Source organism: Strix uralensis, chromosome 8, assembly GCF_047716275.1.
Source record: "Strix uralensis isolate ZFMK-TIS-50842 chromosome 8, bStrUra1, whole genome shotgun sequence".
Lineage (NCBI taxonomy): Eukaryota > Metazoa > Chordata > Aves > Strigiformes > Strigidae > Strix > Strix uralensis.
This window is the reverse complement of record NC_133979.1, coordinates 18,565,736-18,673,235: the sequence shown is the minus strand read 5'-3', so window position 1 is coordinate 18,673,235 and position 107,500 is coordinate 18,565,736. Positions and strand designations below refer to the sequence as shown.

The 107,500-nt window shown below is 39.6% G+C and overlaps 1 protein-coding gene across 14 annotated transcripts; it reads left to right on the top strand.

Annotated features, from left to right (window-relative positions):
- The first annotated feature begins 12,367 nt into the window (after positions 1 to 12,367).
- On the top strand, positions 12,368 to 90,515 carry ZNF644 (zinc finger protein 644). 14 transcript variants are annotated; one of them, XM_074876475.1, is made up of 9 exons: positions 38,257 to 38,422; positions 59,961 to 60,012; positions 72,848 to 72,920; positions 74,288 to 76,337; positions 76,776 to 77,331; positions 77,527 to 78,132; positions 80,695 to 80,817; positions 88,082 to 88,184; positions 88,677 to 90,515. In XM_074876475.1, the coding sequence occupies exons 4-9, from the start codon at positions 74,319 to 74,321 to the stop codon at positions 88,867 to 88,869; spliced, it is 3,600 nt and encodes a 1,199-aa protein (XP_074732576.1). In that variant the 5' UTR covers positions 38,257 to 38,422; positions 59,961 to 60,012; positions 72,848 to 72,920; positions 74,288 to 74,318; the 3' UTR covers positions 88,870 to 90,515. The 14 variants fall into 14 exon arrangements, with proteins under 14 accessions (XP_074732572.1, XP_074732567.1, XP_074732565.1 ...); XM_074876476.1 differs by lacking the exons at positions 88,082 to 88,184; positions 88,677 to 90,515 and adding an exon at positions 81,929 to 81,946 and having other exon boundaries at positions 38,256 to 38,422; XM_074876469.1 differs by lacking the exons at positions 38,257 to 38,422; positions 80,695 to 80,817 and adding exons at positions 38,617 to 38,702; positions 54,596 to 54,700 and having other exon boundaries at positions 74,288 to 77,331.
- The last annotated feature ends 16,985 nt before the right edge of the window (positions 90,516 to 107,500 follow it).

Here is a 107,500-nt window from a genome sequence, read left to right as displayed (position 1 = left end):
TGCCTTTCTTGTGCGCGTGAGACACCTGAGTTCTTTTATCCACATAAGGATCCAACTTTTCTAAGTTTTGAATTGTCTTATTTCTGTACAGCAAAAGATGGCTGCGCTCCACTAATGTTGCTGCATGCAGCTTCCTTTCAGGTGCTGCCCAGATAATAAAACAGACTAAATTCAACAGAGTAACATCAGACCATTTCACTAAGCTACTACCAATAGATAAAATACAGACTAAAATACATAAAAGCATTGTTAAAGTCTGAAAGGATCCTTGTTTTTAATGCTGCATAGAGTTGTAACATTAAATGAGTGGCTTGAGTTTGAATCAGTGGGATTATGTAAGTAATTCTTTGGGGATACAGAAGAATGCCACAGACTTTAGTCTGGGGATGATTCTATAAAATAAAAATACTGTTTCCCGTAATGGAGTAGTGAAAGAAAATTCAATGTGACAAGAAGTCAGATTTTACTATCTTACTTGTCTGATTCTCCCTAATAAAATACATGCTCATACCTGCTTTTAATTTAACTTCGACTTCCTTATATGCTTCCTTGTCCTATCACATATATTGGTTTCAAAATATAAACTGAGGTCAACCATATCTGTGCCTGAAGAAAATGCAATATGCACTCAAAAACCATGATCTTCAAAAATTGTTAGCAGAAAAAAAAGTATAGTGTTTAAACATGTTGCCAGACACATTTGTGTATAAGGTACATTTATAGCATATAGGATACTGTAAATGTATTGTGACATCATTTTAATTGTATGCAGTGTGGCTTGTGATCATTTTAATTATGTAAACTTTACTAAAGTATTCGAGGACTAACAGATTAAACATTACAGTATTGTTAAAATAGTAACAGCAGTTGCGACAAATCAGACTCTTGTTATTTGGGTGTATTTTTACCTAGATATATCTTCACAGAATAGTTCTATGAGGGATAAAAGTTGGTGCTCTTAAAGGCAGTCAGCATAATGATAAAGAGTGAACAGAAGTTACATATGGAACCAATATGTACCTGAAAAATAGTTAAAATCAGTCATTTTGTAGAGCACAAACAATACCTCTCTAAGGCATTGTTACGACAGATTCAGTGGCATCTCTTCTAAAGGAAAGGGTGTCTTGCATTACCTCTTTGTCACCACTTCTGCTTTTTATATAGAAGCAAGAGAGCAGTACCATATCAATTGTTTTACTGACAGAATCTTTAAATTATATCCATGAAATGAGATCCATGAATGCCTGTGTTTTTTCTAGCTCCTTTGCTTAACAGTGAAATAGAAAAGGAGGTACTAGTCAGGGTAAAACTGACTTCCTGCAGAGGACTAACAGCACAGTGAATTTATCAAAGGTTTACATGAGAATAAACTGAAGCACATACTGTGTGCTGATAGTTCACAGTAATGAAGTTCAGCTTGACTGAAAAAAATCCGATAGAAAAAGAGCAGTGGTTCATTGGCTGCCACTGTTCAGCTGAGATAAGGGCCATCCCGGTTGAACCATGTTTCTGTATTCGTTCTTTAAACCTGTATGAGATAACTGTATCTGTCCAAGCCCTCGCTTTTCTCCCAGTGTTGTAATCCTTGGTCTCCATGTGCCATACTCTTGATAGGTGTTTTGGATGGAGTGAGCTGGCATAAGGACTGCATCTTTCTAAGTAATAGGGGCCTTTGGGGCCCTTTTGTCTCTGTCCTGGTTTTGGCGGGGATAACGTTAATTTTCTTCCTAGTAGCTGGTATAGTACTGTGTTTTGCATGTAGTGTGAGAATAACTGTTGATAACACACTGATGTTTTAGTTGTTGCTGAGCAGTGCTTACACTAAGTCATGGACTTTTCAGCTTCCCATACTGGCCTATCAGCAAGGAGGGTGGGGGTGCACAAGAAGCTGGGAGGGGACACAGCCAGGACAGTTGACCCCGAAGGGATATTCCATACCATATGACATCGCGCCGAACAAAAAACTGGGGGGAGTTGGCCAGGGAGTGATGGCCCGCTGCTCAGGGACTGGCTGGGCATCAGTCAGCAGCTGGTGAGCAATTACTTTGTGCATTACTTGTTTTATATATTCTCTTATCATTGTTATTATTTTCCCTTCTTTTTCTGCCCTATGAAATGGTGTTTATCTCAACCCATGAATTTTACCTTTTTTCTGATTCTTTCCCCCATACCACTGGGGGGGAGTGAGCAAATGGCTGTGTGGTATTTAGCTGCCTGCTGGGTTAAACCACAACAGTCTCCCATCTTTCTCTAGGTGGTGCTGATCACTGTTGCTCTTCCATGTGGTTGTGAAGCAACTGGAAAAGCTGTGCTGCTGTTAACTTGCAGTCCTGCACTGCGTGTCCTGTTCTTAATAACAGGTGTCAATCCAGACAGTTTATAGCAGTTAGTGAGAGTTGTTTCCCTGTTCACTTTAGTATGCTACCTACCACACTAGAACACTACACTTTCATTCTGGTCTTGTGGGATGATGTGCTTCGAGTGCTCCTGGGTCTGTCCTCCTGTGGTTTTTAAATGGATTTTGTCCATGTGCAAGGACTTGAGGGGCACACCCGATGGGTTTGCAGAAATGCAGGAGATGACACTGGGTGGACGTCCTTTGTATAAAGAAGGTATATGTTCTTTCAAACACAGTAAAAGTGCCTGCATACAATAGCAAGGAATTTCTTCTTGTATTTAACATATACTATGTGGGGCTAGCATGCAATGATGACACAGACTGTCCTTTTGATTAATGCTACATGGCAATGTCTACATTTTTAGATAGCTGAGCATAGGGAAAAATGCAAAACATTTTGTTTTGAAGGCTTGTAAGGGTATTTTGTTTATATAAATGAAACAATGTTTCTTTTGTAACTGTGAAACTTCCTATTAAAGGATGCATATAACTTTCAAAACAAAAAGATGCTTGTAACTGTAAATGGCTATGATGTATTTGCTGCTCCCCCACCCATTTAGAGGCAAAACCTATTTATGAGGCTTTATTAAGTGCAAATAATTCCCATGGCTTCAGCACAGAAGAAACAGCTGCAGAATATAGTCTGATTTGCATATAAATGACATGATTTCTGCTCAGAAAAGGATATTGAAAAATATGTATTTCTACAGTGAAAACCTGATAGTCACACATATTAAGGTCAGCTTCTGTAACTTTTTTTTAAGCTGCTGCATGTTGATACCTGATCCCACTTCCAGCTAGATTCAGGCTCTATCAGTTGTGCCCACTATGAAATTGGGAATTTTTTCTTTTGAGCTAATTAAGCGATAATTTGTAGAAATAGATTCCAAAACATTTATCCTAACAGAATACAAGTGGACAACTCCAAACTTGGCACTTTTCTTTATCTTCAGTATTGTGAATTTGTGATGACAGGGAATTCCTGTTGTTTGGGTAAGACAGAAAAAGTCCTGCTAACTTGCTCTAGTCATGTTAATAAATGGTAGGATGTAATTAAAGCAGATACGGGGATATTACTTTTACTGTCCCAAATAGTTTCCTCAGGTTATCTTTTTGTATTAAAGATAAGTTCATGCTTCTAAAATTTCTGCCTGACATAGGCAACCATTGATAACTGAGATGCTTGGCCAAAACAGAAAACAGGTGCTTCAAAGCTAAAGCTGTATATGCCGTTTTATTCCAGTAGTTCCAGCTCACTGCACAAATACTTTAAAATACGGTATTTATTACAGTAGAAGTATTAACTCTAGATAATTTTAATAATGAGCTGTCTTCAACAGTAATCTAATTGCTGAACTCAGATGTTACACTGTTCAGCATATATACTCATACAGAGCACCAATATTCATACAGAGAGCTTAGGCACCAGCAAAACCAAGCTCTGTAGAACAGACCCCTACCACTCCCAGCTAAGCTGGCAGAGTTCCCCCAGATTCCTGAGGAATACCCTTGGGAAGTCAGCTAGTGCGTGAGAAAACTAACCCAGGGTTCCAGTCAACAAGCCACTTCCCTCCCTGAAAGGCTGTAACTGTGACTTTCAGTGGAGGGTTCATTTACTGACAGGCTCCTGCTGCTTCTTAAATATATCCGAACATAAAAGAAAGATGCTGGAGAACAAGGCAGTAAAGGGTTTAGAAGAGATCTGCCTAACCTTGGTTCCCAAATCCCTGCTTGGCAAAGGCCTTACTGAGCTGAATGCTATTGCCAGAAGCAATAGATTGTCTACTCAGAGATTGATTGGCCACAGTGAATTGTCATTAGTCTGAATGCCTCTTGGAGAAGCTTGATACTGTTTAGTAAAGAAAAAGTGGAAGTAGTGCTGTCTAGAAACTGTGCAGGTCAAAACTTCCTTTTCAGCAATTTCTTTCAGTTTATAAAGGCTATTAATTTATCTGAATGAAAATGGGGCAGTAGAGTTTATTACTAGAATTGTGATTGTTTGTTTGTTTGTTTTTCTGGTTGTGGTGTAATATTTTAGCTGTTGTAGTCCAGACTTGTTACCTTACTGGGTGCAGGAAATAAACTACTTTTATCCCAGGGCTCCATTCTTGTGTCTTACATGTTATGCCTAGAGGAGGTTTTTCTGCCTAGCTGGAAATTTCTACTTAAAGAATAGTCACCGAGCACCTTGGATCATTAACATTTTCAGTATCTCAGTATTATAAAGATTTTAGGTTCTGAGGTCAGTTGGGTGGTTTCTAAAAATTGTACTAATAGATGTAAAATGAGCATTCACCAAAGCATCACTACATTATCAAATAATTTTATTTCAAAAGTATGGCAGTAGAAGTGATTAAGAAAGTGTGGGCCATGAAATAGGTCTACTTACCTTGTGGTATATCACAGAGATGCATTTCAGAGACTCGAGGCTTGCTTAGTGAGGAAAATAACCTGTATTAGGAAGATAAGAGGTACAAGTGGGTCTCCTTCCCTCCCTCTCTCTTGGGTGTGATTGTCTCAGACAACCATATTAGCAGAAGCTTAGATGCATTCTTAGCTTCTGGAACCGATTTACCGAAGTGACAGTGCATACTGAGGATGACAGTAATAAAATGGGCAGTGTATTCTGGAAGAAAATAAAGTTGGCAGCTTGGAATGCTGGAAAACAGCTTCAGATAAGCATGTGGTTCAATAGAAATTAGTCTCTGTCCATAGACTTTATAGCAGCCCATCAGAACTGCTCTTTCAGTTCAAGCAGTTAATAATATCTCAGCACTGTAGCTTAAGGGATACAATTTTCAAAATTATTGTAGTGTGGGACCGATAAATTTCAGCACAAAGAAGGCAGTATTCCATATAATTTATTTTAGATTTCCATCTAGGGTATGTTCTGACACTCCACATGAAAGTCAAATTGTCCATGTAAAATGGTTTTCAGGTGATAAGTTGACCCCTGGGGTTTTAGTAAAATAATAGATTCAGAATTCTATCTGACTCTCCAATCTATAAAAGCTAGTTATCAGCTGTTTGAAGGATTTGATAAGAAGGAGAAAAAAAAAAGAGCTTTTGTATAGTGACATTTTTCTCATTAATGGGGACAATGTTAGAATCACAAACTCCTTCTGGATTTGGTAGTAAATACTCTGCTGATGTGTTTTGGGAGGTGGTTGTTCTGTGTGAGGAGTCTATGTGTCTAATCCTCTGTGATATGCATATGGAACAAGGAATATTTCTAATAGACAGTACAGCCCTTCAAAAGAAGGGTGTTTACTGTGCCACCATCTGGCCATCATTTTTAAACGCATTCTATCACCAGAGCCTACCTCTGAAGAAGCTTTGCTGGAGAATGACTGTCTTATGGTGCCTAGAGAAACACTAGAAGAGTAACAACATAAACATTTTTCCTGCCAGCATTCTTCAGTATTTAAATGTAGTGCAAAACAAACAGTAACCTGAAAAGAAACAAGGTATTACTTCCAGTTCTTGTCTGAACACTCTTACAGGACCTGCTGTAGTTTTTTTTTCTAGTTTTGTTGTTTTATTTAATTGTATTTTCTTGAGAATACTTACAGGTAGTTCCTAGTGTATTGTGTGGCTTCACTGTCGGTTTAAGGAGATCCAGTTGGGTAGAGGCTTTCTTGCATTTTGTTTTAGTAGATGGGTGTATCTGCATGTACATGTGTATGAAATGTAGCACTAGTAAGTAATGAGGGAAAGTTGACAGTAAGATAGGACTAGCCATAGTGACAGTAAAAGCTTGCCTAATAAATGCTAGAAGCATGTTTATGTTTAGTGCAGTTGAGTGTCCCTTTGAATTTTCAGCAAAGAAAATACCTCCTGCTTTTTAAAAACAACGATGCTCAAGAAAACTTGACTTTTTACGGTCTGTGTAAACAAAAAGGATTATCTCAAAACCCCAAGTCTCTCTTCAGTTGTTGCTCGTGTTAACCACTGCCCTAGATATTTTCCTGCTCTGTGATGAACATTTAGTTCACTGCAGAAGTACTGCCTATTGTACTCTGTTGCTGGGACTTCTGCAGGGCATAAAGAAGGCTGCAAGGAGGGCGCTTGTTTGCCTCCTGCATTCTGGGTTACTGGGGGAAGAGGCAGATGTCTCCTCCTCTGAGAGGAACTGAGCAGTGCTCAGGGGTGGGGACAGCTGGTATTCCCAAGTGGGGTGGAGAAAGGAAATGTTAGCCAAGATCTTGTAGGCAGTGTCGTGGAGGCGCTGGGATTTTGCTTGCGAGACAGAGCCAAGAAGTGACAGGAGAAAGGGGAGTTCCCTAGAGCTGGCTGAGGGATCTCTGTGATGCTCTGTGAACCATTTGGAAATTTTCAGATTGAAAGTAGGCCTGGAAAGAAAGATTTACCCTGCAGTGACACAATGGGGAGACTAATTTTCAAGCTCCTCTATTTAATCTACCTCTCCAACAAATCAGACTTCTCATGATTTAAAGAATAATTCTGTCCTGCCATTCTAATAACATCTGCTCTTAGAAATCTGGATTCTGTGAGTGTGCTTATCAAAAGGAAAAGCTTCTACCTAAAGACAATTGTTAATTCATGGTCCCTGGGGATAGGATCCAAAAAGAACAAACCTCTCTTAAACCTTGCCTTTTTCTGGTTTTGGTTGGTTGGGTTTAGCGTTACAGAGATAATTGGGTGCTGGTCCTGCAAGTAGGTAAATTACAGGCCTGTTCACTGATTTGAGTGAACAGCTGCTCACTCAAATGTATATGAGCTCTACTGAGGTTGTCTGGAGTGTGCTCCAAAGCAAAGTGTCTGTCACGTTCTTTAAAGTGCTTTTCTTCTGGAAGAGCAGATCTGGAAGAGTTTATAAGTAAATCTGACTTCTGCGATTGACTAGATTTAATCTGCATTAACACTTTCCAAAGTAGCAGTATATTCTCCTTTGGGTTGTTTGTCACTCTGAGGCTGATTTTGAAAATGTATTATCCAATTTCAAGGTTTCAGGTGTTAGCACTGAAACATTTACCTATCCACTGAGGTAATTATCAAAACGTTTGTATTTGTGGCCCCAGTTAATTGTAGGCCACACCTTTTGCTTACTTGAAGCCCTGTGAGAAACTCTTTCCTTTCCTGGCTTGAGATGATTCACAGGAGGAAGTACAGTACTTTATCTGTATTCCTCCATACCCTTTATATGTTCTGGAAGTGCCAGGCTGGTACACTCTCAGGTGCTGTAGCTGTGTTAAGTGTTCACTGAAAAACCTGTGACTGCAGCCATAGGTAGAGCTAGTGTGGGACATGGAAACATGATACAGGCCTGCAAGGAGAGTCCCAGGGCTCTGCATAAGGGAAAGCCCAGAGAGCAGCCATGTGTCCAACATCAGCCTCCTCAGAGCAGCTTGCCTCGGGACAAATACAACAATCCATTCCCCCAACAGGGTAAGATTACTAAGGAAGCCTTTCATAGATGTGTTTTTATGAAAAAGTCCCTCCCATAACTTTTAATGCGGGAGTGGGGCATCTGGCTTAAGACTTCTAATTCAGTTCATCTCGTAACTAAAAAAAAACGAGGCAAAAAACCTGGACAAAGTATTGCCTCCTTCAGAGGCACAGCTTTAAGAACCATCTGTTGCTTATATGAAGCGCTGAGGCTTCTGGAGCAATGTAGGCATGTTAAGTTAGGGACATACCTCACCTTCATTGCCTGTATTTTGCCTTGTCCATAGGACAAACTTTATGCCATGTTTTCTACTGGTAGAGAAGGTTGTGCTGACTGGCCAGACATTTCTGGAGGTTAGTATGACTGGAAGGTGGTTGTGAAGACATGGGAACTTAACCAGTAAGGGAAGTACTCACTGCAAACATAAAGCTTGTCGCTGCTGCTGACTGCTGAGCTCCACTGCTGCCCTGTGCCACCCAGCTGTTGTGCCAGTCCAGTTGTTCCATAGGGTTGTTGTGTGAAATTAGTTAAAACAAATGTGTGAGTAATCTCCAGCCCGCCGCCTCCGTTTTGAGAAGCCTGGCTCTTGGCAGTGCTGTTATTGCTAGGAAAAAAGTGCATGCATGCAAACAGCAAAGCACGCTGAAATGTTACCTTCTACAGTTATATTTCACTCATCTTTACATTGGAAAATAGCATTTGTTTCATGTATATGACAAATGAACTACATAACATTAATAAAATAGAGATCCTAAATCCTGCATGGAATTGCCATTGGCAGCTATTAATGTATCTTCAATTGTATTTTTTATTTGTAGCTTAATAATAACTCATCAACATGTAGTTGGTTCTGCTTGTTAGCTTTAGATGAGGTTGAAAGTGCTTGGGATGCTCCAAGGTTTCATCCCAGCTACACAGCCTTCCACATTGCCTTGCTGGGTTTTGTATCTGGTGAAAGAGCTGAAAAAAGAGCAGCATTAAATTTACATTTCCAGTTGCTATCCGGATGGAATGGGAAATGGGCTCTTTGCGACCAAGTGGAATCAGTAATGTAATTTCAAGTACTGGCTAACATCTGTAAACATCTGTGTCTTCCCACAGCTTCTGACAAGAGATTTGAGAACGTATTTCTTTAAAAAGGGCATTGAGGAATACAACCCCCAGGATGCACTGCACGTTAAGGGGTTTAATATGTCTTTTGCATAGGCCTCATATTGGACATTTCCCCTTCTTAACGACGCTCACAATCGCCGGCCCGAGGCACGCTGAGGAATCGCCCATCTGCCTTGCAAAAGCTGTGCGCCAAACGAGCCATCTTTCCTCACGGCGGCGCCGCGCCGGCCCCTTCCCGCACACTGGCGGATGCTCCCGGGCGCTGCCGGGCTGAACGCTGCCAGCCAGCCCTCTCCCTGCGCTCGGGTACCGCGCCCCGGCGCCGGCCTCGCTGCGGGGCGCCGGGGCCACACTTCGGGGCTCGTTACCCGCCGCCTTGGGCGGGCCGCCCCCCCTCCCCCTTCGCCACCGCCGCGGTCCGCAGCGGAGGGGCGGGCTGGGCCTGGCGCGGGCCCCTGGGCTGCGGGGGGGCGTTGGCGCCGCGCCCCGTTTCCTTGCGCCCCCCTTTTTCGCGGCTGTCGCCATGGAGACGGGCGGGCCCAGCGCGGCGCTCGGCGGGCGGGGCCCGGCGTGGCAGCCATCTTCCCCGCCGCCTGCCAGCGGGCCGTCGGCCCGCCCCGGCCCGGCTGTTGGGCTAATTAGCCGGTGGCCCTCGCGTGTTACCGTGCCCTCCACCTTGGTGTTAGTAGCACCGGGTGCAAGGTGAGTTTGAGGCATTGCAAAGGTCATGTTGTAACCGAACCATGGTGTATTTCGCAGTGTTTATCCAAAAACCTCTCAAGTCGCCGCAGTATGAGGCGGCAGAGCTGTCGGGGGGAAGGGGTGCCGCAGCGACCCCGGGCAGCCACGGCTGCCTCCCCAGGCCGCTGAGGGACCTGCTGGCTGGGCACGCAGCTGGCTTAAGCAGGTTTTTCTGGACCTAAAAGAGGTTGCCCTAAATACTGAATGCTTAAAAAAAAAGCAATTTAAAAGCGAAGGTGCCGACTATACTATAGCACTGGCAAGAACTGTAATTTTAAATGGGGAAAAGCCTAAGTAACAAGATGGCTGCTTAACTGTGGGCTTGAAATGTATTTTAACAAAACAGATTAAATCATTAAACAAGGGACCGACATGCTGCAGATGAAAGGTTAACATACCATCCTCTCAGAATTTTTCCAGATGAGGGAGTCGTGTGACCCACCCCAGAGCTGGAGTTCCCTGATGACTCTTTTGCTTTGTCATTCTTGCCGATCCGGTGCAAACTGAGCCAGCCAGGAGGGGAGGGCCACCATTTTGTCACTTCCTTTTCCAGCTGCTGCATTACACTCACTGCTGCTGCAGAGACATCTTGGTGTGCATTTCCTCTCTGTGCAGAGCCCATCTGGGTGTCTGCCCCCAGCCAGCCGATCATCCTTGTTCTTGGAAAAAAAGAGAAGGAAAAGTGTGTTTTCTTTAATGTTTGTGGGTTTTTGTTTTTGTTTTTTGGGTTTTTTTGTCTCAGAATTTATTATCTCCTGAAAAGGAAACTGCATGCCCAAAGCAGCTGTTGGGCTGATCTCCCTTCCCTGCATGTGTGGCCCCAGTTGTGTGCCAGTGGGGGGAAGGGAGAAGTGGTGAGACTTCACTTACTCTGTCCTGTCCTGACCTTGCTGGGTTTGGCTCTGCAGCTGGGGGCCGAGTGGTGGGTGGTGACTCTTGGCCTGAGGAAGGCTTGGGTGCGCCTGCACACAGGGGGCTGCACCCAGACCCTTCGCTACAGGAGAGCTGTGTCAGCACGTGGACTGGTACCTATCTTCACATTCCCTTTCAGAGTTCATAAGATGTTAACTTTCAAAAGGGAAGTCCCCCTTGTGTATTTACGTCAGTGATTTTGGGGTTTAAACTATTCATGCATGAAAAATGACTGTAGGAACTGTATACTCCCATGTGTGAATAATGACTACATGGGAACACAGATTACAGCAGTTTTGCACTGAGAGTGCTGCAGTTTACATGCTCTCTTTGGGAGCGTTATGAAACATTTTTAAATGCTGGTGCATGTTAATGCGTTGATTTCAATCAGTCTTCTTTTTGTCCCTTTTGGATTTGTTCAACTTAACAGTGTGTCTCATGTTTGCTCTAAGATATGCCTAGCAAATTAGGCAAATTAAAAAATGCATGCAAAAATATGGCAGTATGCACATGTATCAGGTTTGTTATTTATTAATAGACTCCAATTTCCATACGATAGCCTACTTTTTTTTTACTTTGGCTCAATGGATAGTTTATGCCAATTACATGTAGCTTAACAGCTTTGTAATCTGTTTTTGCTTTTCTTATGCATAAAGACATGGATTCTGTTTCAGGTTTTAATTAAACTCTACACTGACTTTAAAGATTCTATTGTCCTTTTCATTTAAATAGGATTTTTGTTAGATCTTTAACAAGACCTCAGTGGGGTAATAAATCTAAGCAATTGTCCTTATTAGGAGTAGATTATTCTCAAGAGATGGAAAGTCACAGAAGTAACTAAAACCATTTGTAGAGACTGAACTAAAGCTTTTTTTTCCTAAACATTAAACAGACTTGCGAATGACTTGCTTGGGCGCTCAAATTAAATTAAATGATATTTTGTTTATTTTTCACATTTTCAGTGTAGGCTATTTGCATTTACTTAAACTTTGAGTTTCATTGAGCAAAATTCACTCCTGGGTAAGGATTTTTACTTTCATTACACAAGCTGTAGATTAAACTTGGTATATCCTGCAATTTCTTTTGCTAGTAACCCTTGCAACACTTGTAATGTCTAGGACCCACGGACCTAGTGTGTTCTTAGTTCACTGTATTTGTCAGAGGACACGAGTCCTGGCTGCAGAATTAGTCCTGCATTTTGTCCCACACCCCCGCCAAGTAGAACAACTGCAGAGCACGTAGCTGCGTGCAGCTTGTCCAAAGATCTCCTCGGATGATGGACTAGAAACCCAAGTTCTTAGAGAAAACTTGCCACAAAACCAACGGTTCTGCCCACGTTTGGCCTTCACATGTCTACATATCGCTAGGAGGGGTAAGGGGATTTGACTCCAGTGGTTCTTTTTGTTTCAGCTGCTTGCTTTATTTGAGGGTATTTTCCAGTCTGTAAGTGCTCGGGCCCTGTTTTGTTCCCGGTTTTAATCACAGGTTAGCTTCTGGTGGGACATGGCCTCCTTTACACACACAGTCTAACCCCGAGTTTCTGCCGCGTTTTTAATTCCCAAATTTGTTATACACCCTGGAGTGCAGCTTTTTTTAAGCATCCGGTTATCTGGAAGCTCCATTTCGTGGTGCCAGGTTCGAGACGCGCATTTCTAGGCCTTCGTTCTACGCAGAAACCAAGAGGCGAAGGCGCCGCTGGCGCGGGCAGGGCCGTGCCGCGGGGCTGCCCTCTGCAGAGCGCGCCGCAGGAAGCCGGCCCGGGCACACGTGACCGCCCGCCTCCGCCTCCCCCGGGAAGGAGCCCACAGCCCCGCTCAGCAGATGAGGACAAGCCCTTCTTAGTTGCTGCAGCTGCCCCAGCTCTCAGCCACCAGGTATTTAATGTCTTGCAGCTCTCCTGTCCCTGTCCTGCAGGCCGGCGTCTCTGTAGAGCCAAGTACTGTCAGCCTCCAGCCTGCTGCTGCTCCCCACATGGTACTCTGCTGTGTTGCTCTATTGAGGGACTTCACCTCGACCCTTCTTGTCTTCTAAGGACACTGTAGTGATAGTTTGGGGTAGAACAAATTAGAGTAGAGCAACATAGCTCATAGTATTTATGAGCTATGCTGCTCTGCTATAATACTAATTTCTGATTAGACATTTGCTGTATATTGTGGGCAAAATTGCAGATTTTGAGCCTTCATCTCCTTTCCATATCACTCAAATGGCAAAGATTTTGGCATGGTAAGTCACAGAGGGAGGTGGAAAATCTGGTGCAAAGTGAGATGATGTAGTTTTTCAGGATCACAGCTTCCCTGTGCCCTGGTAGGAGACTCAGAAAAATGGAAGGTGCTGACAGCAAATAAATCACCTGGTTTGCTGCTCTGCTTTTGGCTAAAGCTGAGGGAAAGCAGGGGGAGGAGATGTGCACCCTGGCTTTTAGGCTCGGATTGCCACTCTTCCTGCCTCCCAATGCAGTGCACATTCACAGAGTGACAAACCTAGGCTGAGTTGTTCTACTGGTTTAACGTGACTCAGTGCACAAGATTATGAAGCGACTAAGAGTGCTCAGCCTTTGGGACAGATTCTGGGGGAATTCAGAGACTATCCATCCTGTATTGTGTGGCAATTAGACCTGATTTAGGCAATGCTGTATCTCAGACAAAATCCATTGGGCATAGTTTTGCTCCGGATTCTAATCAGGATGTGGGATTTTCCCTCATGTTTTCTCCAGCAGCAGGGCCAGGAGCTAACCTGTTCTTGGCTCTGCAAGGTGAGATTGAGAGTGTCCAGCACTGCATCTTGCCAAGAGATAAGTCTCGTCTCTTCCCCCTTCCCTCCACCCCTGTTTCTGGGAATGTATGGTGTAGGCACAGGCAAGTGCTGGGGATCTGTGCCTGCAATGTGATAGTGATAACGTGTGGACAGGAAACGCAGGGCTAGCTAAGTGGGCTTCCACTGCTTGCTGATGTGCGTGATCTGACAAAAGATTCCTTTCTTGCCTTGCACTCTGAAGGAATGTGTGTTGCTTTCCAATGCCAAGTATATACCACAGCATCAAATGTGGCTAGATGCTGTTTGCACATTGGCCGTGTGGTGAGCCAGCAGCATTCTCCCCTGTTCGCAGCAACCTCCCTGGAGGGGGAACAGGCTGCTCAGAAGGTCAGGAGGGCTACCTGTGCATCACAGGTGTGAAAAGCTGCCCTCTTTCTGCCCTGAGGCACAAACCTGCTTTCACTCTGTGAAGCAGAGCAGAAAAGATGGGGTCCAACACTGGTAGGTATCCCTGAGTATCTACAAGATGAAGGTGGCATGTGGGTGTAAGAAATCCAGTTTGCTTCTCAACATGAGTAGGTGAGGTTTGGGTGGGAAGGTAATGGGAATGCTAAGTGATTGCTGCTAACACTTACTAAGATGACAGCAAATCTTCTTTATATTAAATGTTCAACTTTTGAGACTAGATTGAATCTTACTTTATTAAAGAAGGTAGGAAGCCTAGAAGTAGCTCTTTAATCTTCAACTGGAAAATACAATTTTGAAATCCATTATCTTAGGAATGCAATAATCAGAGTAATAACTGATGTTAAACCTACTTTGAATGTTATTTAAAGTACTTCTTGGATGGAAACAAAAGTCAGGTTCACTTGGCCATCTGCTTTGCTCATGCAGTTGCCCACATGAGGAGGAGAGGTTGATCAACGTGCCTTTTCTGGCTGTATGATGGTTTGGGAACTATGGAAGGCTAAAAAGTCATTATGTGATTCATAAATGCTTTCATTTGCTATTTGTTCCAACAAAAGGTTGTTGGAACTCTATCAGTGTTATTTTGTAAGTGCAGCTCTGCCCATCAGGACTTCACCACGATGGGTACCCAGCGTCCCGCATCTTCAGGAATCTTCAGCATTAGAGAGAAAAGACCTGTTAGTCTCTCCCCCACTACTGCTGAACTATTACCCTTGGCACATTTTTGATCTCCCCTGGTCAATCTGTGCCTGATCCCATGTATACACATGTCCTGTCATTCCCCACACTGTATTACTCTCCTGTTTTTCCCAAATGTTGTCACATTTCCTTTCTCCTTCCCCTTGTTTTCATCTCTCCATGCCCATTTGTATAACACATCTGCTCTCTCTGTTGTTTTCAGCTTCTAATTTAATATCACTGGTGAATTTCTCAGTCTCTCTGCAGATCATTAAAAAGAGGCTATGTGGGACTGCTTGTAAAAGAAAACGCTGCATTCCCAAGATAGGTTACAGACTGGTGTGTATCAGTACTCTTTGTTTTGGAACTTTTAGCTTTGTTTAGTTCTTTAACAGATGCAAAATGATCTCATGATCTCTTGTTTGCTGCTTCAGTGTGAGAATACAAGGAACACAAATTCAAAAGTTGCAGGACTTGAAAGGACTTGGGCAGCCCTAGGGAAAGGGCAGTTTGCCATGTAAGCAAAACAAAAAAACAAATTAACAAAATCCCAGCCCAGCCACAAAACCAGTCTGGCCCCAGCCTGTGGGCAGGTGAGGGAAGCCCTTTCCACCTTCCCGCTCTCTGTACAGTCTGTTTCAACCCGCCATTGTGCTCAGTGGCTGGAGAGTTGGCAGAAGTGGATGTGTGCCTGAAATACCATCACATAGTGAAAGGCCGAGCTGGCCCACCTGTGGTGTAAGGTGAGAGGAGTTCTGCTCTTTGTTGCCGTTTTGGTGCTGCTCCTGCGAGAAGCAGGGGTCACATGATCGCTTTAATCCACCAAAAATCTCTGTTGGTGGATGCTGCCAAAAGGAGCATTTGTGTGTTGTGGTGGGTGGCGGGGTTGGGTGAGGGAACAAATCCACTGCGAGTATGGCGTTGCCTCATCAGGCCCAGCCTGAATGCTGGTATTGACACGAGGGAGTTGCTGGGGCAGGAAGGGAAGACGGGCTCACACGGACTGAGCACTGTCACTACAGGATCAGTGGAGAGTGAGGCTCTTGGTGCAAGGGTCTCTCCCTCGTGCCTGGTTTTGGGATGTCGATGGCACTGCTGTGCCTGTGAGGGCTGCACGTGTCAGGTGATGCCCAGGGTAAATCTGTGCCCAGGCATTAAAGCAGTGTTGGACTGACAGACCCATCCCTTCATTTTGCTCATGCTCCCTGCTGGAGTTTTTTTGCTATGAAAGCTCTCGTTCTCAGCTCTTGTTAGGCCAGGGGAGATGGTCTCCTAGGTGCGCCTCTGACTGGGTTAAAGGATGGCCTTGGGTAGCAGCAGCATTTCTGAAAGGGCCCTGCAGGCTGCATCTCTTGGCACAGGCTCCCTGTGCCCTGGGTTTTCCTTGGCTGCAGTGCTGGAGGCAGTGCACCATTGCCCGGATGGTAGTTTTAACTCTTTGTTACCTAAAATTCAGACAGTGTCCAAGCAACAAAGTAGTAAATAAACCACTGGCCCCTTTGTACAGTCACATCCTTCATGTTGCCCCTGCTACTAGTGTTAATAATGTGTGCGACTCCCCAAGCACTGACTGGGAATTACGGAGTGTAAAGTATGCCTCAGGGGGCTGGTAGCAGCAGTGAGTGTTTGAGGCTGGATAATACCCGCTGGTGCTGCATGAACTTGCTGTCGGGTAACTGTGTAGGTGATGTTTAGCTTCGGTCAACAGCAGGGCTGTAAACTGAAACAAATAGCTCAGTCCTGATTACTTTTACTAGAAGGGATGATACAGAAGGAAATTGAATTAAAAATTAACTTTGAAATGAGCTCAAAGCTTTTTACCAACCACTCAGAACTTTAAAATATCGGAGATTAACAAAAGAACCTATTTAAAATAATGGTAAACTGCCATCTGCTGGTAAAAAAGTAATGCACATAATGAACAAGCAGACTTTCGAAGTGATAAACAATTCTTTTGTATTTGACATGCTACAGTCAAATATATACATGACATGGAAGCTGCATATATTTATTTTACTGTTTTTTATCTCCATTTGCATTTTCGTATAGAATATGCTAAACAGATGCCTATAACATAACTAACTTTAACGACAAGCGCAGAAAACCAAAGACAATAAGAATAAAGAATGAGGACTAATAAAAGCAGATGAGCGATCAGGATGGTGACAGCCTCCAAATGTGTCCTATTTACATTGCTAATAATGAACCACAAGCACTTCCTTCTTTGATTCCCCCCCATAGACCATCCCCTATGACCAGAATTGTAGCACTGAGAAACATTTCCTGGCTTCTTCAATTTGATTTTTTTGTGTGTGTGTGGTTCCTTAGTCAAGCTTATGAATAGGAACTGGGTCTTTAATTGTTCCTGATTTAAGTAGGTCATCTTTGCCAATACACAAATCTCTTGTCTTCCTGTAAGCCAGGTCAGCTATTGAAAGGATATGGGAAATACTTATTACACAAATATGACCAGAGAAAATAATTTAACAAAGGACCACTCCCAAATTATATGGTGTTACACAACGTTTCCATAAATCACAAGTATGAGTGTACTACAGGGGAGAGACTATCAGATTTCATGTTTGTATAGTGCTTACCAAGTAGGTGTGCTGAGCGTGACTGGGTCCCTAAGGTGCTGCTGCACTATAAATAGCAGTATTAGCGTGAATTACCTCCAGTGCAAACATCAGGCCACTTGCCTTTTTCATATGCATGCAATTTTCTTTTATGATTGTGGTTATTCCAAACGCAGCCCATTGTTTTAGCAAACTGATCTTGTCACAGGAAATGTTTAAAATGGGCAAAGAAAAAATAGGTCAGTTCTTCCTTTGAAATCAGAGAGAAGTGTGTATTTGTAATACTTCCCAGGTTTATTTCCTTGGAGCAGGTTTGGCAGGTATGAGAGGAAGTTAAAGATTTATTTTTGGTGCTATGTACCAGATGTCATACCTGCTCTTCTGAGACAGTTGCTTTTATCTCCAGCAGTGCCTGCTCTAGTAGCAATGAAAAAAAGTGACTTGGATCCCATTTAAAGCATGTAGTGTGCACTGTTCGCATGCCACTAAAGGAAAGGGAAGGCTTGTTTGGGAGACTCCAGGCAGAGTCTTTATGCGTCATCATAAAGCAAACATGTTTGCATCCCTCTCAGCAGTGTTTTTGCCTCTCTGAAGAAGTGATGAATTAATGTGCCCAAATCCAAGGCTTGCGACCCCAGCAGAGGCTGAAGGTCTACAAAGATGTCCAGTCTGAAGTGCCATTGTTTCTACGGGGTCTCTGCATGTGGCTCATTTTGTGGCATCCAGGTGGTTCTTTGTAAAAGACCATTACTGGGGAATCTGTGGTGCTTTGCATATTCCATTCACACTGGTCTTAATCAAACGTTGCTCCTGCTCTGTATCTGAGCATCCTGATGAGGCCTTGCTTGGTGGCAGAGGAATGTTAGGAATATAGGGACAAATCCTCAGCTCAGGAGAACACCACAGGTTTTTTTGACTTTTAATCTGGGGAGGACTTTGCCTGTGGTGCATGGTCGCAGAGGCACATGCACCTTGCTCTGGGCCTGGTTACTGAGATGCTCCAATAGCAACACAGCATGATCAAAGGGAGACAGAGCCAGGGGAACAGCAGTGCCCATGGATACCTATTAACAGGCGGGAGCTGAAGCACACAGTTGCCATCAAAGACACTACTGTCCTCTGCTTTGCTCTATAGCACTTCAATCTCCCTGCTAACGGGACTCTGCCTTCCAGCTGAAGTGTGACTGACAGTTGAAATAACAGTCCCAGTTTATTCCAGGTATGCCAGTGACCTGCATGACCTATAGGAGGGATAAGGTAAAGGCAATCAAAGCAGCATGCTCCTGTAGCCTCTAAGGGCTATAAAAATGGAAACATGGGAAACAAGCTAGTAGATATGTGAAGGAAAGAAATGAGGATGGGGATTCACTGTTCCCTGCTAATAGGCTAAATCGGGAGTTCAGTGAGACTGAGATTTGACCCAACAAGAGAAAAGAGATTAATAAGAAATGATCAAGAGATAGAGCTGGTATTTCCTTCATGTTATGCTAGAATCACTCTGTTCAAAAAGTCTCCTGAACCATGGAGAGCTGGGGCGGGCAGGGGTGAAGAGGTGGGTTATGGTGATGGGAGGGTATTGTCATTACATAAATTGGAGCAGTTCAGGTCTGTTTAATGCCACATCCCATTTGTCTTTTCTGAGCTTACTTTGCTGTGGGATGGGGGAAATCATGCTGACAGTGCAAATGGTTGGTTGGCTGTTTCCTTTCTCTCTGTTTCCAGAAAATTAAGCACTGTGTCCAGCCTATGCTATGTTCAAGGTTTGGCAAAGGGCTTTTGATGGGTTTGCCATCCTTTTGGCCGACACTTAATCTTGTTTCCTTTTCATACTATCCCTCCTGTACTAAAATGGAGTGGTCAGGCTAAGTGACAACAAAGCTACTAGTGGTTTACCAAGGAGCGGGAATACCGTTAGTCAGTGGCCAGTTTCTAGCAAAGTGTAGTTCTAAAGCTGAATGGAGATCCTTGTCTTTGCAAGTATTACTGCATGGTGGACTCAGAAGTGATACCTAACAATTAAGTGCTGTTCAGAAAGTAATAAAACATTCACTTTAAAAATCAAGAAGCATGAAATAGATAGTGGCACAAAGAAGGGGGAATGCTAAGAGAATCATGTAATGGCTGCACAGTTGTTAGTTTCTGTGAATATAGTGACATTTGGAGAGCTCTGGTATTCATTTGAAATAAACAATGAAATAAGACTCATGTGCTATATGGTTGTCAAAGCCAGGCGTAGCAATCAGCTAATATGCTTATCAGTCAGACAGTATATACGGAGATACTCTGCTTTCACACTGTCTGCTGATTGGAATTGGGCCCATGAAGAAGCCAGGTGATTAATCTGCAGGGGTTTATTTTTTCTGAACTGTTAATGTCCTCTGTTTCAGAGCAACAGCCCATGGCTCATTAAGCAGGGAAGAATTGAATGCAAGTGTGAAGGGCAGCACACAAAGATTCTCCACACATCTCTTGTTTGAGCCTTGGAGATTAGAAAATGAAGTATTGGAGAAAGTTTGTCCTGTGCTGGGGCTGAACCAGTACTTTCTGAAAAGCAATGATATTGTTAGACAATTTTTTTGTATTTCAGTCAACAGGGATAAAATCTAGAGCTACAAGGCTCTTGTGAGGTGGTAGTGGACACTTGGTACTAGCCCAGAAATGCACAGCTGCCACTTCAGCTGACCTGCTGTGAGAATCATGCTCTTTTTAAGTCTGTTGCTCCATTTCTTTGGTGATTACATCTCTCTCTTGCTGCGTTCTTTCCACCCGTACTGTTGTGTACTCTGGCATCAGATGCTGAGAAAGCAAATGGGGCTGCTGAGTCCAACTGCCTCAACAGAAATGCAACAGGGGAAATAAATACTCACTCTGAAAGATTTTGCAATATTAGATTAATCTTAAGGGGATCATCTTGAGGTTATTAGCCACCATTTGTAGTCTGTGTTGTACCTGTTTGTAAAATTAACTTCTGTCATCAACTGAAATATTTGAAAATATGTTGATTTAGAGAAAGGACTCTTCTGACAATATGGTGTTCTGTAAGCATTAATTAATTTATTAACCCTAGTAATGTTCTTGAGAAATAGGGAAGTATTTCAACATTGTTTTTACAGATGGGGAAACTTAAGGCTTAGATGTATAGATTTAGATCTGCATATTCTAGTATCTGCTAACTAGGCATTTGGCTCTGCTCACTTTCACTCAAGTCTTTTCCTCACCTGAATTCCTGGTCATGGAGCAGCTGTGTCCTACGCTCCTGGCACCTCTCTGATTGCATCCTGTGAGCAAGTCCGTGCTGGCAGGGAGGGTAGTCGTGAGGATGGGTTATTGTGGAAAAGGGGTGAGGAAGATGAGTGAAGGGCCATCTTGCTTCAGACTGTAAGAAAGGTGTGCCAAGCTCCCATTTTGAACCTGGGGACCAGGAAAGGAGAGTGGCTGCATGAGAGAGAGCAGACCCAGGCTCTGTGCTTCCACTCACACATGTTCAGACTGGACAAGCAAAGCCAATAAGCCAATATTGGGAATACAGACTAGAGTTGCAAAATCATGGGCCCAATCTAATAATTTATTGGCTCCAGGAACAGGAGACTGTTGTAAACTGTTGTAATTATTGTGGACAACAAGGTCATTCGAAACGGGAGTGGCCAGTATGACAAAACAAACCAAGCCTCCCCAAAAGACCTCTCAGTCCTATGGTGCAATCTTTCTCTGCTCTATGGGCTGCTCTAAATATAACTATTACATTATTATTTACCCATGATCTGGACTTCCAATGGGCTGTGGAGATGCAGTGACAATGGGGAAGGATTGAGGATGCTTGTGAGAAGGGAAAGCAAGCAGGTTTCAAGGGTTTCTGGGCTTTGCTGTCTGCTGAACCTCTACTGTTTTTTTCTTTATTTTTCTCTCCTGTTATGCTTTAAAGTTCTACTATAAACAATTAGAGGAAATTTAGCAATAATATTGCCTGTGGAGACTAGGAAAGTAAGAATACATTCTACATCACCACTTCCCTTTGTTTGTCTTTTTAATCTTGTTTATCTTTGATCAGCTGCAGATGAAATAACCAGCTAACTGATTTCCCATACAGGGCTGCCACTCATGCTGATGAAACTCTGCTGACATGGGAGTATGCTCTGTAGCAGTCTAGCAGTATCCATTTCTTATTCCAATACACTGACAGGTCACTTAGGGAGACTAAAAACTCTATTCTGAAGTGGAAAAGAAAGTGCAATTTCAATTTTGTTTTGATTTGAAATTTTCCAGCTACCTATCAAGACCAAATCCTTGAACTATTTACTTAGAGTAACTGGAATACCCCTATTTGAAATAGTGGATATGCAAGATTTAGCCATTAAAGAGTTGGGGTAAAATTAAAATCCCCTTCAATAATAACTAAAGTCAGAGAAAATCTTTCAAGAAAATTAAACACTTGATCAAAAAGAGAGAAGGGTTATTGTCGAGAGCATAAAGATTAAACAGGAGAGTTGTCTCAGAGAATAACCATCAGTGATAAGTAGCAGGCAGTTAATAATATCCCCTCAGGGATCTTCTTTTACTCATGTAGGTTTTTGGACAAATACAGTATTACATTTCTTATAGTTAAAGCGTGAGAGAGCTTCATGCCATTCCAAAGTAGCAATAAAACTTCAATGGAGAAAGGACAACTGGAGAGGTGGGGAAGGGGGCGACCCAGAAGCTGAAACAGTGGGGAGCCAGTGACAGTTCTCTCCAAATAACTCTCCTTTTTAACCTTCAGATTCTGAGATGTGTTCTCAGTCTCCCTGACATGCTCTTTTTTCGTATCCACAGCACTGTGTTAGTGCTGAGATTTTATATGGTATTGCTCCTCATTATATAGCATCTGAAAATGAATGAGAGACCCAGTAGACTAAGGGTGTGACTCCATGTTGTAATTAAGAGCTGGTTTAAAGCTTGAACATGCAAATGGTTGAATTGGCAGAATTAAAGGGATGGTAATCTGCAGCCAGGGGAAGGCGCATAGGGTGGAAAGGATGGGGGCAGGAGGGTTCAGAGAACCTCTCAAGCCAGCTCTGCAGCTGGAGAAACTGTAACATGAAACGGCTCCCTTGATCTCTCATTTTTCTTCTCTTATTCTCTCCTCGTATGTAATTACAATAATAAATCTTTTTGTTTCTTAACCATCTTGTGGCCATTGCAAACATTTAAGAATTAATGCAGTTCTCACACATGATGCACATGTTCTGCATGTCCCCTTGTGTCCCTCCATTTATTCATTTATCATGTACACACAAAATTCCCATAAAATATTAATCTGAAATACAAATCTCTCTTTGCATCCTGGGAGCATTTGCATATAGTAATGTTAACGAGATTATTAATTCTGCATGCGCAGTCTGTGGACTGCATAGAGGGCCAAACCTCTCTCGGCAACCATGCTGAAATCAGTAACAATTTCAGAAACATTTTCATATTAAAAATGTTGAGTGGAAAGTGACAGTTTCCTAGAACTGAAGTATTGTCCTTAAAACTCAAAACAAGAGGATTTAAAGCTTAGTTTTCGATTTTTCCTTCTAAGAATTCCTCTGTAAAAGGAATTTTATACTGCTCTATGTTTCTGCCCAGTGGTTCCTAATAGATTAATACAGTCTGGAAACAAAGGGATTTTTTTTTTTTTTAACAATGTTATAATCTATGGGGAATCTGAACATTTATTTTGCCTTTTCTTGTTGGGAACATCAGGAGTAGCTATACTTCTGCCAGTTGGATCTAGATTGCCCTGGGAAGGGCAGAATGTGCTGGTGCATATAGATCAAAAATAGTTCAGTGAGGCTGGAGAGAGTATCATTTTCTCAGGGGTAGCAAAGACTGAAAACTGTCTGAGCAGGCACTCGGAGAGATGGATTTGCCAGAAGGATTCTCCTGTGGTGGGGAAAATCTCTGCACCTCTGTCCTGGCTTTGAGCATTGGCAGGGTGGGGCTGTCCTGCCTTCCACAGGGGCAAGCCCTAGGGCACCTTGGATGCCTGTGGAAGCTTGTGAGGGGTGGCTCTGGGGCAGGGACATGGTGGAACAGTCTTGTCTAAGCCTGATAGTCTGCACCGGCCTGCTTGGATCCTTCACCGTTCAAGGCAGGCTTAAGACAAAAAGTTGTACCAACAATGAAAGATGGGTTCTTTGGTCTGCAGCCACATCCCACCAGACACAGAAATATCGGGGCATGTTACATACACCCCTTCCCCAGGTTCAGTTCACCCCCTAGCAAGTAATTTTGTTCTCGGTGGTGGATTAGTAAAGAGTTGCATTTCGTTCAGTGAAACTCACGTCACTGGAGGTTTCCAAGAGATTTTTACTGGGAAAGGCCCTGCAGCTCAAGTTGGACCTTTTCTTCTGCTGGGACAGGGAGAGGTGAGAGGTGGTTGCCAAAGCGGACCAGGTCACCAGGTGCTGCACCCTGTGGGGGAACCCGGGGCTCTCAGTGGGGAGCACGTAGTGGGTCCCTGGTACTGCTCTGGGTCTCAACAATGTTCTGTCTGTGCTGCAGTAAAATCAAAGCACTTCTTGGTGTTTCAGGAAACAATGTATTTTCAGTTTGACTTTATTTCTATTCTGATATTCAAATTCAGATGTCTGTAATTTGTGAAAACAGTCAGTGCTTTACTGTCTACAGTAACAATGCCGTTGATCCCTCAATTCCTAACTGTAAAGCATTCATTTGGCTATACAGCTTTTAAAAATACTATAAACGAAGCATGTGAGACAACCTCCACAGCTGGAGTTAAGCACTTCCACGTGCTTGCTGAATCAGGGACCAAGTTGTTAGAAAGATCTTTCAGGACTGACTGGAGATCCATAAGAAATTGTCTTGACTTAACCAAGCCATCATATTTCTCTTAATCACTACTACTACATCATCTTTTTTCTTTCACTTCCTTCTTATTCATGCTTAAATGAGAAACATCTGTTTCCATTTTTCACATTGTTCTGTTATGTGAGTAACGATACCAAACATCTTTTTTTTCCTGCCCTGTGAAAGAATAAATTAGTGTTAAGTTTTGTGAAGTGCTTTAAAACACTAAAGCAAAACATCTGTTTCAGCTGCAGGTCATTAAAATGAAAAATCCTAGTCTGTGTGTAGTGCAAAACTGCCAAAAAATTTATCAGCCCAAGCACATTTCTTCACCTGTCTTTTACTCTAACAACTGAAGATGGCAAAAGGAGATTAAATCTTGTCTTCAGGGATGGAGCAATTAGAAGTGCTCAGTGCTGTAATCCACAGCAATACCTTGTAGTACTGAATCCTGGTCTGATCTGGAGATGCCTGGAGGTTGCTCCACTGTCGTAGACTTCAAGCTGAGAGTCTCCTTGAACTCCACATCTTCCAGCCAGGTGCGGCATTGTGCAGGATTGCCTAATCCCCTGTAGATGTTTGTGTCATTGAACTTCAGCTGAAAATCGCTCCCCCTGCCCCCAGTCATTTAAGATTTGGAGATTGTTTCCAGGGCAGGTGGCCAGAGTAAAGCTCAACTGGCAAATCTACTTTACAGGTGAACTGAGATGCTCTTTCCGTGCCAAAGCCCAAATGTAGATGTCTGTGTTCCTTTGTTGATAATGATCTCCTTTGTAAAGCACTCTGAGGTCTAGAGATGCAAAGCCAACAACTACCTGAGAGCTTGGCAATTAATAAATAAAATAATGAATATTAACAACAGTGAGTGCATTCCCTGAATTCTGTAGGAAATGCCAGATCTTTCGGGCAGGTCCTGGCAGGCAGGTAATAGCTTACTCCAGCAAGAGGCTGAGTCCACCCTCGTTTCCCTCTGTCTTTAATTAAAAGGTCCAGATCCTTCCTGAGTGTAAAGGAGGTGTTCAGCCTCTGACAGGAATGGGCTCCAAAACTGGATGGGGCTTCTCTAGCACGTTAAGAGGAAATGCTTGTTTGTTCTTCCAGTCTGCTAAAGCAGCAGCCAGTGCAGTGTTGAGCAGTTCTACTGCACTGTGCTCACACCCTCCCTGAAGCAAATCAACGGGATGGTTTGGGGTCTCTAGCAGCTTTTTAAAAGAAGTATTGTGGCTCCCATTTCATATAAACCCAGAGTTTTTGAGACAGGAGACTGTATATATGTTGCTGCACTGAATCTGTTCACCTGCAGCTCTCCCCACCCCCAGCTTATAAGCATGATTTCCTTTTATGCACTGCTCTGTCACAGCTTGGCAAGCTTCCCAAGACAATCCATACCAGAAAGGAGAATATGGCTGCTGAGCAGCGTAGACAGGAGAAATGCCTTATGTAACAGATTCATTTAAATACTATGAAATGTTGAGACAGGCGAGACATAACTGAAAGCAAAATGCAGCCCTTAATCTCTAGCATCAGTTCTGCTTGCCCTCACCATCATCAGCATCTAATAGTCACTGACTGTCTCCATTCACGGCTCCATCTTTTTCAAGAAACTGCCTGCGGCAGAATGTACAAACAGCTTGGGAAGCGGTTTTAGGGGCACGGTTTTTATTTATTTTTTTTCTCCTAATTCCTCATGAGCCTCATGAGCATTTTCCCACTAATATGCCTGTGGCATCATTAGGTGTTTAATGAGAGTGACGTTGCCTGAATATTGTTTTTATAGCTCATTTTGTTTTGACAAGTCTTCAGTTTTGTGGCAGTTTATAGTGTGCAGACTTCTCCTTCCTGTATCTGACTTTCAGAATTTGTAGCAATATTTATCACAGAGGTCTTGTCATAAAACCTGAAATAAAGAATTGTCAACATTCATTATGTTCAAGTGCAATATGTGTTCAACACCACAGTAGTTTAATGACATCAATTAATTATTTTAGTGTATTTTTTTTGTATAATTGAAGCACCAGGAATAGTCCAACAATCCAACACGTCTCAGATAGCAGGGATAGCAGTAAAGTGCAACTCTGCAGATGAACAGTCCTGTTTGGCTTCTTTTAGCAGCTCCCTGAAAGACCAGCACGGACTCCAGCAGGTCATGGACCACAGTCTTGTTCCTCTTCTTCCTCACATCCAGAATCTTGATCATGATATGTTGTGCTCAGACAAAAAATGCCAGCATTGTACCTGCAGAAAACAAGGCTGCTAAAATTGTAAGTCTTCAATAGATGCATACAATGTCATTTTACCCCCTGCATTTTGTCTACATGTTGCCTGTGCTGCATCCATTTCTTTACTGATTAAATAAAATGGATGCAGTTTTTGTGTACAGACAAGACTATAATTCTTACTTAGGAATGTGCCATCTTCATTTACCATGTCATATGGATGATCAATGCTGAGCAGGGCATTTATTCAACAGCTGTGTCTATGTGAGAAAAACACTAAGTAATGCCCATTAAGCTCTCACTTTTATATTGTCTTCCAAGTGATTTTACCTGGTTTAGGATGCCAGTGTGTGTTGTCTTATTGCCACAGTGGCAGAGCCTTTAAAACAACTAGCTGCTGTCATGAATTTAGCTTGCTTATCTTTACTAAGATGAGGAGAGTTATTGGGGAGAAGGACAAGTGAAGGTACTCTTGCTGCTTCCTTATGTAATGTGTGTGTCCTGCATGACAGTAAAGGGGGAGAAACTGCACCTCTCTGCAGTCCCTCTTCTCCTCCCACCACACCACAGCATCACTGCACAACCATTTTGCTCTTGGGATTCCCCATTGCTGGTTAGATGCTATAGGCCCCAGAAGTCTATGCCTCTGTTCCCAGCACAGCTGCAGTCAGTGGAGCTGCACAGCCCTGGGAGCAGACAATGTTAACAAAACTGTAATTGTATACATAGCTACTGTTTCAGATGTTCATATCCTGGCTTCCAACATCTCCATTTTTATGTCCTTGTTTATATTTAATAGCAGTTACAGTGGTTAAGTGGCTTTATTTTGGAAACCGTGACATTTCTCTTGCTGGTACTGAAGCTGTGAAGATCAGAAAGAAAGATGTGCCTTTTTACTCTGTTTCTTCTGATAGGTTTTGTCATTTGGCAACTGTTGTTCTATTAGACTTTGCAGAATTTGGACAGGATTCTGATCTCCTACAAAGTGACACACACACTTATTAGAATGCAGGAGCAGGTTTGGGGCCTTTTTTCTGATACACCATGCTGAGTGCCATGCATGAGAAATTAGAGCCTGTCTGTTATTATGTGACCAAACAACTGCAGGAACTTCTAGTGAGTACTTTTAAATAGTAGTAAAATAAAAATCGAAATAATATTCCCACAAAGCAGAATGTAAAGCACAGGCTCTCCTTCTGCAAGTCGCCCAGGCTCTAGAAGAGAATGTGCAAATCTGGACCAATCCAGCCCTCTTAGACTTACAGTTCCATTGAAGTAAAATAAAAAATAAGGAGAAATTTTGGATTCTTCTACAAGCTCTTTCATGATAGTTCCTGTTTCTATAGTCTCTTTTCAAACCCAGCCCAGCGTAAAGAAAAAAGAAAATTGTAATTTCTAAATTAAATGAAACACAGGACTTGAGATTTTTTTTCCTTTAATGCCTCAAAAGCATATTTTTGAAAATCATATAATCTTTGGTAGAAGGGATCCCATGATTAGGGTACATTTCAGTTGACACTCATACATCCTACATTTTATATTAGGTTATTTCTCCTTTTAGGTGCACAGATAATCACTCACATGGCATTTCCAAATAAGCTGTGGGGAACTCCCCAAGCCGTTTCATTTTCCTGCTCCTACTGGGAAATGGGATTTGTTCAGTCAGCCTCCCTGCAAGTAAAATATCCTCATCCCACTCAGAACAAAAGAACTGCCAAATGTAGGGAGGACAGATAGCTTTGTCCTTCTGTCCAGCAGAAGTGCTCCCATGCCACAATTAAGGCTCTATTGCCTGAGCATTGTGTGCCCTCTGGGACTTCCTGGGAGTGCTCCAGCTAGGATGCTGTGGGGAAATTCCTCAGTAACCACCTCTGTTTCCCCCACCCCCCCACACACATATAGTCTGGACCATCTCCGCTCCTCAGTGCCTTTCCCTGGAGCACCCCCATACCTGTCCAACAGAGCCATATGGCTTGGCCCTGACACTACAGCTCTGCACCTGTACGTGTGCCATACCTGCCCAGACCTGTTCAGCACCATCTGGCCATGCAGCCCTCTGGTTTACAGTGACGTGCCTTCATCGCCTTCCCAGCCCAGCCCCCCACCCACCTGGTCCTCAGCTGCTATCTGCAAACACTTTGGCCTTCTCATAGTCTTCTTCCACACTTGGGAGGCCCCAGCTACAAGCCAAGCTTTTTCTTGCTTCTGTTAACCCAGGGGAGGATCAGCAACCTTCCTTCCCAGAAGGATCAGTGTCCACCTTCTCCATATTGTATGCAAAGCAAAGGGAGAGCACTATGGAGTCTGTTTCTGAAGTGAAGGCCTGAGTGGGTTATCTCAGAATGGACTGAGAGACCACAGAGGTGCTGGCTATCCTGGGGAGATGCTTCTGAGCAAGATCAGAAGGGTGGTGATCAGTGAGGCTTTTTACATAAAGGTAGGGGTGTGTAGGATGCAGGAGGTATGTGGTACAAATATGCTGATGTCACAGAAGGGCCTCAACACGGTATTCTGCTGATGTTGTGGGATCGATGTGCTTCATTTGCTGTGCCATGCAGATGTGCTTAAGAGACCTGGAGACCTAACACAGCATGTAAGGGCAGCCCCTGTGCAGCTACCTTGATTCCCAGCATCTCTGCATTCAAGGACTCTTCCACTAGCAGTTACCTCCAAGCTGTACTTTACAGTCACCCTTTTCAGCAGGAGAAATATAAAAGGGCCAAGGTTAACATATGCCTGGGGTTAGAAATGGTGGCTCTGTATCCTGAATGTTCACCATCATTTCCAGCCCTGCTCTTTTGCCAACAGCAGGCGTCAGCCCCCTGAACTGCTACGAAGTGCTGTGATCTCCTGTTGGTAGGTCCTCCACAGCAAAAGCAATATGTCTGCTCAGATGGCATTTTCTGCCTCTCTGCTCTCATCATGCTGGAGAGCTGTTTGATCAACACAAACGCTGACAGTCGGACATCATTAATTTTCCACAGCCTACTACTTGAATCTCCTGAAAGGACGGGCTGTCACTGTTCCTCATAGCCCTTGCTGGCCTGAACTGCCCGCTGCACTGTCCTGCTGCAGCACAGGCGTGCTAGATGCCTTAAGCCACTGCTCTCCTTCCTTGGGCCTGGGATTTAAATTCTGTCAGCTCTGTCAGAAAAAAAAGAACTCTCAATATATAATTAATTTCTTTTTAAAGGATGAGATAAACTATAACACATTAATGATGGAAGTGATCGTATACAATTCATGCTTAGTGAGTATCCATTGTATTAAATTAATCCTAATAAGCACTGTTTTCCCCAGCATGTGCCATTTTAACAGTCATTGTGAAAAGATATGCTTCCTAATGTACTGTCAGAAATGTGATAACACCCTCCTTGTTTAGAAAGCATAATTGATAAAATGTGACAAAAACATAGTTATTGCTTATTCATAAATGGGATACTTTTAAAAGTACTCCCAGTCTTCCATTGATTGGGTTAAATGACTTGCTGATGAAGACCTCTACATGAAATATTAAACCACCATTATCTGGCTCCTGTTAAGATTCAAAATCAGGATTCTCTTTTGCACAAAGTAAGTAAAAACTGTTCTGCTGTTTTAAAGCAGACTATAAACATTGTAACTCAAAGCCAGAGGTATATTTGAATGACAATTCAGACCTAACTTCTTAAAAAGGAATTTTAATGTGCTCGGGATGGAATTAGCGAGATGCATCTGATATACTAGTAGATAGATTTGAGTGCTTCCTGAGAGTGTTCAGGCATAGCTGCTTTTGCTGAAACTACTCTGCTAACTGTTTCTGCTTTTACAGATACCCCATTTTTACTCTGTGAATTGTCTGTATGGTCTAACTAAAAATACACTTCCAAAGCCTTACCTGAGTCCATTTCCACACACTGACCTATGAACACATTGTTGGAAACCAAAGCCAAGGACTGTGAAACTGGGACAAATTTTAAAAGTGAACATGATTGTTCTTCTGAGTTTCTTCATTCTTTCTTTTGTCTGAAAAACCTCTACTCAGCATGTATTCCAGGATACTGAAATAACTATTTTACAGTTATTTTAAATACATAGATTTCTGTTACTAGGAAAATTAGTGCTAGAGTTCTCTTTCTTTGAGCATGGTTGAAAGCTCATTAAAGTCTTTGCAGCTATTTCACTGGGCTTATAATGAGACATTTTATGTTCCTGTGAGCTTCACACTAAAAGCAGTAGTATTATAATACAAGATCTGCCTGCAAATCCCAAACCTAAAATGGTATTTCCTGAACGGGATAATGGCAGATGAACTGCTGTTCGAAATAATTCATCTGAGAGTTTAGGCGGGATGTGATCTGGAAATACTGGATGAACAAGAAAGAAGCAAAAGTTTTAATATAGCTTTGATCATTGCACTGAAGATACTTTTTGGCAGATGAGTGGTAATGGAGTGGCCAAGCTGAGGAGCTAGGAGATGCTTCTCCTTTGTTGGCATAGAGGGGGACCAGCAGGGAGGTTGGAAAGAAAAAAGTTACTGGGTAACAAAACTCGCATTGTAATAACCCTGGGTTGTAACTTGCTCTTTTCATTTTTGTCAACCTACCATGCCATATACTGATTCTGTACAACCACGGAATCTGATAAATAATTTTTCAAAATTGCTTATTAGCTCTAAGAGTATGTTAAACTTTCACAGTTTTATATAGTTTTTTTCCTCTCCCTTTCAGGATTCAATTATAAAGTTGTCTGTTTTCATTCCCTGAAGATCCATACTTTTCTATACAGTACAATATACTCTAAAAAAGCTTTTGTAGTTTTTTTTAAGCTTTATCTCTGATGTTAGAAAGACTCAGCTATATTCATAGTTAATTGTCTTGATCAAAACCAAATTCCTTACAATTAAGAAACAAACAGAAGGTATGGCATATCAAACAGACTTTCTGCTACTGTGATCTTACCTAAACACAAAATAAGTTCCTCAGTACTTCCACATTAATAGTAAGAAAGTGCTTTTTTGCTTTCTTTACTTCTTTAAATATTATTATGTCTTCCTATACACAAACCTCTGGTGCTTTACAAACAAACAATAATAAAGATTTATGTAATTGTTTGTGTCAAGCGTAAGGACAAGAGGGTGTATGTCCATCGGACAATGAAAGAAATCACAATTGCTGAGCTAGTAATTGCCTACGGGGCAGAACAGTAGGAAGTTGTGGGGAAAAGAAGGCGGTTTGAGGTCCTGCCTGGTATGTAGTTATACACTGGCCATGTCGTTGACAGCTGAGAAATGCTGTTCAATTTTCAAGTGCTGCTAAAACATATGGCACTTGCTTCTAGAGGCAAAGGTTTTTGGTGAAGATGTCTTCACTTGGATCTTTGTCCTGACTTCCATCTGGCCAGATGACTTCGAAGTACAGAACTGGTGGGGGTTGGCTGCCAAAACCTTTTCCTTTTTGTGAGGGTGTTCCCTTGTTGTTCGGTCAGGGGAGGTGACTTTCCCTATGTTGTGTTACCTGTGTCCTTCACTGGGACATGTAGAAGTCACAAATTTGGAGATGGAGTGTGCCTGAAAGGATTATTGTCACTAATTCCCCACATTAATATCTCTAATATATGCTGTAGACGTGGGTGTGACCCTTAATGCTAGTCACAGAGGTGGGTGTAGGGAGAAGTAGGGTGTGATGCAACTAGGAGACCAGAACATGGCACTCTACAGGTCTAGTGCAGTTGCCTTCTCATCAGTAACACTTTGCCAGCATAGGACAGTCATGGTGAAGGTCAGGGATGTGGTCAATAGTGGTAGGAGCTGGACTCTTTTATGCCCTGTCCTCTACAGGGAGACATAGAGGACTGAAACAGGAAGCTTGAAATGATTCTCTGTCTTCTCTCAGTGTGTCATTTTGGCACTATAATGTGAAGTGAATCATCAGACTGGGTTAAGCAGAGCTATGATAATTTATACCTATTATATCTAGGTCCTTTCCATCATCTACTGAAGGCCAGTTTATTGCCACAGCTTTCTTCCTCTCCCACTAAATTATAATTCATCAACAGACTCAGGAAGAAATTTGTTATGGTTTTGTCGCTCATAGCATATTTTCATATATTAATACTTCCTGTGCATGATGCAAATGGCAACCCTCCAAGGCAATACATTGTTGTTTTTAAGAAGGTCAGTGCTATAATATATGGTGGTATTTTCCTACACTAATCTGCTTTCTTGTGATCTTTGAATTCTGCCAGTCTTCAGCTCAGTAACTCAGACATGAGGAGATGTCAGGTCCTCCTGAAGGGAACAAGGATGTAGGCTTAACTGTCAACTTTTTAATGTGGGATGAATTAGAATAACACAAGATAAAAGAAAATAAGCATAAAGACTAAGGTTAATTAATTACTATTGATAATTAATCCAGGATTTGTTAACTGGTAATGTTTATTATGGTGGTACCTGAGGAGCTGCTAAGAACAGAGCCTGGTGTGCCAGGCAGGCAGTGCTGCCCCAGCAGCTGCTCCTCTCTGAGCAGGGGCAGATGACAATAACACTCCTTAGTGGTGAGACTGAAAACAGGAGACAACTGTGGAAGGCTGGGTATGGAACTGCTGCCCTCCTGACAAAAGCTGTTTTGTAACCACTAGCGCGGGCCTAGCCAAGGGGAGCAGGCCTGAGCAACAGACACGGTATTTTCGTACTGGTGCCTATGAACAGAAGCCTAGCAATGGGGAAACAGAGCACCAGTTGTCTTTATTATGTAATGTGGGAAATCTTTTCCTCGCTGGGAAATTTAAAACACTTGTAACAGTACAACAGTTCTAAAGGCAATTCACAGTGGCAAGCAACAGTATTTCCCTAGGTAGAGTTTCTAAATATTCTTCCATTGCAAAATACTTTATTTCAGGACTAACCTTACCTTGGGATCACTGTTAAGAGAGCCATAGGTTTTAATGGCTAGTGGTTTTAATTGTACCTATACATTCTTACTGCCCTCTTATTGTTCTACTGGCAATTCTAATAGTTTAATTGATACTGACAAAGATGACTAGAATCTTGATTTATAACAGAGACTAAATTTATATTATAAATAAAATACATTTTTTGTTCTGTCTGAAAAATAGACTAGACAATCCCCTTTAATTAATGTTTACAACTGTATTTCAAAAGAGCCTGTGAAACAAGCAAGCCAACAAAACATGAATCAACAGCTCAAACAACAAAAAAAAAGTTAAGAAAATTCATTTTTTCTCTTTCAATTTTTACAATGTTGAAATAAATCAAACTGCTCCAATTCATTCTGTTACTAGTTCTTCTAAAATTTCAAAGGAAATAATGTTAATTACTGTTTGTTGAAACAACCCGTACATTGAGTTCCTAAATTTGTTGATACTGGAGATAGGAGAACTGTATTTTTGTAAGAAAGGCCAAGAAACCAGAAACATCTCTGTAGGATGAAAAGCAAAGAAAAACTCTGTGGCAAGTTGAGTAATAACCTTTCACATCATGTTTTTGGGGCCTTGTTTTTGTAGTTATGAGGGTCTAAGGGCAAAGACAAGACAAACTCTATAGGTAAAGGTAAGATATTTTTTTAAAACAACCATCTTAGCTGAAAAAAAACATTTAGTCGGGTACTCAAAAACTCTTATTTTTCAGTTTATAGTAGTGGATTTAATAAAAGGTGCTACTTTTTCCTATAAACCCCATTTTTGTCTGAAATTCAGGCATCAAAGATCATTTCAATTTTGAAAATGTTATGGAATACAAAATTTTCTACCAAAGGCTACAGTATAAAGATCAGATCAAAGTAGTAATTGGAGAGGGGAAATGGATGGGATAAATGCAATGTATCCATTACATGAGTGCATTACTATTTTGAAAATCATACAGGCTTAAATTGTTCTACAACTCAAAACTATATAATTTAATCTTTTATCTGTGGTTGTTTTGGTTGCTATATACAGGATAAGCAGAATATTTTGTTATTGAAAGAAATGTGTCAACTGAAAATGAAATTTTCAAAGAATGATGCATAGTGGCTCTATTTCCATGGTGAAGCTTTTTGCATAGAGTTAATGAAGTGCTTGGGGTCCAAGGGAATAAAAGGTGCTATATAAATGTAAAAAATTATCATTAAAAAGTTTTTCCCTCCAGGCATCTGGGATTTTGCTGTGTGTCTTACAAGGAGGCATTTGCAGTCTTCTTTCATTCAAAACGCTTCAGCTTAGACCTGCTCCAACTCTCCCTCTGCAGCTTCAGCTACAGAAATGTTTATATGAAGAAATAGTTTCTAAATTAGGTTCCAGTTAATCATATTTTGCTGCTAACATGAAAGAGCCTGTTTTGGTTTAAGCTTTTTATAACCATGTTGAAGACCAGGAGGAACTAGGTAGCAACCTTCTCTGAAGAGGTTTTCAAATGCTGTTTTAACCATTATTAGGCCCTGTCTGCATTGGTGGAGAAATAATACAGGACACAGCCAGAATTCTTGGAAACTAAAAGCCAGCTGTGCAATATCTGGCTTAATTTTCAAGAATCGTATCATATGGTCCTCTACCGGCTGTACATGTTCTTTCACTGATCTGAGTGCCTCACTGGAGGCTGGTCCTAAAATGTCTATTTCATGAACACATGCAATCCAAATTTTGCATCATTTTGTGTATATTTCTCAAGTCTTCTTAATCTAACATGCAACCTTCAAGATCATCTACTGCTTTTCACATATTATAAGCATAAGTGGCAAAGCTGGTAGAATCGGAACAAGAGTTCTGACACCACTGGACATAATCTTTTATTGCACTGCCATTTTGATGAAATGTTGCAGTTATGTGCTCCGTGAATTCACACCAAATGTGGATTTTTCTTTGGATCCACAGATTGTGTAGATCATAAGCATTTTTTAGAGAGTCTACTACTGCTTATGGAACTGGGTCTTTTAGCTCAAGTAGTAAATTAAACAAAGTGCCAGGTATCTTTAAACTCTTAATAAAATTGTGGTATTTGGCAGCATTAGAACTAAAGTTCATATTTCCTTGTGCTAACCATTTTACTTGTTCACAAATAGATGTGAAATATAATAAAACACTGCAACTTCTGTAAGTTTTCTTGCTGTTATAGAATTTGGTATTTTCCTTTAACAGACTTGAAGCAAGAATTGCTGTTGCTTAAACATTATCTACCAGGGGACAAAATGTATGTAAGTGTGCTGAACTTAAAATAATTGGGCACAATAAAATATATCCAGTAAGAAGCATATGGGTAGTATTAATATTTGCTTTTTCATGTTCTTATTGTTTGTATTTTGGTTAGCGTGAAGCACATATGACCAAGAATCTTAAGAAGAAATCTGTGGATTGAATGAGATGATAATGTTTCTTGTGTTTAAGAGCAGTGGAAAACTGTCCATACGTGCTCCAAAATATCAGAACTTGATTTTATAAATGTATCTTTTCAGAAAACAAGCTTAATTCTCAGAAGAATAACATTAGCACTCATTAGGGGACTGAGTGCTTTAGGGTATTGTTAATGAAATTCATAGCCTTTTGCCTGTGGGCTATCAGTTTGAATTCAGTCTAACTCAGTGGAGATTAAAAATTGGCCTATTTAATGGCCTTTTAGTCATCTCTAATGAGATGAGTTTGGTGGGTCTCAGTCCCATAACATAAACCATTCACACTGCCTTCTCCTAACTGGCAAGCTCCAGAGAAACCCAAAAATTTAATGAATTCTGGGAAAAATTAATCTCTAGTACCATGAAAAAAAACAAAAGCAAAAGCCTTGATTCACACTAGTTACATGAGCACTAACAAACACATAATTTTTAAATGTGGACTTTATATTGATATATAAAGTTTATAAATTAACAAATCAGCTGAGTATGTGACATATGTTGCCACACAGCTATACAGAATGTAACATGACAAAGACTCCCAAAGGACATATCTACACCTGTGCATAAGATCACACCAACACATTAAACGTTTGAATGTCTCTGGGATTCATTTCTATCAGAAAAAAACAGGATCAGACCAGATAGCTGGATAGTAACTGCAGTTACAGAAAATTATGCTGAAAACAATGATTCCTAGACTGCCTCCATTAGTTCACAACAGAGTGAAATGCTTCTCATTTTTTCTTGGGGATATTTAACTTAGTCTTTAAAAAAATATTAATGACATTTCCAGAACCCTCTATAGAACATATGCCAGTTTTATTTATCCATATCATAGTAAAACTTTTCCTAATGTCTAACCTAAATTTCTTTCACTGCAGTTTGAAACTTAATTTTTGCCCTGTCAGCAATGGATTTAGTGAACAATGTATTTTTCTCCCCATAGTCTTTTTTTCTCTAGACTAAAAAATCTCAAGTGTTCCTATTTTCAGTTAGGGTCATGTCTTTTAAAAATGTCGATTTTTTTTTCCCTTCCTTATACTCTCTTCTACTGGATTTTTTTGAAAGACATTTTTCTTGAAATGTGGAGTCCAAATCTTAACACAGTATTAAAGCTGAGCTTTACCAGTATTAAATGAGGGTAGCTTCTCTGTATGTCCTAGATATGACAGTTCTGTTTACATGTCTCTGTACAGCAGCTTTTTTCACAACGGTGTGACACTGTTGACGCATGTTCAGTTTGTGATCTACTCTGGTCCCCAACCCCTTCTCTGAAGGCCCAGTATTTATTTGTCTGTTCCCAGTCTTGCAATTGTGCAATTGTTATTTTCCTGCTTAAATGTTGGAAGTTGGCACTTGTATTTATTCAGTTGCATACTATTTCTGCAACCAGTTTGTCAAGAACATTTTGAATTCTTTTCTTGCCCTGCAATGTGCTTCCAGCTCTGCCAGTTTGGCATTGTTGGCAAATCCGATCAATGTAAACTGTACTCTGGCATTCACATAATTAGACGTGGTACCAAACTCAGGACACACCTCCAAGGTACTGCTATATCTTGCTATTTGTCACAGTGAAGCACTGCTGAGGTAGTTTTGCACCACTGCGGAGTAATTTTATTATGTCTTTTGCTTGGTCAATTAAGAGTTCTCCGAGGTGGTATCAAAAGCCTTAAGTCAAGCTATAACAGATCTACCGCTAGTCCCATCCAAGGCCTGTTACACCATCACAGCATGGGATGAGTTTGGCACCATACGATTTTCTTGACAAATCCACATTGGCTGTAACTTATCACTTCATTAGCTACCATGTACTTAAAGATGCGTGATTATTTGCTTCAATACTTTTCTGGGAATAGAGGCTAGAATGATTGACAGTTCTTGGCTCTACCTATTCCTCTCTTTTGAATTATATGTGTTGTGTTTTTCCTTTTCCTTTCTCTTGAAATCTCAGTTGTCTTTGTGAGCTCTCAGTGATAACTGCTCACACCTCTAACGTTACCTTAATCAACTTCTCAATCTAGTGTAAAATCCTCCGGGCCTAGCAAATCTGAAGGAAAAAATCTCATTTATCAAAGCAGTCTCTACTTTACACGTTTACTATTCTCCCCTGAATCCCTGCCCTTTTGAATCGGGGTTTGCCATCAGCAGCATTACTCTTAAGAAAAGATGGCACCGAATGCTTCTACTTTCTCGGTGTCACCTCATAGCTTCCCGCCCCCCCGAATGGACTGACAGTCCCCGGGTCGTCTCCTCTCTCCTCGCGTCGCTTTCTCTGCTCCCAGGTTTCCTGTTCCCCTCTCACGTCGTTCGCCAGCCGCGGCTTGTCGGAGGAGCCTGCCTTTCTCACTGGCACGGCGAGCGCCTTTGTACAGCTCCTGCAGCACTTGACCTAGTTTTCCACTTTCTGTGGGAAAGGCACCGCCAAGCAACTGACACTCCGACTTCCCGCTCCCGAGCGCGCTGCGCGGCCTAGCGCAGGTGAGGGGAGGCCGCGCCGGGTGGGCGGCGGCCGCGCAGGCAGTCTCTGCCTTCTGAAGAAAGGGCTCTTAGGAAACCGCCCTCCCGTCCGCGGGAGGCATTTCCTTCTCGGCCTCGCAGCCCCGCCGGGAGCGACCCGCCGGGGCCGGCCTGCGGGGCCGGAGCTACCACCCGCCCCGAGGGAGCCGCGCGCGGCGGTAACGGCCGCACACCTGCCCCCGGCGGGAAGCGAGGCGCGCGCCCCCCCACCCGAGCGGCTGGCGGCGGGAGGGGGCTGGGGAGTGCCGGCGCGGGAAGGCCGCACGCATGCGCGCTCCGCCCCCCGGGACGCGTGTGCGTGTGGGGCTCTGCGTGCGCGCGTGTGTGTGTGTGTTTGTGTGTGTGTGCAGCCGCCCGCCGAGTGGCGGGGGGTCGGAAAGGTTGCGCGATGACGTCATGACGCCGCGCGCAGGACGTAACCCCGGCGTGACGCACACCCCGGCGAGCCCGTGAGTTTCCCGTTATGCTTTTTTTTTTTTAATGCCCACCCCCCCCCCCCCCCCCTCCCCCGCCGGCAGCCGGGAGGGGAGGGGAGGGGGCGCGCGCCGCTCCGCGCGGCGCCGCGTGGGGCGGGGGCGGCGCGGGCTGAGGCGGGCGCGGCGTGCCGGCCGCCCTAGCGGCGGTTGGCGGGGAGGGCGGCTCTGCCTCCATCCTGCCGCATCGGGGAACATGGCGGCCGCCTCCGACCTGGTGCGGCACCGCGACTCGGCCGCAGCCGCCCGCGCCGCGGTAAGTGGCCGGGCGGAGGCGACGGCGGCGCGGCGGAGAGAGGGCGGGGGGCGAGGCGCTCCCCTCCCTTCCCCGGCCCTCCTCGTCGCCTCCCTCCGGCCCCGCCGTCGCCCCTCGCCCCCTCCCCGAGCCGGCGAGCGGTCTCCCCGGTGCTCCGTCCGGGCCGGACACAAAGGGCTGTGCCGGGGAGGGTTTTGTTCGGTCACATGAAGCGGCGCAGCCAGTGAGCGCGGAGCTGGGAGGGGGGAGCGGGGCCGCCGCCATTGCCAGGCGCGGAGGAGCTGGGCAGCCCGGTGCCGCCGCGGCGGGGCCTAGGGCGCGGGGAGAGCCGCCTGGGGCCGGGACGCCAGCAGCGCGGGGCCGCGGGGAGCCAGGTAATGCCCCGCGCGGCGCCGCCGCGGCCGGCGGGGGCCACTGGGGCTGGAGGATGCCGTCGCTCGGGGGTGGCCGGGGTCACCCTGGGGGGCTCCGGCAGGCGTCGGTCCCCTCCCGCCGCCCGCCCCCGGCGTGCCAGGGCGGCGCGGCGGGTCCCGCTGGGCGGACCTGCGCTCTGCTTCTCGCTGCCGCTCGCCTCCCGAGTGCGGGTCGCCAGGCACGCTGCCCACCCGGGCTCACGGTCAGCCGGGGAGAGGCCGCCTGCCGCTGTCCTGGGGCAGGGGTATCGTGCGATCCCCGCCCGCCCCTTCCCTCCCTTCCTTCTTGGCATGAAGCAGGGCGGCTCTGAAACGCACGGTGTTGTTACAAAGGGCTGGCAAGTTCCTGGCCCGCCGTGGGACTGACTGGTCGGTGTGCCCTGCGTACCGGGGGCAGTGCTGCTGTCTGCAGTGCGCGGGGCTCCTGCAGCCGAGGTGGTTTACAACAGCGAAGGAAAAGTTAACAGTTCAGGTATCAAAGTCGTGTTTTCGGGCTCCCAGCTGCTTCAGGGTCTGGCGGTTTCTCTGATAAAGTTTGTTACATCAGGTCGCAGTGATGAGCATCATCTTGACCAATGTAATTTATCTACAATCTAGAAAGTTTTCTTTCTTCTTACGGCTTTAACCTTTAGTCTACTGGAAATACTTTTGTTGGGGTAGTGTGGGCTGTAAACTGACAAGTCACGGTGGTAATGAAAAACAAGCATGGTATATCAAAATAGGTTTCCATCAGTGTTGTACAACTCTGGCCCTTTAAGCAAATTCTCATTCGCAGTGATATTCTGATTCCTGCCTCCCTTTCTAGCACATAATTTAATTATGAAGATTGTGTCATGGAACTTAGCTTTCAGACACATATGGGGAATGAATGTGCACCAGATTTTAGAGTAAGAAGCCATTTCGTGTTGTATAGATAAATGAATTAACACATGGGACAAACACTCTTAAGAGGCTGATAAGCATCTCTGGAATTCCACCACAGAATTGTACCTTCTACTGAGAAGTTTGTGCAATGTGTTATTTTTTTATACGAGTTGCCAAATAATTTTTCATTCAATTATGGAACAAATCTGTAAAGAGAAGATTCTTCACAGTTGAGAGTGAAGTGCTTCAGAGTTTTGTTAACTTCATGTGATTCTTCTGTGTAGAATTCTTCGCAACCTGACTTGTGCAAGACAGGTGATTTGAGGGCAGAATGAATGGACTGATTAGACAATGCAAAATAGATCTGGAGAAGCTTTTAGTGGGTCACTTAGATGCAGAGAAAATGCAGCAATTTTCTTATTGGAGAGGAGTTTAAGTAGAGTGCATGGAGGAGCAGTGCAGTGTGACAATCCTATTACACTGACTTACAATCAAAGCTGATGTTGCAGACCTGTCTAATGTAACTGCAGAGGGATGTGGTGCAAAGTTATACAAGAATTACAAGAAGAATTGAAATGAATAATCTTCAAAATACTGTCTTAAAATAGGTTCTTCTGACGTCTAGCTTTCATTCAGGTTGATTTTTTTAAAAAAAATAAAAGATCTAGGAACAGGAGTTTTGTGGAGGGAAAAAAAAAGTTATTGTTAACGTCACCAGAGAAACTTCTTTTTATAGATATATTTTTTTATTTTGCCTTCTCTAATCTGTATGGTATTTTTTATATTAAAAAAAAAAACCTTGGCAAATATCATTGTAACAAAATTAGAGCAAAGGTGTACTACTTTGCCTTTTTTTTGAAGGTTCATGAAGTACAGCATCTAGTTTATACTGAGTACCACTAGAAGGAATACGTCTAGGAAAATGTGTATGAAAGTTCTTAAGAGAATGCTAAAAGAGAATACTAGTGTCTTGAAATCTCAACAGGTGGTCTGGCTAGTAGGAGGAAAAGGCACTGATCACTTAGACCATCCTTGTGAGGTTATTTACTACAGCAACAATTGATTGAAATAGGAGCATCAGCAATTGAATAAACAGGATGTTAAACAATAGTGGCAATGCCTTCCACTTTAAAATAACAGTGTAGACTAAATTTCAATATGGACACTGAATTCAAGGGTTGTCAGTGGAATTTCTTGTGGAATAGTTTTAGTATTAGCAGGACCTACTAGCATGTGTACTTTTTTCTGATTCAAGACTTTTGAAGTCACTTCTGGAGAAAACAACTGAAAAGGGAATAAAATTCTCTGTAGTAATAAAACACACACACATGCTCACACACAGTTATTCATTTCAAACACTTTCAGACTTTTTACCAGCTTGCAAAAGATCTGACAACTTAAAACTGGAAAAAATGTGGAATAATTGTGTCACTTGCTGTGCAGGTTCACCTGAAGTTGGTATGAATTAAAGGTCTTTGAACAGTTGCTGATTGGCTGCATTTGCCTAGCCAATAACTCACTTGCCTCATGTTTTTACATTTCCAAATAACCTCTTGTCAAACAAAGTTCAAGTTATGCACCTATTAGAGGACTGCGTTAAGATGCTTGTTTTATTCTATTTAACACTAAATGCTAATGTTACAGTTATTTTAAGCCAAATTGAATTAGTTCCCTCTGTGCTCTGGATTGTGACTACACTGTATTATGTATTCAGAGATTGGGAGGAAAATCATTTAATAAAATGAGGTTATAGCTGAACAATGTTGCACTCACTTGAATTGACTTTGAGACTGGTTTCAGTTGGCATAGCCTCCAAAGCCTGATTCCTTCAGGTGAAAATAGTGTCCACCCAACTTCAGAGTATAAAGAAATCCCTGGTGAAATAAACCAAAACAAGTCTATCCTCTCTAAAAATACGTTCACCTGTCTTCTTGAGCACTCCAAATATAAGCTGATTTTTGATAATATTTTTCCTTGCTGCTTTTTTTTTTTTTTTTTAATGTGGATGCAGACTTCATATAGCTACTGGGAAAAGAGCTTAAGATAGCCAAGGAAATTGTGAATGTTGGTCATTCTGGCTGATATACATAAAGATATTACTGGGTTAAAGGATTTCATGTAGTTTGTAGTATCATGACAAAATATCCTTTTCATGCTTAATTTAAAAAAAGAAACACATATGCTTTCCTGATTGTATACGTTGTGTCCCTTAAATCAGAATTTGTGTCAGTTAATAGGAACCATTCACACAGGCAGTGATGGTAGAAAAGTCATGCCCACGTTGTTCACAGAACTGTAGAAAAACTTCTTGATAGGCAAGGGTGTGAAATTGTCACTCTGACTTTCCCAGTTACGTAAAAATGGACACAAATACAATGCATCTCTACAGTACAGTAATACTGTGAGATGTAATTTGATGCCCAAATCACAGCTGTCTGTCAAGAAAGACTGTGTAATGAGTTTGCATAAGCTTCTAATGTGTGGGTTTTTTTCAAAAAACTGAAAAGAGCATGGTAGTCATGGGATCAGTCATGTTACCTAGTATGTGATGCAGTGTCACATAATGAGTATTTCGCCTTGGTACAAAGTTTACCCAGACTTCTATGCTATTTACTCATGAGTGGTATTGCTTCATTGAAGGAGAGCAAGCTTTTTTAAATTTAAAATTAAAGAAAGAAAATAATCCCAGTGAGTATCCAGTTGTGCTGCATTTCTGTCACGGTTCAACTGTGCACAGCAGCTGTTACATTGATAAAATGTTGCAGCAATGCCCTTATGTTGCCAATGAGGTTAAAGGGAGGGAAAACAGTGGCTTAACAGTGAGTATGCATTTTTTTGTTTTGGGTACAATAAATATTAACTAACTTAATATTTCTGAACAAACTTGATAATGCAGAGAACTCTCACTCCAGTAGATGTAATTGTGATACTCTTGGTATGGGAACTGCTGGTTTCAGATGTGGCTAAATCTAGCTACTGGAAATTATAAATCTCTAGTTGACATTTATTTATTGATACTGACTGCTTAATCTTACATATAATCAACTAGTTGAACGATGATGGGATATTTAGTAATTCAGTATTTCTTGAAACGTAATCCAGAGGATGCGAAGTTCGTGCTTAAATCAGAATAAAGGTCAGATTGCTGGGGCTTTGGAATATTTCAGGCCTATTGTTAGTGTGTAGTAACTATTTTCAGTATGCTTAACATTGCATGTTACTTACCATACTTATAAAAGCACTGGAGTTTTGGAGACTCTTTGGAGTACAGTCTTACTCTTTTCTGAGTGAAAATAAAAAAGGTAGAAGTTGCAGTCTGAGATATTTTCAATCAGATTATTTTTTTTATAAAGGGACATTATTTTATGAATATTTGAAGGATTGTATTTTTTGTTTGCCTTAAAGGAGTACTTGATAATGTTGGTGTCTTCACAAAGCAGCTGGAGCAGGGGAAAGGATGCATCCTGGGAAACAGATGGAAGGAATTACAGGTGCCTTATTGATTTGTCCAATTGTAGCTGAAGACAGGGATCGAGATCATGGTAACTTTCCTGTTTTCTGGGTCAACTGTTAGCACTCCCTTGTAAAAATACTTTCCACAACAAAGTGATAGAACACAAGCAAAATAAGGTGCAAGGTATGTGTCTTGTATAGTTTACCTTTATTTATAAGCTTTTACCCAATGCATCCTTTTTTAGTTTGAGTGAAAGAAATGAGGAATTCCTTAACAAATGTAGTCACTGTAATGTTGAAAAGTAGTAATGAATCCCTCCTGCTGGCCTCTTCACAGAATAGTAATTCGGTGCATTGATAGCATGAGTTGTGCTTTATCCCATCTACTTCCCCAGTGTGGCTCTTTTATGGAGACAGGAATGGGGGTTTCCACCCAAGATTTCTTTCCAGAAAAGGCATATGACAGGACGTCAGGGGACTGCTTTTGGAAAACTTAACTTACGTCTGCTTCTAAAGCACGGCAGCTCTGAAGCTGCTCCTTGCTGCTGCTGGTAGGAAGTGGTGGGTATCTGTTTCTTGTCTGGCTGTAGTCAGTGGGGTGATGGGTGGTGATTATGGTTTATGGTTTTTTGTTGTGTTTTACTGCTTTTCAAAGAGTGTTCTGGTTGATAGGTTGCTCTTATTTTTAACTTCAGGTTTTGTCTTCTTGAGTGGTTGTCCTCTGAATATTTTTGCTTCTGATTCCACTCAGCTCTCATAGGAGCACTACCTATGTGATACAATTCTTGAGGACTAATTTTGAAAAAGCCCTTTATGTTTGTTGCTGATAATCTTTCTTCATCTTCAAATGTAGGCACATACAACAGTTTTGTGGCTATAGAGTTTCAGAAACTATCTCTACTATTAACTTAATTTTCCAAATTTATCTGAGTCAGAAGAGGCAAGTACTTTAATAGAATTTATATCCTAAAATTAGGCTCCCAACCACCAAGACAGTGGTTTTAGGTTATTGAAATGTTTATTGTATTTGTGATTATTTTGTTTGCAAGGAAACCATGTATTCTTGCAGATGTGCTTGAGAGCCTTCAAAGACACTAGATTCTGTGTTCCCCTGTGATAATTGGTGGGGAGGAAGGAGTAAGGGAGTATTTTTTCCAAAAGCTGCTTTTTTTGTTGTTACTATAAGTTGGTTTGGTATTAGAAACGATATTTTCAACATAGGACAGCCTTTGCCTGAAGAGTTCCAATATAAATAACTTTTTTCACACAGAAGTGCTGCTTTCTGTTGTTTTAATACCGTGGTTGTTATGAGTGTGTCTTCTATGAGAAAGTCTTGATTGTATGTGCTATCACAGGGAGTGGGAAGTGACAATTCTGCAGCTGGCTTCTGCCATCTCTCTCACAATGAAGTGGTTACTCTGTCCTCTTCTGCTTCCTTTTTTTTTAATATATTGTTGTCAGTGAAATCACCTAATCTTTTCTGTTCTTGAGCAGCACTTAAAAACTGAGAACCTGTGGCATGTAATGAAAATAACTGCATTGTATACAAATTATAATGAATGTTAGAACTCTGAAGTTACTTTAAAAACAGGTTTTCATCTTCTGAGAAGTTGAGAACAAAATACTAGTTAGTGCTCCCTACTCAGGTACTTGCTAACAAAGAAAAATTTGTTGTGGCAGTTTTCTTCTGGGGGGAAAAAGGGGGACGATAAGTTGGGGGGACATGGATGGTGATTTAACCTAGATAAGCTGTGATGCAAAAATTTAGAGGCTTTGGAGCAATTACAGAATGGGAGGAAGTAGAGCTTATATGTCTAGTATGCAAACTGAACTGAAATGCTGATGAAACTGAGGTGGAAAGGTTGCTTGTGTGGTGTATAAACCAAAGACAACTGTAGATACTGTCTATTGTATATTCTTTCTACATCTATATTCTTTGGGGAAACCTCTGAAGGTTTGTTTTGTCTGTCTTGTTTTCTTTTAAGTGCTCTGGGATAGTGATTGTCTTTTTCTGTGTCCTTATAAAGCCTTGCATGTATTGGACGATAGTGACACATGTTGTGGTGAGAAGTGGTAGACTTGCTGATGAGCTCCTTTAGCGTGGATTCTCACAGACCTTTCTATTGTTAGTGTTTTGAAGTAAGGTGGGTGCATCACTAGTATTCAGTGTCATGTTCTGTAAATGACAAGCCCCTGTTACTAGACGTTCTAGGTGGTGAGACTTACTGGGTAAGTTCACTGTGATTCTCACTGCTGTACATGTGGCTAAAAGTGCTGGTGGAAGAGAGAGGTCGTTTCTTTCCTGGTGTGTGTGAGGCTTGGAGAGGAAGAGGAACAGCTTGTCCAGAACAAAATTTTTCCCCAGGTCTACCTGGGGCAAGTACCTTACTGCAACTCTAAGATTGATGTTGCTTTTCACAATTTTACCAGCAGTAATGTGCATTAACAGGCACAACGTATTTCTGCACAAGGGAGAGAACCAAAAATAGAAATAATACTTGGGAGAAACCGTTCAGGTTCCTATATAACTGAAGTGTCACACTATTTCTAAAAATATCGTACAGGTACTGTGATAATTCATTTTTAGAAATCTTTTAGACACTAAAACAACTTGGGAATTTGCCTTGCATTTTTTAGTCCAGTGAAGTTCTAGCAGAGGTGAGCAGAGAATATGATGTGCAAGAGGTAGTCTAGCAAGGATTTATGTCAAAAACAAACAAATAAATAAATTGCAATATTATAGTGGGGGGTGTGTGGTTTTAATCATTGCAGGATTTTTTGTGGGTGTGCACAGTTTATGTGTGTTGCTTTGCCTATAGATTTTTATAAACATTTATATAGAGACAGACAATTAAAACAATCTTTATTGTTTTCCAGTGTAAGAGTATTGTATTATGGAACTAAATACAAAGTTCTAATTTAAGGCTATATTTAGGGTAACATATTGACGTTAGTGAAGGTGTGAAGACATCCAGGTTCTGTAGTCTCTTCAGAAGTCCGCAATGTCCATTAGGGAATTAGAGAGATGAGTTTATATGCTTGCATAAAAGATACTGCAGTATCCCAGCAGAACATTTCTTCATGTCATTTGGAGATTAACGACGAGTTGGGGTTTTTTGTCTGTTAAGCCATTTAGAGAAAAGTGGGTTTGTTTGACTTCTGCAAGGTGATCATTTTGATGATTAGAATGTCAAGTGCCATTTTAAATGGAAGTTCTATTTAATATATTTCAAATAACTTGGCTTTAGGTTCATCTAGTAAGCTGGTCCTGAAGCATGCTGATGCATACTATTTTCAAAGGATGTAAATATAAAGGAGAAAAGATTAATTAGTGATCCCTTGTGTTGTGGTTTCTGTGATCATCTTAAAACAAGGTCTTCTTCCAACTTAGTATTATTAATACTAGGACCCAGGGTGATTTTGTTCAAAGTAATTTCTCTGAGAGTTCACTTTTATTCTGCCAGTTCTACCTTAACTTTTCTTTCAGTTTTTTAAGTCATCTTCTGGAATGCCATTTTCAGCAGGAGAAAGTACACTGGTTTTTACATTCTTGAGGTTGTCCTTTTTCTTCATGTTCTCTGTCACTGTAGATTCATTAGCATTTCTTCCTGACCTTAAAGAAGATTTTAGCATTCAGAAATGAAAACCATTAATCAACAGCTTATTTGAAAGAACACAAAAGTATTAAAACATTACCTTTTGTTACCAGTACCTTTCTATTCAGAATTCACACTTCATTTTTAATAGGACAACCCTATCAGTGTAAAAAAAGAGCCAAAAATAACCAACCCAAAACAGAAAACAACAAAAAACACCCCGAAACCCCCTGCTTTTTCTTTAGTCTTGCCTTCAGTACAAATCTGAATGTTTTAGGACTGCCTATACCTCACAAAAAATTAAAGACACAAATATCACATTGTTTTCCCCTAAATATTGTAAATTCCCAGCAATTTTTTGATAGGTTTAAATATAGTCCAGGAATAGATTTGGTTAGGGTATTCTGAATTCTAATTTTGGAAAAGTTGACCTGTTCTGTGCTGTAACTTCCTTTGTTTTCTGTTTTATTTGTTCTCTGAATTTTCTTAAGTTTTGTGAATCTGGGGATAAAGACAGCTTATTTCTTAAATTAAATTTGTAGTAATACCTTTTAAGAGTAGTTCATGGCTCTTATTTTCTCTGAAGCTGTTTAAAGTTGATTAGGTGGGAATTGAGTGAGTTCTGAGCATTTTTATCAAAATTGCTCTAATTAAGTATGCTTCTATAGGTTGTCTGTGAATTTAAGGAAAAGTTCCTCTCTCTCTCCTTTAATCCCTTTAAACCAGAAGATTTCACATTCATAGATACTCTATAAGCATTTAGTGTTGATTATAGTTTCTTCAGTGTTCCAGTCAAAAACAAACATTAAATACTGGAGCTAACTTTGAACATCTAACTTGTTTGTTTACAAAATTACCAATAATGAACTAAGATAGTAGCTCTGGGGCTAGTCAGTAGGCAAATAGTCAACCCTATTTATGGGCCTAAAAGTAGGCACAGAACCTCTGTTGATATAGGTGACTTAAGTTTTTGAGACATATTAGTCAATATCTGTGTGAATTTATGAAGCCTTTGCAGGAGGTATTCTGGTGGTCCTTTTGTTTTAACTGTGGGTATCCAAGACTGGCAAAGTTTCCTTTATTGTAGGTGCTCACTTTCATTTGTTTTAAGAAGCTTTGTTATTAGCACAAATAACAGAAGCTGTTTACTTGCTAGAAGAAAATGTTTCTGTCTCAGGGTTATGTGCTTTTTAAGGTTCAAGGGAGATGTGGGAAACATACACCTTTCTTTGCCTCAGTTAAAAAACTGTCATCTGTGTCTGTATTCTGAAATGGAGTCATGTATATGGCTTGTGCCAACTGTGTGTATATTTATTTTATACTTTTGATTTTATGCAACCTTAGTCCATGCAGATCTGGTTCTTTTGCACTATCCCTGTAATCCAGTGTGAAGCATATGAAACAGGTTTAGAGTATATGTCTTGTCTCTTCTGTTTCTTGGGCTACTTCTGAAAGTTTGGTTTGGTCAGGAAAACTGACAAATAAAGTGTGTATATATATTTTTTAGCACCAACCGTCTAAGGACAGCCAATGGGCTGGATATGCGCGGATGAGGATAACCAATGTGGCATGCTTTTTGCTGCTGTCTTTTCTGAAAATCTTGTAACTTCTTTGGGGGCGTACCAGAAGGATGCTTTCCTGTGGCCAGATCAAGGGTATTGACTGCTGTAACTGATCATATGACAGAGACATCAGCATTTTTATCATGAGATTAGTATTTCATATGAGTAGCAGTGTATGTTACATGAACAAAATGGTGGCAATGAAGTGGCCAAATACATGCAATGTAATTAAGTTTCTGTTTTGTGTTGTGGCAGGTATATTGTGGCCCTTAAGTATATTTGTTAAAACCTGTACGCCCTGCCTCAGTTTATTGGTTGCATTATCATTATGGCTAGCTAATGGAAACTGGGCCATACCAGATAGGTATTTGGAGATGTGACAAAGCAGTAAAAGTATACTTTGCTGTGTATATACAAATGAAGAGAGGTAAGTCTCTTCATAAAACGCTGCTCGCTTACACTTGAAATCTCAGATATCTTATTACTAAAAAAGTACAAGTTGGAATGACTGAGTTTGTCCATTGACTGTCATGTGTTTGGAAGAATTAATTCAAATAGTAAAAGAATCAAAGATTGAAAGCTGTTGTCCAGTTGATGGCTAAGCAAAAGGAAGTAAACAGTGGAACAAAGTCCACAAGCATTTAAAGAGTTCTAGTTTGAAGAGAGAAGGATTAATGAGGCCTTAACCTTGAAATAAAGCCTGCCTAGGACTACTGCACCTTCTTGCAATCTAACATGGAGACTCCATAGAAGTTTATTAAACCATGTAGAAAGTAGACCTCAAGGTGCTGCATAACTTGGGTAGAGAGACCTTGGGGTACATCTTGAGAATACCTGCTTCATAGCAAAATGCTTTTCATAGAATAATTTTTGAGCAAATACTTAGTAACTTTACAAAACACTTGGAAATTATACTATAGGAAACAGTTCTGTATGGTCATTAAGTGTGTTAGTAATAAAACTTGTGGACACTGATTGAACACAGGGACCGTGAATAGGAGCTTGCTAATGAGACATGGATGTTGTGTCAGAGCTGATCTGTGGTTGTGGTACTGGTGATGTATGGCTGGTTCGATGGGAGTGTTGAAAATGCTAACTAGTGGTCTCAAACTACATTTCAAAGAGATGTGTGGAGGCATTTGCCCCAGTTTGCTTGCCAGGTGTGGTAGCATAGCCTGGGTGGTTGTAAGGTGTGGATTGTTCCTATTTAAAAAAAAAAAAAAAAAAAAAAAAAAAAGACCTAATGCAAAGATATAAAAATAAACCACAAATGGTTTAATTGTGTTGCATTGCTACAGCTTATCTAAAGTAGGAAATAGTTTTTTCCTCTTTCTGTAGGTGATGGACAATGTTGGAAGCTTAAATTGCCACCAAACCAAGAGTGAATACTGAGTAGCTCAGTGAGGAATGGGTTTTTACTTATTTTAAAAAACATTTTCAGTAGCTATTAAGGTGGTATATAATGGCTTCATCAAAAGCCATCCTCTGTCATAAAAAAAGCAGACTCCTGCAAAATGAAGGAAAGGCTTTACATTGGTTATGTATATGTGATTCCCCAAAGTGACCATTCATAGATTATAAGTAATAACGTGTATACAAACCCAATTAGAGAGCAGAGTGTTTTGTAGCTTCACTTCAAATCTGATAAGCAGTAGTTGAATCCTATTGTATAAAATCTATGTATATTTGATTTGGACAAAACTATTGCAGGAAGAATGCTGATACTGGAATTTATGTTTTTAGGTGATTGTTTTATGTGATTATTTTCTTCACACTGGAACATTCATTGTAGTGACATCTTAGTCCTCTGATAAGCAAGCGGGGTCTTTGGGAGTTAGCAGTGGTGTTTAAAGGCGCTAATACTCCAGTGTGTCTACTCTGTCCTCTGCTGGAGGTTTCTGTCATAGGGATATCAGAATAAAAGGTCTCAGCCACACCAATTCAGAGTTCAGCATAAACTTAACCTTCATTTTAAGCTTAAGCCCTTACATATGAGATATTTATTACTAGTTTATAAGCAGAGGTTCACAAATACTTATGGAAATCTAAGTGTGCATAAAATCTCTAGGAAATTTTTGTTAGATTTTACATTTTCACATGCATAGAAAATACACTTCCTCTGAGGCTCTGAACAGGAGATTCCCTTTCCTGCCGTGGTCTACGGGAAGTGTCAGAAACACTGTCTAGACAGACGGCAGCAGGCATTAGAGCTCGTGATCCCAGCATAGCTACCCATTCAACTGGAACAAACTTGTGAGGAACTGAATTTGGACTTAGGATCCTGTTTTGTAGGGGGTATTTATGCACTAATACCAGTTCACTATTTCCTCTGGTTGCTGTTACAAATGACAATGTATTTATTTCACTTTCTTGTTAGTGCCCTCCCACCATTGCTTGCTTTCAGACTGTCATGATACAAGAAAGGGAGATTTTTTAAAAAGAAGTTAAAATAGTGTCATTTATCACTAATTTTGAGCTGTAAGATTTTAGGTTCAACCTTTTTTAAAAACTGCATTGCAGTCTTAAGAAAGCCAGGAAAGTGTTTCAGGTGGTGTAATTTTTAAGACTGCAAAAATGTAGAGGAGGAGTTGGAAATGAATGTGTGTGCTAGTTTTGTCTTAAAACAGTTTTCTAAATACAGAAAATTCAGAGAGATGTCAGTCTACTAAGAAATTGCTTTTGGCTACAGCACTTTGATTTTGTAATCTGTGATCTGAGAAAGGCTTCTGTGTGGCTGCTGTCAGCATAATGACCAAGGCTATAAGCTTGCTACCTGGTAATCTTGTCTTGGGCAGTGTTCTGAGAGCCTGCAGGTTAAAATAATGAATTGCATTGCTGTTCTTCTCTTCCAGTGTCCTGCAAACTGTTTACTCTCCTAAATGCAGAGGGGTTTTTTTAAAAAGTGGACTGCATAGTGTTATATTTTCATTAGTGTAAACTGAAATTGTGTCAAGTTCAGCATTAGAGAATACTGTTAGGTAAGTGCATTAGACTGAAGAAGACAGTCTAGAGGGAGGTATCTGAAGTATGTAGCCAGAGAGAAAACTACTGAGCAGTTTGCCGCCTTTGGGTTTAAACAGAGATTGCAGGAAGGACTGTTGGCTTTGGAACAGTGTTAAAGCTGAGAAGAAAATGGCTACCAGAAATCATTGTTGCTACAGTAACAACATGGCTTGACTATTAATGTGCTGCTTTAACTACTATTAGCAATGTTGTGCAAGATACTGATTTCAGGTAAGTGTCTTTAATGGGAACAGAGATTTAAATCCACTTAGATATTAACAGATATCATCAGGCTTGTTCTTTTAGAATACCAATCTATTTATTGGAAAAAGTGATTTCCAGTAAATATTTTTAAAAACCTAATTACTGCTTTTCCTACCCAAAAAATTGCTTAATGGTTTTAAATTGTGTTAATAAACATAACATCCTTATTAAAGAACTTGCAGAAAAAACCTGGTACAGACTATTGATCTCTTGTGATAATCTTTTTTTTTTAAAAAAAGAGATGCTGTTTCACAAAGTAGTGGTATCTGGTAACATAATTCTGGCTTTCAGAAATTAAGCCCTTTTATTTTTTTTTTCAAAAAATAATTCAAAAGCAAAGCTTTTGTTTAAGATATTTTAATATTTTGAGTTCAAAATAAAAAAATACGGCCAACCTAAATCCTGTTCAGAGATTTATAAATAAGGATCTATTTGGGGATCTGCATTGTATTTAATTTTATAATGATGTAAATGTATGTATTGTGGAGTAAACTTTTTGCAAGTTATTTTATTAATAGGGATGAGTGCAGTTACATTGAAGAATTTCAGATGTGTGTAATGTGGTACATCAGGAAAGGGATATGTGAAGTGCAGTGAGTGTGTGAAGATTAATTGATGCGTGTCAGGATTCCATGGGTGGCAGATTTGATGGCAGGTATAGACTGACAACTGTGTCTGCTCTTCATCAAAGTCCCATATGTGTGATGTGTCCCATATACCTATGGCAGATCCCATTTTTCTGTAGTTCTTTCATTTTTGTGGGGGGGAGGTTTGTGAACTTCTCTGACAGATTTCCCGACTGAAAAGGTACCGGATTCATTCAGTGGAGATGGAGCTGATAAGTCCCCTGAACAGAGGAATATTTTGTGAAAGATTATTCAGTGGTCATTGGTAAAAATTAGAAGGCCTTTACTTAAAGCATACATCTTAAAATACACAGTTGTTATGACTTGGAATGCAAGTATCTGTACTTAAAATGTGGCATTTCTCAAGTAACACACATGCTTTATTTACTTTGATTGTATATATGTATTATTTTTATTGTATAATCTTACACCGTCCTTCAGTATTTTGTATGAAGCGGTCTTCTGACTGATTTCAGTGGAATCCTGCCTCATTTTCAGGCATATGTGCCAAATACATAAAATGCAGCTTCCAAGTTGTAGAAAAAGACATAGTATGTAAAGACAGGTCATTTGGACAATAGAATGTTGCTGCTTAGTGGTACGCAAAAGGGGATGCACTAATTTGATGGACACAACCTTAACTTGAACTTTTTTTATTCTTCTTAGCTTTGTCTCCTTCATGTTTTTATTAAAATTCTGTGGGTTTTGTAGAAAGGAGAGGATGACACTACAAATGTCTAATACCACTGCAGAGTTTGGTATTTTAAAAACAAACCTTGAAATGTAACAGGCTGTTTTCTTAAAATGAGCACATGGAAGGTGCTGCCTCAGATGTTTCTAAAAGCTTATTTTAAGACACAATATGCATGTTTTTGAATTAAGGCTGTTGGTTTCCTTAGGAAAGCACTTCAGAGAAGCAGCTTTCTGTTTTGAATTTCTGATTACTTAGTTTCAGCTGAGAAATTGTGTGTGCAAACTTGGACTAGAAATTTGTAAGGAACCATAATCAATTTCCATGAGATAGGCAAGATCTCATGTAACTGTTTCCTGGAGTGCATTTTTGCAGTGCTTACAGTCAGAGTGTGTGTCACTGTATTTTGGGGTGCTGTATGTAAAAGCTCATGTGATGATACTATGAAGGGATGTATAGTAAGACTTGAAGGAGAGAGTGATTCCATAGCTGAAGGGTAGAGGCAGTTCCTGCACAGGTAATGTATTGATGAGATTCTGCTGACGGTGTAATGAAAGAAATGTTCAGTGTCAAGGATGATGCCAAGGTTATGTACAGTGCCATTAGTAGTTGGGAGTGGAAGGGAAAGATGATGTCATTCTGTGCTTTAAGCTTTTCCTGGTTGAGGGAAACTGTTATATTTAAGGTATATAAATGAAGCAAATGAAGAGCTAGTTTATGTGGTCAGGAAACATAGGCTGAAGGGTGACTGAAAATGTACAGGTGTTTATTATACAAGTGGTATGTTGATCTGTAGCTTAAACTGGTAGAGAAATGATAAAGTGAATTATTTCTTTGAAGCTTATTGCAGTTCTCACTGTGAAGAATGCCATTCAATTCAGTTGCATATTGATGGACTGTAAGCTTATTTATTAAATATCAATGATAATTAGAATGTTACACCTCATCTTAGCTGGGGGGGAAACTGCATTGATAAATAACCTTCAGAAACAACGCATTAATATTTTCTCTTAACGCCCTGAAGTTCTAAATGGTTTCAGAACTCCATCTTTAAACCGATGCTTCAGTTTAGTACTTTTATGATGCCTTCATACAATTGTATGTTGATTACATACAAATTTGTTGGTTACATATTTACTTACTGGATAATGTATGCTCAAAGTAAACAGCTCTTAAATTATGTTTGTTTCCCCTTGCTTCTCTGTAGACATTTCTGTTTAGTGGTGGAGAGGATAAGTAACCTTTTGACCAATAAATGTGGTGTTGGTCCAGACTTCAGTCTACTAGAGTATTTTTCCCTCTAATGACTTTTCAATTTTTTGTAATTTACGTAATACAGATTTTTGAAATGATAATTAAATCTGTTGTGTTTTTACCATCAATTAAGTTAAACAAGTTCTTTTTTTGTTTTTTTGTTCAAGCTACTCTCTCTGACTACTTTTTTCCCTACTGTGATACTCCTATTAATGTTGCATTCATCTACGTGTAATCTTCTTGTTTGGACTGAAGTAGCTTCACAGTCTGAGGTATGATCAGTTGTGTTCATTTGCTATGCTGTCACACTTTACCTTGAAGTGCTTCACTGTCCCATACGGGGTGTTGTCAAAAAGCAAAACTTTCTCCAAGTAGAAAAAGGAGAGATTTCAACACTTCCTTGTGAAAGCCCTACCACAGCTTTGGGAACTGTGCATGTGGCTTTTAACTGTGATGAAGAGACAAAGAAAGAACTGTAACTTCTTTGAACTATTTTTCAGATAACTCTCAAAATCTAGCAGGAGATTCAAAATGCAGGAGGCAGTCTTCTCTCTTGCAGTTCCTTGCTTGCTCACTTTTGTTCAGTCGCTGCAGATTCTTTGAAGTTAGAAGCATCTCCAGTAGAAGGACTTAAATTTTGTCTCTTCATGTTGTGAAATATTAAGTTTTTTGCTTGATTTGACTTCTGGGTAATTCAGGCTTCAGTAGGATACCTGCACTTAAATATCACTTTGCATTAACCATTTCAGGAAGATTGATTGTTATTTTTCCTTTGCAAAACTAATTTTGGTAAATTTGACTGTGGCATTTTCAGTTGATTATGGTTGGAACAGCAGAGATTGAGCGAAGTTTTACAAATTCTCAAAGGGAATTAATTTTGTGATTTTAGAAAACCTTATGTTTAAATTCGAGTCATTATTTAAATTAATCTACACTGAATGTTAGTTCTAGATATTTGTGGGTACTGAATGTAGATTAAGCTATTTTTGTAGTTTTTAATAGAAATCAAAGAGCACCAAAGCTCCTTCAGCAAACAGAAAGCAGGTAACTGGTTTGTACAGACAAGGTCATTGCTGACTACTTGTTGGGAAAATGACAGTATAGACTTGTATTTAAAGAGCTTTTCAGCTGTATTGACTGATTTAGGAGACTTTTGTCAGCTAAGTTTCTGCTTTGTCAGTCCTCTTCTGAAATGATTCTTGGTAGTTGTGGGTACAATTTTAGCTGGAGCTTCTTCTGGGCTTCTTGTAATAGCCTTTTCTTGGAGTAATCTCTGCTTTCTACTGGATGTTTTTTCCTGCATTGATTGTTAGGATTATTAGATTCCTGTAAGATTATGGACATTTTCCAGAGCTGCATAAGATATTAGAATGAAATTTCTTTCTCCCCTAGTCCCCCATCCCCAGCTTTTGAATTTAGCAGATTTTAATGCCAGGACAGCAGGATCCTAGTAAATAAATGTAAATGCCACTCTCAGCCAAGTAATCAAATTTTGTAAGTCCTAGAAAGTACTTGAAGTCAAGACTACAGTTGCAAGCCTTTTGCTGTGTTTTTATGTTAAGCTGGTGAAATGGACTGTTTAGCCACAGCTTATACCAACAAAAATAGTTTGTATAGTATAGTTTATTCTAGCCTTTGTTTTTTTCTCTTCCTTCCTTCCCCCACAAGCAGAGTCAGCTATTGAGGCAAAAGCTAGTTTTGTATTATATTGTAACTCTCTTTATAACTTCTATATGAATTATGTTCCTGACTGCAGCTGTTCCAGGAGAAGGTGATGGTTAAAGATGGTTAAGTGTCTTTTTCCAGATAGATGCAGAAATGTCAGTTATCACAGATCTGTTAGGAAATAAGGGCTAAATAGTAGATAAATAGATCAAAGCTCTTGTCAGAATTACTGCAGATTTTATTTACTCATTGTGCCCCTTTGCATTCTACTGTTTCTCAAACTTTTTCCCCAGAGGAGGGGCATGTTATAGGAGATATCTCATTATAGCAAACAGAGCCCTAATAATGTAAATAGAAAGTGAAGAAAAGTAAATTTAGGCTTGACGTAAGATCCAACTCTAATGACAAGAGGAGTGGTTAGGCAAGTTTTGTGTGGTAATTGGCATTTGAACTCAGATTAATTGTCTTTATTTAAACCTTGTATTGTGAATGGCTATGAGCTTGATGCAAGTAGGATAAAATATTTTCTGCTATCTTCATGGATGTGAAAGTAATTCTCTTAGTTGTTCTTTATGAACCTGAATTTTGAAATGTAACTGTAATTGTTGTTTACTTGGAAAGCTGTATTGTGGAAGCTTTTGTAGCTGTTCTCTAGCTAGCCAGAAAGATTAAAAATTTTAACTAGTCTAGTGTGATTATCTGTAACAATTATTTTACAGCCTGTATATATAGCCTTTTGAATTTTTCCTCAAACAAATGCTTTTTGAGAATCTCTTTGTGTGTCTCTGTAGCTTAGATACACTTGAGGGGGGGTTCTGTCTCTGAGCAGTATCCACATACATGACTTTGTCATTGCATACAGACTGGAGAACTTCTGGTGCCTACTTTGGCCTTTTTGTGTGTTGCATGGAAAGAAGTATCATTGGCATGCTGCTTTTTTATTTTGTTGCTGAGCGAGGTAGTCACTGCTAGCACTGAACCAGCCTTGGTTCACATTTACCCCAGTTAGTGAGAAATGCTTGTGCTTTTAAGCACTTTCAGTCTATCTGTGTTTCTGTAGTATCACTGGGGGTACACTTGAGATATCACCTATCTCCACCATTACAGTGTTCTTCCACTTCCTGTTCTCCGCCTTTATCAGAACAGGCGGCTGCTTATTGGTGATCAGAAGCTTAACCATTTTGTAGCAGTCCTTGTACCTGCTCTGGGCCCCTTTTCACTCTTTGAATGGCAAGACCTCAAGGTGAACACCCTGTAACTACATTTCTTCCCTGCTCTGAGTCCCTTTTGATGCTGACTTTATTACCTGGTGAGGGAGAGTGGCTTTCATTCTCACTTCCTCTCCTGATAATGAGAATTAAGACAGGAAAATCAGAGCCAAAGCATTCTGTGATTTTGAAATCTTTGCCTTTCCCTGAGGAGTCTTAGAGAACTACCTCTCCTGGATCTGCTGGTATAGAATTTCAGGTGCTCAGTTATTCCAGATGTCAACACCCTTGAAATGAATAGTAGGTGTTAAGAGTTTGATTTTTTTTGTGCTGGAGTGAGACGAATCTTCCTTGACAGCAGAAAGACCTTTGAGAGGTGAGTGTTGGTTAAGTACGGTAGGTTGGATCACTTTAAACAGTGAGAGTTTCAATGCTATCGATAGTTTGGGCTAAAATCTGGTGTCTTGATGCAGATTGCATTGCCTTCATCCAGATGTTTGCATGCCACTCTCTCCCATTGGGTGGAGCTTTGAAGGCCAGTGGGTTTGAAATCCTGAAAAGGGGAGTTAATTCTTCAAGGCCCTTTGAAGTTTGTAACACAGGGCTGCAGTGGCCAGCCCTTTGGTCCTTCAGCAGTTTGCTTATTGATGAACTCTTTGTGAAACTTCTGTCACCTTTCCTTCAGCTGGACGATATCCAAATTATGATGGCCCATCTCTATTCCCTTCTCTTTCCCTCTGTGCCAGATGTAGATATAGAGCAAACCCAGATTTATACCCAAAGAGGTTTGTGAGCTCCCTGTGAATCAAAGAATGCTTAGATTCAAGAGTACTTCCATTTAAGTTTTCTCCAAAGAGCACATTCAATGAGTACAAGAGTACATGCCCTCCAGATAGACAGTGTAAGGTAAGACTTCCCATTTTATGTCAACAGAGTGAATTGAAGTAATGTGTTTCCATGTGTTTCCACTACTAGTGAGTAGCGGATTGTATGACAGCCTGCTGTGTTACCACAGTGATCTATAGTTGCCTGGGCTCAATCATTTGATGCAAAGATTCTGTCTGCACTTGAATCACAAAACATGAAATCTATGTTGAGAACAGTTACTGCTAATGTTTAGCTAATTGCAGTGTTCAGAAGATGCGAGAATTGCTACAGTGGTTGGTGTGAGATCATTTTGCATGGGGGCAGAGTCAATGATACAGTTCCTACTTGCAGTGAGAGAAGTGTTAGACTGGGATTGACTCTCCCCAGCCAACTTGCGCAGGTTTACTGAGATGTTTGGTTTAGTGCTGATCTTAGTGTTTGATAATGTAAAGCCTGCATAGACCTTCTTCCCCATTTTGGCTCTTCGTACATGTGGGGTGTATTTTGTAGCTTTACATTTATGTTCTGTAGCATATACAGTAAGACTCCACTACTGTTTGAAAATAACACTTTTGCTTCTCTAGACACATGCATATTACTCTAAAACCTGGCTAAAGAAATTTTTTTTCTGTAATACAACTTATGTGCGAAATGAGCATATGTTTTGAATAAAAATAGTGCATAAAGGCTACAGTTTAATGTGATAATTAGGAAATGATCCCAAGGTTAGAGGCTTGGAGACTTGTCTTCTGTTGCTTTATATTGCCCAGCAAGACTTTTTTGAAAGGTCTGTCTTTACTCTCAGTCTTTGTAATTTAGGCAGGTGGCTTTGAAACAGTTACAGGCTGACTGGGACTCAGAATCAAAAAAGCCTGTGTATGAACAAATTGAGGGAAGGAATCTTAAGCAGTATGTGAGGATAGGTATCTCTTTCAGAGTTAATTTTGTTGATGGATACATTAGTCTAGATATGAATAACCCTTTCTGTAAAGCTGTATGCTAGTTGTTATGTCTTCATTAGAAGTAGATCCAGTTCTGTGGAGGTGCTGTACTCAAATCCATTCTTGTTTTTGTGCAGTTTCAGTGACTTTCAGAGTCTCTTCCAAATGTTATATAGTCTGATATCTCCAACTAGGAAGTGAAAAATTTCTTTGTATAGTTAGTTCTGTTAAAGATCTGTGAGCAAAACTGAAATGAGAGCATTTAATCTGCATTAATCAGCTTTCATGAAGGCAAAATAAGTTATGATTTTTAAATGGGTCAACTAGCCTTAAAATAATAAACACAACTTTGTCCTAGGAAAAGTGAGGAAATAGTGAGGTCCAGTTTTAAAATACTCCAACACTCAATCTCAGATATGTTGATTGGTTTCGCTAAAAAGATTTATAAAAAACTTTCATTTATAACCGTTTTCTTTCTGTGCTTCATTCCCCATTCAGGGAACTTAAGGTAACTGACTTTGAAGACACTAGCAGAAAATGCAGCAGAGCTTTTCTTGACATGCAACTTTTTCCTCTCTTCTGCTCACTTAGTTTAACAGCATGTGTATATTTGATATGATTGCTCAGTGGATCTTTTTAAATTAAACTACCAGCATCTATGTTGTTTGAAAATTACATGTGTATTTGAGAGAAGACTGCTGGAATTTTGATATTTCTACCCTAAGACAAAACTGATGGAATACTTTTGTAGCTGTGAATTCCTTCCCTCTGTGCTTTGCCTGTCTTGTCTGATGGTCTAGAAGACAAGCAGAAATGACAGCTGTACAGTAAGTTCTTGTTTTATTTTGCAGGTCTGTTTTAATGTGGAAGTGGATCTCACAGCTTAATGTAAATCTAACAAAGGTGAGTGGAAGTTTTGGGGTTTGATTTTTTTGGTTGGTTGGTTTGTGGCTTTTTTTTCCCCAAATTCCTTGAATGCTTTAGCCTGTACTGCTAAACACTCAGAAAAATTGGTGAGTGAAAATTGTGTTGAAACTTGTATCTTGATTACTGTAATTTATGGATGTAATGTTATTTCTATGATACCAAAATAGGAACACACACCCCCCTAATATTTAAAATTATGATGATAATTATGCTTTTCTTCCATAAACTATTATAGTCAAAAAGCTATCAAGGCATTCTGCTAGCTGTTGAGAGCCAAAATTGTGAATACTTAGATGAATTTCATCCTTTGCATATTGTCCACCCGGTTTCAAAGTACTGAAAGAGTACTTTGCATTGTCAAAGCAGTGTGTTAGTTACACTTATTATATTAATAAATAACTGTGTGGGAAATTTGACCGGATACCAGCATAGAATTTCAAATTTTTAATAATGAAATTCTGTTTGTTTGGGGTTCGGGTTTTTTTCCTTTCTTGTCCTCGGGAAGCCTTTTGGCAGCTATCTGAAAAACAAAGTATATGAAGATTTACTGCTGGTACTCATGAGCTTAAGTGTCCCATTTGCAATTGCAAAGTGTTTGTCTAGGAAAAATTTTCTGTAACTGGCATTTCTCCCCACCCCCATTATTCTGAGAAAAAGAATTTGGGTAAGACCAGATTTTGTTTCCTTTCATGTTACTTGATATTCCACTTCAGGAATACTTTGAACTATAAAATTAATCTCTTCTCCATTAAGTTATGTGAAATATTTAACAAAGAGCAATTTGCTTTAACCTGTTTGAGCTTGAGTCTTTCAAGATTATCTTTAGGTAAGGCCCACAGTTTGTTAAATTCTTTGCTGTGGAGACAAGGCATGATGGACTCATGTGCACAGAATTCCGTAACAGACAAAAGCTGGCTTCTCAATTTTCCTGCTTGCTGTTTGACTAATATGACATCTTAGAATACAGCTGCTTGTGGTGACTTGATATTTTGAAGAGGTGAAAGGGAAATCCTGTTTACTCTAATGAGCTTGTTCTTAATTTCTAATCTCTGATTAATATGTAGACTTAATGTAGCTTTAAAAATGTAGTATGTGCATTTTAAAATAGACATGACCTGCTTTGTTTGTATCTTCTGCTCTTAAGACTTTTTTTAAAGCTACTGCTGTCAACATTAAAATACTGATTATAGCAGAATACTTTGTGGGAAATTTAAAATAATTCTTCTGTTCAGTGTTGTTCCTTTGTATAATGTATAACTGATTCAGGACTTTGATTATGAATTGTCTTCTGATCTATGAACAATTAAAAGTAAGCTATACTGCTGTAATATGCATATACTTATGCGTAGAGGATGTTTACTGCCTTAGCCTGAGTTTGCAGATTTGTGGAATGTGCTGCTTTGAGAAAAGGAATAAATATAACTCTGCAAAAGGAAATACTTTTCTTTATCTTTGGATGAGTATAAAACAAGAATTGTGGCTAGGGAGGGGACTTGAATTCACAGTAAGATTTAGATTGTTCCCTGTGCCTTCTAATGCTTTCAGTATTTAATGCTTACAGTTTATGTTCTGTCTCGTCTTAATTTATGTGTTACCTCATTACTGATTTAAATACAGAAAATTAGTTGAGAAGTCTGATATATAAATGAATGTGTTCTTTAAGCATGAAATCTTCTGAATGAAACTCCAAAGACCTTTCATCTTAATGGTGGTTAGCTGTGTATAATAGAAAAAAGCTGGTCTCTCAGGAGAAAGCCTGTACTCTTGCATACATAACAAGAGGATATAAAAATGTGTAAAAGAATACATGGAAACAGTGTAATGACGTTTGATCAGTATTGTTATTGCTTGGAGGAGATCTTGAAGTTCTGACAGTTCTGTAAAAATGACAACTGAATAGTCAGTAAATCAATTAAAATATTATGCATTATCAGGGAACAAAACAAAACCAAGAACAAAACAAAAAACAGATCTGTTTATTCAAATTTGTGGTGTAGCATAGATGTATTGCATTGCAATGTGTATTGCTTCTTGAGTACTAGTTTAGCCCTGTGACTGAAAAATGACATAGCAGAGCTGAAGAAGGTTCAGAGAAGGGCAGCAGGGGTGACTTGAAAGAATTAATTTTAGAGAACAACCTGCATTTCCCAACTGCCTCTGTCTTCTGTCTCCACTCATCAGTGTAGTGGCTGCAGCATCTTGTAGACTTCTAAACAATGAACTGAACTCCCACAACTCACTGCAGATTTGTCCTTTTGTGTAAGCTTGTCATTTAAAGCAATAGCTGAAAGTGTGATTTAATGATTTGCTCAAACATTTTTCTTGTACTCTTGACCAGAGTGCATTTCCTGATGACTCTTGATAGTGTGCTTTTCGTGTCAGTTTTCTTTGAGTAAAGGATTTGGGGTTTTGTTCTTCTAATTTCAAATCATTCACTTTCCTAATGCAAATATAAAAGGTATGATATCCTGATGTTTGGAAATTAAAAAAAAAAAAAAAATCTATTGCCAGTTAAAACCACACAGGTGTAAGATACTATTTACAGTGAATATGCTTCATTGGTATAACCATAGTCTTTGGTTTTAGATTTTCTGACTTCCAGACTACATCTTCTGAGCTCCATAGGAGGACCTATCTTGTTTTAAATATAGGGAAGAGTTAGGAACAAATAATCTTGGTCTCAAGGTGTTAACAGTATAGTGTGCCACACTTCCATGTAACAGGAAAGGTTACAGAAGGTAGATGTTTGTGTTGAGTTTCCCTGTAACAGTGTGTAGAGTGAGGTCAGATTTTAAGCATTTGAGATATCAGGCAAAACCAGAGTTGCTTCCAGAAACTATCTTGAATGTATTGAATATTGCTTTACCTAAAAGTAGAGCATGTAGTAAATAAATAATAGCACCACAGATGTTGAAGAAGGATAGGTTATATACAGAATTCTGCACGGGATAAATTTGAGTGTGTGGGATTTGTGTTTCTTTGGCTCAGACAGGAATCTCTTACCTTGTTCATATTATCCTGGTGGCATGAAGTTGAGTTTTCTGCCATTAAACCACTTACGGTGATGACTTTTCTTTTAACAAAAAAACCCCACCAACCAAACAAAACCCAGTTATTGGGGGAGTGACCTTATCTTTTCTTGTCACTTGGAATTATGAGTTTTCTCTGTTCATCTGGTTGTGTGCAGTGTCACATAGCTTTGGGTTTTTTAAAAACTCTTACTTCATATGTTCATCAGTAAGGATAATAACTTTCTCGAAGTTGACAGAATGTTTTTGTTCTTAATCTAAAAAGGTACAAATTTTTTTTTGGCCTTACCCAGCACTGTTACTTACAATCTTAATAGCTTTTTAACCCTTGGTCACTGAAAGAATATAGAGGATGATGAGAGCTGGTTTGCTGCTAAGGGTGAGCGAATATTACTAATGTAATTCATTACACCAAGGTTCTAAATTAAATGAGTAAAAGCAAAGTGTTCATTTCAGGTATTCTTTTTATAACTGGGAAAGATAGCATGCTTTAGGAGTCAAGAAATCTCTCTACATTAGCAGGAGAGACAATCTTAACATTTGTGATGCTATTAAAATATGTACAGCCAATAGTTATCAGCCAAAAAAACAAAAAGCATGAGAAATTGCTAGATGTGTTTCAGGTCATGCTGGATAAAAAGGATTACAACTTTAATATGATAGGAAATAAGGACAGAATTTTTCCAAAGTTGAAAGGTGTGTCATGCTCAAAGATCTAGCTCAGTAAAATTGGATTAAACAGTTCTTAATGTCATCTTTAAGAAAGTTGTACTGTACATCCGTTATGCAACATCATGTTGTCATGCAAGTTTTCATCTGATCTGTAGGACTGACACTTCAGGACTAGTTCATGCAGGTAGCTAACAATATAGTTTCATGAATTTGAGAAATACTCCTGTAAAAATAGTCAAATATACTCAACCTGTAAAAATCCTTCCCAGTCTGGTTGTGATCTTTACGTACTAACAAAAGTACATTGAATAACATATCCAAATAACAAGCTGGATAATTATACCTTCAGTTACTGAATTCACCTTTCTCTGAAATTTGGGATTATGGTAAAAATAAGACTTTGGTGCCATGTATTTGTAATCATTGGGGATTTGTGTAGAGTAATGGAAAACAGCTAATTATTAGAGTCAGTTCGTTGATATCTATTGGATTTGTATTGGAAGAAAGTGTTCTTTACTCAACTGCTCGCAAAAGGTGTCTGAACAAAAAGACTAAAATGCAGGAAAAACCTTTCTTTTAAATTGGAAGTCAGTTTTAGATTTGGATATGAAAAATCTGTAGGTTCTGTTTGATTAATTTTTAAATGTCTTTGTGTTAGTACACCATCACTCATATTTGGCTGGGGGAATGTTTTCAGTTCTGTGTGTTCTACACGTGGGGAATAATTAGATTTGCGTACAGAATTTCACCACCACTTGGTGGCAGTACCTGGCTTCAAAAGGACTTGTTTCTGAGCAGATAACGTGACTGATTCTGTAAAACTATAGGTTAAGGGGGAGTAGATATATTTTAAGAATTTTAAAAGTTAGTGATATGTTTTAGCAATGAAAATACTTTTTATTTAACCTACTGGAAGGATTTGCATTTCTGAGTCTCTATGGAAAATCTAGCTATCATGTCTAATATGTAATTTAAGATTATTTCTTGTGTTAATAGTATTCTCAGAAGATGTATTTAATGTTCCCCAGTTGAATTATTTTAGCATTTACTTTGAGCATTTTACTTCGATTGAGTCGTGTACTTCAAGTAATTTTAGAACATAAAATTTGCTTCATGGTAGTGTTATTCATAATGTTGTCTTTTGCAGTTAAATAGAAGACTGCCAAAGCTGCTTTTTTGCCTTCTGAAATGTTCTCTGCATTTTCACTTTTTTATTTATTGATATAAATTTTAGGAAAAGATTCCCTAGCAGACTTTTCTGTGAACAAAGGTAGTAAAAGTTTGTGCCCTTACTCACAGTTGTGCCTCTCAGCTGTGGGTCCCAGCCATTTAAGCTGGATCATGAAATTGTTGATAAAGTTTGAAAGGAGGAATGTGGGGGAGTGAAGGAAGGCAGGAGTTATTTAAATTGGTTTTGCTGCAAAGAAAAGTATAATTCCAATGTATAGCACAGTAATTTGACAGCATATGGCTCCATGTTGAGACTACTTCCTCTTCTCTGCAAGCCAAAATCTTCTGCAGTGACAGCAGGTCTTTCATTTTAGTATTATCCCCCATGTAAGGACTGTAGTGGTGAGACTAGAGCCTGGAAGAATGCAGGTACTTTCCTAAACATGTGCTCTTTGTGAAATGTCTTACTCACTGTGAGTGGAGTTATAACGGAGCATTGCTGATGGGAGTGGGTTCTATGAGGAGGAAATATTTTTTTCCTGAGAATCCAGCATGCTTAGGCCTCCCTGAAGTGTGACATATCAAGAAGGCATCTAAGTAAATTGTGACGTGGAAGAGGGACTCATCCTGTGGAAAGTCCTGAATTGTAGAAATACTAATAGAAAATGAGGTGGGACTTGGGAAATGCATGTTTATAAATTTGAGTGTGATGATATTATTTTATTTAGTGAGAGAACTCTGGAAAACAGGAACACTGGAAGAGAGATGGAAGGGAGAGGAGCATCAAATTATAGTTTTGCTATGAATATGTTCTGTATAACTTGGGATAGAGAGAATGTGCTTGTGCTATATACCTAATTATTTTTGTGTAATTATCTTAAGCTGCCAGAATTATAAATCTGGAGTTAGTGGTTGGAAATTTCTTTTTTAAAATTAAAATACTCTTTTGCCGATATTGCTGATATTTTGAAATGAAAGAAAAAAAGTGAATAGTCTGAGCATATGGAGCACTCTAAAGAGGAGTAAAGTAAGCGATGCTTGTGTCACAAAGTGTACTCTTAAACAGAATCACAGAATAGTTGAGGTTGGAAGAGATCTGTCTGGAGATCTTGTCCAATCCTCTGCCTTAAGCAGGGTCACATAGAGCAGCTTGTCCAGGACCATGTCTGGACAGCTTTTGAATGTCTCCAAGGATGAAGAGTCCCTAACCTCTCTGAGCAACCTGTGCCAGTCACTCTCAAAGTAAAAAAAGTTTTCCGTCTTTTCAGATGGAAACTCACATATTTTAGTTAGTACCACTGCTTCTTGTCCTATCACTGAACACCACTGGAAAGAGTCTGACTCCATCTTTTTCTACCTTCCCTACATAGAAACATACACGTTGATGAGATCCTACTGAGCCTTCTCTTTTCTCCAGTCTGAACAGTCCTACCTGTATCACCTTTCCTTAGATTTCCTCAGGTTGAGGAAAGGTTGACAGAGTTAAGAGAGATGCTCCAGTCTCTTTAATGGTCTTAGTGGCCCTTCTGCTGGACTCTTTCCAATAGCTTTGTATTTCTCCTGGACTGGGCAGCCCAGAAATGGACACACTAATCCAGATGTAGCCATACCAGTGCTGAGTAGGTGGAAGAATCACCTCCCTCAGTGTGCTGGCAACACTCTTAATGCAGACCGGGATAATGTTGCTGCCTTTGCTACAAGGGCACATTGCTGGCTCATGTTCAGCTTGCTCTCCAACAGGACCCCCAGGTACTTCTCTCCAAATACTTTGCTTTGTTGAACTTCATGAGGTTTATGTGAGTCCATTTCTTCAGCCTGTTGAGCCCCATCTGAATGGCAGCACAACCTGCTGGTATATCAGCCACTCCCCTCAGTCTTGTATCATCAGCAAACTTGCTGAGGGTACCTTGTGCCCCATCATCCAGGGCACTAACGAAGCAGTTGAACAGTGTTGGACCCAGTATTAACCCCAAGATACAGTGCTAGTTACTGACCACCAATTACACTTTATACCACTGAAAACAACCGTTAATTTTTTGGCAGCCTGATAAAAATACTGTTTGACAACAAGGATGGGAGCAGGGCTTTTGTTTATAGACTGTACTGAGGAAAAACTTCCTTGTTTTGTAATGTTGGTAGTCAATAAACTATTCATTGTATTGTGTGTAGATAAAAGCAATTTTTAATACCGTACTTGAGGCTTAAGAATACATGGTGACGAAAGAGAAGAAAGGTGAGAGTATGTGAGATTGACATAAAGGAAAATAATTTATCTGTGCATGTAAAAGTACTTAAGGGAACAGTTTTGGAGAGAAATATTGTGTATTACCGCAGAGCATTAAGTCTCTATTTTTCAAACTTCAGTGTCTCTTACTGGAATGCTGCTAGTCATTACCATGTATGTCTGAATTCAGAAAAATTCAATATTTGATTGTAGTTCTCATCTTTAGTAGAAACTAATGGTAGTGCAATTCAAACTAAATCTAGTTTTTAGTACTACTAAAAATCCAAACTATACAGAGAGCTGCAGGAATGTGGAGACTTAAGTACTTGGCTGACTATGAACAGGGTTGTGGAGTGCTGGGGGGAATTGTGGAAGCCTGTGGAGTTCCTAGACGTGTGACTGTCCTTAAGTTACCAGATTCAGTCTTGCTTTTTGTACTGGCTAGGCATCTTTTAGAAATACTTAATTCACTTTGAAAAGTCTCTACCAGTGAAACCATCTTAAACTGCTGCATTAGCACTTACAACTAGAAGAGTATTTTAAGTTATACATCTGATTCTTGTGACACTTAAATTGTATTGTCATTTATTTTATTGATTTCAGTATTGAATTTTAGCATGATGCACCCCATTGTGACAAACTGGTGTATTTTCTCAAGCAAATCAATATTAGAGGAATAAGATTAAGAATGGTCAGTGGCAGCAATGATATTCTCTTCTATTATTTCTGCATTGCAAGACAGTCAGTTGTGTACTGTTTCCTTTCACATCTGAGATGTTAAAATACCACTCGAACATTTTAGACTAGCAATCAATTTTGTGAATTTTTGACATTTTTAAGGAAACATGGGGGGTTTTTCCTCACTGCGTGACACACAGTTTTGAAGAAATTGCTTCGTTAGAAACAGTTTCAGGTAAATAAACTTTCTGAAAAGTGTGCTTCAGGTTTGATGTTCCCAAGTATAATGTTACTGAAAAGGTGGCTGCTTTTGTGTGATGACTCCTCTATAATTCAGAGTTTATCTTTGGTGAACTTTTTTCACAGAGATAAGACAACTCAGTGAAATCTTTCAACGTGTGAGTGGCAATGACTTTGTATTTGTGTATTTAGGCATAATACAAATTCTTATTGTTGTATCAGTAATTTTTCTGGCTGCTTTAAAAAATAATTTTTAATAAGGGAGTCTGATTAGCTATGGGAGTTTTCCAGTGTTTGTGTTCTCCTGTGAACAGCTATGGGTCTGAATTGAAGATAACTAGCTTTCAGTAGAACTCCTCAGACTGAAGTTATATTAATAACCATACACTTGTATGTAAAGTAGGTGTAGGAGGGGAGTATTCGTGGTGGTGTACATATTAAACAAGCTGTCTCTTCTCTACAGAAGTTTAAAAAAAAATCCAGAAATGTTCAGGTGGATGTGTAGGTTTCAGAGCTAAGTAAGCAGTCTACAAATAGTCAGTGTCTGCTGTGCAGAAGGGAATGTATTTTCAACAACTTAATTTGCAAACACAGATAGAAGCTGGAGGAAGACAAGGTGAGTCACAGACTCATCCTCTGGTTGTCAGTCTTTGTGGTTCTGTCTCCATCTGAAGAGTGGGTCTGGATAGCTTTTTAAGAAGAGATAAAAGTGGAAAACAAGTAATAGGTGTTCTTCTAATGTTCAAAGTATCTTAATGTTATTAACTTTGTGTATTCATATTGCTAGATAGCACCCAAAACTCGGGAGGTGTGAACTGTGTGCGTTACTGTATGGAAGAGGCAAAAATATTCTGCAGTTGTCCTCTAAATAACTTGATTTTTTTTTTTCCTCAAGATGTGGCTGGTTTATACTAATACACTACTAGTTCCTCTATTACTCTGTACAAACCTTCATTTTCCAAAGGTTCTTAAACATTTCACTTTTGATGGAAGCTCTGTGCTTGATGTTTGCCGTGATTAAGTTGTTAAAGGAATAGACTGCGTAATGGGGCAAAATGGAAGGAGACACCTCTTTACTCCTGTGCCATGATGTACTTAAGCTCTCTCTGGTCTGCTGTTGCCTAAAAATCTGTGACTTTGGTTCCATCCACCCATCGTCTGTCATTTGAGAAAGTTTCATTACAGGAATGCTTGTGGATAAAGTGGTAGGGTTTGTTAGTTTATTTACATAACAAAGTCTTGAAGAAAAATCTTAATGGGAACAGTGCAAACCTGATACACCTTTCCTATCTCTTGAATATTTGAATAATCCCTTGAATGTCCTGGTTATGCACATATCTGCTTAAAGAACTTGATTTAAGAGGAGTTACTTAGCACAGGACAAGCATATTTTTGCCTTCCTTACAGCACTGCTGAAAGACTGTATTTCTTCAGTTACTTTAACTAGGCTGATTAAATTCAATCCATTTAGGAGATGGCTTCTAAGTTTTTGTGCCATTTAGTAGTCACTCTGTGCTTTTAGCTTATTGGTTTATATTTATGAATTTGAGAAACTTGATATTAGAACACATAAAAGCACTTTATGCTTTTCACAAACTCAACCAAATTCTTCCATCTTAATTTTTCAGCTCCAGTGTGCTTTCAAATCTATTGTAAGTCCTTGTAAAATAATGTAGGTGTTATAACAGAAACTGACAAATATCTAACTACAGCTGCTAGTAGGCAGAAGTGTAGTAAACTTAGCACCAGAGTGTAAGCTTTAATGAACTAGCATTGCATGAAGGCAATACTCTTAATTTGGTGTGTGACCCTATTACATAGCAAGGGTTGTCATTATGAAATAAGAACTTGGAAATGTCGTAAACCTATCAGTAATAAATACAATTAATAATGTACATAGAACGATGCAATTAAGTACGTTCCTATCAAAAAGAATTATTAATGAACAGAAAGTGGACAGCATAGATCTGATGACAGGAAGGTTGCATCTAATCTGAATTACTGAGTGACCTAGGAAGCTTGCTCAGAGGGATTACCGAATAATTATGTTAATATGCAATTATCACCTCGTTTCTTCTGTAGTAACCTCAAGATGTAGTGTGGTAAGGGTGTTATAGCAAGTGCTGATAGTTTGCAAAAATACTGATGTTCAAGATTTTTGAGACAATAAGATTAGCTTAAGGCATTTAAATTATGATCTGTCAGCTTGAAGATAGATCTGACCTTACTCTTTTTTAATACTTAGACTATCTGGCCACAGGCAGTCGTATCTGCAGAACTCATTATTTAAAAACCTGGTATTTTATGAAGAAAAACAAAATTAAAAACGATGTAAATTTAAAAGTACTTAATTAAATAGGGGTGGAATGTGGCTTAGTTGGCTAAATAATTAGTTGGTTTCTACTTTTGAATATGAAAAATTTCTATATAATAAATAGCGTATCATGTAAACCAGGAATAACAGTTAACTGTACTACTGTCATTCTAGGCTTAATGGAAACCATTGAATTAAATTTGGCCAGCCTTTTAGATAAAGTGTGTTTCAAAGGTATGAGCCTGGGATTGTGTATGCTTGTGTAGGCTTTTTTGAGCCTTGCCATTTTTACACTTATATTTCCAAGTATATTGCACTATGTGCTTAAATTAAAATTGCCTCAAGTGTATAGTACTTGCCCTGATAGAGGATATAACAAGCACTGTTTGCAGCAAATTTAATCTCAATGTTTAATTTTTCAATACACTAAGTAAGGATTAATTACTGTATGTTTTGACAGAATTAATAATGTTGTATTTCTGATATGGTATAGAGAAGATAATTTTTAAAATGTGATGCAAACATGCGAAGAATATTGCATAGCCTTGGTTATGTCTTAGTTGTTACAATGATTGCTTTTTATTTATTTTGTTTTCCTCCCAGAGTGTTCAGATTAGGTAGTGTTTCAGTTTGGGTGTTGTACTTTGTGAATGGCACGAGTTAGATGATAACATTTCCTCAAAAACGATGGCATTAGGTGGAATGTTTTCTTGCATGTGTCTAGTTACACCTGTCATTGTTACTGTATAAATTTCTACACATAGAGTAGATAATGTAAATGAAGTATTGCATCTTGGCTCAGTGTCATCTCAAGACTCTAAATTACTGTAATTTAAAAAGATACTTTATATGTTTTCCTTAATAGCATGCTGTTAAAACTGCTAAATTTCTTGTTGTTCTGCATGCAAAATAGTGAATTGTACCACCCCGATAGCTGGAAAAAATGTGATAATTAGCAGAAAATTATTAAAATGTAACAGCGTTATTATTGATACAGTAAGCATTTCAGGCTTGATTCAAAGACTGAAATCTGTGGGGACAGCTGTATTACCATAGAAAACTTTTAATCAGATCCATATGGAATAGTTCACAATCTCCATAAATACACAATATGGAAAGGAGTCTCTTACAAGATTGCACAGTGTAATGTTTTAGATATTGCTCATGATAACTCTGAAGGGAGTCTCAGTTTAAAGGTGATCGTATGGTGCCCTAGCCACCTTTTAAACTTAAGCTTTAACACTAATATTTAGTGTCAGTATGGTTTTGTATGTAGAGCAACATAGTTTCGTCTTCATCGGGTAAACCTGTGAAAAGTTTTCAGGAGCCATTCTGGTTAATGAGGATTGCAATCTCCAAGCAGGCACAATATTCTCAGTTTGCCTCCCCGCTGTTCAGGGGTACCAGTGAAGTTGCTTTAAATGGGAAGCGTCTGTTCTTCCTCTGAACCCCTCACACCAGAACAGATGGGTGGAACTTGGAACATGAAAGGCTTTACCTCAGAGGTGGTAACAGTGAAGCCACTCATTAACACTGAATTTACCACTTCGTTAGCAACGTTGCTTCCTGTTGAGAAGAGCTAATATAGGCTTTCAAATTGACTGAGCATACATTTGTCTACCTCTGCAGTAATAAAACAAAAACACACATCTTTCAGGCAAAACCAGCTTACTAACGTTCTTCTAAACTTTTTGTGAACATTTTTATACTCTGCTGCCTGATACGATATGAAGCTTACACTATTCAGTTGTAAAATTGTAGGAGCTGTTGTGCATCCTTGGAGGCTTCACTTATTTTAACTGACTTTTGCATTACTGATTCTTAGTGCATGTTTGCACTGCCCATTTCTAACTTGTGTACGTGACGTAGACTCCTGCTGGGTGGTGCATTATCACCATTTTAGGGTGACAGCTTTGAATGTGATCTTATTGGAAGTCTTTATTATGGTGGAAAATTGACCCATCTCAAAACAGCAAAGATGCAAAAATCTAAGAAATGGGAAGATCAGAAACTGGGGTGTCTAGTAGAACATTTGCATAAAGATATGTTATAGGTAAATAATACAGTAAAACACTTCATACACATAAGCATTTGTTATGCATCTGACATGAGCGTTGCTGTATTTCTAAATTGGCTAGTTCAATGACTGAGTAGCAAAGGAAACATTTTTTTAATGGCAAAAATTTTCATTATATTTCTACTCCAAATGTAGTTACTTTTGTCTTCAAAATGGTAAGTAAGTCACATTAGTTTAAGGTTTGTTTTTTACAAACTTAAAGGAGGTTAAAGTATTTGATTTGTCCTTTTGCTGATTTGAAACAAAAGCAGCAAAATAACGGAGTTTCCATGAGGCTGTAGCTAGTGTTGAATTGTGTAGATAGCTATCATAATGTTGAATTGAAAAACTAATAGAAATGCTAGACCCAAATGTGATGTATAAAGATGGAAGTGGTGTCATTTAACCAGGTTGTGTTTTCTCCTTAGGAAAAAAGGATGTCAAGAGTGGTCTTCCTTGATTTCGATGAAGGACCATTGCAGGGAGCCATGGATATTAGTTGTGAGTTATAACTTCTTAATTCAAAGAGTCTAGGTAATGACTCCTTTTAACTGAGCTCTATTCAAAATGTTAATTGGTAACTGAAACTAAGTATGGAATAGATATATAAATATAAAATATATTTTTATTCCTTCCTTTGGCAGGAATCAAATCCCCCAAAAGATCAAAGTGAATAGTACTCTTTAAGGATAAAATATGTGATTTCTGTAAAATATAGATAAATATTTCCAGCTACTAGATGGGTATTTTAATGCCTTATGTTTACCGTGTTCTGAGGACTCATATAAGAGGTAACTGCCAGGGTAGACTTAAGTTCACACTCCTGCTTATTACACACTGATTTTCATGTGTAGGCAGCTCCTTTGTGCTTACTAAGCATTGGGTGGATGATATGGTGTATGAAAGTCACTTACAGAAAGACACATTTATGTACATAAGGCCTCCCAGAGGGAATTAATATGTAGTAGCTCTCTGTACTAGTAGATACTATTGTCATGCTCTGGATTCAGCATGATGATTTCCTCTGGTGTGTAAATCCTAATTAAATGTTTCTTTCTAATTGTGGGGTTTTTCCCACCTTTGTTTATCATTTAAAAAGGCCTTATAACATAAGCAGAATCTAATTTATTTATTTTAAAGCAAGGAGAGCCCTTTTGTAAGAAGGGTACTGAAAGACATGTAATTTCTTCAGTGATTTTGATCCTTTGCTGTGGCTCTATCAGTAATTAGATGTTCAAAATCAGCTTAGTCATGTTTTTTCCTTTAATACCAAAGTATTATTCTGCAGGCTTCTGTGTAGCATCAGGTCAGTTGTATATAAGTGCTTTGAAAAAGTGCTACCTTGACATACGTAAAGGTTATTTGAGTTTCCTAGGTGGTAAAGGGAAGTATGGGTTTTTTTAAAAAACAAACAAACAAACAAAAAAACCAAAAAACACTAAAATGACTTGGCAGATGTCTGGGTAGCCTTTACTCCTAACTTGTTTTACTTCTAGAAAACAACTAAATGTAAACTCTAGTTTTATGTAAATGTACAATTAGAATGTATTTGCACAGTTTTCGACAATCTCATTTCCCCCATCTTGCTTGTGTGGAGCTGTTCAGGCTTTTTTGAACTGGGACACTGAGCAGTGACTAGTTCGCTGTATGGTTATTAATATACCACAGTAAAAAAGTATAATTTTTTAATTGCTTCATTTATTAATTTTAAACGTGTTGAATATCTTAAATAAAAATACATTTTTAGCAAGTTCAAAACATTTTTAGATTACAGTGTGAAGAAGGGTGATCCTGAAGAAAACTGTAAATTAAAATGGCCATTATTTATTTCTGTGATTGCCTGAATCTTTTCTTCTTTGTTTTTTTAGTATAAATGTACTTAATGGACAGACCAGCAATATGGATGATTTAGAGATAAATGCTGAAGTCACTGGTGCTAAAGAAGAAGAAGAAATCCTATGTGATGATAATTTCATATCTGAGGAAGAGGGTGGCATTCCTAAACCACAAGAGAGTGACACATCATTTCAGAAGAACAATACGTTGACTCTGCCTGAGGAGCTGTCAAGGGACAGATCTGAAAAAGCCTTAAGTGGAGGCCAGACTTCTCTATTTATACACACTGGTGCTCCTACTGTTTCTAGCGAAAACTTTATCTTATCTAGAGGAACTGCTGTTAATGGACCAGTTTCACACTCCACCTCAACTAAGACTTCCATTATGAATAAAGGCAGTGTTTCATTAACCACTGGACAGCCTGTAGGTCATCACACAGATTCCTGCTCAACTTTGACAGTGGTTCATGATCTTCAGCTGCCTGCAAAGAGTGCAACACAGAAATCAAATCAGCACCAAGTTTTATTTTTGTTACCTGATGTAGCACATGCTAAGAACCTGACTCATTCCATTAAAAATCTACCTACCTCTGCTTCAATTGGTTGTGATTCACAGAAATCAGTAGGAAATAGTGTAGATAGCACTTTAGTAGGCCAAGTAGAAGTTTGTGAGGATGATAAAAATTTACTAGTAAAAGATGATTGTGTCGATACATTAACAGGCATTTCCTCAGGTACAGGTGGTTTCAGATCGGGATGTGATCCCAGCTGGGATCCACAAAAAGAGTTTATACAGTTTCTTATGACAAATGAAGAAACAATAGAGAAGTCTCCCATTCACTGTAAAGTAGGCTTAGAAAAAAAGCGAAAAAGGAAAATGGATGTTAGTAAAATAACACGCTATACTGAAGACTGTTTTGGTGATACCAGTTGTATTCCTAGTAAATCAAAACTATTAAACGTTGACTTCTTAGAGCAGAATGAGGAGCTACAAATAGTAGAACCACAAAAATATTCATTGAGTAAAGTAAAGCCTGAATCCACAGATGAAGAGCTGGAAGCTGTTGATGCTATCCAGCAGCTCATTTATAGTCCTACTAGTAACTGTGCAGAAGATACTTCTCCTGTTCACACTAGCACTTTTCTTTCCAATACTTTAAAAAATAAATGTGAACAGAATGATTCTGAATCTCCATCTACTTTCAGTACTGATGAACCATCATTTTATCCCTGTACAAAGTGCAATGTGAATTTTAGGGAGAAGAAACATCTGCATAGGCATATGATGTACCATTTAGATGGGAACAGTCATTTCCGACATCTCAATGTCCCCAGGCCCTATGCATGTAGGGAATGTGGAAGGACATTCCGAGATCGTAATTCACTTCTTAAACATATGATAATTCACCAGGAAAGAAGGCAGAAACTGATGGAAGAAATCCGTGAGCTGAAAGAACTTCAGGATGAGGGTAGGAGTGCACGGTTACAGTGCCCACAGTGTGTATTTGGTACCAATTGTCCCAAAACATTTGTGCAGCATGCAAAGACCCATGAAAAAGATAAAAGATATTATTGCTGTGAGGAATGCAATTTCATGGCTGTGACAGAAAATGAACTGGAATGCCATCGAGGGATTGCTCATGGAGCAGTAGTCAAATGTTCAATTATCGGTAGTGACATGTCCCAGAGGAAAACACAGAAAAAGGCATCCTTGAAAGACCCATATTTAGGATCCTCAAAAAAGTCATCGACGTATATGTGTAAGATGTGTCCATTTACTACTTCAGCTAGAAGCATTTTAAAAAAACACATGGAATATTTGCACCCAGCATCATGCATTGATCCCTTTGGTAGCCATCTTAGACTAGAAAAAAGAAAAGGCAGCATAATAGAAGAATCTTTAGATTTTGGTAGCAGGACAAAACAGTTGATCAAACAATCTTCTACTTTTCCAAAGAACTCTGTTTTAAAACAGGATGTAAAAAGATCATTTGGCTCTACTTCACAGTCCAGTAACTTCGCAAAACTTCACAAGAGACCCTACAGGATACAGAAGGCTCGGAAAAGCGTTTCACAGTCATCTGTAAGTGTGTGCAATCTAAATTCTACAAACAAGACCTTTTTGATTAGAAATAGCATTGAGCAGAAACCTAAATGTTTTCATCAAGCAGCAAAGCAGAAAGCTAGTGTGAAAACAAGCGGTAATTATTTATATAGACACAAATATGAAAGCTACAGGATGATTAAAAAATCTAGTGACTCTTACCCTTTGCATTTAAAAAAGGAAGAGTCCAACTCTGTCAGTTCTTTACATTTATTTTCTTCATCAAGTAGTGCCCGTAATAATTGTTTTGTCATGGATTCAAATAATCTTGATTGCAAAAGGGCAAAAGGCTGTAAAGATCGTAGGCATGTAGCTGTAAAAAGAGTGGTTAAAGAATCCAAGAGGGAAGGCTCTGTTACAGATGATTTGGATTGCTATCCAGATTTTCTGCATAAAATGACTGTTGTTGTTTTACAGAAACTTAACTCTGCTGAAAAAAAAGACAGCTATGAAACGGAGGATGAAAGTTCATGGGACAATGTTGAACTATGTGATTACACTACACAGTCTGTGGAGGATGAAACTTACAGTGATATTAATCAGGAGCATGTAAACCTATTCCCCATATTCAAAGGTAAAATGGAAGATCATGAAGCTGGTGATAAATCTTCGCTTAGTTATGAGCAGAATGATGGCTTTTATTTCGAGTATTATGAAGATGCTGAGGGTAGTAACTTCCTGCATGATTTGCATGATCCTCAGAATTTAGAAAATGTGGGATCAGCATTGCCAAAGCATAATTCAGTTTTCCATTGGACTGATTTGTCGCTTGAAAAGAAGTCCTGTCCGTACTGTCCAGCAACCTTTGAAACAGGTGTTGGATTGTCCAATCATGTCAGAGGACATCTTCACAGAGCTGGACTAAGCTATGAAGCCCGTCATGTTGTTTCACCAGAACAGATAGCTACAAGTGACAAAATGCAGCATTTTAAAAGAACTGGAACAGGAACTCCTGTTAAACGTGTTAGAAAAGGTAAGTTGGTTTTTTGGGGGGTTTGGGGTTTTGGTTTTTTTTTTTTAATTTGGGTATAAAGTAAAGGGTACAAAGGTATTTACTGAGTACTAAGCAAGACTTGCTTTATCTTGTTATAAAGTCTCTCTTGTGATTTGCTATTGTAATGTTTAACTATATAATTGTCAAAAACCATGATAATTATTTTCTTTGTAGCAATTGAGAAATCTGAGACTTCCTCTGAGCATACATGTCAGCTCTGTGGAGGCTGGTTCGATACTAAAATTGGATTGTCTAATCATGTGCGAGGACACCTGAAGAGGCTTGGCAAAACCAAGTGGGATGCACACAAGTCTCCGATCTGTGTTCTGAATGAGATGATGCAAAATGAAGAGAAGTATGAAAAAATCCTAAAGGCTTTGAACAGTCGCCGCATTATTCCCAGACCGTTTGTTGCTCAGAAATTTGCATCAAATGATGACTTTTTATCTCAGAATGTTATACCTCTTGAAGCATACCATAATGGCCTAAAGACTGAAGATACATCTGTGTCTGCATCGGAGGAAGAAGGGCTGAGTTTCCTAAATGAATGTGATGAAACAAAAGCAGTACTACATGATGAAAAAAAAAATCCGTCACTTACACTGATAGAACTCCTGAAAAATAAGAGGTTAGGAGAAGAAAGGAATCCTGATATTTCTCCTCAAAAGATTCATAATCAAACAGCAAGAAAGAGGTTTGTTCAGAAATGTGTTCTTCCATTAAATGAAGACAGTCCATTGATGTATCAGCCACAAAAAATGGACTTGACTATGCAGTCAGGTAAGAAGATGTTTCTAGCTGTCTTGACAACATTTCCAAAGAATCCTTTAATTCATAGAGAATGTACAAGTGCAGAGTATTTTATTTGGGCTTCTGTTCATTTAATTCTTGTTTCATTTCCAGAGAACACTGACTGCGAGAAGTAGCACAGAAAATTTTTCTGACATGTTTTTCCTAAAGTAAAAAAACCCTCAACAGCACTGAGCGGTTTGTGCATGGAACATAGTTCCTGTTCTGCATGTGACTGGGCAAACAAATTCAAAGTGGACACAAAATGAGCCTCAGTAAGGAAGAAGACACATCCTGCAATAGCAAGTTGAAGTGTCCATGCATATTTGGTAGACTAACAGTTCTGAAATGTTTGGGCTTGTAAGCCTGTTTCTGGGCATTAAAAGAACTGGTTTGGGAACGACCATTTAAATCTTTTGAGGTTTGTGCAAAGCAGCAACTGCTTAAACTAACAGAACTGTTAATACCATTATAGATGCATAATATTCCAAATTAGTGAATCATTGTCAAGTAATTATGATGGTTTTAGGCAAACATACTCTTACAACATAGAATAATTCTTGTTTGTTTCAAATTTGCGGCTGCTGTGAGAAACTGGTGCTTGCTTAGGGCCTGTCTGTCCTGAGTGAAGACCTGTGCTGGTTCAAGCTTTGTCGGAATACAGTTGTAGCCAGCGGGTTTCTAATGCACAGCCCCTGACCAATGCGGACAGTGATTGCCCCTCCACTGAGAATTGTGCTAATGAAACAATTCTATAATCAACCTCCTAAATACTCTGTATACTAACAGAGCAGGTTTTTAGAGTGATGTTTTTAACCTACTTGTCACATAAGAGTTACTTCTAGTCTTGGAGAATTCTTACAACATCCTTTTTAATGTGTATGTAGAGCTTGCATTTACCTGTTTCTTGTTTGGACACCACCTTACAATGCTGCAGGATTCTTTAGACTGAGGATCTTATTTTTATACCCCTGACTTTTTTTGGTTCTCTTGGTTTTCTTGTTATTACCCAGTGCAGCTTAGTAAAACTGGCAGTGCCTAGTACTTTTTCACCTATATTCTTGTCTTCCTTTAAACAAATGAAAACAACAACAATCCAATGTGTTCAGAAGTTCTTTTAAGGGACTACAAATGTGTGGCAATCAATTTCTTAACAAAGGTGGCTTTCTAAAATGACGTAGCAGAGGTGGAATACAATTACATTTAATGTCTTCTGGACATCTGTGATTGTCCTTTAAGACAGGAGATTGCTTAATAAAGGGAGTGTGTCTTTGACAGGCTTAATGATTTGAAAAACAATGCTAAAGGAATAGCTTGCCAAACCTGACACTGTGTATTGCTTTCTGTTTAATATTTACCGCTGAATACTAGGTAGCACCTCGTTGGTTGTGATGAACAACCAGGTAAAAATAAACATATGCTTGCAGAGTACTAACAGTTATGTATGGGGCCCTATAATTATCTGTGGCTGAGGTAACAGAATTTGACAACTAACGCACTGTGCCAGTTGAGTTATTAAGAAAATATTTAACATTAAGTTGAAATTCTTCTGTTTTTCCTAAAAAGGCAAATATTTCTAATTCTGGTTTTAGCTTTTAAAAAGGTTTTTACCAGCCAGGTGTTCTTCTTCTGTACCTTGCCTGACAAAACAGCATGTCTTCTGTGGGCTGCTGGAGAATAGGATTCTTTCTTTCCTGCAAACAGAGGCTTTCCAGCTGAGTAGTTTTAGCTTTTTCATTTATTCTTCTAATAATCTGTTAGTAGAGAACTTGAAATATTAGTTGACCAAAACAATACATCTTTTGTAAAATGGAGGGAGAAACATGGTGAAGTTGAGCAGGGGATAAGTTATAATGGTTTCTTTCTCTGGTAAGTGAGGAGTTCAGTATTGTTTCACTGTTTTCTTGTGATAAATAGCATGTTGCTTTGTTGATCATTTATTTAGCACAAAGATTTTAGCAAAAAACTTCAAATCATTAACTTTCATTATCGATTGCGCATCTAAAGTAATGAACAGAAAATGCACTGAACAAAATGTTCTGTCTAACAGCTGTTCAGTGGTGTGTTTTACCACCTTTTTCTCTGAGCCTTCAACAGCAGCCTAATTTAGTATTGAGCTCTTCAGTCTTATGGGTAAAACACTTTTAATTATCACTTTGTCAACTAGACTTTTAAAATTCTCTTTATTAGAAATGTTACAAGCGCTGAAATTTCTCAATAGAATTGTGCTATTCAAATTGCAGGATTGTATTTTGGGATTAGACCTTCATAATGTGGAGATCTGTAGGAACTTGATAGTAGGTATTAAAGCAGAGTAGCCTAATGGGCTCAAGTTGCCTCCTTTCTGTTCTTTTTCAAATAACATGGTTTGGCTTAAAGCACTACATGGAAAACTAATAACAGTTAACTTGGATCCTTCTAATATACTAAACAATTGCGTCAATGCAGTGAATATATTTTAAACCATCTTTATTGCAGAAAACTTTTTACAACGCTTTGAGAATTTCATTTTTTGAAGAGAGAACTGGATTATAGTTTTCTTTTGAATGATAGGTATGCCTGTGAAGCTTAGAACGTGTGTGCATTGCAATACGACGTTTACAAGTGCTGTTAGCCTGTCCAACCACTTACGCGCTTATGCACGAAAGAAGAGTGCTGGACTTTTGACTGGGACAGGTATGTTTTGTTACAGATGTAAAAAGCAAGTCTGTCTATGATACATTTTTCTCATCAGACTGGACAAAAGCATATGTTAATTCAAAGTAATTTTGAAGCTTCTGCTGGTAAACAATTTATTTGCCATAAAACTTCAGCAACTTGTAAGAAAAGGAATGTTGCTGTTGTCCACTCTCATGTCTGATTTTCATTCTTACTCATTTATTTTGGATCCAACACTTAAGGTATGTAAGCAAAACTAAGAGATGGTGACTTAAATTCATTCTCCTACAATATCACAACTTCCAAACCAGCTAGTTGGCCTTCTAATGATGTGTTTAAAAGCACCTCAAAAATGAGAGGGAGAAAAAAAATTAAAAAACCACAACAAACCAACAAGTAATTTTTACAATCTAGTACTTATAATTACGAAGAATACTGTAGTTAAAATAGGAAAAGGAAGTAATTTTACAGTTTGTGTATTTCTAACAACATATTGTATGTAGTTGGTTTCATTTCTTGTTTGGATCACAACCCAAAAACTACCTGGCCTGCCATTGCATGAGTGTGATACAGCATTTGGCACTGCTGTTAATGTTTTTTATTAAAACACACTTCATTTTGAAATTCCCTAATATACCATATTTTGAGTTGTTTCCAGAGACCTGCAGTTTGCTTGGCTGTCAGCAGTTTCTGAGTTTACTTGGATTATTGCTGAGATTAGTGGGACTTTGTATGGTCAACAGCAAATTGGGGAGCAGAGGTGGAATATAGTGAGGAAAATTTGGAGCTCTGAAGTCTGGAATATTCAGTAATTAAGAAGGGCAACCACCAGTTTTCTGTGTCAGCAAGCACAGACTTTTACATAATGCTTTGGAAAAAATCCTTTTTTTTTTATCTGCAGATGTAATTCATTGTGATAAGAATGACAAATAAAATGAATTTCAGGCTTTCTCTGCAGAAGGCTAAAAGAAATATTTTTACAAACTGGGCCTGTAGCTGCCAGGTCTTATGGTATACTAAGTGCTATAACAAAGTAGATTTAGAAGGAAGTCAGCAGATGCAGTAATACCCAGTGTGTAGGAGTGTATGCCATTAGTTAGTGATTCTGAAAGTTTTCATGTTTACTCAGTAGAGAGATGATGATAGTGGACTTCATTTACCACTACTGTGATTTGATATTAGCCCCGTGGTAAGTTACTTCGCTTGTATACCTACCAGTGAAATATTTTCTCAATAGCTATGTATTTAAATTACATGTTGAAATCTTAACAGTAATTCAGTGGAGGGAGATACTGTGGCGAACAAGATAGTACACAGAGATTGGATCCTGGACAAGGTCCTTGTACCTCAGCTTCCCTTTTGATAAATGGGAAAAGTGAAGGTAGCTTTCAGGGATTTTTGTTTATTTTCTTTAAGAAATGTATTTTGCTAGTGAAAGTAGTAGCTTACTCATCAGAACAGTTGCCACTTTCTTTAAAAGAACTGAAAGAAAACTCCTGAGTTTTCTTGAGGTCATTGGACCTGGAAGTTTGTTTAAAATTAGGTTAGAAACAAAGCTTTTTAAAAAAAGTTAGAAACAAAACTTTAAAAACAAATCTTTTGATCTCAAAAGCTGGACCTGAGCCAGATAAATAGCCTGTACCGTGTGAATAAAAGCCTTTCACTGAAACCAATAACTTGGAGAGGCTTAAGTTCTACCTATAACATTATGCAACCAATGTATATTTGTATTAACTTAGTCATTACCATTAAAACTGTTGTAACTGTGAAGTTTGTAAACTTTGCTCATTGACTTTTCATTCGAGCAAGCTCAATGCAAGGCTTGTAGACCAGAAAATATGCTTTTACACAGTGGTTTTATTTGATATTCCACTTTATATTACAGGTTTTGTGAAGACAATTATTTTAATGCAAGATTTCACTAGCACACACTAGTTTTAAACTTTGTTATGAGTGTCACTCTTGGGGAGATCTCAGTTTTTCTTATTAAAAAATGGCTGCGGTTGAGAGCAATTTTGAAATGTCTTCAATTTGGCTTCAGCCTGGAACCTGCATGGATACAATGAGGATACCTTTATACAGGTTCCTACTTCTGTTTCCACAAAACCTGTCTTATAACTTCTAAAGTAAACATAACTACCAAAAAGAAATCACCTTGGTTGAATATCTGTCTCAGTTTCTTGCTGTAAATACATAATTGCGTGTAAACATAAATGCTGTAATTATGTTATTTGGCAATTGTTATCTAGGCATTACTGTTTAGTAAGAGAGTAATGTCTGCATGTCACCAAAGTGAGACCTTTCCTACGGCTGCATTAGCTTACATACTAGGCTTCTGCTCAGTTTTTCAGTTTGTCTGCATATGTTTTTGATATTGACTATTATCATAGTGCTTTTCTAGCAGATGCCCTGTGTTTTCAGTCAGTAATTTGATCACATTTAGTTAAATCTTACCTTTTTTTTTTTTTTTTTCAAATGCACCTTGACAGTTTTAGTGGTATAATAGACTTAGTTAATCATAATGGTAAATTTTGAGATGGACTTAAAAAAAAGTCCTAGAATGGAAACTTTCTAGGCTGTTGGCTGTTCAAGGTTAGTGTTTGTTAAACTTAGTGGTGCCTATAGTTATGCAGTATGGATCCACTGTATAGCAAATGCCAGTCTAGGTTCATTTGGATAGTTACTTGCTTTTGTATTAGTGTTTGCATGTTGGTCTTCAGATGCCTCACTGGAACATAAATTTGGGGGGGTTTTGTTATGCAGTCCAGTTTTGAACAATGTAATGATTTAATTGCTCATCTTGAGTAAATGCTAATTTCCTTTTATACCTGTTTTGATGAATAGCAACACATTAGTGTTTATCAGAGCATGTGGCAAACCTGCTTCTTTCTTCTGATTAGAGCATTGGACAGACCTATGCAAAATCTTCAAAATGCATCTCACTCTTCTTGGTACAGTTGTATATCCAGCTTCCTTCCTTTTCTTCTCTCTAGGCCTCTCTTCTCCCCCAAAGTCTCTTGATATTCTGTTGCACCCTGCCTTTTTACACCTTCTCTTCGTTGACTCTTCACATACTCAGTCTCTTCTTACCAACTGTCATCTTCTGGGAATCACCACTTTCTTCTCTGGTCTTTGTCTCTCTCTCTTCTGTAGATGGAGACTGCTTTTTCAGAGGTTTGAGAGAGATCAATAAAATACAGAGCAAGGAGTCCGGCCTTTGAGCCAACAGTACAACTGAGGTAGCAGTTCAAGCAGCCACTGCACTTTCAAATGATTTCTAATACTGCTTTGTCAAAATTATGGCTTCAGGAAGTTTACGGTGGAAGCATATGCAGCTACAACAGAAATCTTGAGATCCACTGGCTTTGTGTGTCTTTATTTTGTTCTGTTACAGTTATAACTGATCAACTGGCACTATGAGCTAATTTTTAGTATTCTATAAAATCCTTTAGGGAACAAATTACTGGAGGGGTTTTTTTTAATGCGGTAATGATGACGATAGCTAGCAAGTGATTGAATTTGAAAAATTAGTGAATAAATATGTAAGAAAGATAATTTTTTTTTACTTTTTAATTGGCAGTGTTTTTAAATGGTTAATTAGATCCACTTATGCATGCAATTATTCAACTTGTGTTAGCGTACATACACTATAACAAAAGAAATGAAGTCTGAATAAAGACACAACTTCAGTCTTCCTGAAGTGAGAAGTGTTCCATGTTGGGGGACATCAAGAAGTGGAGCATGCAAATTAGCATAAATGCACTTTAATTTTGAACTTCAGACCAAATGTTGTGGCATGAAGGACCTCTAATTGCGACTTTCTAATTCCATGTTGTCTTAGGCATGCTCATTTTAGCCTCTCATCTCCATCTGCTTGTATTATTTCTTGATAAGCAGTCGCAGAGGTAAAGGAGGTTTTTATATGCAGCCTTTTTACCTAGCATATATTTTTCTAAAGAGCGTGCTCTGAAATTGAACTTGAGTGCCTCAAGGAGATTCCTTCAAAGTTTGATTGTCTTTTGTTTTAGATGGGTGGTTCTCTGTTGTACTGTATCAGAGGTTTGATGAAGTGGTGTAACTGGTGGTTTACACAAAAATTTTTGGAGTAGCAACTAGGAAACACCAGGTGGCCAAACTTGATGGAAGGAGGCTTCTTCCAAAAAGAATTGGGCCTTTATGGAGAATGAAGGATGATAGTTTGGGAGTTGCGATAGCCACAAAGTAGGCATTAACAGTAGGTAGTTCCTGCCTATCTCTGGCAATTTGCTGCAATTTCCATGCAGCTCACTAGAGCTAAATTATCCTTGGTCTCTTCCTGAAAGTGCTAAAAGCATAGTTTCTGAGGAGGTCATGCTTTGTTACAGTAAAGGCATTGGAAGAACAGTAACTTGAGTTTTGGTCAGAACATGGCTATGCTTTCTTATGGGTGAGGCAATGGTGTGACTTGATGCTTGCAAGCACTTGTAAGAATCGTATCAACAGAGTACTTAAGTGTGTGCATGTGACTTCATTTAAACTTGTTACTCTCTAGATGGACAAAAATGAAATTAATGTGACAGTTACTGGTACAATTCTCTGATAACTGGTGTTGGAATTATGGTTTTTAATCAGCTTTACACAGATGTTACTCTTTCTCCACTTCCTGCTTCATTGGAGTAACTTCAAAATGTACTTGTGCTGCTTTGTGCCCCCTAAAATGTGAAGGAATATGTTCACTAGGTCAAAAGACAAAAGGAACAAAAAATACCGCTTGCAGAACACAGGTTTAGTATTAGTATTTTCTACCTTTTGTAACAACAGCTTCTTGCTTGGGCAAATCTACTTCCAATCTTAGCTAAATTACTCTGAGAATGCATTGAGTGATCTGGATTTTTTTTCTTGATGTCTTTTACTGTGGTATTTTCTGTTCTTTGTTTTGTAATTTCTCTATCTAGAGCCTCCGTCGTAAATGGCTCAGAGAAGATGCCTATTCTTTTGTTTTCCTTGTTTTCTCATTGTTCTTGGAAAAGGTACCTTTCAAGGAAGTAGAAACTACCTCTCCTGGTACATTATGGCAGTTTCTGTTTGTGTTGCTGTCTATTTGATTGCATGGTAGTTCAGAAGTGTTTTTTCTTAGAAGATTACACACTGAAAACAATTAGGTTTCAGGAACTCTGTTGCAGAAGACCAATGTAGGTCTAGTAAGAAAGTGAAAGCTCTCTGAAACGCTTGGGATGTATGCGAGTAAAATCAAATTCGTTGATGGGAGTGAATGTCTTAAGTTTGCCGACGTGAAGGAAATAAGCTGTTTCTTGTTTCAAATGCATGTAGGCTTCTCTAGGAGGAGACTGCTGTCTACTGCTTTATTTTTTTTTAACTCATATCAACTGACATCAACTAACTGACGTCGGATGCAACTCGGGTGTGTTTGCATTTGGATAATACTGACTTCTGTTTCCCTCTTTCCCATGATGTTCTGCACAATCAGCAATGGCAAAGTGCTTGCTGTAATAACTGCTTCAGATAAGTTGCCCTTTATGCAAATAATTCTCTTCAGAGAACGGGTGTCTGGGATTCAGTATTTTATCTTACATTTCTGGTGATGTTGTTACTGATGGTGCGGTATGTAAAATATTTATATTACTTGGTAGTTCCTACAGCCTGAAAGCTAGTTAGCTTTTTTCTTCCTAACTATATGAAGAATATGCTTTTGATGAGAGCGTAAAGCATTGAGAACCCCTTAACTTCTGGAAAAGTGAATAGGTATCTTGGCCATTTCTATTGTTCTCTTCCCCCGCCACCTTGGGTTACTGCCTTTATATCCAGACTTTCATTGTTGCTATCAGATAAAATGCTGTTGAGCCTCATCTTCCTAAATGATGGCTTGACCCAGGGTCTGAAAGAAGTCTATTTAGGTTGGTATCTGCTTTCTACTTTTTGATTAGTTCTCTGGTACCTTCAAACCTCAAAAAATCATTCTAATTTTTCTACATACTGTAGAAATCTTTAAATCTGGAGATGGAACTGGGAAATGTCTGGTGTATCTACAAGTTAAAAGTTTGGCTACAGGGTAAAAGCTTGAGAGGTGCTCATTTGGAGGACATAAGAAAAATGAAGGATGCAATCAAGACTGTGTGTTCTTTAAATCAGTGTGTTTTGCCTCCCCAGATGATGTCTTATGCTTCAGAATGCTAAGAGGTTTATTCTTCCGTTTTATATTACAGGAGTCAAAACTTAAGTGTAATAATTTTTTAAATTTTACTGTTAAGATGCTTAAGTAGCATAGCATTATGCCTTTTTGGTGTCAAGAACAGCACTTGTTACTGTCTCTCAGGTTTCTGTGGAGTTTTAGTGTCTTGTGTTTTGGAATAGAGTGTAGCTAGATAACTTCTCAGTTCAAGCAGTACCAGACTTCTTGTTTTTTCTTGAGCTTTATCAGGTGTTCTTAATATAACAATATTGACTCAGTTTAATCCCCTCATCCCCCAACTTTGGCTGCTGCTTTGAATCTCCAGGTTTTGTTACAGATTTCTGTTACATCTTTTTATGGGAGATACAGACCTCAGTGAACCCATTTGCTATGCATTTCCTGTTCACACACATTATTTTAATACATAGTTTCAGATGCTTAGACTAAATTTTAAAAGTGGCCTTGCTATCCCTGTTGATTGTCCTAATACCAGCTCCCACTGCTGCCAAGGATTGATACGTGATTTTTGTAAGATGTATTAGAATTCAGTCAGGAGTGAGGGGGAAGCTTCATTTGAAATTCTTAGAATAAAAGGACACTTTTGCTTTATGTTGAAAACAAATGACAGGTGTTGTATTCAAACTAGAAATTCTTGATTTTATTAGCTGAAAGCTACAACTTTGTGAAGTTGTAACTTGGTTGAACATGAGTGGTCTTATGATGATACTTGAACTACAAAACAAGTTCCAAGATTTTGAGAGCGTTTTATGCATGAAAGGGAATTTCCAGTGGTGCTTTGCTTCTGTATAATTCTGCAATAGGTTAGTAGGTGCTTGCTGATACTAAAACAACAGTTTAATGCTGAATGTCAATTACCTAGTCTTTTAAAAGAGCAAGCACTGTGCTAAACTAAAAAACTAAGCTTCCTGTGTTTTGCCAGTAAATTTCTTAGAGCACACTGTAATTGTTTTGGATTTAGATTATGATTAAATGTAGAATAACAAGGAGGTAGATATCTTTTCATTGTTGCTATAGGGAATGCTAACTATAAATATCTCTGGTTAACAGTCACTGAAGTATCACTTTCACATATGGAAATTTCTCTCTTCTTAGCTTTAGACTGTAAGCAAAAGAAGTCAAGGTCAAGATCTGGAAGCAAGAAAAAAATGCTGCCATTACCTCATAGTGCTGATGAAGTTTACATACTCAGATGCAGGTACATAGGGTTATTTTTAATTGAAAGAACATGTTCTTAAGAGCTTGCTAATTTTAGTCCTAAAATTTAAGATTGTATCCTGTAAATGTGTTTGTGATTAAATTGAATAGTAAGGGGGGGAGAGCAGTTGCCTATTTTCATTAATTTTAACAAGAGGACTTGAATCAGTCATACTCGGGTATTAGATTGCCAACTGTTTCCCTAGCTAAAATCTTACTGGTTGTGTCTGAGTAATACTCTGTCCTTCAAATACCTTACGTAAGAACAACAGATTGTTATTGCTAGTGTTAAAATGTAAGAGTGTAAGTTGTATAAACTGCAGATTTTTTGTGCTCACAGTTAATATAAATGAACTCAATTACTAAGGTTTTCAGCTAAAATATGTAGAAACAAACTTCAAGAAAATTAAGACTTTCCACTTAATGTCTTTAGTTCATAATTTTTCAGTAGAGCTAAATATATCTTGATGAAATAATTGTAATATTTGCGTAGGTTTTGTGGTCTGGTCTTTCGAGGACCTTTGTCTGTTCAAGAAGACTGGATAAAGCACTTGCAGCGACACATTGTCAACGCAAATCTTCCACGGACTGGAGCTGGCATGGTTGAAGTCACATCACTACTCAAAAAGCCTGCTTCAATTACTGAAACTTCATTTTCTTTACTGATGGCAGAAGCAGCATCATAGAACAAGGAAACATTTTGAATTTTAATTGGATGTAAATTTGAAATACTTTGTCATTTTTTAAAATAAATCGCTACACTAAATTATGTTTATAAATGCTAAAGACAGAAAATAGAGGAAGTGGATTACAGTAACATCAAAATAAATTGAATACTTAACAGTTACAGTAAGTAGTCTTTATATTTTATATAGGGTGGAAGATGTGTTTTTAAGGTTTATTATGTTTTTGTCAGTTACTGTGTTCACTATCAATACAAGACCATTACATGTATGGCAGCCATTTTTAAATTGTTGCACATGGGTACTTAAAAGACAGATTTTAATAAAACAAAGAAACCATGTTCTCTTCAGTGTTACCCAAATCAAGGCTCTGTTTATTCCAAAAAGAATTACATAGTAAAATAAGATATTATTATATTTTGTTTGTATGTATGTAGTGTTTTGTATAATACCAAGAACTGCTAATACAATTTACTCAACTTAGGGCATTAAATATCATGTACTTCATAGTTCAAGAGACTGTTTCATTCAAATAGGGCAATTAGTACTATTCTATCTAGGTGTGTAAGTGTTTTTTTTAAATCACATGAGGCTTTTTGTACTAAAAAGTGGAGGGAAACTTGTTTAAACAAATTTCTAAGAGAAATATGTACATAATACTGGAAATTTATGGTAAGGAAATATTCTTTACTTCAGTTGCATTTCTCACTGACAATAAAGTGGTGCATCCATGCTACCTCCTACTTGTCAACAAAGATGGTATTTACCCTTATGTTTTTGTATCATAGTAGATTCAATCCAACTTTCTTTATTACAAAGCATCTTTTTGTTAACAAGTTTGTTTCTTTATGATGATTTACTTCAAGTCTGACTTGCTTACAGAAGTTTGCCTCTCTACTATTTTATTTAACACTGTAGAAATGTACTAATAAGCATTGCTCACTACACGGTTAGAGTAGACTTTTCATTTATAATTCTGTTTAAAAGATTGATCAATTTAGAAAATTGAACACAGATTGAAATGTTTCTACATATGAAGAGAATGTTTACAACTTAAATTTTAGAGCTTGTTTTGGATGTGATTATATGTATGAAAACTGTAACACTATGCTCATGCTAAGGACCTACTTACAGAATTACTGAAATAAATGTGCTGTGAGGATGGAAATATGGTGCAGGTGTCTTGGTCATGATGAATTGTGTTTGTTCATTTAAACTGTCTTCAGAACATGATTTTTGTTTAAATCAAATCAGATTCCTCTACAAATCAATTTTGTATGCAAGTAACATTTCATTTTACTCATATAGGGTAACAGATACTGTAGTTAAGCCAAGGATATGCATTGATATTTTCTTTATATGTAAATAAAGTTAAAAGCAGTTAAAACAAGAGGAGTATTTTGGTAGAGTATATACATACCTCACTGCCAGTGAAATTGCTTTCCTATGGTATATCTCCTTACCAGAAAAATCTCTAAATAAAAAGGTTTAAAGAAAATCTAAATGTCTATAATGTGAAGCATTTATTTGCATTGTGTGAATTAAGTTTGTGAAATTGATTTGTCTTGCTTGAGATTAGAATCTTCTCATGATCTTAAGTAAAAGTACATTTACTTGCAATAAACTGACTTGTTCACAGATGCATTACATTTGATTGGTGGAAAATACAAATAAATGTCTGTCTTCCTGTATGTGCGCAATTCGGAGTTAACACATGAGGCTTGTTAACATCCTGATATTATAGATGGGCTAAAAATGCACAGCTGTGCAGGATAGAGTCCTAAGACAAGGCCATCCTAGCTCTGTCAAGGCTATCATTAAATTAGTGCTATCAGGTGTTTTGCTGTAAAAGTTGCTACAGGTAACTTTACCTTTATTGTCAAAATTTATTCCCTTTTTTAAAAAAAAAAAAAAACCTGGAAAATCTACGTCAGTACATTTAAAGGCTGGATAAAAAATACTTTAGAGATTTTAGGAAAGATAGCTGGGATATTGAAGTTTATTGCAGACAAATTATGTGTATGCAGACTAACAAATTTCTAAATTTGTGGATGATTGTGGGAATTTTTTATATGCTGTGAAAATGGAAGATATACAGCAATGTGTTGCAACAGAAGAGAGAAGTGATCAAATCACCTTGAATGTTTATAATGCTTTAATAGAGTGCTTGTTTACCCTTCTCACCAAAAAAGGTGCTTGTGAGAGCATCATATTTTGTGGCTGTTTAACAGATGAAAAAATCAAGTGCAAATGATATTTATCTAGTATTGTTAAGAATGCTCGTAAGGTGAAGCCATACCGTGCGGAAATTCACAGTAGCAAATATTAGGTTCATAATAATAAAAAAAATAGTTAATTCTATTTAATTCATTAAACCCCAATAGTGAGCTGCTTTGTGTAACACTAAAATGCAAGGTTATGTCTGAAGAGCAGGGAGCTCTAGGCCTGATTAGTTTCCAAAAATAGTTTCTCTTGATGAGGAGCAGCAATTTTCAGTGACAGGCTTTCTGAGTGGGTGCACAGGAGCTGTGTGCCCTGCTTGCGTCAGATCCTTGACAATATAGTTTGAAATATATACAGAAGTGGTAGAACTCTTCTGAATATTAAATTAATTGCATATATGGTTGATATGGACTGAATGATTTTTAAAAAAAAAAAAAATAATTGAGTACCCTTAAGCTTTCTTTAGCCTCTAGTCCTCAAGTAGGGCTATTTGTTTTCTTGGTTTCTGCGGTTTGGAAATACAGATCTTCTGTCCTTACCTACAAGGAGATACAAATCCCCCTTTCCAGAGTTACAGTATTCTAAATAATCTGGTAGAACAGAGTTAATTAAATCAGTCACTTTATTATATGAATCTCATGTTTTGAGATGTGTGGCTTGAGAGACTCTATGGCAGTCTGTGCTGGACTTCCAGAATTGCACATATAAGCACGAGTGTTAGTCTGTTCACGTTGGCTAGATTGCTTTGGGGTAGAGGCTGCAGAGGCATAGTCATTTTTGTTTGGTTGATTTTGGTTCCTTATCATAATCTCAGTTGTTTCTGGAGTTACCCTAGTTTCTGGTAAAGGTCTCTTAAGTAGCAGCCTTTGAAAAATTACGAAGGAATTTTCAGAATGTTTAGAGAAGCCTAGGAAATGTAGAAGACCACCCCCCCACATTCTGTAAGATGATTGCCTATATCCCCTAGTCGCAGTGATACTGCCAAATCATCTTAAAAAATGAGAACTCTGTTTGCTTTCATTGAAAAGAGGTCTTTGCAGGACCTTGGAAAGACAATTTTAAAGTGCCTGTGGTAGCTGCTGCCAAGTGGTAGTGTGTTCAGGCTCTATACATGGAAAATGGGAGATGGAGGCAAGTGGATAACAAATGTTGGCTCAAAGCTCCCTGGGCATTTACTCCTGTTGGCCATATACTGCTTCATATGGATTGTGTGAATTGTATTAAATGGACTGTTCCCACAAGCTGAGGTGGTCCAGCTCTGCCCACAGATCCACCTTCTGCTGCCTCAGGGCTCACCTTACCCAGCCAGGATGTGAGCTGCTGAGACTCTTCTTGATGGGAGAAAAAGTACAGACCAGACAATAGTTAACACTAGCCACTGGGGAGGGAGAGCAAGCACCTAACGTTCCAAAGATGGGGATTCTAACAGTTGGGGGTTATGTCCTAGGCCAGACTTTCTGTGTTTGAGCTATGTGCCTCTTCAAAGTCCTACCTTTTCAGCCACACTCAGGGAAATCACCAAGGTCTTTGAGGTAAGTAGATCACAGGAGGAACGTGAGTCATGAATTGGGGCTCAAAGATGTGCATCCATCCAGAGTTTCAAAAGGTCAGTGTCACAGGACTGAGATGGGGAGATCTGTTCCTGCAAAGCTATTTTGACTCCAATGCTTTTTCTGGGCCAGTTGTGGTTCTAGATTTCCTGCATGTCACTAGTGCTTTAAAGAGGGGTTATTAAAATTCTACCTGATTCTGAAAACCTATAGAAGACAAATGTCTGAACAAATGTGGAAAGATTAACGGTGAATAACAAGTACTTGCTTTTAACTAAATGGTAAGGGCTGTGAACAAAGCCTGTTTAGTTGACCACTGGTGAACAGACTTTTCCATTTTTTATCACAGTAGTTAATGGCCTGGATACTTAAACACCAGTTTCATATTTAAAAAAAAAAAAAATTGTTTATATAGTTTTGACTTTGTTTTTAAAAAGATCTTTTTAGGATGGTACTTCTTTCAAAGAGCTGACTGCATTATGATTTCAGATATTTCAATCCACCATGCTTTGTAGGTGCTGTTGCCTGACACATGGGTAGCAATTTTGATGTAATGGAAACATATGGCCATAGTGCCAGGTCTGTAATCTCTTGCAATAAAATGTTCTTTTTTAACACTGCAGGCTTCTTGGTGTTCTTCCCATTGTTCGGAGGTGAGCTGCACGGCATGTGTCACTTAAACTGGGGACTTCCATCTGAACCTGAATAGTTTCATGGCAAGGCAAAGAGAGCAGTTTTCCTGGCTGTAACCTGAAAATTCACAGGTGAGGTAGGGAGAGGGTATTTACATTCCCTTATTGGAGGCCAAGAATGAATATTGGTGGTGGAGGGAACATCACCAGAGCCAGGGGCCCAGATCTGAAGCCAAATCACAAATAACAACAGCTTTCACCTGTGCCTATCCTCCCACTTCTCTTTCCACACAGTCTAGTCTTGCTGATGCTTGCTTTCCCAGTTAGAAGCAGTTTTTCCCTACAGCGCTAGCTGTGCTGTGGCTTCCACGTGTACCTGGACCCAGAGTACTCTGAAAAAAACAACAGTCTACTGGGTGCTCTGTAATTCCCTACAGTCTCCTGCTGCAGCATGAAAGGATTCATTGCCATGCCACAACTGTTCACACACACACTGTAAGACCAAAAATGCAGAGGTTGATCAAAATTAGCATAAATGTGCCTGGGGTTTTTTTTTGTTTGCTTGCTTGTTTAAGCAAGGGGGGTTGCCTCCACACTCTTGTTAGGCTTGATACTCTGCCACTGCTCGTCTTCGTTTCTAGTTGCACTATAGGCTGATAAACTTGTATTTAAAAAGGCAAAACAAGAAATCCCTCTAACTTTAGTGCCCTATTCCCCTATTAAGATTTGAACATGTCAGGTAACAGCCTTTTTGTAAAACTTCTTAGTAATACTAAAGTACATCAAGTAGAAAAACCCAGTGGTCCAAGTAGCTGGGGTGTGTCTGCAGCGGTGTGGGTGCAGTGCTTTCCGTTTGGGGAAGCAATTCTGGCTGCCTTAGCTCAAGTGCCAGAATGGGAAGTAGGGAGGTGTGTGCAGGGTGTCACTGGTTACGGAGATGGTTTGCACATGTTGCACGAAGACTGATGTGCTCTTATTTTGGCTAGAAATAAAAATTGGAATACATCCCTGTAGGGATGCTTTTCTCTAGGTGGAAGCAAAGTTTGTTATAAAAGCCCTGAAAGACCTTTGTCATGCAGGCTCTGCATGCTCTTTTTACTACAATGAAAACCCAAGCAAATAACATCCTTAGTAACTGTGAGCCCAGAGACCTCAAAATTACAACTTACTGTCCAGTGGGGAAAACAGAGGGATCCCTGGAGCTTTCTCACAGCTTCTGAAGTGCTTGTACTATACATGTTGTATAAATTGCAACACTGTTGGTCTTTCTATCCTATATTTTCACTTAAAAGTACGCTTTTAACTCATAATATCTGAGGTTTACATACTAAGTGATGATGGTGATCTCTGCTTTTGTGGCAGAAACCTGCAACATGAGACATGTTTACATGATGTTTATGGTGAGTGTTCCTAAACATAATCTACCACTTTCAAATAATCTGTTTACTGGAAACTGAAAACTTCATGTTTAAATATTTGATTATATATCTTTAAGCCAGCAGCAGCTGTAAATCATGTTTGCAACTCTCCATGAAACTCATCCAAATCCATCCTCACTGCTGTAGCAACAAATGCTGAAGCTCTGAATCCCATTGTGCTCTTTGAAACAGCTTCAGAAAAGTGACTGATAAAGCAGAATGCAAACACCATTAACCTGTGTTTTAACCAAATAAGGAATAGTGTGTCACCCAGGTACAAGTATTTCTGACAAGAAATAGTTCTTTCATCTGCCTCTTCCCTGAAAAAACAATTGTGTGAAAGTGGAAGAAAGAAAATAGCCTTATTTGATTAAAGAAACAGGAAGAAAAATCTTTTAAAAACAAACAAACAAAAACCCCATAGGTTGAAACAGAAACTGCAAACAGGAGAAGACAGTATAAGCCTGAGGTTGACACTTGTTTTGTAGTCCCTGAAATCCAGCTGATAGCTGCATTTGCTGTGCCTCCAAATCTTCAGGGGTGCGTTTGGGTTCCTGGCACAGAGGAGGTTAGGGCAAATATTTTCCTTAGCTGAACAGCCAAGGAATAAGTTTTAACCCCAAACTGTTAAAAAAATAGGCAGTGACAGGGAAAAGGGGCTTTAAATCTGATTTCTTGTGTTGAAAGTCAGCTGTACCCGTTCCCTTTGCCATCTGGAGTACATTTACTGATGTTTTTTAAGTGCTGTATAAATCCATAGACACTTGGTCTAGTCATGAAGGAACATGAGCTGCTCTTCCCATATACGGCCTCAGTCACAGATTTGGTACTGAAATCTGAATTTCCCAGGTTCTGTTCATGTAGGGATTACCATTCATTGCCTCCAAAAAATCTCTCCTCTCTACTAGTTGGCATCCATCATTTTGTAACGTTTTCATTAAAATAGCCTCCACTACTAAACCCAGTGTTCTCTGACTGCAGCTGACCATGAGCGCTAATCAACAACTAAAGACCCTGACCCAGAATGTGACTGTTCTTCCAGGAGCCCAAACTCATTTCTTTGCCCTCAGGCCCAGGTTCCCATCTGGGGACAGTACTTAGCCTCGTCTCACTGGGCTGCTAACCTGACCATTTTCATTATCTTCATTCCTAGCCTGGTTTGTTTTCCCTTTCCTCTGTTTTTGCTTATATCCACATTCACTTTTTCTCCTTCATTTTTCATCTCTCTTCTTCTTTAGGACTTTATTTTACTGCTGCCTGCCAGAGATAAAGCTTTTTGGGGAAAGCTGTATCACTGTGAACACAGATAGAGTACTGCTTAGTATTCTTAAAAGCATAGCTAGTGGCCTGATTTCTGATTTATTTTATATGGAGACAGTAGCTGTCTATACCCGAATGGTAGGGAGAGGAGGAGATGTTTAGATTTTAAAGTCACTTTGGAAGAGAAATTACACAGAACAAAAATCCCGAGTTATACAGTTAGTACCAAGCCAGGACTCTGGAGTTGACTCTGTTGTGGGGAGCTGAACTCTTGCCTCATGAGTTACCTTATGTCGCATGAGCCCATTTGGGACAGTGAACGTTTTGTACCATCTTTCTGGTTTGTTTGCATAAAGGTGGATTATTGGCTTTTCTTTTTTTCTTTTTTTTTCTTTTTTTTTTTTTTTTCCTGACAGCCTTTCTGAAATCATGGAAATATTTAGAAAATGGAGCATTTGCTTGAATGATTTTTATGAACAAGCATCTGGTTAGCTTCTTTGAGCAAAGCAAAACAGGGATATCTATTAAAAACTGGTAAAAACATATTGGAGATAAGCATCTATTTGCTAGTAAATGATGAATGTGATAGCATGTAATTCTTAGGAAATTAAACTGTGATTTCAGATTTAGGTGTAGAAATGTGCCAAGAGTATGTGAGCAGCCCCCTCCACTGCCAGCAGCAAACAAAAGCAGCAACCTGCAGGTTTCTGTAATTTCCTGCAATATCCAGCAGCTGTCACAGAATTTCATAAAGGGTAGGGGGAAGACAGGGAAGCCCTTGCTTTCCAGTGGCTCCTGCTGTAACACATGTTGTGTGCTGAGCTGTGAAAGTTGTATGATGATCCAGACTATGTTTTCTTCATGTTACCTTAGAAATTGAAAGCAGAAGGTATGTACGCAAGAGTATCTAGTAGATGTGTGTGATACCTGCTACTGTAGCAGCCAGATTTAGAGTGCACCCATCTTTTTTTTTTTTCTCTTTTGAAGCAGTAGATGCTTATCTTGCTGTCGTCTTCCAGATTTCAGACATCTTTCCTACCTTAACAGACTGAAAATCTCAATCCTGGCTACCTAGTGTTAGGTACTTAGCGAGTGTCCTGGTCTCAGAGAGATCCCTGAATGGCCGGTGAGAGCTGGTATTCACTGCTGTCATGAGGAGCTTGTTTATCATCAGAGAAAATCTGAGCACTTTCCCTACTTTTTTGAACTTTCCTTGCATGTACTTTCTCTCACAATCCCTTTCCCCTGTCCCCAGGAAAGCATTAGTTATGCCATTTTTAACTAGAAATGTTCTCATTAGAAGTCTGTGTTAATTCTAGAAGATTTGCAAAAGTGAGATTTCTTACCCCTCTTCACCCTGCAGATCTGAACTACTTCCCTACCAAAAAGTGTTCTCTGCCTGCACAGGTTAATGAGGCCCATCTCCAGTTTTGTGCTTAGGAACTAAATCAAATGAAATAATAACAAATATAGCCTTTCACTGTGTTGATACTTTGCCTCGGTTAACAGTCAAAATTATTTTGATTTTACTCAACAGGGAAGCTATGAAAACAGCAAGACAGTATAAAATCATCGTGCTGTTTAGTTATGGTTAGTGCTGTAACTGGAAAATGGAGAATGGCAAAGCCATGGCCAAGGGTGGTGCTGTGGACACACCAAATGAAGCCACATCCTAGTTCTTAAGTTTTCCTGAATATGAAATTCTCCATTAAAGTCCATGTGATCTCTGACACGATTAGTGCTGGGAACTAATTGGATAGGAGAGAGGAATTGTGCCTACTGCTAAAAAAAATTGCTCAGAAAAAAATGGTATAAGCCATCAGAAGACATTAGAAGTTAGTGAAATGCATGTCCTTTAAAATACCCTATTTGAGAAGTTAATAGTTGGAGAACAAGAAATGCAAAGTATAGTATCTTTGAAAAACAGATGCAGCTGACATCTGACATAGAAAAATATATTGATACTTCCAGATCAGGTATTATGTAAGAAAATAGTGAAAGTGATTAAACCACTTCAGGGAGCCTTAACAGATGTATCTGCTGCTTCTAAAAATGCATGTAAACCTGAATATTTTGTTGTCTCTCTCCCACACAAAAACCGTCTTACACGGTGCAAGATAAAAAGGAGAGAGTTATCTCACTGCGGTATTTACATTAGGATTGTGAAAGATAAGTAATTTCCCATAAAAAGGGAGGGGGAACGAGCTGTGGAACCCACGTGTGCTGCAGCAAGGCTGGTAATTAGAATGTAGCCAGGCAAAATCACAAGGGGGTATGTAATAAAAGAAAGCTTTAATGTGATTTAAATACCATGACGGAGTTGCATTCAGTGACAGCCTGGTCACCCAGTACAGTGCGACATCCTCCTCTATAGAGATGTGCTCCTGCAAGAGGCTTCTGCACCAGCCATCTGGCTTGGCTGCAGGAGCGCTGTGCGGTGAGGGACACGTAACCCGGCGGGACACACCAAATTTGCTTTAACATAGACACAGCATCTTCTCATAACAAAAGCTTGAATATGGCCCTAATTTTACCTCATGTGGGAGTATGCCATTTAAAAGAGATTAAAACCAAAGATACAGTGTATTTTGGACACATGCCTATAAATCTCCTTCACGTACTTTTATTGCTCACAGGTGCAGTGGGTGAGGTATGTGCTGGGCAGCATAGGCTGTGGAGAAGCATTACACTTTTGCTCAAGAAAGTTGGCAAAGGTGTAACACGCAGTCGCAGTTACAGAAGCCCAGCAGCGGCAAGGATGCATGAGCTGAGCTTTCCTTCTCCATAGCTTCCATTTGGCAGACTACTTCTGCTTTTAAGTCCTTTAAAAAGGCACTGGTTTTCCTGTTGCCTGTATTTTAACTGTATTTTATTTGTCTGGTTTCTTCTCATCAGTGTGTCACTAATGGGGGGTGATTTATTTGCTTCCACTTCTACAGTTCCTGTGCCACCTACTAAATGTTACCCAAGTCTGGCGTGGGTGCGTGTTGTTGTCCTTTAAAGTATAATGGATTTATTTACCTTTCACTGGTCCTCAAAGAGAGACCATCACTAACAGCAGGCAGGGCAGCTCCTTCTTCTGAAGTCCCCGCCCAAGCCACCCTGCACTCCTCCAGGGAAACAACTTCTTTGAGAGTGGATCTCAGTCACTTCTCTCTCTGCTTTTCTTGTCAACCCTTGTCTTAGCTCTGATGGGAATTGTCCCCTTACATCTCGCTCCTTCTGATAGTACCATGTTTAAAAAATTGGCTTTTTTTCCTTGCATGCCATAAATACATAGGCATAATATTGCCTGTATGTGTAAGGCTCTATCTGGGCCACACAGTTTTGTTAGTCAAAATTATTCTGTGAAGTACCAAGTAACTGGATATAGATATATCATTACTATAAACAGTTTCTATAAGTTAAATGGTTTTAATTTAAATTTAAATATTTAAATTAAGTGGTTTTTTCCAGAGGGTAGTTGGATTTTGAATTGTTCACCCATGTAAAGGACAAACTACAGGGATGAAAGGCACAATTTAAAGGCAAATGAGGTACTGGAGTTGCAGAAATCTTAACAATTCACCTGAACTGAGAGGAATGCCCAATATGTCAGTAACGCAGACATTAGCTAATGCCGGAGATCTCTAGAAAGATCAGCTCTGCTGTGAGCGCTCAGTACCAAGAACGGTTATTCCAGCCAATACTTGTGTCTTCTGCTTGCTCATTTGCAGCACAGACAAGGCAAAAAGAAGATGTTTCCTGCCCCACTTGAGCTAATTCACCATGTGAAATTCCTGAAGGCAACACGTCATGGTCACAATTTGGACAGTGAATTGATCACACAAGATCAGTGACCAAAAGGCTCAGCAACACCTACACTAAGGGCTACCAATGTAATCCCTTGTGCTAAGGCAATAGTAGGCAGAGCAGAGACAGGGACCTGAAATTCTGCAAGACTGACAATGTTTGCAAGAGCAGAAGGTACGCCAACTTGTTTGTCCTCCTCTTGTTTGTCCCAAATCCCATTTGTGAAATGAACTATTCTGGAACAAATGTGGAGCCTGGTGAAGTTTAATGCATGGCCGTGCTGCTGCTCGGAATGTGAGCTTGTTTTCCTCATTTCGGGTTGTGCTTTTTCCTTTAACCTACATTTCACTGGTTTTGTACCTTGATTTTCAAGCATAATGAATACTCTGACATGAGTAGCATCAAGAGAGGAATCAGATGAGCTCTTTAAATTCTACTATGTGTGACCTGGAGTAAATGAGAGGGCTGACACTGAGCGTGTTAGAGCTGTGTATCTCAGCTGGTGGAGATACTGGCTCTCCGTGGGCAACTGAGATGTTCAGTTATTTCTGAACAGTCGCTTATCACGTTGAATGTTACTGCTGCTGTTCTTAAAGTTGGTAGAGAACTACTTTTCAGAAGTTTTCTTTATACTCCAAGAGGATGGAGGCAATCAATGATACAAGTATCAACTGTGACAACAAAAAAGGATAATCTAGAAAATTTTCAGTGATGGATAATCAGTCTCCAGGGCATTGGACTCCTAATTGCTCCGGGCTGTCATCAGGATTAAGGGAAAGACATGTTTTCTGTAATATTGCAATAAAATAACTTACAGACCTCAAGGTCCTTTCCAGCACCTGTATATAACCAGGGCAGATGAATCATTAAGAGATAATGCAGATACAGCCATTCGGATGCTTCATCTAACAGTTTCATCGGGACAGAGATTGTATCAAGCAGGCTGATGCAGGTACAGGCTCTGTCTGCAACATACTGAGCAACAACTGCGGCAAAACCGGAAAGCAACAGCTGACCACCTATAACTCATTTACTGTGTTCTGCAATAAGCCTTACAGAAAAATTTATGGAGCAGATGGGCAAGAAATGTTCATGGCCTTATGTGCCTGAGACTTTTTGTAAACAGATACAAGCGAATGTATCTCAGGAATTCCTCACTGAGGCTCTTGGGCCATGTAAAACATGAAATAGGCCTGCTGGAGAGGATTCTTGAGCTTTGAAATGAAACCATCATGGACGCGATTAAAAATAATACTTGTTACTCTTACAGATGTAACATTTGTTTGTCTAATACACCTTACAGAAGATCAGGATGATGTAATTAGAGCATCTGGTGCTCCAAGTGAGAGTGTCCCATATGGGTTTAGGAATAGGGGAGTTCTTAGCAGGGATTGTCACTAGGCAATGTAAGCACTGTTTTACACTTCACTCCAAAGCAGGGTGCCAGTAGGATCACACTGATGCATTGTCTGTGACTCTGTGGATGGACTCCTGGGCCATGATCCTACATCACGTCAAAACTGCATTTGGGTGCAGATGTAAGGGAGTGGCACGAGCGGGGCTTTCCTTTCTTTCTGGATCTGTTTGCAAGGGCAGCTTGCAGTGCAGCACCAGTGCTGCTGCAAGAACCCTGCCCGGCGTGCCCTGGGCCAAGGACGGGCGCAGGCCAGCGTGGGCAGCAGGACGCCAGTAGATCTGTGCCATGACTCCTCAGCACCCATGTTTCTCCTTACTGAAGAGGACTCGTGAGAGCCAGATGTAGGTTTGTGGTGGGTTTAGTGTTGCAGACTAGAGAAGATGGCCGTGCTGGGGCCGTAGGCTTTGTGCCCGCAGCTGGGCGTGCATCCTCCTTGTGCTGGGCTCCAGGCGTCTGCAGGCTGGCGCTGCCTCTCTGGGCTTCAGGGCGCCTGAGTTGCTGTGGCTTCCTTTAGTGTTTGCAATCGCTGTGAACCTTCATTACCAAAAAAACCTCCTTATGACTCAAAATAGCATGACACCTTGTTTTTTTCCTCTCTTGCACAATTTTGGATTAAAAATACCATGAGAAGAAAGGCTGATACTTTTTCTGTACCATTTAATATATTTTTGATTGATACAAAAATTAAATGAAACAATGAACATATATATATACACACACACTTACACACCTGCTCACACATGCACATGAAATGCAGATAATTTACAGTAGCATTTTCTCACTGACTTAAGTGGGTATAAAAATCCCAAACGTTTATTACATTTGAGATGAAGGTCTAAGGTTACCTTGGTGGATTGTGATTCATGTTATTCCCCAGAACAAGCCGTTCATTCACTGTTTTAATTTCTAACTCCACAAGTTTTTATTGTTTCTAAAATCAGTGCAGAGGCAAGGCAAAGTTAATTCTGGAAGCAGTGGTTTCCTTTCATTTGCAGCCACAGTCAGCTCTGGGATGACTGTGTTTGCAAACGCCCTGCTCCTTTCTCCCTCCTCCTGTCTCTTTAGAGTATCAGCTCTTGAGAAACGAATCATCTTAGTTTTGTATCTGCATAACTTTTGGTACTATGGATTTAATTTAAAGTTTCTTCTTGGTAATACAAATAAAGAGTAATAATGATGGTTTGTACTAGGCAACAATAAATGAGCTGCACAAGCAGCGTGCCAGGTTGAGACTGGTTAACTCATGAGGGGAGGAGGGGACAGAAGTTGTCACAAGGATATTCTCAGCCAGCTTTTTGCCGTGATTTAATTCTTGTGTGAGAACAGCATCAGAAGATTTATTTCGTTTAGTGGATTTGAGACTATTAGCTATGAGAAGTGAGATACAGTAAATTGTATAGTGTACAGAGCATATAAGTGTGATACAAGAATCCTGTTACTGATGTATGAGAAGAAAAGGCCTGAAGCCCTGTTTTATTATTCCGTAAATATGCTGTGCTAGAGGCTCTTAAAGCAAGATGAAAGTAGAGGGGGTTTTTTTAATGTTCATTACAAAGGAGTCCTTCTCACACTTGGGCTGGTGAATCCCCTTCTCCAACTGTGACTTCATGTGGCCACTTGCCTGGAGAATCCCCAGAGGTCAGCCCTAGTAAAAGGTTATCAAATACTGAAAAATGATGGACTTCTCAGTAATCAAAGTCTGCTCATAAGAAGTGCCAGATAAGTTATTTACTGTCTAGAAACAATAGAACAAAAAATGGATAAAGGAGGACATTCTTTTTCATAGAAATATGTAGTAGAAAATAATTTTAAATAACATTATTAAAATGTTGAAGATAATTTTAAAATTGGAAAAAATGTAGCATTGAGGTGCCAAATTTTCCGTATCAAGAAAAGGACTTCAGCTGATCTCATTGGTGATGTGAAAATGATGCATATGAACTGCTATGTGCAAAGCTTCCCTGCAAAGCTATGCATAAGGCTGCATGTTTGACATGCTCAATTCTATACTCAATATTGTACAACTAATTTCTGAGCTAGTGTAAGCTGCTTATGAAACTAATTATGGTTAAAAGGTACCAAAAAGATAACAAGAAAGAAATAAGTTCATATTAGGAAATCCTTCTTAACATCAATCCTCCCTAACATCACAGGCAAATTACAGTAATAGACAAAAATTGATTAGGGGAGTAATTGAAAATTGTAGTAAAATGTGGTTAGGAAAGTGGGAAGAGATTTAGGCTTAGAGAAAGATTATTTTTATCTGACCTAGACTTTTTTTTTTCTGGTTTTTGTTTGTTTTTTTTTTTTTTAGCAACTTGCTTATTTACTGGGGAAAAGCCCTGGCATTATGATATGTATCTAGGGAGGAGGACTCATGTTCTGCCTTCGGGGATCAATAACCAGATCTGGGATCACCTCGATGATCTGGTTACAGACATACACTACACCAAAATGTTTAAGGTATCTGAGAGTCGTCTAAGTACTGAAACTGCCCCGCGCAGCACACAACATCTCCGCACTCGGTGAGCCGCAGGGCAGAGGTAGAGGAGTAATGCTGGACCCTGGGAGTCGGGCTGTGCCTGGATGAGATGGGGCACCCGAGCCACACGCCATCTCCAGCCTGTCCGGGCAGGACCGAGTCGAAAGGAGACAGCAGAGAAGGGCCCCCTCTGGCACCGCAGCCCTAACGCTCTCCTTGGAGATGGAGAGATGGAGGTTCAAATCCCTTCAGGCAGAGAAGGGATTGAACATGGATCTCCCACATCCTGGGTCACTGCCCTAATTACTGGGTTAGTGGATAAAAAGGGAATGACAGCAGCTGTGGTGAATCCAACCTCTTATTTCCTTTGTGGTTTGTTTTTTTTTTTTTTCTGTTGCAAGTGCCCAAAACGAAACATTTTGGATGAAACAAAGCACTTTTCTCACTGCAAAATTCAGGGGATTTGTTTTGTTTCAGCAAAGAAAACTGGAAAATATTATTTCAGATTGATCTGAACATGTTGGGGTTTTTTTTCTTATTTTAGTTTCATTCAGTTGCTTTACAGCAGAATCAATTATTTGCACAAACCTATTTGTAACAGTTTAGGCTTTGTCAGTGGACCATTGCCTACAAAATCTCAGCCCATGCTGGTCGGCTGTGATCCTCCCAGTGAAAATAACTCCCGGTACAGCAGAGCTCACTGAGGCAGTATGATAGGCTTGGACCTGAGAGTAAATAGGTATGTGTATGCACCATTGAAATATTGAACACTATAAAATATATATTTACATTAATTTAGAAACTTTAGTAAAAAAGTGGCAGTCTATATTCCATTGATGCCTTTCATTGAAAACAAGGGCAGCTGGTCCCATAGTATCTTTGGGAAATGCAGGTAAGTGTAAGGCAGAGTGGTCTTTCTTGAGGAAGGATAACGATTTGGTACAAGCCTTCCAATGGCTCATTTTGAATGACTATGTTTGGATGCTTTCATGGTGGCTGGATGAGCCAGCAGGTCATAACAGTACTAAGCCTTAGTTATTGGTACTCCCTGGAAGGAGGCAAGGTGTGCTGTGAGGACAGAGGGGGTCAACATCTTCAGGCACGGAAGGGAAAGGGAACTATGGACAGCTTTGCCATATTTTTTTTAATATTCAGGATTGTGTTTCATTTTTACTACTCATCTGTTGGTCACCACAGCCAGCATAGTTATAGGAAGCAAATGTACATGATTACTGTACTTTTATTATTCCCATTTTTGGGCCATTGTGGATTCCAATATGTCTGTTAATTGTATTTTATAAATGACATAAATGTACACGGAACATTACAACAGGGAAAATATGACAACAGTAATACTACAAAGCATAATCCCTGCCTCAGGAGCTTGCTATCAAAAGGTCTGAACATGTTGATTGTACTTAGGGAGGGAGTAGTATGGAGATGTTATCTGCACGTGGCTTAACACAAGATCTGGGGTTCTGAGAAATGGGCAGGAAGAGCAGCTGAGAACTGAACTGAGCCTCTCCAGGGACAAAACATCTGGGTTTGAGCATCACCCATGAGGTTCTGGTGCTCTGAAAAACTCTTCTGTGAGATGGATAAGAGGGATTTCAGCTCCTCATTCTAGATAATGGGAAATGTTCAGGGGTTTTGTTTTGGAGAAATAAAACAAAAAGCTGCAAGAGTTTACTTTTCATTTAATTCAAAATGATCATTAAAAAAGCAAAACCCAAAGTGTAGTCAGAAATTCGCACAGCCTTGCTTAACACTTCTCAGGTGTGGCGCACTTACTCTCACAGGATCAGGCCCTGAGGGGACACCAAGAAGAGAAATGCTTGAAAGCAACATATGGAAATTGAACACGAAGTAAGAGCTCGAGTGGAGTTAGGTGGGTTTGGGAGCCGTCTGCAGGAGAGGGAACCAAGGCTACGCAGTGGGAAATGTGTAGAAAATGAAAGTATGTAGAAACTGAAATGTATTCAGCTGCAGTCATGTTAACGTAATCCATGCAGTCATTTTCTCTTGATGAGGGTATGTGGCACATCACAGAGCTGGGCCTGTTGTCAGGGGAAGGTAAAGGCAATATATACATGTGTGCATGTCATAGAAGGAACAACAATGAGAGGGGTGTGAGGCACATATGGGAGAAGCCACTGTACAGAAGGCTACAAAAGATGAAAAAATATTCAAGAAGGGCTGGTATTTTTGTGATAAAACTGATAATTAAAAAGATATTAAAACATAATTAAAAGAAATGTTTCCCCAAGGTCACTTGAAATTTTTCACTGGGATCACAAAGCTGTACTAATCTCCACTGGTATTAGATCTTGAATTATATGTGTGCTGGCATCTGCCAGGGTAAGTATCTCTGTTTTCTCCTCCCACCCCTTATAGGAAACTTGGTTAATCTGGAAGGAGTTAAGTTCTGGAAGGCTCCAAGCCCTACAGAAGTGGTTTGGGGTGCAGCAAAACATCCCTGCAAGCACTTGATATCCCACAGAAAACCAGCATCTTTCTGATCCCGATTCCCAGAGACCCTGCACTGCTAAACATCCCACTGACTTCCTGACATGCCTAAGTGTTGGTGGGGTTTGAGCTCTGCCAGTCAGCCACGGGGACATGGAAGCAACAGCTGCTGCATCTGGGTGGAATGATCCACACGGGAAGGACAGGCCACGCTTTGGCTCCCTCAGACCAAAAAAGTCTGTCTTTGAGCTATTGCTTTTTCCCCTGAAGTTAAACGTTTTCCAAGAAGGCTGCCATACTCATGTCTCTTCCTGTTTAAACTTATATACAATATGGCTTTTGACAAGTCTGCAAATCCTTAAATATTGATCTCCGCACTCCCAAAATTTCAATTGGACTTGCAGTACTTTTTTATCCATGAACACCTCAACTTTATGAGGGCTGCTGTACAAATTTAAAATTTCGCCTTGCGTTATTAGATTTGTATTAACTAGGATTTATCATTATTACCTAACATCCTCCTCAGCCCAGAGCATTTGTTGTGATGCAGGAGGGGTGTATAATTAGCTCAAGCATCACGGGCTTATTCAAGCTTTTTTGCTTTCCTGCAGGTAGGAGTTAATTGTGGCTCCTGTTGGGCTATATCTCCTGGCACCCTTTTTGCCTCTGGCATTACTCTTCTCTGGTCACCTACACCCTTATTCTTCTGCAGCAAGTGTTTAAAACCTGGAGGGACTGTCACGGGCCTCCTCAGTTAAATGGGCAGTTGGAGTCCCTGCCACATCTGGGCTGCAGTTTCTTAGCATTTACTCAGGCATTGATTGCTCGCTGCTTATTAGGGGGGAAACAGAGAGGCCACTTCATTCTTTGTTTGTATCCAGTATTTTTTTCCAAGTAAATTGTCAGGATAGGCAGCACATTTTTAATACTTTGTCTCTTTATCAGAGTCCAAGACAGCTGATGACATTATATTGGGCATTCATTTTAGATCTGCTGAGCCCACAGAAATCAATAGTTTTCCATTATCGGGTCCGGCTGGGTCACTGGTCTGTCAATGAGCTGTTACAATCGCTGTACAAGGGTGAACCTGACCAGTCAATTGCTGCTGACAAGAGGAAAACACGCTGACAGCCACTGGAACAAGCCAGAACACAGATTTGCACTTCGGTTTGCCATCCGAGGAGGCTGGGAGTGGGGCATTTCCAAGATGTAGGGCACGCACAGTGGGAGAAGAGGCCTCCTCCTGCCCAGCAGTCAGGCCTTCCCTGCTCAAGGAATTAAGGTCTGCCTCTGCAGCCCCAGACCCCAGAGAACTCTCCAACTGGAGATGAAGGAACCACCTTCCTCAGCGTTGTGTTTTTCCAGCCAAAAATGAACGTGCTAAAAGGGAACGC

Excerpts from the sequence above, each read along its gene's own strand:
- ZNF644 (XM_074876471.1), top strand. The coding sequence starts at position 74,319 with ATGGATGATTTAGAGATAAATGCTGAAGTCACTGGTGCTAAAGAAGAA. Across the intron at positions 78,133-88,081 it reads GGACTTGACTATGCAGTCAG|CTTTAGACTGTAAGCAAAAG; the intron begins GTAAGAAGATGT and ends CTCTCTTCTTAG. Across the intron at positions 88,185-88,676 it reads GTTTACATACTCAGATGCAG|GTTTTGTGGTCTGGTCTTTC; the intron begins GTACATAGGGTT and ends ATATTTGCGTAG.